This window comes from Engystomops pustulosus, chromosome 6, assembly GCF_040894005.1.
Source record: "Engystomops pustulosus chromosome 6, aEngPut4.maternal, whole genome shotgun sequence".
Classification (NCBI taxonomy): Eukaryota; Metazoa; Chordata; class Amphibia; order Anura; family Leptodactylidae; genus Engystomops; species Engystomops pustulosus.
Genome location: NC_092416.1, coordinates 67503708 through 67647886, shown reverse-complemented (window position 1 = coordinate 67647886; position 144179 = coordinate 67503708). Strand labels below are relative to the sequence as shown.

Below are 144179 nucleotides of genomic sequence, written 5' to 3'. Positions count from 1 at the left end.
TCAGGCAGAATTTTCGGGTGTTTCACCAGATACATAATGGAACTCGGCCCATCTATCGCCACCATGCTGGAGACCTGAAGTTGCAATAATAGCAGCGCAATATGGATGCCCCATACTGTCGCTCTTAATCATGTAACCATTTCCGAAAAAACTATTAAAAATAGAACCGCTATGCTATTCCATTATTCCTAGATGAAATATTCAAAGTACCCCGCCTGCTTTGAAAATTATAATTTTTTCAAAGTAAACGCTTCTGGCCCCCAGGCCAATTTTTGGTGGGGAGGAACCGAGAGACAGCGGCTTGGACAGGTGAAAGCTCGCCTGGCAGCGGACCGCCAGCTCCATCCCAAGATAAAGCATCCTCCGAGGCATCCATGCATACTGCCCCTGCTGTTTCCTGTCCATTTCGCCTCCACGATCCTCCACAGCGTCCACCAATGTCTCCATGCGCAACTTTCAACTCTCTATACCCCAGACGCTGGAGCGCGAGAGGATATACAGCACATCATCCCCTTATCAAACGAGCTGTGTCAGGCAGAATTTTTGGGTGTTTCACCAGATACATAATGGAACTTGGCCCATCTATCGCCGCCATGCTGGAGACCTGAAGTTGCAATCATAGCAGCGCAATATGGATGCCCCATACTGTCGCTCTTAATCATGGAACCATTTCTGAAAAAACAATTAAAAATAGAACCGCTATGCTATTCATTATTCCTAGATGAAATATTCAAACGACCCCGCCTGCTTTGAAAATTATAATTTTTTCAAAGTAAACGCTTCTGGCGCCCAGGCCAATTTTGGGTGGGGAGGAGCCGAGAGACAGGGGCTTGGACAAGCGAAAGCTTGCCTGGCAGCGAACCGCCAGCTCCAACCCAAGATTAGGCAGCCTCAGAGGCATCCATGCATACTGACCTTGCTGTTTACTGTTAGAGATGAGCGAGCACTAAAATGCTTGGGTACTCGTTATTCGAGACGAACTTTTCCCGATGCTCGAGTGCTCGTCTCGAATTACGAGCCCCATTGAAGTCAATGGGAGACTCGAGCATTTTTCAAGGGGACCAAGGCTCTGCACAGAGAAGCTTGGCCAAACACCTGGAAACCTCAGAAAAGGATGGAAACACCACGGAATTGGACAGGAAACAGCAGGGGCAGCATGCATGGATGCCTCTGAGGCTGCTTAAATGCACCATTATGCCAAAATTATGGGCAACAGCATGGCCATGACAGAGTGACCGAATGAAGCTAGATAGCATCTAAAACATCCAATAATTGACCCTGACACTATAGGGGACGGCATGCAGAGGCAGCGGCAACAGCGGCAGGCTAGAGAGTGGCATGGCGACATACCCTAAATGGACTCAGGCTTCAAACCAATGGGTGGCAGAGAGGAACCAAAGGAGGTGAGCAAGAAGCGCTGAAATTATTTCCTCTGTGAACAAAAGGTTGACGGTATATTTAGTCGATAACACAGCATGGTGGCGACATAGTGACCAAGTTCCATAACGTATCTGGTGAAACACCCGAAAAATGAGCCTGACACAGCTCGTTTGATAAGGGGACGACATTTGGAGGCAGCGATGGAGAAGACTTCCATGATTAAGAGCGACAGTATGGGGCATCCATATTGCGCTTCTATGATTGCAACTGCAGGTCTCCAGCATGGCAGCGACAGACGCGCCGAGTTCCACTATGTATCTGGTGAAACACCTGAAAATTCTGCCTGACACAGCTCGTTTGATAAGGGGACCATGTATGGAGGCAGTGAACTAGTAGTAGATTAAAGGTGCTGCAGTTAAAACTATGTTAGTTGGATCTTGGGATGGAGCTGGCGCTCCGCTGCCAGGCGAGCTTTCGCCAATCCAAGCCCCTGTCTCTAGGCTACTCCCCAAACAGCACTTCTAAGAACCTTTTGTATAAGATCAAGTGTAGTAGCGTTCTTATAAGTTTGGGATATGGCGGGTGAGGGGAATGTAAACAGATGCGCAAGAAGCGCTGAAATAATATCGGTAAATGATAAAAGTTTGCCAGTATATTTTGTGGATTACACAGCAGGGTGGCGACAAAGTTAACAAGTTTGATGTGGAATGCCCTGTAATAGCTCTTGGGCGGTGTGCCTTTTATCGCCTAGGCTCAGCAGTTTGAGCAACGCCTGCTGTCGCTTAGCGACGGCACTGCTGCTGTGCCTAGAGCTACCGACTGATGGCGCCATGCCCACGGATGGTAATTCGGAGGAGGAGGAGGTGGAGGAGGGGTGGGAGGAGGAGGAGGTATAGTAGGCCTTTGAGACCTGGACCGAGGTAGGCCCCGCAATCCTCTGCGTCGGCAGTGTATGACCAGCCCCAGGGTCAGACTCGGTCCCAGCCTGCACCAAGTTAAGTGTAGGAGCGTTCTTATAAGTTTGGGATATGGCGGGTGAGGGGAATGTAAACAGATGCGCAAGAAGCGCTGAAATAATATCCCTAAATGGTAAAAGTTTGCCAGTATATTTTGTGGATAACATAGCAGGGTGGCGACAAAGTTAACAACTTTGATGTGGAATCCATGAAAACAACCCAAATTTCTGCCTGACACACCTCGTTTGATAAGGGGACGATGTATGGAGGCAGCTATATGGACGACTTTTGGAGGTAGCAATGGAGACAATGTGTGGAGGCTGCTATGGAGACAATTTAATTTGGATAGTGCCTGTATGTGGCAGTCCAACAAAGTTTTCAAACCAGAGGAGCAGGTAGGTGGCCCTCCAGAAAAATGAAATAGATTGAGTGCCTGTATGTGGCAGTCCAAAAAAGTTTTCAAACCAGAGGAGCAGGTAGGTGGCCCTCCAGAAAAATGAAATAGATTGAGTGCCTGTATGTGGCAGTCCAAAAAAGTTTTCAAACCAGAGGAGCAGGTAGGTGGCCCTCCAGAAAAATGAAATAGATTGAGTGCCTGTATGTGGCAGTCCAAAAAAGTTTTCAAACCAGAGGAGCAGGTAGGTGGCCCTCCAGAAAAATTGAATAGATTGAGTGCCTGTATGTGGCACTCCCAAAAATTGTTTAAAACAGAGGACCGGGTAGGTGGCCCTCCAGAAAAATTAAATGCATAAAGTACTATAGCTAGAGCCAGTGGGCCCTGTCAAAAATAGCCAGTTTCCTCTGCTTTAGTGTACAAAGAGGAGGAGAAGGAGGAAAATGAGGAGGAGGAGGAGTACATAAATTATTCAGGTTGAGCTTCCTTCACCTGGTGGAGATTGGAAATTATGAGAAATCCAGGCTTTATTCATCTTAATAAGCATCAGCCTGTCAGCGCTGTCAGTCGACAGGCGTGTACGCTTATCGGTGATGATGCCACCAGCTGCACTGAAAACCCGCTCGGACAAGACGCTAGCGGCAGGGCAGGCAAGAACCTCCAAGGCGTACAGCGCCAGTTCGTGCCACATGTCCAGCTTTGAAACCCAGTAGTTGTAGGGAGCTGTGTGATCATTTAGGACGATGGTATGGTCAGCTACGTACTCCCTCACCATCTTTCTGTAAAGATCAGCCCTACTCTCCCGAGACTGGGGACATGTGACAGTGTCTTGCTGGGGTGACATAAAGCTGGCAAAAGCCTTGTAAAGCGTACCCTTGCCAGTGCTGGGCAAGCTGCCTGCTCGACTACTCTCCCTTGCTACTTGTCCCGCAGAACTGCGCACTCTGCCGCTAGCGCTGTCAGAAGGGAAATAGTGTTTCAGCTTGTGCACCAGGGCCTGCTGGTATTCATGCATTCTCACACTCCTTTCCTCTCCAGGGATGAGAGTGGAAAAATTTTGCTTGTACCGTGGGTCCAGGAGAGTGAATACCCAGTAATCGGTGCTGGAATAAATTCTTTGAACGCGAGGGTCACGGGATAGGCAGCCTAGCATGAAATCTGCCATATGCGTTAGAGTACCAACGCGTAAGAATTCACTCCCCTCACTGGCCTGACTGTCCATTTCCTCCTCCTCCAACTCCTCCAACTCCTCTTCTTCTGCCCATACATGCTGAACAGTGAAGGACTCAACAATGGTCCCCTCTTGTGTCTCGCCAACATTCTCCTCCTCTTCCTCCTCATCCTCCTCCACCTCCTCCGATATGCGCTGAGAAACAGACCTAAGGGTGCTTTGGCTATCAACAAGGGAATCTTCTTCCCCCGTCTCTTGTGACGAGCGCAAAGCTTCCGACTTCATGATGATCAGAGAGTTTTTCAACAGGCCAAGCAGCGGGATGGTGAGGCTGATGATGGCGGCATCGCCACTGACCATCTGTGTTGACTCCTCGAAGTTACTCAGCACCTGACAGATATCAGACATCCACGTCCACTCCTCATTGTAGACTTGAGGAAGCTGACTGACCTGACTACCAGTTCTGGTGGAAGTTGACATCTGGCAGTCTACAATCGCTCTTCGCTGCTGGTAAACTCTGGATAACATGGTTAATGTTGAATTCCACCTCGTGGGCACGTCGCACAACAGTCGGTGAGCGGGCAGTTGGAGGCGGCGCTGCGCTGCCCTGAGAGTGGCAGCATCTGTGCTGGACTTCCTGAAATGCGCACAGATGCGGCGCACCTTCGTGAGCAAATCAGACAGATTGGGGTATGTCTTGAGGAAACGCTGAACTATGAGATTTAACACATGGGCCAGGCATGGCTCATGTGTCAGTCTGCCGAGTTGCAGAGCCGCCACCAGGTTACGGCCGTTGTCACACACAACCATGCATGGCTTCAGGTTCAGCGGTGCCAGCCACAGATCAGTCTGCGCCGTGATGCCCTGTAATAGTTCTTGGGCGGTGTGCCTTTTATCGCCTAGGCTCAAAAGTTTGAGCACCGCCTGCTGTCGCTTAGCGACGGCACTGCTGCTGTGCCTAGAGCTAGCGACTGATGGCGCCATGCCCACGGATGGTAGTTCGGAGGAGGAGGTGGAGGAGGGGTGGGAGGAAAAGGAGGCATAGTAGGCCTGAAAGACCTGGACCGAGGTAGGCCCCGCAATCCTCGGCGTCGGCAGTATATGACCAGCCGCATGGTCAGAATCGGTCCCAGCCTCCACCAAGTTAACCCAATGTGTCGTCAGCGATATATAGTGGCCCTGCCCGGCAGCACTCGTCCACGTGTCCGTGGTCAGGTGGACCTTGTCAGAAACGGCGTTGGTCAGGGCACGGATGATGTTGTCTGACACGTGCTGGTGCAGGGCTGGGATGGCACATCGGGAAAAGTAGTGGCAGCTGGGGACCGAATACCGAGGGGCGGCCGCCGCCATGAGGTTGCGAAAGGCCTCGGTCTCTACTAGCCTATAGGGCAGCATCTCCAGGCTAAGCAATCTGGAGATGTGGACATTAAGGGCTTGGGCGTGCGGGTGGGTTGCACTATATTTGCGTTTCCGCTCCAGCGTCTGGGGTATGGAGAGCTGAACGCTGGTGGATGCTCTGGAGGATCGTGGAGGCGACGATGGGGTTTTTGTACCAGGGTCCTGGGCAGGGGGCTGACTATCAGCTGACACAGGGGAAGGAGCAGTGGTGTACACGGCCGGAGGTGAACGGGCTCGGTGCCACTGAGTGGGGTGTTTAGCATTCATATGCCTGCGCATACTGGTGGTAATGAAGCTAGTAGTGGTGGAACCCCTGCTGATCCTGGTTTGGCAAAGGTTGCACACCACAGTCCGTCGGTAATCCGGTGTTTCCTTAAAGAACCGCCAGACTTCTGAAAATCTAGCCCTCGCCGCGGGAGCCCTCGCCACAGGAGCTTCACTACGTGACACATTTGGCGCTGATGCACCTGCTCTGGCCCTGCCTCTCCGTCTGGCCCCACCACTGCCTCTTCCAACTTGTTCTGGTCGAGGACTCTCCTCCGTCTCAGAAGCACTGTGTTCACCCGGCCTCTCAACCCAGCTTGGGTCTGTCACCTCATCATCCTCCGATCCCTCAGTCTGCTCCCCCCTCGGACTTCCTGCCCTGACAACAACTTCACCACTGTCTGACAACCGTGTCTCCTCATTGTCGGACACCTCTTTACACACTTCTTCCACTACGTCAAGAAGGTCATCATCACCCACAGACTGCGACTGGTGGAAAACCTGGGCATCGGAAAATTGCTCAGCAGCAACCGGACAAGTGGTTTGTGACTGTGGGAAGGGTCCAGAAAACAGTTCCTCAGAGTATGCCGGTTCAAATGCCAAATTTTCCTGGGAGGGGGCAGACTGGGGGGAGGAGGCTGAGGTGCAGGAGCTGGAGGAGTGCCGATTTCGGTGACATGGGTGGACTGCGTGGAAGACTGACTGGTGGACAAATTGCTCGGAGCATTGTCGGCAATCCACGACATCACCTGTTCGCACTGTTCTGGCCTCAACAGTGCTCTACCACGAGTCCCAGTAACTTCAGACATGAACCTAGGGAGTGTAGCTCTGCGGTGTTCCCCTGCTCCCTCATCAGCAGGTGGTGTCTCACCCCGCCCAGGACCACGGCCTCTGACCCCTGCAGTAGTTGGACGCCCACGTCCCCGTCCTCGTCCTCTACCCCTAGCCCTCGGGTTAAACATTTTGAAAATGAAAGTTATAACTTTAATTTTTTTTTAACTTTTTTTTGTGTTTTTTTGTGTTTTTTTTTTTTTGTGTTTTTTAGTTTTTAAAACCAAACGATGCTATCCTATTGCTATGGCTATTTTCTAGCCAAGTATGAAAGCACACTGCTATGCCAGATGAGATGACGCTTAATTATGAAAAAATAAACGTAAAATAAAAAGAAACTGGCAGACTGTGCCTAATTGAAATCCAACCCCTAATAAATTTTCCCACTTCGGTCTTTGCGATGGATATGTGCGTCACTAAGCGCTAAACACAGCGGTCGCAAGTCTCACTACAAATTCCTCACAATTTGCTAGTAGATGCACTGCAGCAAGGACAGCCACCAGCAGATCAACCAGAAATAAAATATATATAACGCTATTGTAGGCGTAAGTAAGCCGTTTGGATTCTCCTTTGGCTATTTTCTAGCCAAGTATGAAAGCACACTGATGAGATGACGCTGAGTTATGAAAAAATAAACGTAAAATAAAAAGAAACTGGCAGACTGTGCCTAATTGAAATCCAACCCCTAATAAATTTTCCCACTTCGGTCTTTGTGATGGATATGTGCGTCACTAAGCGCTAAACACAGCGGTCGCAAGTCTCACTACAAATTCCTCACAATTTGCTAGTAGATGCACTGCAGCAAGGACAGCCACCAGCAGATCAACCAGAAATAAAATATATATAACGCTATTGTAGGCGCAAGTAAGCCGTTTGGATTCTCCTTTGGCTATTTTCTAGCCAAGTATGAAAGCACACTGATGAGATGACGCTGAGTTATGAAAAAATAAACGTAAAATAAAAAGAAACTGGCAGACTGTGCCTAATTGAAATCCAACCCCTAATAAATTTTCCCACTTCGGTCTTTGCGATGGATATGTGCGTCACTAAGCGCTAAACACAGCGGTCGCAAGTCTCACTACAAATTCCTCACAATTTGCTAGTAGATGCACTGCAGCAAGGACAGCCACCAGCAGATCAACCAGAAATAAAATATATATAACGCTATTGTAGGCGTAAGTAAGCCGTTTGGATTCTCCTTTGGCTATTTTCTAGCCAAGTATGAAAGCACACTGATGAGATGACGCTGAGTTATTAAAAAATAAACGTAAAATAAAAAGAAACTGGCAGACTGTGCCTAATTGAAATCCAACCCCTAATAAATTTTCCCACTTCGGTCTTTGCGATGGATATGTGCGTCACTAAGCGCTAAACACAGCGGTCGCAAGTCTCACTACAAATTCCTCACAATTTGCTAGTAGATGCACTGCAGCAAGGACAGCCACCAGCAGATCAACCAGAAATAAAATATATATAACGCTATTGTAGGCGTAAGTAAGCCGTTTGGATTCTCCTTTGGCTATTTTCTAGCCAAGTATGAAAGCACACTGATAAGATGACGCTGAGTTAAGAAAAAATAAACGTAAAATAAAAAGAAACTGGCAGACTGTGCCTAATTGACATCCAACCCCTAATAAATTTTCCCACTTCGGTCTTTGCGATGGATATGTGCGTCACTAAGCGCTAAACACAGCGGTCGCAAGTCTCACTACAAATTCCTCACAATTTGCTAGTAGATGCACTGCAGCAAGGACAGCCACCAGCAGATCAACCAGAAATAAAATATATATAACGCTATTGTAGGCGTAAGTAAGCCGTTTGGATTCTCCTTTGGCTATTTTCTAGCCAAGTATGAAAGCACACTGATGAGATGACGCTGAGTTATGAAAAAATAAACGTAAAATAAAAAGAAACTGGCAGACTGTGCCTAATTGAAATCCAACCCCTAATAAATTTTCCCACTTCGGTCTTTGTGATGGATATGTGTGTCACTAAGAGCAAAACACAACGGTAGCAAGTCCCCCTGCAAATTCCTCACAATATGGTACTAGCTGCAAATAAAAAATAAAAAAAGTATAACGTTATTGTAGCCCTAAGAAGGGCTGTTGGGTTCTTGTAGAATCACTCCTGCCTAACAGTAAGCTAATAGAACAAACTAACGCTTTCCCTGACCAGCAGCAGCTCTCTCCCTAGCGGCATCCAGACACAGAATGATCCGAGCAGCGCGGGCAGCGGCTAGTCTATCCCAGGGTCACTTGATCTGGCCAGCCAACCACTGCTATCGACGTGTAAGGGTACCACGTCATGCTGGGTGGAGTGCAGAGTCTCCTGGCTTGTGATTGGCTCTGTTTCTGGCCGCCAAAAAGCAAAACGGCGGGAGCTGCCATTTTCTCGAGCGGGCGAAGTATTCGTCCGAGCAACGAGCAGTTTCGAGTACGCTAATGCTCGAACGAGCATCAAGCTCGGACGAGTATGTTCGCTCATCTCTAATCTACATGTTTGAGGAGGTCCGTGGTATCCCTAATATATGCCGGGAGTGAGAGCACAAAAGGTCTCAAGACCTTGTCAACATAACGGCAATGTTCTGGGACAGTGATCCCACTCCCGACACTATAGGACGACCTTTGAGTGGAACTTAGGGTACAGAAAGTCAAATTCGCTATCCGAGATCAGTTCATCCCTTCTAGCCTCAGATAAAATCTGTTTTAACTCTAACAAAAAAAACGTTCAGTGGGGTTCTTTATCAAGGTATCATAACATGTTCTGTCCTCCAGCAGATCTAAACACATCTTTTTGTATTGGGGGGTATCCAATACCACTATGTTACCCCCTTTGTCTGAAGGTTTTATAGCCAGACTCTTATCACTCTCAAGATTCCGTGGTGCCTCTATCTCAGACATATTAAAGTCTCTATTTGGGCGTGTTTTAGCTAGGTTCTCAATGTCCTTGGAGACCAAATCGACAAAGACATCCACACATGACACTTCCCGTTTTGGTGGCATTTTATTGCTGTTCAACCTTAGGTCAGTAAATGGCCCCTTACCCTCAATGTTATTTGTATCACCCAGTTGGAACAGTAACCTTACATCCTCTAGCATTTCCAGGGGAATACCTAGATCCCGGCTCTCCTTGGTATCTACGCGTTTAAAGTGTTTACGCCAATGAATGCGTCTCGCAAAGAGGTGTAGGTCCTTAATCCATTCAAAGGCATTAAAGTCCAATGTTGGTACAAAGGACAGGCCCTTCTCCAGCACCCCTTGCTCAACCTGGGAAAGTGTCTTACTTGAGAGATTTATGATCAGGGGGGGGTGTGCTTTTTGTGTTGGGTTTCGACTTCTCAAGGGGTAATTGTACTCTAAAAAAGGCTGTGGTGGGGTTGATGTTGAAGATCCACTTCCCCTCCCTCTGCCCTTGTCCCACGTCCTTTAGATTGTCTAGATCTGCCCTCAGTGTCGGACCCCTCTGCCTCAGTCGAGGAATAATCAGTTTCAGTCTCCTTTTGAGGTTGTCTAGTGTTTAGGATAGTGTATGCTCGATTCTCCCGAAAATCTTGAAGATCTCTGGAGAACTGACGGTGCTTACGTTCTTTTAGATGGAATTGAAATTTTTCAAGGGTGTTTTGCAGCTGTAGTTCCTTTGTGCTAAAGTCTGCTTCTGAACTGAACTTACGTACTGCCTTGATTTGTTCCTTGAGTCTGTTTTCTAACACATCCAGATTCACCCTTCTACGTACAGGTGACCACACAGCATAACGGTCAGACCAGCGGAAAACATTTCTATCAACTGGTACAATGCGGCAGAGTGGGTAAGACCATAGCACTTTTGATATTGCCAGTGTATAGACCACATGACCTTTCCTGCTGGTGGATCTTAGTCTACCTGTTTTGTGTGTTTTTTCTTTTCCTCTGTGCATTTATCACGGATACAGGACACCATTATACATAGGTGTCTGAATATGTATTTTTTCCAGGTTGTTTGATTTGTCACTCGCGGATGGGTGACATTTTTAACTAAATGAATTAAAGTTTATATGTATAATTATAGTACATAATATATATTAAAAAAGTCAAGTCACAAGAATTGATCAAGAATTAATCAATATTGGGTGAACTTTTATGTATGCTTATTTTTTTCATTTTATACTATAATGCTATCTCACGGAGAGTAGCATATGTTTTTTAGTGGATTTATATTATTCAACACCATGGGGCTCATTTACTAAGGGTCCGAATCATGCAAATCAGTCGGGTATCCCGATGATTTCCTATTTACGCCGAATTCCGCCGGGATTTTGGCGCACGCGATCGGATTTTGGCGCAGTCGCGGCGGGTTGCATGTGACGGAAATTGGGGGCGTGGCTGTCCGAAAACCTGCAGTATTTTTTTAAAAAAGTGTAGCTTTACACCAACTTACGTGCACCAAGAAATAGAAGGTGAACTCCGGTGAACTCCAGCGGACCTCGGCGCAGCAGCGACACCTAGTGGATATTGGCGCACAGACCTTAGTGAATCCCGGCCGGACCCGAATCAGCGTCAGAGAACCCTCTGCCATATGCACTTTTGTTCGATCTGCACTTTACTTCTATGAAATATTATTGTTATGTATAGATGTAAACAATCCATGTGTCTTGAAGTATTGATATGGTTTAACCCCTACGGGACTCAGCCTCTTTTGGCCTTAAGGACGCAGCCCCATTTTTCAAATCTGGCCTGTGTCACTATAAGTGGTTATAGCTTTGGAACGCTATGAGATATCCAGGGGATTTTGAGATTGTTTTCTCGTGACACATTGTACTTCAAATTAGTTTAAAAATTTGCATGAAATCTTTTGCATTCAGTTATGAAAAAAAAACAAAATTTGGCAAAAATTTGGAAAAATTCTTTCTTTTCAACGTTCTAAATTATCTACTTTTGATGCAGATAGTCATAGCACCCAAATACATTCATAACTTACATTTCCCAAATGTCTGCTTTATGTTGGCATGGTTTTTTTTAAGATTCCACATATTTTACTAGAATGTTATGAGGCTTTAGGTATCATTTTTCACATTTTTTGTAAAATTACCCGTATTTAGATGGACCTGCTCAACTTCTAATTGACACTGAGAGGCCTAAATAATAGCGAGACTCATAAATTACCCCATTATGGAAACTAAACCCCTCAACGCTTGAAAAAACACTTTTAAGAAGTTTGTTAACACTTTAGGTGTTTTATAGGGGTTAAAACAAAATGGAGGTGTAGTCTGCAAATTGTAATATTTTTTCACAATACACTCATTTTGGGTGGAAAATTAAACATTTACAATGGATTAAATGAAAAAAGACTCCAGAAAATTTGATATCCAATTTCTCCCGAGTACATGGATGGATTTCCCATGTGTGGTGGTAACCTGCTGTATGGGCGCACGGCCGGGCATAGAACGGAAGGAGGCGCCATCCAGATCAGATTTGCTATGTCACGTTGTACAGGCTATAATTTTTTCTTTTTTTAATGTGGACCTATAGGGGCTTATTTCTTTTGCCACATGAGATGCAATTTTCTGGTACATAATTTTGGGGCATCTATAGCTAATTGGTGAGATTTTATTAACTCTTTGTTGGTGGAGGAAATGCAAATCATCAATTTTTAGGAAAATTTTTATGTTTTTCTTTTTTTTTGGGCCGTTTACCATACCATAGAAATAGTATATTATTTTTATTCTATGGGTCACCACGATTACGAAAATACCTCATTTATATAGATTTTTTATTTTTTCCCATTTTTACTGAATAAAAAGTAATTTGGCAAAAATGTTGTTAATTTTAGCATCACCGTCTTATGCATAACTTTTTTATTTTTCGCCTCAAAGATCTGTTTAACCCCTTAAGGACGCAGCCATTTTACAGCTTAAGGCTCAGTCCCATTTTTTGGATTCTGACTTGTGTCTCTTTATATGGTTATAACTTTTGAACACTGTTACTTATCAAAGCGATTCTGAGATTGTTTTTTTCCCCACATGTTGTACTTCATTTTAGTGGTAAATTTTGCCTGATAAATTTTGCGTTTATTTACAAAAAAAAGAAAAAAAATGCTGAATTTTTAGAAAAATTTGCCATTTTCGAAATTCAAAATCACCGCGTTTTCAGGCAGATCGATTTACCACCTAAATAACTTGCAGAATAACATTTCCCATTTGTCTACTTTACATTTTCATAATTTTTGAAATGTTTGGATAATTTATTTTGATGTCGAATAGCGATTTTCCGTATTTTCAGAATTGACTATTTTGGGGATAAATACTGTTTGAAATTACATTTTACATATTTAGCAACAAAACCCCCTATATAACCAACCCATTTTCAAATCTGCACCCCTCAAGCTATCAGAAACAGCATTTACAAAGATTGTTAACCCCTTGAGATCTTCATAGTAATTGAATCAAAATGGCGGTGAAATTTAGAATGGTCAAATTTTGTCGGTTATACGATCATTTAGCCCTAAAATTTACACATTTACAAAAGATAAAAAGAGAAAACCCACCATAAAATTTGTTCTACAATTTCTCCTGAGTGCAGCAACCCCCCACATGTGGACATTACTTGTGTTATGGGGGCACAGCGAGGCACAGAAGGGAAGGAGCACCCTGCAGCTGCCAGGATTTTAGTTTTCTCGTTGCCCCCTTTTGAAGGCTATAAAATTTTCGCTTTTCCGTTATTTGGGCCATGTGATGGCATTTTTTGTGTGCGATGAGATGCTTTTTCCAGTGTTACCATTTTGAGTTGGTATCACCTATTGTGGAAAATTTAGGAACTATTTTTGAGGTCATGAGTAGAAAAGCATCAATTCTGTACTGGATTTTTTACTTTTTTTTTTTCGTGTTCACCGTATAGCCTAAGAATCATGTTATCTTTATTCTATGGTTCGATACAATTACGGGGATACCAGACATGAATATTTTTTCTTATGTTTTACTAAATTTGCCAAATAAAACCCTAATGTGGGTAAAAATCTATCATTTTTGCATCACCATCTTCCAAGTGGCATAACATTGTTATGTTTTTGGCTACAGAGCTAGTTGATGGCTTGTTTTTTGTGGGACATGTTGTACCTTGCAACAGTATCATTCTGGAGTACATATGTTTTGTTGATCACTTTTTATTACATTTTTAGTGGGATATAATAGGTAAAAATCATAATTTTTGGCGGGTTTTTAACGTTTTTTTTTTACAGCGTTCATCATATGGGTTCAATAGTTATTTAGTTTTATTCTATGGATTGTTATGGATGCGGTGATACTATATATGTGGGGTTTGTGTTATGATTTAGTCTTTTTTGACATTTCTATGTCTCTTTATATGTTTTGGGGCTTATGGGCATTTTTTGTGATTTATAAAGTTATTTTTTATTAAAAAACATTTTTTTTTAATACACCATGGGAAATGAACAAGCAATCATCTGATTGCTTGTTCATGATAATACTCTGCAATACTGATGTATTGCAGGGTATTAGCAGTGTCAGCCTATGCAGATGCATAGGCTGACACTTTGCCTTTAAGATGACGTCACAGACGCCATCTTAAAGGCACTGCCTTCAGGCTTCTCTGGGGTCCCGATCAGACCCCAGAGGTGCCATTGCAGCGATCGGCGCCCCCGAAAACGGCGCGGGGGGGGCCGATTGTCGGGTAAAGACCCCCGGAAGGCAGGTTAAATTCCGCGGTCGCGTTGACCGCGGCATTTAATGGGTTAAACGCCCGCAATCGGAGCCCACTCCGACCGCGGGTGTTAGCCAGGGATGTCAGCGGTACATTACCGCTGAAATCCCGCGACCCCCGATGCCTGTTCGTCTCCTGTGCAAAGCTGAACCGGCATAGTCTCTGCACAGTAGCTGTACTGCGTTGACCGCTATTCGCGGGACTCAGCGCAGTACAGCTACGGCGCAGAGCGCTAAGGGGTTAAGGGCTTTTTTTTGCGAGAAGAATTGTTTTTTTTAGTGGTCTTATTTTAAAATACAAAAAACTTTTTTAAATCACTTTATAGAGCATTTTTTATAGGGTATTAATTGAAAATTATCTTCTTTTTTGGGTTTTTTTTTACGGGGTTCACTTTGCGGATCTAATAACGATTCTGTTTTTTTATGCAATTTGTTGGGGTTTTGTGTATTTTATTCAATTGTACTGAGTAAAAACCAATTTGGAGAAAATCTTGTTCATTTTAGCATCACCATATTTTCATATGCATATCTTTTTTATTTTTCGGCTAACAAATCTGGTTATGGGCTTATTTTTTGCGAGAAGAGTAGTTCTTTTTAGTGGGCATATTTAAGAGTGCATAACATTTTTTAAATCACTTTATAGAGCATTTTTTATAGGGAATTAATTAAAAATGATCTTTTTTCAGAACATTTTTGCGTTTTTTTTTCTCCGGCGTTTACCGTGCGGGTCCAGTAATGATTGTTTTATTAAACAGATTGTTACGGACGTGGCAATACCAAATATGCGGAGGGGTTTTGTGTTTTTTATACTTTATTAAGTGTTTTTGTGGGAAAGTGACATTTTAGGGGCTTATATTTTAATGTATTTATTTTTTATTTATTCTAATGTGGTAACTTTAGTGTTTTTCACTTTTTTTTACTTAAACATACTTGAACTTGAACCAGCGATGATCGCTGGTTCAAGTTCAATACACTGCTCTACAATACACTGCTCTACAATACCATTGACCATTACAGTACCATTAGAAGCATAGGTCAATTTAGTAATTTGCACTTTATTTACTCCCCATTTTATCTGTAATAATTTATATTTCCATAATGCACACAAGCAATGGCCACCTTATCTACTAGCTGTAGATCCCTGCGTTGCCCGGGATAGTAAATAACTGCTCTTAGCTATAACAAAATAGAATTGGTTAACAAAAAAATATTATATATCTATCTATGCATCTCTCTCTCCCTGCCTGTCTCTCAGTTATTCTTCCTGTCTGTCTCTCACTCACTCTCCCTGCCTGTCTCTTTGTCACTCACTCTCCTTGTCTGTCTCTCACTCACACTCGCTGGCTGTCTTTCTGTCACTCACGCACTCTTCCTGTCTGTTTCTCTGTCTCTCAGTTACTCTCCACCTTTCTCTCACACTTAGTGGCTGTCTCTTTGTCACTCACTCTCCCTGTCTTTCTCTCTGTCACTCACTCTCCCTGCCTGACTCTCTGTCACTCACTCACACTCGCTGGCTGTCTCTGTTACTCACTCTCCGCGTCTGTCTCTTAGTTACTCTCCCCTTCTGTCTCTCACTCACACACTCTCCCTTTCTGTCTCTCAGTTACTCTCCATCTATCTCTCACACTCACTAGCTGGTTCTCTGTCACTCACACTACCCACCAGTCTCTCTGTCAATCAATCTCCCCATCTGTTGCTCTTACTCAATCTCCCCACCTGTCACTCACTCACACTCACTGACTGTCTTTCTGTCGCTCACTCTCCCTGCCTGTCTCACTCTCCCCGCCTGTCTCTCTGCCAATCATTCACACTCACTCACTGTCTTTCTGTCCCTCACACTCACTTACTATCTCTCTGCCACTCACTTACACTCACTGGCTGTCTGTGTCACTGACTCTCCCCACCTGTCTGTCTGTGACTTACTATCCCTGCCTGTCTCTCTGTTACTCACTCTCCCTGCCTGTTTTTCTGTCATTCACTCTCCGCGCCTGTCTCTTTGTCACTCATTCTCCCTTTCTGTGTCTCTATCACTCACTTTCCCCACCTGTCTTGCTGTCACTCCCTCTCCCCACCTGTCTCTCTGTCAACCACTCTCCCCATCTGTGTCTGTTATTCACTCTCCCCACCTGTCTTTCTGTCACTGACTCTCCCTGTCTGTTTCTCTGTCTCTGAGTTACTTCACGTCTGTCTCTCACAATCACTGTCTGTCTCTCTGTTACTCACTCTCCTGCCAGTCTCTGTCACTCACTGTCCCCATCCGTCTCTCACTCACTCACTCACTCACTCACTCACACGCACTAACTGTCTTTCTGTCGCCCACACTCACTGACTGTCTCTCTGTCACTCACTCACTCACTCTCCCCACTTGTCTCATTGTCACTCCCCCCTCCCACCTGTCTCTTTGTCAATCACTCTCCCTATCTGTGTCTCTGTTACTCACTCTCCCCACCTGTCTTTCTGTCATTAAATCTTCCTGTCTGCTTTTCTGTCTTTGAGTTACTTTATGTCTGTCAATTTATAAACTTTGTATTTCTGCAAACAAGGTGGTCCTTCGACCTATTGTTAAAATGTAACTTTTATTAATCATTTATTTAAACCATAAGGAATATTTTCCCAGTGTGTATAGACAGACAAAAAATATATTAAAAATAGGAATGGTGGGAAAAGAAGTTGATTATTTCTTCTAAGCAAGGAGAGGAATGTGAGGAATTGGAGATGGATAAACGTTTAGCGTATGAGATAGGGAGTTAGGAACCTAAGATCAGCCCCTTTATCCCCTGAAGACGCCATCTCATGGCGAAACATGTCGGGGGGGCTGTTTGAATGTGTGCTAATTTTAGATTGAGTGGTGTTCAAGGATCAGATAATGCCAGCAATGCCAGAAAATTGAGGCATTGAATAGTAGCAACATTAGCAGAAATAGTGTGAGTGAACTTGTGAATGGATGAGCAATTGAAAAACACCCAAGGGAGCGAACTCAATGTATGCTTGTAAATAGAAAGCTAGTGTTTAGCGCTGACCCACCCTGAGGTCACCACAGGCAATCACGCACGGTTAAGACAGTACCACAAACACTGTGCATACCTAGCAAGTGACTGTAACCTGAGAAATGGTCTAAGCACCCCGAAGTGAGGGGGTAGTTTGTGAGTGTGAACCTACACTCCTAACAGTCCATATTTACCCTGATGCAAATGTGGTCAAGACTCGCTATGAAATCTATCATTGTGTAGCCTCCAACTATGCTAAAAAAGAGTGTATATAGCACAGTGAACCTTCCAACACGTACCTGTGTGTAGCACAGTGAACCCTTCAATATCCACCTGTGGGTTCCCAACTCCCTATCTCATACGCTAAACGTTTATCCATCTCCAATTCCTCACATTCCTCTCCTTGCTTAGAAGAAATAATCAACTTCTTTTCCCACCATTCCTATTTTTAATATATTTTTTGTATGGGAAAATATTCCTTATGGTTTAAATAAATGATTAATAAAAGTTACATTTTAACAATAGGTCGAAGGACCTCCTTGTTTGCAGAAATGCAAAGTTTGTAAATTGATAGTAACACTATGGGGGTCATTTACTAAAGGCCCGATTCGCGTTTTCCCGATGTGTTACCCGAATATTTCCGATTTGCGCCGATTGTACCTGAATTGCCCCGGGATTGTGGCGCACGCGATCGGATTGTGTCGCATCGGCGCTGGCATGCGCGTGACGGAAATCGGGGGGCGTGGCCGAACGAAAACCCGACGTATTCGGAAAAACCGCCGCATTTAAAAACCGAAAAAGTGTCGCTTGGGGAGCGCTTACCTTCACCTGGTCCGAGGTGGTGCATTCCGGCGCGATGAGATGACTTTCAGCGCAGCAGCGCCACCTGGTGGACGGCGGAAGAACTACATTCATAAATCCCGGCCGGACCCGAATCCAGTGCAGAGAACGCGCCGCTGGATCGCGAACGGACTGGGTAAGTAAATCTGCCCCTATAGGTCCAGACCACGCACGTGGCCCTAAGTGTATCTAATCCCTTTGTTTGTACTTTATGTCTGTCTCTCGCAATCACTGTCAGTCTCTCTGTCACTCACTCTCCTTGCCAGTCTCTGTCACTCACTCTTCCCATCAGTCTGTCTGTGACTTACTATCCCCATCAGTCTCTCACTCACACTCACTGAATGTCTTTCTGTCACTCACAGTCACTGACTGTCTCTCTGTCACTCACACTTACTGGCCGTCTCTCTGTCACTCTCTCCCCACCTGTCTCATTGTCACTCCCTCTCCCCACCTGTCCTTTTGTCAACCACTCTCCCCATCTGTGTCTCTGTTACTAACTGTCTTTCTGTCATTGACTCTCCTTGTCTATTTTTCTGTCTTAGAGTTACTTTATGTCTGTCACTCACTCTCCCTGCCAGTCTCTCTGCCATTCACTCTTTCCACCAGTCTGTCTGTGACTTACTATCCCTGCCTGTCTATCTGTCACTCATTCTCCCCACCTGTCTCTCTGTCACTCACTCTCCCTGCCTGTCTCACTGTCACTTACTATCTCTCTGTCACTTACTCACACTCACTGGCTGTCTCTCTGTCACTCACTCTTCCCACCAGTCTGTCTGTGACTTACTTTCGCTGCCTGTCTCTCTGTCACTCTCTCTCCCCATCTGTCTCTCTGTCACTCATTCTCCCCATCAGTCTCACTCACACTCACTGACTGTCTTTCTGTCGCTCACACTTACTGACTGTGTCTGTGACTTATTATCGCTGCCTGTCTCTCTGTCACTCTCTTTCCCCATCTGTCTCTCTGTCATTCACTCTCCCCGTCTGTCTCTTTGTCACTTACTCTCCCTGTCACTCACTTTCCCTGCCTCAATTTCTCTCACTCACTCTCCCCATCCATCTCTCTGTCACTCACTATCCCCGTCTATCTCTCTGTCACTCACTCTCGCCGCCTTTCTCTGCGTCACTCACTCTCCCCACTTGTCTCTCTGTACCTGACTGTCTCTATCCCTATCCATCTTACCTCACACATAAGCTGTATTATACTCATTGCCTATGGTGACCAATCAAAGCTCAGAGCTCATGTTAATGACCTGTGGCAAAATAGAATCTGAGCTGTGATTGATTGCTTATTGCCACAGCAGACAATAGAGGAGATTTGCCTAATTACATTGCTGTCAACAGCAATGCTGTGCTGGTTATCATATTACATGCTAAGTAATCTACTTGGCCAGTGTTATAAACCAAAGCCAATCTTAAACTGGAATAAAATACAATAATTTTATTGGTATGCTCTAAAAACACATAAAATACATGACACTTCCCAATGTGCCATTCTGCCACTGTGAGAATATAAAACAGTGTGCTCCACCTCACCAGTCCCAAATGGACTCAGGCTTCCAACCAATTTAAAAAATTCCTTTTGGCGATGATAACGTGTAGCACTGTATGTATCAGTATTTTGCCTGGTTAAGGCGGCAGAGAGGAACCAAAGGAGGTGAGCAAGAAGCGCTGAAATGATTTCCTATGTGAACAAAAGGTTGACGGTATATTTAGTCGATAACACAGCATGGTGGCGACATAGTGACCAAGTTCCATAACGTATCTGGTGAAACACCCGAAAAATGAGCCTGACACAGCTCGTTTGATAAGGGGAAGACATGTGGAGGCAGCCATGGAGACGACTTCCATGATTAAGAGCGACAGTATGGGGCATCCATACTATGATTGAAATTTCAGGTCTCCAGCATGGCAGCAACAGATAAGCCTAGTTCCATTATGTATCTGGTGAAACACCTGAAAATTCTGCCTGACACAGCTCGTTTGATAAAGGGATGATGTGCTGTATTTCCTCTCGCGCTCCAGCGTCTGGGTTATAGACAGTTGAAAGTTGCGCATGGAGACATTGGTGGACGCTGAGGAGGCGAGATGGACAGGAAACAGCAGGGGCAGCATGCATGGATGCCTATGAGGCTGCCGAATCTTGGGATGGAGCTGACGGTCCGCTGCCAGACGAGCTTTCGTCTGTCCAAGCCCCTGTCTCTCTGCTCCTCCCCACCCAAAATGGGCCTGGGGGCCAGAAGCGTTTACTTTGAAAAAATTAGAATTTTCAAAGCAGGCGGGGTCGTTCGAATATTTCATCTAGGAATCATGGAATAGCATAGCGGTTCTATTTTTAATTGTTTTTTCGGAAATGGTTCCATGATTAAGAGCGACAGTATGGGGCATCCATATTGTGCTGCTATGATTGCAACTTCAGGCCTCCAGCATGGCGGCGACAGATGAGCCAAGTTCCATTATGTATCTGGTGAAACACCGGAAAATTCTGCCTGACACAGCTCGTTTGATAAGGGGACGATGTATGGAGGCAGCCATGGAGACGACTTCCATAATTAAGAGCGACAGTATGGGGCATCCATATTGCGTTGCTATGATTGAAACTTCCGGTCTCCAGCATGGCGGCGACAGATGGGCCGAGTTCCATTATGTATCTGGTGAAACACCTAAAAATTCTGCCTAACACAGCTCGTTTGATAAGGGGATGATCTGCTGTATTTCCTCTCGCGCTCCAGCGTCTGGGTTATAGAGAGTTGAAAGTTGCGCATGGAAACATTGGTGGACGCTGTGGAGGATCGTGGAGGCGAAATGGACAGGAAACGGCAGGGGCAACATGCATGGATGCATCTGAGGTTGCCTAATCTTGGGATGGAGCTGGCGGTCCGCTGCCAGGCGAGCTTTCGAATGTCCAAGCCCCTGCCTCTCGGCTCCTCCCCACCCAAAATGGGCGTGGAAGCCTGAAGCGTTTACTTTGAAAAAATTATAATTTTCAAAGCAGGTGGGGGCTACAAACAGCACTACTGAGAACTTTTGTATAAGATCAAGTGTAGTACTGTTCTTATAAGTAATTGGCTTGGTTATGGCGGGTGAGGGGAATGTAAACAGATGCGCAAGAAGCACTGAAATAAATGATAAAAGTTTGGCAGTATATTTTATGGATAACACAGCAGGGTGGCGACAAAGTTACCAAGTTTGATGTGGAAGCCATGAAAACAACCCAAAATTCTGTCTGACACAGCTCGTTTGCTAAGGGGACGATGTATGGAGGCAGCTATATGGACGACTTTGGGAGGCAGCTATGGAGATGATGTGTGGAGGTAGCAATGGAGACAACGTGTGGAGGCAGCTATAAAGACGACGTGTGGAGACTGCTATGGAGACAATTAAATTTGGATAGTGCCTGTATGTGGCACTCCAAAAATGTTTTCAAATCAGATGAGCAGGTAGGTGGTCCTCCAGAAAAATTAAATACATAGAGTACTATAGCTACAGCCAGTTGGCCCTGGCAAAAAATTGCCAGTTTCCTCTGCTTTAGTGTACAAAGAGGAGGAGAAGGAGGAAAATGAGGAGGAGGAGTGCAAACATTATTCAGGTTGAGCTTCTTTCACCTAGTGGAGAATGGAAATCCTGAGAAATCCAGGCTTTATTCATCTTGATAAGCGTCAGCCTGTCAGTGCTTTCAGTCGACAGGCGTGTACGCTTATCGGTGATGATGCCACCAGCTGCACTGAAAACCCGCTCAGACAACACACTAGCGGCAGGGCAGGCAAGAACCTCCAAGGCGTACAGCGCCAGTTCGTGCCACATGTCCAGCTTTGAAACCCAGTAGTTGTAGGGAGCTGTGTGATCATTTAGGACGATGGTATGGTCAGCTACGTACTCCCTCACCATCTTTCTGTAAAGATCAGCCCTACTCTGCCGAGACTGGAGACGGGTGACAGTGTCTTGCTGGGGTGACATAAAACTGGCAAAGGCCTTGTAAAGCGTACCCCTGCCAGTGCTGGACAAGCTGCCTGCTCGCCTACTCTCCCTTGCTACTTGTCCCACAGAAGTACGCCCTCTGCCGCTAGCCCTGTCAGAAGGGAAATACTGTTTCAGCTTATGCACCAGGGCCTGCTGGTATTCATGCATTCTCACTCTCCTTTCATCTCCAGGGATGAGAGTAGAAAGATTTTGCTTGTACCGTGGGTCCAGTAGAGTGAACACCCAGTAATCGGTGCTGGAATAAATTCTTTGAACGGCAGGGTCACGGGATAGGCAGCCTAGCATGAAATCTGCCACATGCGCAAGAATTCACTCCCCTCACTGGCCTGACTGTCCATTTCCTGCTCCTCCAACTCCTCTCCTTCTGCCCATACACGCTGAACAGTGAAGGACTGAGCAATGCTCCCCTCTTCTGTCTCGCCAACATTCTCCTCCTCTTCCTCCTCCGATATGCTCTGAGAAACAGACCTGAGGGTGCTTTGGCTATCAATAAGGGAATGTTTTTTCCTGTCTCTTGTGATGAGCGCAAAGCTTCCGACTTCATGCTGACCAGAGAGTTTTTCAACAGGCCAAGCAGCGGGATGGTGAGGCTGATGATGGCGGCATCGCCACTGACCATCTGTGTTGACTCCTCAAAGTTACTCAGCACCTGACAGATATCAGACATCCACGTCCACTCCTCATTGTACACTTGAGGAAGCTGACTGACCTGACTACCAGTTCTGGTGGAAGTTGACATCTGGCAGTCTACAATCGCTCTGCACTGCTGGTAAACTCTGGATAACATGGTTAATGTTGAATTCCACCTCGTGGGCACATCGCACAACAGTCGGTGAGCGGGCAGTTGGAGGCGGCGCTGCGCTGCCCTGAGAGTGGCAGCATCTGTGCTGGACTTTCTGAAATGCGCACAGATGCGGCACACCTTCGTGAGCAAATCAGACAGAATGGGGTATGTCTTGAGGAACCGCTGAACTACGAGATTTAACACATGGGCCAGGCATGGCACATGTGTCAGTCTGCCGAGTTGCAGAGCCGCCACCAGGTTGCGGCCGTTGTCACACACAACCATGCCTGACTTCAGGTTTAGCGGTGCCAGCCACAGATCAGTCTGCGCCGTGATGCCCTGTAATAGCTCTTGGGCGGTGTGCCTTTTATCGCCTAGGCTAAGCAGTTTGAGCACCGCCTGCTGTCGCTTAGCGACGGCACTGCTGCTGTGCCTAGAGCTACCGACTGATGGCGCCATGCCCACGGATGGAAATTTGGTGGAGGAGGGGTGGGAGGTGAAGGAGGCATAGTAGGCCTGAGAGACCTGGACCGTGGTAGGCCCTGCAATCCTCGGCGTCGGCAGTATAGGAGCAGCCCCAGGGTCAGACTCGGTCCCAGCCTCCACCAAGTTAACCCAATGTGTCGCCAGCGATATATAGTGGCCCTGCCCGGCAGCACTCGTCCATGTGTCCGTGGTCAGGTGGACCTTGTCAGAAACGGCGTTGGTCAGGGCACAGATGATGTTGTCTGACACGTGCTGGTGCAGGGCTGGGACGGCACATCGGGAAAAGTAGTGGCGGCTGGGGACCGAATACCGAGCGGCGGCCGCCGCCATGAGGTTGCGAAAGGCTTCGGTCTCTACCAGCCTATAGGGCAGCATGTCCAGGCTGAGTAATTTGGAGATGTGGACGTTGAGGGCTTGGGCATGAGGGTGGTTTGCACTGTATTTCCTCTTGCGCTCCAGCGTCTGGGGTATGGAGAGCTGAACGCTGTGCATGGAGACATTGGTGGATGCTGTTGCGGATCGTGGAGGCGAAGGGGTGGTTTTCGCATGGGAGGTGTTTGGGCCGGGGTCCTGGGCAGGGGGCTGACTAGCAGAGGCAGCAGATGACACATGGGAAGGAGCAGTGGTGTGCCCGGCCAGATGTGAACGGCCTTGGTGCCATTGGGTGTTTAGCTTTCATATGCCTGCGCATACTGGTGGTGGTTAAGCTAGTAGTGGTGGAACCCCTGCTGATCCTGGTGTGGCACAGGTTGCACACTACAGTCCGTCGGTCATCCGGTGTTTCTTTAAAGAACCTCCAGACTTCTGCAAATCTATCCCTCGCCACGGGAGCTTCACTACGTGAAACATTTGGCGCTGATGCACCAGCTCTGGCCCTGCCTCTCCGTCTGGCCCCACCACTGCCAACCTTTTCTGGTATAGGACTCGCCTCCGTCTCAGAAGCACTGTGTTCACCCGGCCTATCAACCCAGCTTGGGTCTGTCACCTCATCATCCTCTGATCCCTCAGTCTGCTCCCCCCTCGGACTTCCTGCCCTGACAACAACTTCACCACTGTCTGACAACCGTGTCTCCTCATCATCCGACACCTCTTTACACACTTCTTCCACTACGTCAACAATGTCATCATAACCCACACACTGCGACCGGTGGAAAACCTGGGCATCGGGAAAGAGCTCAGCAGCAACCGGACAAGTGGTTTTTGACTCTGGGAAGGGTCCAGAAAACAGTTCCTTAGAGTATGCCGGTTCAAATGGCAAATTTTCCTGGGAGGGGGCAGACTGGGGGGAAGGAGGCTGAGGTGGAGGAGCTGGAGGAGTGCTGATTTCGGTGACATGGGTGGACTGCGTGGAAGACTGACTAGTGGAAAAATGGCTAGAAGCATTGTCCGCAATCCACAACATCACCTGTTCGCACTGTTCTCGCCTCAACAGTGCTCTACCACGAGTCCCAGTAACTTGAGACATGAACCTAGGGAGTGTAGCTCTGTGGCGTTCCCCTGCTCCCTCATCAGCAGGTGGTGTCTCACCCCGCCCAGGACAACGGCTTCTGACTCCTGCAGTAAAAAAACAACAATTTGATCACAAAAGTGATGTAACACTCACAATGGGTAAATGTAAAAAATTCCTGTCTTTATTGATAACATATAAATAATCAAAATAGAAAATAGATGAACTACAATGGGTTAAAAACCATGTGTGGTACAATAAATAGTTTTATCTAAGTATATGGGTAGGTAGTGAATAGTCATATAGCATAGCCCCAAGTATACATGCATAAAACAATAGGGTTTAAATAAATGCACAGACTAATCCTGTAGGAAGAAATGACAAGGAAAAAATGGAAAGCAAATACCATACCAGATCAGATCACACATGGGAAATTGCCCCGACACGTGTTTCGCTATGAGCGCTTTATCCCCTTGACGGTAACGGTTTTGCCTTCAGAACTGCCTCAATTCTTCATGGCATAGATTCAACAAGGTGCTGGAAGCATTCCTCAGAGATTTTGGTCCATATTGACATGATGGCATCACACGGTTGCCGCAGATTTGTCGGCTGCACATCCATGATGCGAATCTCCCGTTCCACCACATCTCAAAGATGCTCTATTGGATTGAGATCTGGTGACTGTGGAGGCCATTTGAGTACAGTGAACTCATTGTCATGTTCAAGAAACCAGTCTGAGATGATTCCAGCTTTATGACATGGCGCATTATCCTGCTGAAAGTAGCCATCAGATGTTGGGTACATTGTGGTCATAAAGGGATGGACATGGTCAGCAACAATACTCAGGTAGGCTGTGGCATTGCAACGATGCTCAATTGGTACCAAGGGGCCCAAAGAGTGCCAAGAAAACATTCCCCACACCATGACACCACCACCACCAGCCTGAACCGTTGATACAAGGCAGGATGGATCCATGCTTTCATGTTGTTGACGCCAAATTCTGACCCTACCATCCGAATGTCGCAGCAGAAATCGAGAATCATCAGACCTGGCAACGTTTTTCCAATCTTCTACTGTCCAATTTCGATGAGCTTGTGCAAATTGTAGCCTCAGTTTCCTGTTCTTAGCTGAAAGGAGTGGCTCCCGGTGTGGTCTTCTGCTGCTGTAGCCCATCTGCCTCAAAGTTCAACGTACTGTGCGTTCAGAGATGCTCTTCTGCCTACCTTGGTTGTAACGGGTGGCGATTTGAGTCACTGTTGCCTTTCTATCAGCTTGAACCAGTCTGCCCATTCTCCTCTGACATCTGGCATCAACAAGACATTTCCGCCCACAGAACTGCCGCTCACTGGATGTTTTTTCTTTTTCGGACCATTCTCTGTAAACCCTAGAGATGGTTGTGCGTGAAAATCCCAGTAGATCAGCAGTTTCTGAAATACTCAGACCAGCCCTTCTAGCACCAACAACCATGCCACGTTCAAAGGCACTCAAATCACCTTTCTTCCCCATACTGATGCTCGGTTTGAACTGCAGGAGATTGTCTTGACCATGTCTACATGCCTAAATGCACTGAGTTGCCGCCATGTGATTGGCTAATTAGAAATTAAGTGTTAACGAGCAGTTGGACAGGTGTACCTAATAAAGTGGCCGGTGAGTGTATATAAAGAGGTAAATATCAAAAGATTATACTCTCAACACTGTCAACTTTCATTGATGAGCTCTGGCACACAAAATCTTCACGGGCTTATCAACTTACAACTCTGTCCAGCATCATTGATGACCTTCCGGCAGGTAGGGGTCTTCACGGACTATCACCAAGCAGTAGAATGACAGGTATTGACAGGTAGCATCAGGTCTTGAGGCGTCCCACAAGTACCAAATCAGTATAGCATCAGTCAATAGATAGCTCTCAATTCTCTCAAATCCCTACCGCCAGGTGATAGTAAGGAAGTTTTATACCCCATGTCTGTGCGTCACCAAACTATATGGAAAAACATATGTATGCATATGTTTTCTCTCATTATTCTCCTAATGGTATAGTTTCCCATGAAAGTGGCCAGTTTTCATTGGAAAGCATCCCAGGAGATGAGCGCATCCCAAAAGATAGGCGCATCCCAGCAGGCGTGTAATGCCTAACAGAGTGCCAAATAAGGATAAGAATATGTCAAACTTAATGAGAATAAAATGTCAAATATAATGAGGATCAAAATATGTTGATTTGGGCTCATTCACAGTTGAAATAAGGTTACATGAACTGTCTTATCTCAAAAGCAGACATGTTGTATCTTCGACTCCATTTTGGTTTTCCATTACATTCCACCCTAGACAGTTCAGGTCACCTTATATGCACCATAAGCTACCTTTATATGCTGGCACTTTGTGGGTTTGAACATGGTACATAAGGATGGAATGCATTGGAGACAACAGCAACTTATGTTGAATCTCTTTATTTATTGTCAAGAGACAAAAGTGTACAACAAATAGTAAACAATATAAACAATACAAAACAAGAACATAGGAAAAGAAAGACACAAATTATGATACTATATATGATACTATACAAAATATTGCAGCATACCGGGAATTTAACATAATTCCTAGATAAGTTGTACAATGAACAGTAACAACAGCAACTTATAATTAGGAGAGCTATTATGCAAATTATAATTTCGACAATTTTTCAGAGATATCCAAAATCCGGTAGGAAGGCTAATAGCCAATCCCACCACCCTTGATTTACATCTTGTTTTATATGGGTTATCATTTCACGCAGTTGCTGTAATTTACCATGAACATCTTCAGAATGGTCAGATAAATTAAAGCAACACAGTCCTGCAAAACTTTCACATCCGTGACCGTGTTTGAGTAACAGGTAATCTATAGCAGCTCTATTTTGTAATATAGCCTTCTTATATGAATGTAAATCTAGCAAAATATCCTCTATAATAGCACTAGTGATATTTATATTTCTTATCATAAAGCAAACCATGTGTGCTAGTGTTCTTTGATTAATTACGGCTAAGCCGGGCACTCCTACTAATGATACAGCCAGACTTATATATTCTGCTGCTGCGGGTTACATCATAATAACAGTCTTCGGGCAGTTGTATAGTGTCTCTCTTTCTCAGAAAATGTTCAGGTGATGTATGTAAGGCATGATCAGGTGGTGGAGGGACCATAGTTACAGTTAACCGGGATAATGCACAAAGACCTCCGGTCACATTGGCAGGTAAATAAGTATAGCTGTTATTGCTACAAGCTAAAACCCAACCTGGGGGCAGGGGTACATGTGAGTCTAATGATGGGACAATCATTGTTCTGTTACACTGTATTCGCCGTCCGGCTCTTAGAAGATGACAATCCTTGTCAGTTCTATCACAAATTTTTGGCAAACTTTTCTGTACCACTGCCTTTGGTTCGGTGTGTGCATCTGTGGATTCATTTTGTTCAGCTCTTTGTCCCTGCTCATCAGTGTGTTCTGGTGTTTGTTCTGGTGGTTGTGCAGGGGTGTGCTGAAAACATTTATTACAAGCTACAATGTGTCTAGTGTCACATGTAAATTCAAAGCATAATTCTGCATCAGTTATAGCCCCAGTGGATATTTTGATCATATTTTCTTCTAAATCACTATAAGTGGGGCAGGTCAAACAAGCATAATAAGGGCTTATCCAGTACGCATGCATATGTAAATCATTGTCCATTAATTCTGTATCATTTAACTGTATGCGTAACAGTTGAGTCCATACTGCAACAGGAGTTGGTACAGCGACCAAACAAGTTTCCAGGACATTGCTGGTATATACATTTTTCAGGCAAAAGTCTGTCACATTCTGTACTCGAGCTAGGTACAGCCACATGTTCTCCTTCGTTTTCCATAGATCTCTCTCCCACTCTTACTTATCGACTTAGGTTGTTCTCGGACCAGCTGGGGGCTCGCAATAAGTCCACAATTGCACCACCACAAGACATCAGATGAGGTTTAGCGGGATCCAAACCTAATAGGAGATTGTACTAACGTGAGTAATTTCTCATTATTGGCTGGGGTGTACTGATACTGAGTTGCACCAGGTGCCATAGTAACCAGCACATTATCAGTGCCTTTTGCAATTACTTCAGCTGGTGTTGGAGGACCTTGGGGCTGTTTTACACATACTTTGCTCCATCTGAGTGTCCAAAACCTCCAGGGCCTTATACAATCAGGAGTGTAGGAGCCTCTCCTTTAGCTAGGGTGATTTGGGGATGTGATAAAACTAGCAGTTGTGCTATCTTCTCTCCCTCCTGAATTCCCAATGCTTCTATCTCAGTGTTACATAAAATCACACTAATTTCACCTCGGTAATCAACATCCATTACCTCATTACTTACCTGTACACCACGTAAACTCAAGCTGGATGGTCCCAGGATTATTTCTTGAGTTCCCCCTGGTATTCTGTAATACTTCACATGGATTGTTTTTGTAACTCTAGGGATTTCAACAAGTTTCATATTTAATTTTCTTATCACAACTGGATTAACTATCACAAATTTTTACTACCAAAGCAAACTTCCTGTCAGGCAGCTGCAACTGCATAGCCTTTAAAATGTCTATATCTATAATATATTCAGGGACTGGGACTAGAACAATTAACAATGCATTATACTGTTTGACAGGATAATTCCCTATTTTTAGCCAGATTTTTGTTCAAGTGCATATGATTTTCTGATACCAAGCACTGTAATAGTCACTTTTTGCAAAGAGTGTTTGCTTGGATTTCCATAAATAACTGTAGCCTCTGCCCTGTATCTACTTATGCAAAATACATTTCAATAATTGTTGTGTCTTTAATCAATTAGCAAATTTACATGGGGTCTGGCATTCTACACTTCTACACCGTGGGCTTGGCTATTCTGTCAGTCATATAACTCCTGGGAAGTGCTTTCACTTCTTTAATCAATTCAGTGGCTGAGGCATGATCTTTTCTGATAATTGGTTTGGCAATTAACTGCAGAGGGTCTATGATTGTATCAGAGGGATCTTCCCAATCATCATTCCCCTTTGAATCACCTAAGTTGTCCTGATCCATAGAAAAGAACACCGAAGCATCAAGTTGGGAAGGGTTACAATTAGAGATGAGCGAGCACTAAAATGCTCGGGTGCTTGTTATTCGAGATGAACTTTTCCCGATGCTCGAGTGCTCGTCTCGAATAACGAGCCCCATTGAAGTCAATGGGAGACTCGAGCATTTTCCAAGGGGACCAAGGCTCTGCACAGGGAAGCTTGGCCAAACACCTGGGAACCTCAGAAAAGGATGGAAACACCACAGAAAAGGACAGGAAACAGCAGGGGCAGCATGCATGGATGCCTCTGAGGCTGCTTAATCGTACCATTATGCCAAAATTATGGGCAACAGCATGGCCATGACAGAGTGACCGAATGAGGCTAGATAGCATCTAAAACATCCAATAATTGACCCTGACACTATAGGGGACGGCATGCAGAGGCAGCGGCAGCAGCGGCAGGCTAGAGAGTGTCATGGCGACATTCCCTAATTGGACTCAGGCTTTAAACCAATGGGTGGCAGAGAGGAACCAAAGGAGGTGAGCAAGAAGCGCTGAAATGATTTCTTATGTGAACAAAAGGTTGACGGTATATTTAGTCGAAAACACAGCATGGTGGCGACATAGTGACCAATTTCAAAACATATTTGGTGAAACACCCGAAAAATGAGCCTGACACAGCTCGTTTGATAAGGGGACGACATGTTGAGGCAGCCATGGAGACGACTTCCATGATTAAGAGTGACAGTATGGGGCATCCACATTGCGCTGCTATGATTGCAACTTCAGGTCTCCAGCATGGCGGCGACAGATGGGCCGAGTTCCACTATGTGTCTGGTGAAACACCTGAAAATTCTGCCTGACACAGCTCGTTTGATAAGGGGATGATGTGCTGCATATTCTCTCGTGCTCCAGCGTCTGGGGTATAGAGAGTTGAAAGTTGCGCATGGAGACATTGGTGGACGCTGTGGAAGATCGTGGAGGCAAAATGGACAGGAAACAGCAGGGGCAGCATGCATGGATGCCTCTGAGGCTGCCTAATTTTGGGATGGAGTTGGCAGTCCGCTGCCAGGCAAGCTTTCGCCTGTCCAAGCCCCTGTCTCTCGGCTCCTCCCCACCCAAAATGGGCCTGGGGGCCAGAAGCGTTTACTTTGAAAAAATTATAATTTTCAAAGCAGGCGGGGTCGTTAATTGAATAATGGAATAGCATAGTGGTTCCATTTTTAATTGTTTTTTCGGAAATGGTTACAGGATTAAGAGCGACAGTATGGGGCATCCATATTGCGCTGCTATGATTGCAACTTCAGGTCTCCAGCATGGCGGCGACAGATGGGCCGAGTTCCACTATGTATCTGGTGAAACACCTGAAAATTCTGCCTGACACAGCTCGTTTGAAAAGGGGACGATGCATGGAGGCAGTGAAGCAGTAGTAGATTAAAGGTGCTGCAGTTAAAACTATGTTAGTTGGATCTTGGGATGGAGCTGGCGCTCCGCTGCCAGGCGAGCTTTCGCCTGTCCAAGACCCTGTCTCTCGGCTCCTCCCCAAACAGCACTTCTAAGAACCTTTTGTATAAGATCAAGTGTAGTAGTGTTCTTATAAGTTTGGGTTATGGCGGGTGAGGGGAATGTAAACAGATGCAAAAGAAGCGCTGAAATAATATCGGTAAATGATAAAAGTTTGCCAGTATATTTTGTGGATAACACAGCAGGGTGGCGACAAAGTTAGCAAGTTTGATGTGGAAGCCATGAAAACAACCCAAAATTCTGCCTGACACAGCTCGTTTGATATGGGGACGATGTATGGAGGCAGCTATATGGACAACGTGTGGAGGCAGCTAAAAAGACGACGTGTGGAGGCTGCTATGGAGACAATTTAATTTGGATAGTGCCTGTATGTGGCAGTCCAAAAAAGTTTTCAAACCAGGGGAGCAGGTAGGTGGTCCTCCAGAAAAATTAAATACATAGAGTACTATAGCTAGAGCCAGTTGGCCCTGGCAAAAAATAGCCAGTTTCCTCTGCTTTAGTGTACAAAGAGGAGGAGAAGGAGGAAAATGAGGAGGAGGAGTGCACAAATTATTCAGGTTGAGCTTCCTTCACCTGGTGGAGAATGGAAATCCTGAGAAATCCAGGCTTTATTCATCTTGATAAGCGTCAGCCTGTCAGTCGACAGGCGTGTACGCTTATCGGTGATGATGCCACCAGCTGCACTGAAAACCCGCTCGGACAACACGCTAGCGGCAGGGCAGGCAAGAACCTCCAAGGCGTACAGCGCCAGTTCATGCCACATGTCCAGCTTTGAAACCCAGTAGTTGTAGGGAGCTGTGTGAAAATTTAGGACGATGGTATCGTCAGCTGCGTACTCCCTCACCATCTTTCTGTAAAGGAGGCATAGTAGGCCTAAAAGACCTGGACCGAGGTAGGCCCCGCAATCCTCGGCGTCGGCAGTATATGACCAGCCCCAGGGTCAGACTCACTCCCAGCCTCCACCAAGTTAACCCAATGTGCCGTCAGCGATATATAGTGCCCCTGCCGGGCAGCACTCGTCCACGTGTCTGTGGTCAGGTAGACCTAGTCAGAAACGGCGTTGGTCAGGGCATGGATGATGTTGTCTGACACGTGCTTGTGCAGGGCTGGGACGGCACATCGGGTAAAGTAGTGGCGGCTGGGGGCCGAATACCGAGGGGCGGCCGCCGCCATGAGGTTTCGAAAGGCCTCGGTCTCTACCAGCCTATAGGGCAGCTTCTCCAGGCTAAGCAGTTTGGAGATGTGGACGTTGAGGGCTTGGGCTTGTGGGTGGGTTGCACTATACTTCCTTTTGCACTCCAGCGTCTGGGGTATGGAGAGCTGAACGATGGTGGATGCTGTGGAGGATCGTGGAGGTGAAGATGGGGTTTTCGCACGGGAGGTGTTTGGGCCGGGGTCCTGGGCAGGGGGCTGACTAGCAGATGACACAGGGGAAGGAGCAGTGGTGTGCCCGGCCAGAGGTGAACAGGCTTGGTGCCATTGAGTGGGGTGTTTAGCATTCATATGCCTGTGCTTATTGGTGGTAGTTAAGCTAGTAGTGGTGGAACCCCTGCTGATCCTGGTTTGGCACAGGTTTCACACCACAGTCCGTCAATCTGACCCCACCACTGCCTCTTCCAACCTGTTCTGATATAGGACTCGCCTCCGTCTCAGAAGCACTGTGTTCACCCGGCCTATCAACCCAGCTTGGGTGTGTCACCTCATCATCCTCCGATCCCTCAGTCTGCTCCCCCCTCGGACTTCCTGCCCTGACAACAACTTCACCACTGTCTGACAACCGTGTCTCCTCATCGTCCGACAGCTTTTTACACACTTCTTCCACTACGTCAATAATGTCATCATCACCCACAGACTGCGAACCGGTGGAAAACCTGGGCATCGGAAAAGAGCTCAGCAGCAACTGGACAAGTGGCTTGTGACTCTGGGAAGGGTCCAGAAAACAGTTCCTCAAAGTATGCCGGTTCAAATGCCAAATTTTCCTGGGAGGGGGCAGACTGGGGGGAAGGAGGCTGAGGTGGAGGAGCTGGAGGAGTGCTGATTTCTGTGACATGGGTGGACTGCGTGGAAGACTGACTGGTGGACAAATGGCTAGAAGCATTGTCCGCAATCCACGACATCACCTCTTCGCACTGTTCTGGCCTCAACAGTGCTCTACCACGAGTCCCAGTAACTTGAGACATGAACCTAGGGAGTGTAGCTCTGCGGCGTTCCCCTGCTCCCTCATAAGCAGGTGGTGTCTCACCCCGCCCAGGAACATGGCCTCTGACCCCTGCAGTAGTTGGACGCCCACGTCCACGCCCTCGTCCTCTACCCTTAGCCCTCGGGTTAAACATTTTCCAAATTAAAATGTAAACTGTAAATTTTTTTAGTTTTTTGTGTTTTTTTTTTTTTTTTGTGTAAACAAAACGGTGCTATCCTATTGCTATGGCTAGTTTCTAACCTACACTGACAGCACACAACTGGATTTTGTGCTGTGCCTGATGACTTTGAGTTATAAAAAAAAATAAACGTAAAAAAAAATAAATCAGAAGACTGTGCCTAATTCAAATCAAACCCCTAATAAATTGTCCCACTTCGGTGTTTGAGGAGGATATGTTTGTCACTAAGAGATAAATACAACGGTCGCAAGTCTCCCTGCAAATTCCTCACAATATGGTACTAGCTGCACTACTAGTGGCAGCAAGCCCAGCCACAAGCAAACCAAAAAAAAGTAAATATATAACGTTATTGTAGCCCTTAGAAGGGCTGTTGGGTTCTTGTAGAATCACTCCTGTCTAACACTAGTCTAATAGAACACCCTAACGCTTTCCCTGACCAGCAGCAGCTCTCTCCCTAACGGCATCCAGACAGAGAATGATACGAGCAGCGCGGGCAGGGGCTAGTCTATTCCAGGGTCACCTGATGAGGCCAGCCAACCACTGCCATCGACGTGTAAGGCTACCACGTCATGCTGGCTGGAGTGCAAAGTCTCCTGGCTTTTGATTGGCTCTGTTTCTGGCCGCCAAAAATCACAACGGCGGGGGATGCCATTTTCTCGAGCTGGCGAAATACTCGTCTGAGCAACAAGCAGTTTCGAGTATGATAATGCTTGAACGAGCATCAAGCTCGGACGAGTGTGTTTGCTCATCTCTAATTACAATCAATCCCGGCACAAGAAACTGCCAAAGCCACCCTGTGTTACTTTATCTTCCCTCGTGGCTTTCTGTATTTATATCGGGCTGCCCTTACAAATGCCTCTAATTCCACATTTTTATACAGAAATACTTTGTCAGCCAACATCTGCTGCTGATATCTATGCATAGTTTCCTGAGACTGTAGAGTTAACAGCGGCTGTTCTAATTCACAGACAAGATTCTGTAAAAGCATTTTCTCCTCATGCTGCTGCCTGCTATCTGTGAGCAGAATCCACACATTGCCTTCACTGATCTGTACTTTTTCTAAACACTGTACAACATCTACCGGGCTACAATTAGTTAACTGTTCCTTCCAGTTTTCACTTAATCCAGTAGTTTCAGCCCTTTCCTTCGCTAAAATTGAGTAAGGAGCCTGCTTGCCGACATACGCCAAAAATGTATTACAAAGAGTGACAGGTTCTTTTGGATTTCGTGTTATAGAATAAGAAAAATTACACAGTCAACAATATTTAAAAGGTTTATTGTAATACAAAAGTATATAAAGAGGTAAATATCAAAAGATTATACTCACAACACTGTCAACTTTCATTGATGAGCTCTGGCACACAAAATCTTCACGGGCTTATCAACTTACAACTCTGTCCAGCATCATTGATGACCTTCCGACAGGTAGGGGTCTTCACGGACTATCACCAAGCAGTAGAATGACAGGTATTGACAGGTAGCATCAGGTCTTGAGGCGTCCCACAAGTACCAAATCAGTATAGCATCAGTCAATAGATAGCTCTCAATTCTCTCAAATCCCTACCGCCAGGTGATAGTACGGAAGTTTTATACCCCATGTCTGTGCGTCACCAAACTATATGGAAAAACATATGTATGCATATGTTTTCTCTCATTATTCTCCTAATGGTATACTTTCCCATGAAAGTGGCCAGTTTTCATTGGAAAGCATCCCAGGAGATAGGCGCATCCCAGCAGGTGTGTAATGCCAAATAAGGATAAGAATATGTCAAACTTAATGAGAATAAAATGTCAAATATAATGAGGATCAAAATATGTTGATTTGGGCTCATTCACAGTTGAAATAAGGTTACATGAACTGTCTTTTATCTCAAGAGCAGACATGTTGTATCTTCAACTCCATTTTGGTTTTCCATTACACATAGTTACCGTACTTGCATTAATAACAAACCTGCTTGGAACTCAGGTCATAAGGCTTATTAGTGAAAACCCGGGGACAAGTTGCCTTTAAAGCTCTTTCTTATAGTGTTGATAAGATGCAGGTTCAATGTTATATGCTGATCATCTGTTACAAGTGCAAATGATTAATTTGGGTGTAGAATAAATTAATAAAATGAATAAAAAAGAATAAGCAAAAGCACAATCCTATTTGTTTGTTTTGAAAACAATTAAAGGAATTCTACCACCAGGATAATAAACCAAGCACACTGACATACTGGTGTGTGCCCTCTCTGGTAGGATCCACTTTTTTTCAAGCTTTTTTATGCCCTTGTTTTTAAGAACAATAGGCTTTAAAGGTATGCAAATGACCCTGAAGGGCTCCAGGATCTATTAAAACATATGGAACTTGTAGCTCCTCAAGCATATTTGCATAATTTTAAAATCCTTTAAAAAAAAAGGGAACAAGAAGCAGTAGGAAAACACACACCCTTCCTCCTACTGCGGTTAAAGGCGCTCCAGGTGTTCAGATCCAGTTAGTCATTGTCTCTGCATTAAAAACCACATCCCTCTCACTGCTGTTAAAAGTGCTCTTGGCCTGTTAGTAAAAGAAGCAATGGGCAAACCACACACCCTTTATGCACCAATCTTAAAAGCAATCTGTGTTCAGATCCAATTGTGGAATTGAAAACAAATTGAATTTGAAGTTCCATTAATCTGGAATTGAAATTAAATTGAGTTTAAGTCCCATTAATTTAAAATTGAAAAATAATTTAATTTTAAGACCCATATATCTGGATTTGAATTCAAAATTCTATAAATCCAAAATATAATTTGACATTCCTTTTATCCATATTAACCTTTTTTGGGACCTTCACAGTGGAGAGGAATCAATATATAACGCTTTTCTCTCTCTGAATTGGGGATGCAGTTTGATTGTTTGGCAAAGTAGTAACCAAAAATTGATTGATATAATAAACTTATTGCAGAAATTCATAAATATGAATGGTCACAGATAAATAACATTCCAGCCCAGTAAATGGCATGCAAACATGCCACACTGACCACACTTTTCTGAAATAGGTAGGTTTCTCTACTACAGGGACAGGTAGATGGGTGTAAAATTCCAACTAGCAGAGTCATCATACAGCATGACTGAATGCTCCATGACTTTGCTACTTTGAAGGGGAGTGAGGTGGTAGGCTCAGCACTTCTAACTGAGGATGAACATGACATAAGTTAATGCACTGTATGCAATGTAATTGGCCAATGCCTCAACTTCATGTGGCCCATTGGGGCCTACCTGTACCTGCACCTGTACCTTGGAGTGTGCAGAGACAGAACCAGCTCCATTACTACTACCGGCAGCAGCATGAAGGCCACGTCCCTGTCCCTTAATTCCTGTCAATACTGTGACATCACCTTTATAATCGAAGTATTACTGGATGTAAATTTTTTTGGATACACGTTCTTATGCATTATTCTGTGACAGCACAACTTTTCTGGTTCACAAAATTGTATGCGCTAGATAAATATCATTCAGCTTCAGTTATTTTATCTTAGTGGCTATGTTGGCTACCATCATAATTGCTAGTATGCTGATCAGAACTTGTCTTTGTCCAGTTTCCATTATTACAAACAAATGATTCAGAGATTAGTGCAACTCAATTTTGGAAGATGGGTGCAAGCTACAAGGCCCAACCCACAAACTTTCAAGGATATGCAAAAGATAAGGTAGTATTCCAATAATCCTACTAAAAGTGGTGCTTTTAATCCATTTTCAAGGAAAGTCATCAAGTAAACAGTATGTAGTATAAACAGTAGAGAATTAAAGGGGTTTTCCCATGAATCACAGGAGAGGGCCTAACTTGCTGATCGGTGCTGAAAACGAGGGGTCCGATGGGGTCCCAGTTACCGCAGTTGGACCCCTCGTCACTCTGGGAGAGTTCTACACCAGGGGCATGACCGCTCTGCTCCATTCACCTCTTTGGAGCTGAAGGAGATTGCTGATTGCATGGCAAATACTTTCACAATTTTTGTGCAACTCTATGGCTGCCTCTGACCAGGCGCAGAAATTAGCTAGGCATCTGTTTTCGAGTTTCAGAGGCTTTTGGAGACTTTTGTTTTAAAAAAGTTGCAAATACAACACGTATCAATAAGGAAAAACCAAAAAGATACATCTGACCAGCAGGGAATCCAAGAAAAGACAGAAAAAGCCAGACTTATGATCAATGTGCCCCACTGAGTGTTAGTCATTTATGGAGTGGGTTATGATGCTTAACGACCAGGGGCATAACTTGAGGCGCTGCAGAAGGGGCTATCGCAAATGGGTCTAAGAGGCCTAGGGGGCCCATGTGGTGTACCTTTCCTATATGAGAAGACTAGTACTATAAACAATACATTATAATGGGGACTTGGCACACATTTTGATCTGGGTATGATGGCCTCAAGTGTCATTATTAATGATGCTGTGACATACTATACCATGATGGGTTGTTTAAGGGTTAACAGGTACCCACTCCTGTGATACAAGAGGCAGTCCCAAACCTCACATTATAACTATTGCTTGTTATGGAGCTGTTCAGGCGTTCTAAATCACTAGCCAAAGCTTTTCCTATGGTATTGGTAAACTTTCTTTAGACAAGAACTTTCTATAGTTTGAGATATTCCTTATAGACTGTGAGGTCCAAGCCTTTGTTGTTGAGCTATTATGAAGCCAAGTGGCTAGAGTGATGAATGTAAGATATATGACTACTTTTTTTATAAGTTTAATAGCATTTTTTTTAATCGTCAAACATTTTAAAAAATATCTTTACCATAGAAGCTGATGAGACAGAGACAGAAAAACATCCGTGTTTGAGAATTGTGTACAGGATCACCTGATAAATTACACAAACATTTATACGGCTGTTATGTTTCTCATCTGTCTCCTAGGCTGCTCATGAAAACTTGTGACTGTCTACATATCCTGAGGATAAACTAATATATTTGCAATGTGTCTGACTCTTTCTAACCCCTTCAAGACACCGCCAGTTAATGCGTTACTGCTCAGCCCCATTTGTTGCAATCTGACAAGTGTCACTTTATATGGTTTTAACTTTTGAACGCTTTAGCTTACCAACAAATATTTGGGTTTTTTTTTCCGTGATACATTGTACTTCATGTTAGTGGTAAATTTTGGTTGATCTGCAATTATTATTATTATTATTATTATTATTATTATTATTATTATGTCTAATCTCCATTTTCAGACAATTAATTTGATAAAGACCTGAGGCTGTCATATTTTAAATCATTCATTACAATATGCGATTTGCACATTGTAATAAATAATGTATAAAATAATCATAATCATGTAGGTTCAATCGGAAAACCTAGGGTTAAAGTACCCTAGGGGGTCATAAAAAAAGTAGTAAAAAAAATAAATTAAAAAAGTTTTAAAAAAAGTGTTGAAAAATCTAAAAAATTCTATTGAGGCCATACAGTGCTTAAAATATTTGCATGTATAACCTCACAAAAAGTCACAAAACATTACCCTTACACACAGCTCCGTACACCGCAGTATGAAAAAGTTATTAGGGCCAGAAGATGGCAAAATGAAGCACATAACATGGCTCCCAAAACCATCACTGAAGCTTCAAACTAGTCCTCAAGCAGCTAGGATTGTATCACTTCAATCTTCCTCCCAACCTTTTGACCATGATTTCCAAATGAACTGCAAAATGTACTTTTTATCTGGAAACAACACCATTGAACATCAGTCCAGTCCATGTGTGTACCTTCTTTAAGAATATAGAGCTGGATTTGGCTAGTGCATGTGTGTATGTGAATGCACTCACAAATATATTATATATATATATATATATATATATATATATATATATATATATATATATATATTTGGCCCAGTAGAGACCGTGGTGATACGTGATGCAGTCCAAGACAGTGACACCAAAGTTTTAGTCCAAAACAGGTCTCACCTGCGTTTATTCCAGGAGCAGGTACAAAATAAAACAGCCTTCACATTCAGGCATCAAACAAACAAAATCCTACCCGTCAGGGTGCTAACTAAACAGAGTTTCTCTAACTCACCACTAGAACATAAAATAAGTCGCTGCTCCAGGCACAGAAGTCAGGGCTGTGTGCTCTCCAGCCTCCTTTCAGAGAGACAACGCTCTCAGCTATGCTCAGCAGCTTTATGCAGGCTGATTAGGCTGCTACCTCCAGCTGTGTCCAGGGTGCTGGACAACACAAACTCAGCACTAAGGCCTTGCATAGTAGGAAAACCCAGGGGAAACATACCGCCCATTCACAGTTAACCCCTTCAGTGTCTCACATACCCTCCCCCTCTGTTTGACCCTATGGGGGCGAACACCTTTGGCCATCAGACAGTGGGTACGAGACAGGGCATCGGCATTCCCATGTAGTTTCCCTGTTCTGTGTTCTACTGTGAACTTAAAATTCTGTAACATAAGGAACCACCTTGTTGCTCTGGCATTCCTCTCTTTAGCCTGACTCATCCAGGTGAGGGGAGAGTGATCGGTTACAAGCGTAAACTGTCGCCCTATCAAGTAATATCTCAGGGATTCCAGAGCCCATTTGATCGCCAAGCACTCCCTCTCAACTATACTATAGTTCTTCTCAGGGGGTGTGAGCTTGCGGCTCAGGAATGTCACGGGATGTACCTCACCCTCCACTACTTGGGACAGGACAGCCCCTAAGCCCACGTCAGAAGCGTCAGTCTGCACAATAAAGGTCTTGGTGAAGTTAGGGGTGATCAGTACCGTTTCCTCGCACAAAACCGTCTTAAGTCGCTGAAACGGCCCCTCAGCCTCTTCATTCCACTTTACCATCACCGACCCGTTACGCTTGGTCAGGTCAGTCAGGGGTGCCGCTATTGTCGCAAAATCGGGAATAAATCAGCGATAATAGCCCATTATACCTAGGAAAGCCCTCACTTGCTTCTTGCTCACAGGTCGTGGCCACTGCTGTATCGCCTCCACTTTGTTTACTTGGGGTTTGATGACACCTCGCCCAATATGGTACTCCAGGTAACGGGCCTCTTCCAGACCAACGTCACATTTTTGGGGGTTTGCCGTCAACCCTGCTGCCCTGAGGGAGTCTATCACTCCTTGTACCTTTGCCAGATGACTCTCCCAATCGTTACTATAAACTATGATGTCATCCAGGTAAGCCGAGGCATATCTCCGGTGAGGTTTTAGCACGAGATCCATTAACCTCTGGAATGTGGCGGGAGCCCCATGTATCCCAAAAGGGAGTACAAAATCCTGAAATAGCCCATCAGGAGTAACAAAAGCTGTCTTCTCTTTAGCCCTGTCAGTGAGGGGGAACCTGCCAATACCCTTTCGTCAGGTCAAGGGTGGAGAAGAACCTAGCCTGTCCCAGCCGCTCTATCAACTCGTCAACTCTGGGCATAGGGTAAGAATCAAATTTATATACCTCGTTCAACTTCCTAAAGTCATTGCAGAAAAGTAGGGAATAGAGATGAGCGAGCACTAAAATGCCCGGGTGCTCGTTATTCGAGATGAACTTTTCCCGATGCTCGAGTGTTTGTCTCGAATAATGAACCCCATTGAAGTCAATGGGAGACTCGAGCATTTTTCAAGGCGACCAAGGGTCTGCACAGGGAAGCTTGGCCAAACAACTGGAAACCTCAGAAAATGATGGAAACACCACGGAAATGGACAGGAAACAGCAGAGACAGCATGCATGGATGCCTCTGAGGCTGCATAATCGCACCATTATGCCAAAATTATGGGCAACAGCATGGCCATGACAGAGTGACCGAATGAGGCTAGATAGCATCTAAAACATCCAATAATTGACCTTGACACTATTGAAGACGGCATGCAGAGGCAGCGTCAGCAGCGGCAGGCTAGAGAGTATCATGGCGACATACCCTAAATGGACTCAGGCTTCAAACCAATGGGTGGCAGAGAGGAACCAAAGGAGGTGAGCAAGAAGCGCTGAAATAATTTCCTATGTGAACAAAAGGTTGACAGTATATTTAGTCGATAACACAGCATGGTGGCGACATAGTGACCAAGTTCCATAACGTATCTGGTAAAACACACGAAAAATGAGCCTGACACAGCTCGTTTGATAAGGGGACGACATGTTGAGGCAGCCATGGAGACGACTTCCATGATTAAGAGTGACAGTATTGGTCATCCATATTGCTTCTATGATTGAAACTTCAGGTCTCCAGCATGGCGGCGACAGATGCGCCAAGTTCCATTATGTATCTGGTGAAACACCTGAAAATTCTGCCTGACACAGCTCGTTTGATAAGGGGATGATGTGCTGTATATCCTCTCGCGCTCCAGCGTCTGGGGTATAGAGAGTTGAAAGTTGCGCATGGAGACATTGGTGGACGCTGTGGAGGATCGTGGAGGCGAAATGGACAGGAAACAGCAGGGCCAGCCTCTGGATGCCTCTGAGGCTGCCTAATCTTGGGATGGAGTTGGCGGTCCGCTGCCAGGCGAGCTTTCGCCTGTCCAAGCCCCTGTCTCTCGGCTCCTCCCCACCCAAAATGGGCCTGGGGGCCAGAAGCGTTTACTTTGAAAAAATTATAATTTTCATAGCAGGCAGGGGCTACAAACAGCACTTCTAAGAACCTTTTGTATAAGATCAAGTGTAGTACTGTTCTTATAAGTAATTGGCTTGGTTATGGCGGGTGAGGGGAATGTAAACAGAAGCGCTGAAATAATATCGGTAAATGATCAAAGTTTGCCAGTATATTTTGTGGATAACAAAGCAGGGTGGCGACAAAAGTAACAAGTTTGATGTGGAAGCCATGAAAACAACCCCAAATTCTGCCTGACACAGCTCGTTTGCTAAGGGGACGATGTATGGAGGCAGCTATATGGACGACTTTGGGAGGCAGCTATGGAGATGATGTGTGGAGGTAGCAATGGAGACAACGTTTGGAGGCAGCTATAAAGACGACGTGTGGAGGCTGCTATGGAGACAATTAAATTTGGATAGTGCCTGTATGTGGCAGTCCAAAAAAGTTTTCAAACCAGAGGAGCAGGTAGGTGGTCCTCCAGAAAAATTAAATAGATTGAGTGTCTGTATGTGGCATTCCCAAAAATTGTTTAAAACAGAGGACCGGGTAGGTGGCCCTCCAGAAAAATTAAATACATAGAGTACTATAGCTAGAGCCAGGTGGCCCTGGCAAAAAATAGCCAGTTTCCTCTGCTTTAGTGTACAAAGAGGAGGAGAAGGAGGAAAATGAGGAGGAGGAGTGCATACATTATTCAAGTTGAGCTTCTTTCACCTAGTGGAGAATGGAAATCCTGAGAAATCCAGGCTTTATTCATCTTGATAAGCGTCAGCCTGTCATTGCTGTCAGTCGATAGGCATGTACGCTTATCGGTGATGATGCCCCCAGCTGCACTGAAAACCCGCTCAGACAAAACGCTAGCAGCAGGGCAGGCAAGAACCTCCAAGGCGTACAGCGCCAGTTCGTGCCACATGTCCAGCTTTAAAAAAAACCCAGTAGTTGTAGGGAGCTGTGTGATCATTTAGGACGATGGTATGGTCAGCTACGTACTCCCTCACCATCTTTCTGTAAAGATCAGCCCTACTCTGCCGAGACTGGGGACAGGTGACAGTGTCTTGCTGGGGTGACATAAAACTGGCAAAGGCCTTGTAAAGCGTACCCCTGCCAGTGCTGGATAAGCTACCTGCTCGCCTACTCTCCCTCGCTACTTGTCCCGCAGAAGTACGCCCTCTGCCGCTAGCGCTTTCAGAAGGGAAATACTGTTTCAGCTTGTGCACCAGGGCCTGCTGGTTTTCATGCATTCTCACACTCCTTTCCTCTCCAGGGATGAGAGTGGAAAGATTATGCTTGCACCGTGGGTCCAGGAGAGTGAATACCCAGTAATCGGTGCTGGAATAAATTCTTTGAACGCGAGGGTCTTGTGACGAGCGCAAAGCTTCCGACTTCATGCTGACCAGAGAGTTTTTCAACAGGCCAAGCAGCGGGATGGTGAGGCTGATGATGGCGGCATCGCCACTGACCATCTGTGTTGACTCCTCAAAGTTACTCAGCACTTGACAGATATCAGACATCCACGTCCACTCCTCATTGTAGACTTGAGGAAGCTGACTGACCTGACTACCAGTTCAGGTAGTCTACAATCTACAATCAGGCAGTCTACAATCGCTCTGCGCTGCTGGTAAACTATGGATAACATGGTTAATGTTGAATTCCACCTCGTGGGCACGTCGCACAACAGTCGGTGAGCGGGCAGTTGGAGGAGGCGCTGCGCTGCCCTGAGAGTGGCAGCATCTGTGCTGGACTTCCTGAAATGCGCACAGATGCGGCACACCTTCGTGAGCAAATCAGACAGATTGGGGTATGTCTTGAGGATCTGCTGTACTATGAGATTTAACACATGGGCCAGGCATGGCACATGTGTCAGTCTGCCGAGTTGCAGAGCCGCCACCAGGTTACGGCCGTTGTCACACACAACCATGCCTGGATTCAGGTTCAGCGGTGCCAGCCACAGATCAGTCTGCGCTGTGATGCCCTGTAATATTTCTTGGGCGGTGTGCCTTTTATCGCCTAGGCTCAGGAATTTGAGCACCGCCTGCTGTGCCTAGAGCTACCGACTGATGGCGCCATTGTATTACTGAGTCAGCTAAGTGCGGGCATTGCCCAAACAAACGAAGCGCTCACCAACACACAGATTGGGATTAATAAAACAGTAATACTTTATTATTGAAAATTACATAAAACCATATAATTATATCACATAATTCTTATAATCATGAGAAGCAAACATCAATATATTTACCGGATATTGTAGCATCACTTCCCTATCGGGGGACCTCGACAGAGGAAGGCAGTTTCCCGGCTTGCATCACAGACAGACGTGCGTCCACTTGTCCCGTCTGGAAAGTCCCTGCCCCCTGTCAGGATCCCCTTGCTTTTATAACATTTCATAAACAAAGGCATTATCTGTATTAGATACTGCCGCATCATCATTTTGTATCATATATGAACATGAATCACATCATGGATGAGGCAAAGGACAAGGTTTTACTCCATTTTGTATAGTCCTTATTAGAAACTTAATAGGCCACATTGTCACATTCTAATTGATGTAATTATCATTCACACTCCAAATGCTTCACATTTGTATCACAATCGGTCCTTGACAATGTAGACTATTTGATGCTTCTGTAGTTGACCATGACAACTCGTGGTCTGGTAAACAATTTATAAGCCATACAGCAATTCCAGATAGATAATGTAATTACAATAATAGCAATTACAAGCACAGGATGTATCAACCAATTTAACATCCTCTCTGCAGATGGAGAATATCCCATGAAAATGTCCCACCAGTGATGTGATGTAGCTTCTTGGATGGAAGAACCCATCTTAACTATTATAGTTGTTGTGACAGTATGGTATTGCACACTCTTATTCAATTGTTGAATCAATTGTTGTCCAAACTTTGCATGTTGGATTAGTTGTTTTAACTTAGTCAAATTCAAATCCCATGACTGCACTTCTAGAGTAAGTGGAATTCATTTTATATCTTTGGATATCATGTGATCATTAGTTAACAAGAAAGTTTCATTATTCCAAACTAACACAGATACATTGTTCATGCATCCTACAAAGGGCGTTTCCATTCTTGGAATAACAGGAACATTAGTGACCACACATATTTTTTGAGGGGCTACTTCAACTAATAACTGATAGGTCAATGGCAATATAGTAAATTTACATACATTAATAGCAACCCATTCATCCTTTCCACTAACAGTGCTGCTTGAGGATAGTAAGGCATATGATATACCCAGTGGATGTTGTTGTTCTCAGTATCCACTGCTGTACACAAATACCTGCATCCCCTGCTTTCTGGCAGAGGGCCAATGAAATCAATTTGCCAAATTTGAGCTGGTAGTTGTCCTCGACCTATGTGTCCCATTACTGTGTAGGGCACTTCTTTTCTTTGTATGTTGACATATTGGGCAATTCTGGATGGTATCTTTAATTATGTCAAGGGTTAGAGGAATTCCTCTTGGGCCCACCTGTAAGTAGCTTTTTCTCCCAAGTGCCCACTTTTGTTGTGTACCCTGAAGCCATGATTGCTTTTCTTTTTGGAAGAAGTGTCTGCTGTTCTGATCGCTGCTTGTTTATCTGCTTTGGAATTAAACAAACGTTCAAGTGAATCAGTTGGTACAGCATCAACATGAAAAACAGTAGTAGGGGTGTATTCAACAATGTATTTGTATCCCCTGGGAATTCGATACTGTTTCAAGGCAACTAGTTTAGAACCCGGGAGAATATGTATTGGGGGCATTTATACCTTCCCTACCAATACCGGACATGCTTAATTTTCCATTTTTCTTACCCCAAATGCAAATTTTCCATCTTTCAAATGTAGTGTTATCCCTTTAAGAATATCAATGTCAATAATGTATTCTGGTATCGGGACCACCAAAACGGGGTAGTTTCTAATGGGCAAGTTACCTATTTTAAGGGCCACTTTGGTTTGTACCCCTGTAATCACCTTACCACCTAATCCTGCTATTTGCACTTTAGGACCTTTAAATTTGTAGGGATTTCCACATATTAAAGTAGCCTCCGTCCCCGTATGAATCAAAGCTGGGACTCTTTGAACATTACCCCCGTTCCAGTGGATGCTAAGATTAACATAGGGGTGATCATCTCTTTTTATAAACACAGGGGTTTGGCTGGCTACTCATGCTGTTTCATTATCTGATCCTAAATCAGTGATTAATGACTTTTTCTCCATTTCTTGTGTTACCTTGGTTGCAACCGCGGCCGCCAGTTCCTCCCAAGGATACAGATTGATAATCTGTCCAAGAAATTTCCTATGGCTTAAGAACGTTCTTCTTTTAGGGGCTCTCCTGTGCTAACCTTTTATACTGATAATACTTTTTGTTTATACATTCTCTATAATTCCTGAGTTTCCTTCCCATCGATATGTTCCTTTTTCACCCTAGCTTTTAGCAGAACTTGGAACATATCTTTCCTCAAGACCCTACTAGAATCCCCTTCTTGTTTTTTCCTCCAATCTGAGTTATAAGGTTTACTGTTCCCCGAGTGTTTGGGGGTTGCAGGCTCTTTCGAATCTCTCATATTTTGCAACTTTCTCATTCTGGCCAACACTGTGCTAATAGCTTCTCCAGTCATTGCTACCGTAAGGGTTAAAATGACTGCTTTATATGCTGGAGGTGTTACTATTTCTTATGCTGGCTGTGAGAGGGTAGTTCAGAAAATCATCTTCCATCCCTAATACAGATAAGGCGCTACGCATTGCCTCCTCTTTTAGTCTCTCAAGACCATCCCTTATAGTATACCAGGGTTTCTCATTCAACGGCAAATCTAACTCTGCCGGATACCTGTTCTGGAAACAGTGAGCCAGAATTAAAAGTAAATTCTGCACCCTTATCCCGGTATCCACAAAGTAGGTCTTAAAAGAACACTGTGTAATAGGGTCTTTGGATAGAATGATAAACTTTCCAACATCTCCCTCATCCAGCATTACTCCCGTTCCTCCATATTCACTTACTCTGACCAACCACTGCATCTCACTTTCTCCTGTTCTCTCTAATCTTTTTCTGATAGGTTTGGCTAACACACTCGGGGGGTCTATTACAGGGTCTAGGGGGTCCTACCATTCTGAATTGGGAGACAGAGAATAATGCGAGCAGCGCGGGCAGGGGCTAGTCTATTCCAGGGTCACCTGATCAGGCCAGCCAACCACTGCTATCGAAGTGTAAGGGTACCACGTCATGCTGGGTGGAGTACAGAGTCTCCTGGCTTGTGATTGGCTCTGTTCCTGGCCGCCGAAAATCAAAACGGCGGGAGATGCCATTTTCTCGAGCTGGCGAAGTATTCGTCCGAGCAACGAGCAGTTATGAGTACGCTAATGCTCGAACGAGCATCAAGCTCGGACGAGTGTGTTCGCTCATCTCTAATTACAGCAAAAATGTTGAAACTCCAATTATCACTGGGGCAAAAAAAGTTTTGTCTTGATCTATATTTATAAAATATACAGTTTCAACTTACATACAAATTTAACTTGGATTGGATTCAGATCTGGATTTTAACTTGGCCAACACCTGAATACTTTGTGAACCATTGTATTGTAGATTTTGCTTTATGTTTGGGATCATTGTCTTGTTGGAATATAAGTCTCCGTCCCAGTGTCAAGCAGACTCCAACAAGTTTTCTTCCAGAATGGTCCTGTATTGGGCTCCATCCATCTTCCCATCAATTCTAACCATTGTAATGCTGCCACCACCATTTTTGACAGTGGGGATGGGGAGTTCCGGGTGATGAGCTGTGTTGCTCTTATACCAAACATATTGGGGCAGATTTACTTACCCGGTCCTGTCGCAATCCCGCGGTGCATTGTCCAACGAGGATTCGTGTCCGACACGATTCACTAAGATCATGCGTCCGAGTTCCTGCATGTGTCGTTTCTGCGCCGAGGACAGCCGGAGTTCACCTGCTTCTTCCTGGTGCATGTGAGTGCTTGATCTTGTGACACATTTCCTTTTTTAAATTCTGCAGTTTGTCCGAATCCGTTGGGGTGTCCAACGGCCTTCTGGATTGTCCAACAGATGGGTGTCCAACGGATTTCTGTTGCATGCAAGCCGGCGCCGATCGGCACAATTGGATCGCGTGCGCCAAAAACCCAGGGCAATTCAGAGCAAAAGAGAAATATTCAGGATACCTGATGAAAATGTGGCGTTCGGACCCTTAGTAAATGTGCCACATTGTTTGGCATTATGCCCACAAATTACGATTTTTGCTTCATCTGACCAGAGCACCTTCTTCCACATGTTTGATGTGTCTCCCTGGTGGCTTGTGGCAAACTTTAAACAAGACATTTTATGGATATCTTTGAGAAATGGCTTTCTTCTTTCACTCTTCCAGAAACACCAGTTTTATGCAGTGTGTGACTAATTGTTGTCCTCTGGACAGACTCTCCCACCTCAGCTGTAGATCTCTGTAGTCCATCCAGAGTGATCGTGGGTCTCTTAGCTGCAAGCTATTTTCTCCAGTCTTGGTAGATTTGCAGTGGTCTGATATCCCTTCCGTTTCAGTATGATCACTTGCACAGTGCACCTTGGGATCTTTAACACCTTGACGCTCCACGCCATAGCTGTACGGTGCAGAGGTGCGGGGGGGGGGTATGAAGAGGGCTCACAGGCTGAGCCCTCTTCATACACAGGTGGGGTTTGTTGCATATTGCAGCAAACCCCCACCGCTAATAACCGCAGTCGGTGGTTGCGGCGGCATTTAAAAGACGGCGGCGCGTGGGCGCTGCCATCTTGGATCTGATCGGGGCTTCGTCAGACCGGAGGCTGCATGGTTTCTGCAGATTCATTACAATGAACCAGTGGCTCATTATAATGAATACTGTCCAAAAATGCCATGCACTGCAATACAGCATTATTGCAGTATATGGTAGGAATGATCAGACCATCTAGGGTTAATGTACCCTACAGCGTCTAAAAAATAGTAAAAAAAAAAATTTTCAAAAATAATAAAAAAAGTTCAAATCACCCCCCTTTCCCTAGAACTGATATAAAATGTAATAAACAGTAATAATCACAGACACATTAGGTATTGCCTCAAAATGCCTCAATCTATTAAAATATAAAAATGGTTATTGCCGTCGTGACCCCCATAACGGGAAATAGCGCCCAAATATCCGATACACAACTTTTACACCATTTTATATCACAAAAAAAAATTGAATAAAAAGTGAGAAAAATGTTGCACAGACCTCAAAATGGAAGCAATGAAAAAACATTGGCGCATTTTGCAAAAAATGACACCTAGCACAGCTCCGTACACCAAAGTATGAAAAAGTTATCGTATTAAATGGAATAAAACCTATATAAATTTGGTATCACCGTGTTCATACCGAACAAAACAATAAATTTGGAGCGCACAGTAATAGTCGTAAAAACTGAGCCCACAAGAACGTGCCTGTTGTGTTCCTTAGTCTTCATGATGCTCTCAGCACATTACACAGAACCCTGAGACTATCACGGAGCAGGTGTATTTATAGAGATTCAGTTACACACAGGTGGATTATATTTATCATCAGTCATTTAGGACAACATTGGATCATTAAGAGATACTCACTGAACTTCTGGAGTGAGTTTGCTGCACTGAAAGTAAAGGGGCTGAATAATATTGCACACCCCACTATACATATGTACAGGCCATCCACTGAGCCTCTCTCTAAGCCAGGCCCGTCTAGCATGGAAATAAGCGCAGCAGATTACTTTTTACAGAGCCAAATGCCAGCCCCCCCCTCTCCCCCGACGACCCTTCACACCCCACTGGCATGAAGGTGGCGAATTGGGGAAAATAATTGTAAGATTCTTTCAGGGCTTCTACTGTACACCACTGAAGTTGGTGCAGATGCCCTGTTAAATATCCATCAATGTTTGAAGGTATTTCTGCTCGTCGCATTTACAGTCACCAAATTTTTTAGATGCTTCCTGTGACTTGTGGAACATTGTAGACTATTTTTTAAGTGGAAATTTTCACCTCATGCTTTCCAAAATTTTCTTAGTAACTGCCACACTAAAAGCTATTGACTGTTGTTTGTTGTGGCAGCTAACCTGGATAGCAACTATTCATAACTCAGCTTCTATTTTGCAACAGATTATTAATATGAGCTGTGAGCTTTGATTCATTGTTATTGGCAACAAAGTATTAGTATTAGACAACTTATGTGTAAGTTAATATGATTTTGATTGTGACCCAAATACAGAAGAAGAGCAAATTCCTTTCTTGGGTTTGTGATTTTTTATGCAAATCAATTATGTGTTATAATTATGTCTTATAGCTAAGAGCAGTTTTTTACTATAGCAGGCAATGTTGGTTACTACAGCTAGGACCAGATTATAGGGAGGGTGCCCGTGGCACGTGCCCCATGGCCCCCACCACTTTACCTTTAAAGGAGCCCCCACCAAGTGTGGGTGATTCAGGCAGACGCATGGCCGCCTTAATCCCCCACAATTTGTTTTGGTCAGGGGCGAACATACCAAACGGTCAGTTGAGCAAACCACTTTGGGCAGCATCTTCTGAAATGAAGACAGCTAGGACATGTCCCTTTAAATAGTATTATCGCAGCACCTCCTGGCTGCAGGATGAGAGGTCTGTGCACAGGAGCAGGTGCTTCCTGGTAACTCTTTAGTTTCTGGCAGCAGCTGAAAATGAGAGGAGCAAGGATACCGCAGACTGCAAGGTGGAACTGTAAGGTCTGACCCTGATATGACTCTCTCTGGGGCTGTCTGAGGAGGAGGAGGGGCGCATCATGGAGCACATGGTAAGGAAAGCTGGGAACTCCTGCCTGTGCTTTCATCCCCTACTACCCCCCTGTGTTCTGGGGGTGAAGACTTCTCTTCCTGGACATGGTGAGTATATATGTATATATTGTACTATTTGTTTATCTATGTGTATGTATACAGTATATATAGAGAGAGTGCATACCTCTCAACTTTTGGACGAGAGAAAGAGGTACACAAAGCCACTCCCCCTTTATCCAACCACGCCCATTGCCCCACACAGAAGCATAGTGTAATATCAACCTTAATGACCCCCCCCCACATAGTATGATGCCCGCTTAGACTCCTGCTGTAGCGTCTTCCTGTTTTCTAGCCTCCTTATGTGGCCTCTGTCCTTCAGCCTCCTGCTGTATCCTTCTCCTGTGGCCTCCTGCCCTTCAGCCTCCTGCTGTAGCCTCCTCCTGTCCTCCAGCCTCCTCCTGTCCTCCAGCCTCCTCCTATCTTTCAGACTCCACATGTAGCCTCTTGTCCTCCAGCCTCCTCCTCCTGTAGCCTCATGTCCCCTAGCCTCCTCCTGCAGCCTCCTCTCCTCCAGCCTCCTCCTCCTGCGGTCTCCTCTCCTCCAGTCTCCTCCTATGTTCCCCTGTCCTCCAGCCTCCTTCAGCCCCCTCCTGTCCTCCAGCCTCCTTCTGCAGCCCTGTCCTCCAGCCTCCTCCTTTAGCCTTCTGTCCTCAAACTTCCTCCTGTCCTCCAGCCCCTTCCTGTCCTCCAGCAACCTCCTGTCCTCCAGCAACCTCCTGTCCCCCAGCAACCTCCTGTAGCCCCTTGTCCTCTAGCCTCCTTCTGTCCTCCAGCCTCCTCCTGCACCCCCCTCTGTCCTTCAGCCTCCTCCTATAGTTTCCTGTCTTTTAACCTCCTCCTGCAGCCCCCTGTCCTCCAGCCTCCTTCTGCAGCCCCATGTCCTCAAGCCGCCTCCTGTGGCACCTTGTACTCTAGCCTACTCCTGTCTTCCAGCCTCTTCATGTGGCTCCCACCCTCCTCCTGTCCTCCATTCTTCAGGGGGAGGAAGCAGGAACTCGGTGGGTTAGTTTATTCTTTTTTTTTTTTATATGAAGACTCATTATATACATTTTCAATTATATGGGGGAATATTGTATATATTTCACATTATATAGGGGTATACTAAAATATTAAATACTATATTAGTATTTACATTTACACTGTATGTATTATATATTACTTGGCGACATGCTGTATATATTATATATTACATGACGACACACTGTTTCTATTTTAGATTACATAGCGAGATATGTAATGAGATATATTAACGGGAGTGGCGCTGTGTATACTGTATATCTGTTACTGGGAGTGGTGCTGTGTATTGGGAGCTGCATATATTCATTACAGGGGGGGTGCATATATTACTAGCAACTTTTAAATAAAATTGTAGGGAGGTCTCCAAGCAGTTTAATAATAATAATAATAATAATTCCTTTATTTATATAGCGTACAGAGATTACGCAGCGCTACAAAGCGCTTGCCAAATCCTTCCCCACCACCTTTAATCCGTCCCTGATTACAGCTTGTGTATATATACAGTTGAAGTTTACATGCACTATATAAAAATCTTGTGTATATATACAGTTGAAGATTTCATACACTATATAAAAAGACACGTGTACATTTTGCTCACTAATAACAGCTGTACACCTCTCTCGCAGAGCTACAAACAGTCAAGCGTTGATCCAGTAGACAGAAAATTGTATAACATAGAAAATAAGTTCTGACCAGAGCTCCCGATTCTCTTGCTTCCGTGTGTCCTTATTCTTCCAATATGTCACTCACAAGATAGAGTAGTTCACACTCCTCCAGCACAAATTCCTGAATCCTCCAAAAGGAATATACCGCTATTCAAACCAACACTCCTGGGTTTCTCCTGTGACCTCATTCGTTTGCACCGATTTTGCGGTGGATCGATAGAAGAAATTCACCCGCAGATTGCTCTTTTGTGAGTATGTTTTTAATCTACCTTTCCCGTTTTAGATCAATTAGGTATCCCAAAATTATTTATTTTTATTTTATTTTAATGCATTTTCATTACTTTCTGACAAGTCAAAAGTTTTTCATACACCAAGATGACTATTAGAGATGAGCGAACATACTCGTCCGAGCTTGATGCTCGATCGAGCATTAGCGTACTCGTAACTGCTCGTTGCTCGGACGAGTATTTCGCCCGCTCGAGAAAATGGCAGCTCCCGCCGTTTTGCTTTTTGGCGGCCAGAAACAGAGCCAATCACAAGCCAGGAGACTCTGCACTCCACCCAGCATGACGTGGTACCCTTACACGTAGATAGCAGTGGTTGGCTGGCCAGATCAGGTGACCCTGGGATAGACTAGCCGCTGCCCGCGCTGCTCGGATCATTCTCTGTCTGGATGCCGCTAGGGAGAGAGCTGCTGCTGCTCAGGGAAAGCGTTAGGGTGTTCTATTAGCTTACTGTTAGGCAGGAGTGATTCTAAAAGAACCCAACAGCCCTTCTTAGGGCTACAATAACGTTATATATATATATTTTTTTTATTTGCAGCTAGTACCATATTGTGAGGAATTAGCAGGGGGACTTGCTACCGTTGTGTTTAGCTCTTAGTGACACACATATCCACCTCAAACACCAAAGTGGGAAAATTTATTAGGGGTTTGAGTAGAATTAGGCACAGTCTGCCAGTTTCTTTTTATTTTACGTTTATTTTTTTCATAACTCAGCGTCATCTCATCTGGCATAGTAGTGTGCTGTAATACTTGGCTAGAAAATAGCCATAGGAGAATACAAACGTCTTAATTACGCCTACAGTAGCGTTATATATATTTGATTTCTGGTTGATCTGCTGGTGGCTGTACTTGCTGCAGTGCATCTACTATCAAATTGGGAGCAATTTGGAGTCAGACTTGCGACCACTGTGTTTTAGTGACGCACATATCCATCGCAAAGACCGAAGTGGGAAAATTTATTAGGGCCCGGGGTTGTATTTCAATTAGGCACAGTCTGCCAGTTTCTTTTTATTTTACGTTTATTTTTTTCATAACTCAGCGTCATCTCATCTGGCATAGTAGTGTGCTGTAATACTTGGCTAGAAAATAGCCATAGGAGAATACAAACGTCTTAATTACGCCTACAGTAGCGTTATATATATTTGATTTCTGGTTGATCTGCTGGTGGCTGTACTTGCTGCAGTGCATCTACTATCAAATTGGGAGCAATTTGGAGTCAGACTTGCGACCACTGTGTTTTAGTGACGCACATATCCATCGCAAAGACCGAAGTGGGAAAATTTATTAGGGCCCGGGGTTGTATTTCAATTAGGCACAGTCTGCCAGTTTCTTTTTATTTTACGTTTATTTTTTTCATAACTCAGCGTCATCTCATCTGGCATAGTAGTGTGCTGTAATACTTGGCTACAAAATAGCCATAGGAGAATACAAACGGCTTACTTACGCCTACAGTAGCGTTATATATATTTGATTTCTGGTTGATCTGCTGGTGGCTGTACTTGCTGCAGTGCATCTACTATCAAATTGGGAGCAATTTGGAGTCAGACTTGCGACCACTGTGTTTTAGTGACGCACATATCCATCGCAAAGACCGAAGTGGGAAAATTTATTAGGGCCCGGGGTTGTATTTCAATTAGGCACAGTCTGCCAGTTTCTTTTTATTTTACGTTTATTTTTTTCATAACTCAGCGTCATCTCATCTGGCATAGTAGTGTGCTGTAATACTTGGCTAGAAAATAGCCATAGCAATAGGATAGCATCGTTTGGTTTTAAAAACTAAAAAACACAAAAAAAAAACAAAAAAAAAAAAAAAAAGTAAAAAAAAAAATACAAGTTATAACTCTCATTTTCAAAATGTTTAACCCGAGGGCTAGGGGTAGAGGACGAGGGCGGGGACGTGGGCGTCCAACTACTGCAGGGGTCAGAGGCCGTGGTCCTGGGCGGGGTGAGACACCACCTGCTTATGAGGGAGCAGGGGAACGCCGCAGAGCTACACTCCCTAGGTTCATGTCTGAAGTTACTGGGAATCGTGGTAGAGCACTGTTGAGGCCAGAACAGTGCGAACAGGTGATGTCGTGGATTGCCGACAATGCTTCGAGCAATTTGTCCACCAGTCAGTCTTCCACGCAGTCCACCCATGTCACCGAAATCGGCACTCCTCCAGCTCCTGCACCTCAGCCTCCTCCCCCCCAGTCTGCCCCCTCCCAGCAAAATTTGCCATTTGAACCGGCATACTCTGAGGAACTGTTTTCTGGACCCTTCCCACAGTCACAAACCACTTGTCCGGTTGCTGATGAGCAATTTTCCGATGCCCAGGTTTTCCACCAGTCGCAGTCTGTGGGTGATGATGACCTTGTTGACGTAGTGGAAGAAGTGTGTAAAGAGGTGTCCGACGATGAGGAGACACGGTTGTCAGACAGTGGGGAAGTTGTTGTCAGGGCAGGAAGTCCGAGGGGGGAGCAGACTGAGGGATCGGAGGATGATGAGGTGACAGACCCAAGCTGGGTTGATAGGCCGGGTGAACACAGTGCTTCTGAGACGGAGGAGAGTCCTCGACCAGAACAGGTTGGAAGAGGCAGTGGTGGGGCCAGACGGAGAGGCAGGGACAGAGCTGGTGCATCAGCGCCAAATGTGTCAACTAGTGAAGCTCCCGTGGCGAGGGCTCCTGCGGCGAGGGCTAGATCTTCAGAAGTCTGGAGGTTCTTTAAGGAAACACCGGATGACCGACGGACTGTGGTGTGCCACATTTGCCAAACCAGGATCAGCAGGGGTTCCACCACTACTAGCTTAACTACCACCAGTATGCGCAGGCATATGAATGCTAAACACCCCACTCAGTGGCAACAAGCGCGTTCACCTCCGGCCGTGCACACCACTGCTCCTTCCCCTGTGTCAGCTGATAGTCAGCCCCCTGCCCAGGACCCTGCCACAAAAACCCCATCGTCACCTCCACGATCCTCCACAGCATCCACCAGCGTTCAGCTCTCCATACCCCAGACGCTGGAGCGGAAACGCAAATATAGTGCAACCCACCCGCACGCCCAAGCCCTTAATGTGCACATCTCCAGATTGCTAAGCCTGGAGATGCTGCCCTATAGGCTAGTAGAGACCGAGGCCTTTCGCAGCCTCATGGCGGCGGCCGCCCCTCGGTATTCGGTCCCCAGCCGCCACTACTTTTCCCGATGTGCCGTCCCAGCCCTGCACCAGCACGTGTCAGACAACATAATCCGTGCCCTGACCAACGCCGTTTCTGACAAGGTCCACCTGACCACGGACACGTGGACGAGTGCTGCCGGGCAGGGCCACTATATATCTCTGACGGCACATTGGGTTAACTTGGTGGAGGCTGGGACCGAGTGTGACCCTGCGGCTGGTCATATACTGCCGACGCCGAGGATTGCGGGGCCTACCTCGGTCCAGGTGTTTGAGGCCTACTATGCCTCCTCCTCCTCCCACCCCTCCTCCACCTCCTCCTCCGAACGACCATCCGTGGGCATGGCGCCATCAGTCGGTAGCTCTAGGCACAGCAGCAGTGCCGTCGCTAAGCGACAGCAGGCGGTGCTCAAACTGCTGAGCCTAGGCGATAAAAGGCACACCGCCCAAGAACTATTACAGGGCATCACGGCGCAGACTGATCTGTGGCTGGCACCGCTGAACCTGAAGCCAGGCATGGTTGTGTGTGACAACGGCCGTAACCTGGTGGCGGCTCTGCAACTCGGCAGACTGACACATGTGCCATGCCTGGCCTATGTGTTAAATCTGATAGTTCAGCGTTTCCTCAAGACATACCCCAATCTGTCTGATTTGCTCACGAAGGTGCGCCGCATCTGTGCGCATTTCAGGAAGTCCAGCACAGATGCTGCCACTCTCAGGGCAGTGCAGCGCCGCCTCCAACTGCCCGCTCACCGACTGTTGTGCGACGTGCCCACGAAGTGGAATTCAACACTGACCATGTTATCCAGAGTTTACCAGCAGCGCCGAGCGATTGTAGACTGCCAGATGTCAACTTCCACCAGAACTGGTAGTCAGGTCAGTCAGCTTCCTCAAGTCTACAATGAGGAGTGGACGTGGATGTCTGATATCTGTCAGGTGCTGAGTAACTTTGAGGAGTCAACACAGATGGTCAGTGGCGATGCCGCCATCATCAGCCTCACCATCCCGCTGCTTGGCCTGTTGAAAAACTCTCTGGTCAGCATGAAGTCGGAAGCTTTGCGCTCCTCACAAGAGACAGGGGAAGAAGATTCCCTTGTTGATAGCCAAAGCACCCTTAGGTCTGTTTCTCAGCGCATATCGGAGGAGGTGGAGGTGGAGGAGGATGAGGAGGAAGAGGAGGAGAATGTTGGCGAGACACAAGAGGGGACCATTGTTGAGTCCTACACTGTTGAGCGTGTATGGGCAGAAGAAGAGGAGTTGGAGGAGTTGGAGGAGGAGGAAATGGACAGTCAGGCCAGTGAGGGGAGTGAATTCTTACGCGTTGGTACTCTGGCGCATATGGCAGATTTCATGCTAGGCTGCCTATCCCGTGACCCTCGCGTTCAAAGAATTTATTCCAGCACCGATTACTGGGTGTTCACTCTCCTGGACCCACGGTACAAGCAAAATCTTTCCACTCTCATCCCTGGAGAGGAAAGGAGTGTGAGAATGCATGAATACCAGCAGGCCCTGGTGCACAAGCTGAAACAGTATTTCCCTTCTGACAGCGCTAGCGGCAGAGTGCGTAGTTCTGCGGGACAAGTAGCGAGGGAGAGTAGGCGAGCAGGCAGCTTGTCCAGCACTGGCAAGGGTACGCTTTACAAGGCTTTTGCCAGCTTTATGTCACCCCAGCAAGACACTGTCACCTGTCCCCAGTCTCGGCAGAGTAGGGCTGATCTTTACAGAAAGATGGTGAGGGAGTACGTAGCTGACCATACCATCGTCCTAAATGATCACACAGCTCCCTACAACTACTGGGTTTCAAAGCTGGACATGTGGCACGAACTGGCGCTCTACGCCTTGGAGGTTCTTGCCTGCCCTGCCGCTAGCGTCTTGTCAGAGCGGGTTTTCAGTGCAGCTGGTGGCATCATCACCGATAAGCGTACACGCCTGTCGACTGACAGCGCTGACAGGCTGACGCTTATCAAGATGAATAAAGCATGGATTTCTCCTAATTTCAAATCTCCAGCAGGTGAAGGAAGCTCAACCTGAATAATTTATCCACTCCTCCTCCTCCTCATTTTCCTCCTTCTCCTCCTCTTTCTACAGTAAAGCAGAGGAAACTGGCTGTTTTTTGACAGGGCCCACTGGCTCTAGGTATAGTACTTTATGCATTTAATTTTTCTGGAGGGCCACCGACACGGTCCTCTGTTTTAAACAATTTTTGGGAGTGCCACATACAGGCACTCAATCTATTCAATTTTTCTGGAGGGCCACCTTTCCGGTCCTCTGTTTTAAACAATTTTTTGGGACTGCCACATACAGGCACTCAATCTATTCCATTTTTCTGGAGGGCCACCTACCTGCTCCTCTGGTTTGAAAAATTTTTTGGACTGCCACATACAGGCACTCAATCTATTCCATTTTTCTGGAGGGCCACCTACCTGCTCCTCTGGTTTAAAAACTTTTTTGGACTGCCACATACAGGCACTCAATCTATTCCATTTTTCTGGAGGGCCACCTACCTGCTCCTCTGGTTTGAAAAATTTTTTGGACTGCCACATACAGGCACTCAATCTATTCCATTTTTCTGGAGGGCCACCTACCTGCTCCTCTGGTTTGAAAAATTTTTTGGACTGCCACATACAGGCACTATCCAAATTGAATTGTCTCCATAGCAGCCCCCACACGTTGTCTCCATTGCTACCTCCAAAAGTCGTCCATATAGCTGCCTCCATACATCGTCCCTTTATCAAACGAGGTTTGTCAGGCCGAAATTTGGGTTGTTTTCATGGATTCCACATCAAAGTTGTTAACTTTGTCGCCACCCTGCTGTGTTATCCACAAAATACACTGGCAAACTTTTACCATTTACGGATATTATTTCAGCGCTTCTTGCGCATCTGTTTACATTCCCCTCACCCGCCATATCCTAAACTTATAAGAACGCTACTACACTTGATCTTATACAAAAGGTTCTTAGAAGTGCTGTTTGGGGAGTAGCCTAGAGACAGGGGCTTGGATTGGCGAAAGCTCGCCTAGCAGCGGAGCGCCAGCTCCATGCGCATCATGCGCTTCTTGCGCATCTGTTTACATTCCCCTCACCCGCCATATCCCAAACTTATAAGAACGCTACTACACTTAACTTGGTGCAGGCTGGGACCGAGTCTGACCCTGGGGCTGGTCATATACTGCCGACGCAGAGGATTGCGGGGCCTCCCTCGGTCCAGGTCTCAAAGGCCTACTATACCTCCAAATCCTCCCACCCCTCCTCCACCTCCTCCTCCTCCGAATTACCATCCGTGGGCATGGCGCCATCAGTCGGTAGCTCTAGGCACAGCAGCAGTGCCGTTGCTAAGCGACAGCAGGCGGTGCTCAAACTGCTGAGCCTAGGTGATAAAAGGCACACCGCCCAAGAGCTATTGCAGGGCATTCCACATCAAACTTGTTAACTTTGTCGCCACCCTGCTGTGTAAGCCACAAAATATACTGGAAAACTTTTTTCATTTACGGATATTATTTCAGCGCTTCTTGCGCAGATGTTTACATTCCCCTCACCCGCCATATCCCAAACTTATAAGAACGCTACTACACTTGATCTTATCCGAAAGGTTCTTAGAAGTGCTGTTTGGGGAGTAGCCTAGAGACAGGGGCTTGGATTGGCGAAAGCTCGCCTGGCAGCGGAGCGCCAGCTCCATGCCAAGAACCAACTAACATAGTTTTAACTGCAGTACCTTTAATCTACTACTAGTTCACTGCCTCCATACATCGTCCCCTTATCAAACGAGCTGTGTCAGGCAGAATTTTGGATTGTTTTCATGGCTTCCATGTTAACTTTGTCGCCACCCTGCTGTGTAATCCACAAAATATACTGGCAAACTTTTATCATGTACCAATATTATTTGAGCGCTTCTTGCTCACCTTCTTTGGTTCCTCTCTGCTACCCATTGGTTTGAAGCCTGAGTCCATTTAGGGTATGTCGCCATGCCACTCTCTAGCCTTCCGCTGCTGCCGCTGCCTCTGCATGCCGTCCCCTATAGTGTCAGGGTCAATTATTGGATGTTTTAGATGCTATCTAGCTTCATTCTGTCACTCTGTCATGGCCATGCTGTTGCCCATAATTTTGGCATAATGGTGCGATTAAGCAGCCTCAGAGGCATCCATGCATGCTGCCCCTGCTGTTTCCTGTCCATTTCCGTGGTGTTTCCATCCTTTTCTGAGGTTCCCAGGTGTTTGGCCAAGCTTCCATGTGCAGAGCCTTGGTCCCCTTGAAAAATGCTCGAGTCTCCCATTGACTTCAATGGGGCTCGTTACTCGAAACGAGCACTCGAGCATCGGGAAAAGTTCGTCTCGAATAACGAGTACCCGAGCATTTTAGTGCTCGCTCATCTCTAATGACTATGCTTTTAAAAGACATCTACCAGAAAAAATCAAGCATAATAAACCAGCAGGCTCAAGGGCTTCTCTATTGTCCCTGCTAACCTGCTCATCTCTGGGTGCTTCTTTACTGATTCCGCTTCCTTAGCTCTTCGGGCACTACTATGTAAGGGCACATTGCATAGATTCATATTAAGTTTATGTTATCAAAAGAATGTCTATGATAGGTACAAAAATTGGGAAACAAGGAGTTGCCAGGTAGAAGCAAAGTTAAAATGAAGAGCCCCTGGAAAATATCCTATAACCTTTTGTCATTCTTAGGCTTTCAAAGGTTCTGCAGATTAAAGAGGGGAAACAGTGAATATACTTTCTTTGGTTTCAGTAGTTTGTGTGTAGTGTAATTACCCCATCTGTTCTTCTTACCAAGAGACTGAGTTCAACAATTAGTCTTTGGTTCTTAACACTTGTTTACTGAACACATTTAACTTTAGTTAAAAAAAAAAAAAGTTAACAAAAAGATTATTCCTCCCTCTACTTTCCACCACCACGGAATGGTAGATTTTGGTATAATATCATTTGAAAAATTGTGGTACTAGTTGTGTCAAGTGAACCTATTTTTTAAAAAGTGTTTTTTTTTCCAGCTGCAGGAGCATACAAACCCAACCCAATTGATTGCAAATGCTAAAATAGAAGTGAATTGTAGCAATAGATCTAGTTCTACAACAATGTAGGACAATAATATTACACAAAGAAGAATACATACCCTGTGTGAAAGTCTTTGTAAGATTTTTAATGGGAAATACCAAGGAATCTTCTGCAACAACCACATCAGGTCTGTCCGAAAAATAGTCATCTAGATGTTTTCTGGAATCAAAGCCATGAACATGGTAGAGCTTATTGGAGCTGGAATCCATATTCTAATCCTGACTCTGCAATGGACTGAACCCCTCTATCCCAGGGTTCATGCTCCTTATATATCAACAACTGGGGATTAATTTGCAAACTGTGGGAGGCAGCCCGGGGAACACGTTTTATAAAAAATGTACTGAGCCTGTCTGAGGGTATACAAAAAAAAAATAGAAAGCAAAGAGAAAGAACTGTACATCCCCCTTCTATATATTCCAATCTGTTCTAACCCAGGGTGCTTCAATATCACAGTAGGGACCTGAATTAGCATATTAAAAATAACTTCTCTCTTAGATCAACAAATTCATTATCTACTCAGCAAGAATACTTAAAGGGGTTGTCCAGTTTCAGCAAATATTTTATATTGTTTGTTTAATGAAAAGTTGTACAATTTTCCAATATACTGTCTGTATCAATTCCTTATAGTTTTCTAGATCTCTGCTTGCTGTCCTTCTACAGGAAGTTTACTTCCGGTGGATATAATTTGTCTATGGTGATGTGATGGACATGCAGGTGCACGAGCTGTTATTATCACAGAGAGTAATAGGATTTGTGTGATACTAACAGCTCATGCACCTGCCTGTCCAGTACACCACCATGGACAGATTGGGGGTCATTTACTAAAGGCCCGATTCGCGTTTTCCCAACGTGTTACCTGAATATTTCCGATTTGCGCCGATTTCCCCTGAATTGCCCCGGGATTGTGGCGCATCAGCGCTGGCATGCACGCGACGGAAATCGGGGGGCGTGGCCGAACGAAAACCCGACGGATTTGGAAAAACCGCCGCATTTAAAACAAAAAATCTGTTGCGGAGCTTGCACTTACCTTCACTCAGCCCGGCTCGGTGAACTCCAGCTCATTCCGATGCTTTTCAGCGCAGCAGCGCCACCTGGTGGACGGCGGAGGAACTACCTTAATAAATCCCGGTCGGACCCAAATCCAGTGCAGAGAACACGCCACTGGATCGCGAATGGACCGGGTAAGTAAATCTGCCCCATTATATCCACTGGAAGTAAGCTTCCTATAGAAGGACAGCAAGCAAAGATCTAGAGAACCATGAGGAATTGATACAGACAGTATATTGGAAAGTTGTAGAACTTTTCATTACACAAACAATATCAAATATTTGCTGAAAGTGGACAACCCCTTTAAGTCAAACCGAATGGGTTTAATCATAAAATAATATAAAGAAAATATAGCGATTCTACAAGCCCCACATATTTATAATATAAGGTCTAGTATATCATATGATACCTTTAAAACATACATATTATGTACAGATGTAACATTGGTATGCAGGGCCGGACTGACCATACAACCCACCGGGGAAAGTCCTAGTGGGCCAACTTGTCTGGGGTCAGTCCTGGGCTGGTCCTGACTGGTGGGGTCGGTCTAAGAAGTAATATATGTGTAGTGTAATTACCCCATCTGTTCTTCTTCTCACCAAGAGACTGAGTTTAGTCTTTAGTTCTTAACAATTGTTTACAATAATTTAATTTATACAATCATTTAATTTAAGTAAAAAACTTAACAAAAAGATTATTCCTCCCTTCACTTTCCATTGCCACAGAATGGTAGATGAGTATTCATTTAGGTATCATATCATTTGAAAAATGCAGCTTATATAACCTAATATAACGCTAGTTCTAGTTACATAAGCAGGTGAAACCAGAATCAATAAATCACGTTTGTGTGGTAAAAAAAAGGCTGGATTCTAAGACGAATATTATTATTCATGTTACTCCGCTACTTGATGCAATTCGGTCGGCAGTGACAGCTCTGTGTGAACCGACTGCTCACAGACTGACGTCTGCAAGCAGCAGTATTATAATAGTTCTATTTTTGTACACAGGCGGCAATATTATAGTAGTTATATTCTTGTACATAGGGAGCAGTATTATAGTAGTTATATTCTTGTACATAGGGGGCAGTATTATAGTAGTTATATTCTTGTACATAGGGGGCAGTATTATAATAGTTCTATTTTTGTACACAGGCGGCAATATTATAGTAGTTATATTCTTGTACATAGGGGGCAGTATTATAGTAGTTATATTCTTGTACATAGCAGCAGTATTATAGTAGTTATATACTTATACATAGGGGGCAGTATTATAGTAGTTATATTCTTGTACATAGGGGGCAGTATTATAGTAGTTATATTCTTGTACATAGGGGGCAGTATTATAGTAGTTATATTCTTGTACATAGGGGGCAGTATTATAGTAGTTATATTCTTGTACATAGGGGGCAGTATTATAGTAGTTATATTCTTGTACATAGGGGGCAGTATTATAGTAGTTATACTCTCGACATAGGGGGCAGTATTATAGTAGTTATATTCTCGACATAGGGGGCAGTATTATAGTAGTTTTAATAAATCAAAGAAAAAAAGTTTACGGTAACGGCTCACCCATAGTTGGTTTCAATCTTGCAAGTGGAGTAATCTGGCCGGGTGCAGAGGGAATCCCTGTGACGCTGGTCCGGAAATCCAGGGTCAGGTATATAGAAACAAACAATGGCAAAAAGCAAAGGAAGGGAATCCAGCATTCAACATCCGATAGATCCAAAGGAAAAAGACTCGCTGTTAAAACATGTCCAAAAATTTATTCTTCATATCCTTTAAAAAACAGAGGAAAAATTCCAATAGTAGAACAACATGGAAGTTACATGAATGGTAATCGCACAGGACCGACCAAAAAATACAGCGGTAACGCGTTTCGGACTATAGTTTGTTAGTCCTTAATCATACCTAAGTTTCTGTGTCTCGCTCCAGACTTAAATGAGAGTGGATGCAGTATGCACAAGCGGACTTCCGGCGTGGGAGTACCACACCCTGTAGGAGGTGTGCCCTTAGCTCGTTAGTGTGGATGATAACATGTGATGTTTACAAAAATGTTAACAGGTAATGTTAACGATTACATGCAAGTATTTGTGCATTAGAAATGATTATGTCAATATATATATAACAAATCCTGTTTATGATTCAATCAGTGTAGATGGTAACAGGTAATGTTTACAAAAATGTTAACAGGTAATGTTAAGGATTACATGCAAGTATTTGTGCATTAGAAATGATTATGTCAATATATATATAACAAATCCTGTTTGTGATTCAATCAGTGTGTATGGTAACAGGTAATGTTTACAAAAATGTTAACAGGTAATGTTAACGATTACATGCAAATATTTGTGCATTAGAAATGATTATGTCAATATATATATAACAAATCCTGTTTATGATTTAATCCCTTGGGAAAGCGAGTGTCCAGATTTAGAATCCAGAAAGCTTCTCGCATTAATAGTAATTTTTTCCAGTTGCCACCTCTATTTGGGCGTGTGACATGCTCAATGGCTGTGACTGTCATTCCACTCATGACCCCGGCGTGTTTATCCTTATAATGTCTCGAAATACCAGACAGATTACGTGAGCTAGAGATAGTGGTAGGATTTGCTCCTGTTACATGCTCGCTGATACGGTCTTTTAATTTTCTCACCGTACAGCCTACATACTGGAGGGAACATTTGGTACAGTGTATAAGATAGACTACATGCGACGACTCACAATTCATATAAGTTTTGATCTGGTAGGAAATGTTAGTGGTTGCAGAAACGAAAGATGTTTTTTTAGGAAAGAATTTGCAGATGTTGCATCTGGACCCGCCGCAACAGTAACTACCTTTTGTTTGTAGCCACGTTTTGATTACAGTATTAGTGGAAAAGGTATTTGGGGACAAAATATTGCCCAATGTTCTGGCTCTGGAAGAAACAAAGGCAACCCCTTCGGATAGCACTTCCCTGAGTATAGTATCATGTTCTAATATAGGTAGATGTCTCTTAAGGACTTTGATAATATCATAGAACTGTGTGCTATACTCCGTAGTGAAAGTGATTTTGGATCTTTTTTGCGGTGTGGACCCTTTAGGTTGCAGAAAAGATGAGCGGGGTCTGCTTCTCACTATGTTAAATGCCCTGTTACAAAGCTTTTTGGTGTATCCTCTAGCTTGTAAACGTGTGGTGATGGTGTGAGCTTCTTGTAAAAAGGATTTTTCTGTGGTACAAGATCTCCTAGCCCGCACATATTCCCCTATGGGGAGATTTTTGATGGTGTGTGGAGCATGGCAACTGGAAGAATGTAGTATAGTGTTGCCAGATGTTTTTTGCAGTAGAGTGTAGTTTGGACCTTGCCACTTGTAATGTCCCCGATTAAGTTAATGTCCAGAAAAGAAATTTGGTTAGGTTGATATTCATAGGTAAATTTGAGATTATAGGAATTTTTATTGATGTAATCGACAAACAGCCCGACCGTCTCCTGGTCCGAATTCCAGACCAGGAGACAGTCGTCTATATATCTGCCATACCAAACAATGCAGGGTAGAAAAGGGTTAAGTGAAGTGAAAAGATAATGCTCTTCCCACACAGCCATATACAAATTCACCAATGACGGCGAAAAACTGGCACCCATCGGGCATCCTAATTTCTGTATATAGAAGCTAGAATTGAATGTGAAAAAATTATTAGATAGTAGAAATAGCAAAACCATAAGCATAAAGTCTTGTAGCATGACGTCATAGTTACTAAATTTTCTTAGATGGTATTCCAGGGCTTCCGTCGCTCTTGAATGTGGAATTGAGGTGTAGAGTGCGGTGACATCGCACGTAAGCCATCCAGAAGTTTCTGTCTAGTCAAAGTCCTCCATGGCTGTAAGTACTGATTTGGAATCTTGTAGAAAACCAGGTAGGCGAGATACTAACGGTTGAAGAAGTTTGTCAAGCCATATGCCCAATCTTTCATTTAGAGATCCTGTACTGGACACTATGGGCCTGAAAGGCGGTGGAAACATAGCTTTATGTGATTTAGGCAGGGCATAAAAGGAGGGAGTGACTGGATCTGGAGGTAAAAGGTACTCGGCTGTTTTCTTGTCAAATAGACCTAGTTTTAAGCCTTCATCCAATAATACTTGTAAGTTATTTGAGATACTCGACGTGGGATCCCCCGTGAGTTTACGATATACTGTGTCATCATTCAGCATCTTTTCCACTTATTGTTGGTATAAGTCCTTATCCAGGACAATCACCGAGCCTCCCTTGTCGGATGGGCGCACATAAATGTAAGGGTTATTCTTTAGTTGAGAAATAGCTTTGAATTCTTGTTTCGTTAAATTGCTGGTATTAGATGTAGAATGCGTGTTGTTACAAAGAACTTTTAGGTCTTCCTCCACGTTTTCTTGGAAAAGATCCATCTCTATAGACCTGGTGTTAATAGGGTAAAAGGAAGGATTAGTGGTGGTTATCACATGTGACGTATTTAGGAAGGTAGTAGATTCGGGTTCTTCCGTGTCCATTTCCAATAGGTTGGTGAGAGTGACCTGTTCTTGTTTTTGAGACTGAATCTTTCTCGTCCTCGTGAATTAACGGCCATAACAGTGTTAGAAGGGGTTGTGGATGTAACCGAGGCTTCTGATTGATGAAAGTGTTTTTTTACCGTAAGTAACCGTATGAACCTATTTACATCTTTAATGGTTTGGTAAAGATTCATGTTGTTTGTGGGAGAAAAACTCAGTCCCTTGTTAAGTACTCTTAGTTGATCTAGGGTGAGAATACAGGCAGATAAATTAATCACACTGGATGTATTGGAAAGTTGGCTTTGTGAAGACATGTCATCATGGAGGGAATAAAGTGAATTAGAGGCAGAGCGGTGGTTGTCGTACGGTGGAGAGTGACCTATTTCTTGTTCTGGCGAGTTGTATATGTTTTTTCTGGTATTTCTTTTGGAATGTTTCCTGCCCGCTCTTCTACATTTTTTAAAGGCTTTTTTTGCCCTGACTTTGTTTTTTTGACGTTTCTGCTGCATTGGAATTACGGTTGGTTTCTATGTCAGATATGTCAGTGTTTGGGTCTGATTCACATTCCGAGGAGGAGAAGGTAACCTTTGCCTTTGACTTCCTGCGTTTAGGTTTGCGGCGTAGAATGGACTTATATCTGGACTGAGATGACTTTAAATAAACTTGATTCGTGGCATAATCTTCAAGATCTCTGTTGAACTTGTCTTTTTTGGTTTTAGTGATTTGAGTTTCAAGAGTGTCCAACTTAACTTTTAATTTCGATTGTAGCAAGGTATATTGATCTGATCCCACAAAAGGTTGAAGTTGGTCATGGAGTTGGTTAATTTCAAGTTGTAGAGACTGTAGCTGTTCTTGTTCGTTTTGTATTATCAACTCCATTAATTTTAGAGAACAGGATGAAAGAATTTTGTTCCATTCAAGTTCAAAATCTTCATTTTGGGTGGTGGAAGGAAATTTTTTAATTCGAAGCCCGCGTGGGATCATCTCCTTGGTGGTATAATTTTGTAAAATGGTGCAGTCCCACCATATCCGTAGTTGGTTGATAGATAAATCTTCCAATTTGGAAAATAAGTTTTTTATCTGGAATTCCACATCTTGATTGGGGTCTGTCTGGGAAAAAAAGCCTTTAAAAATGTAGAAGAGCGGGCAGGAAACATTCCAAAAGAAATACCAGCAAAAACATATATAACTCGCCAGAACAAGAAATAGGTCACTCTCCACCGTACGACAACCACCGCTCTGCCTCTAATTCACTTGTCACCACAAAGCCAACTTTCCAATACATCCAGTGTGATTAATTTATCTGCCTGTATTCTCACCCTAGATCAACTAAGAGTACTTAACAAGGGACTGAGTTTTTCTCCCACAAACAACATGAATCTTTACCAAACCATTAAAGATGTAAATAGGTTCATACGGTTACTTACGGTAAAAAAACACTTTCATCAATCAGAAGCCTTGGTTACATCCACAACCCCTTCTAACACTGTTATGGCCGTTAATTCACGAGGACGAGAAAGATTCAGTCTCAAAAACAAGAACAGGTCACTCTCACCAACCTATTGGAAATGGACACGGAAGAACCCGAATCTACTACCTTCCTAAATACGTCACATGTGATAACCACCACTAATCCTTCCTTTTACCCTATTAACACCAGGTCTATAGAGATGGATCTTTTCCAAGAAAACGTGGAGGAAGACCTAAAAGTTCTTTGTAACAACACGCATTCTACATCTAATACCAGCAATTTAACGAAACAAGAATACAAAGCTATTTCTCAACTAAAGAATAACCCTTACATCTATGTGCGCCAATCCGACAAGGGAGGCTCGGTGATTGTCCTGGATAAGGACTTATACCAACAAGAAGTGGAAAAGATGCTGAATGATGACACAGTATATCGTAAACTCACGGGGGATCCCACGTCGAGTATCTCAAATAACTTACAAGTATTATTGGATGAAGGCTTAAAACTAGGTCTATTTGACAAGAAAACAGCCGAGTACCTTTTACCTCCAGATCCAGTCACTCCCTCCTTTTATGCCCTGCCTAAATCACATAAAGCTATGTTTCCACCGCCTTTCAGGCCCATAGTGTCCAGTACAGGATCTCTAAATGAAAGATTGGGCATATGGCTTGACAAACTTCTTCAACCGTTAGTATCTCGCCTACCTGGTTTTCTACAAGATTCCAAATCAGTACTTACAGCCATGGAAGACTTTGACTAGACAGAAACTTCTGGATGGCTTACGTGCGATGTCACCGCACTCTACACCTCAATTCCACATTCAAGAGCGACGGAAGCCCTGGAATACCATCTAAGAAAATTTAGTAACTATGACGTCATGCTACAAGACTTTATGCTTATGGTTTTGCTATTTCTACTATCTAATAATTTTTTCACATTCAATTCTAGCTTCTATATACAGAAATTATGATGCCCGATGGGTGCCAGTTTTTCGCCGTCATTGGCGAATTTGTTTATGGCTGTGTGGGAAGAGCATTATCTTTTCACTTCACTTAACCCTTTTCTACCCTGCATTGTTTGGTATGGCAGATATATAGACGACTGTCTCCTGGTCTGGAATTCGGACCAGGAGACGGTCGGGCTGTTTGTCGATTACATCAATAAAAATTCCTATAATCTCAAATTTACCTATGAATAACAACCTAACCAAATTTCTTTTCTTGACATTAACTTAATCGGGGACATTACAAGTGGCAAGGTCCAAACCACACTCTACCGCAAAAAACCATCTGGCAACACTATACTACATTCTTCCAGTTGCCATGCTCCACACACCATCAAAAATCTCCCCATAGGGGAATATGTGCGGGCTAGGAGATCTTGTACCACAGAAAAATCCTTTTTACAAGAAGCTCACACCATCACCACACGTTTACAAGCTAGAGGATACACCAAAAAGCTTTGTAACAGGGCATTTAACATAGTGAGAAGCAGACCCCGCTCATCTTTTCTGCAACCTAAAGGGTCCACACTGCAAAAAAGAGCCAAAATCACTTTCACTACGGAGTATAGCACACAGTTCTATGATATTATCAAAGTCCTTAAGAGACATCTACCTATATTAGAACATGATACTATACTCAGGGAAGTGCTATCCGAAGGGGTTGCCTTTGTTTCTTCCAGAGCCAGAACATTGGGCAATATTTTGTCTCCAAATACCTTTTCCACTAATACCGTAACCAAAACGTGGCTACAAACAAAAGGTAGTTACTGTTGCGGCGGGTCCAGATGCAACATCTGCAAATTCATTCCTAAAAAAACTTCTTTCGTTTCTGCAACCACTAACATTTCCTACCAGATCAAAACTTATATGAATTGTGAGTCGTCGCATGTAGTCTATCTTATACACTGTACCAAATGTTCCCTCCAGTATGTAGGCTGTACGGTGAGAAAATTAAAAGACCGTATCAGCGAGCATGTAACAGGAGCAAATCCTACCACTATCTCTAGCTCACGTAATCTGTCTGGTATTTCGAGACATTATAAGGATAAACACGCCGGGGTCATGAGTGGAATGACAGTCACAGCCATTGAGCATGTCACACGCCCAAATAGAGGTGGCAACTGGAAAAAATTACTATTAGTGCGAGAAGCTTTCTGGATTCTAAATCTGGACACTCGCTTTCCCAAGGGATTAAATCATAAACAGGATTTGTTATATATATATTGACATAATCATTTCTAATGCACAAATACTTGCATGTAATCGTTAACATTACCTGCTAACATTTTTGTAAACATTACCTGTTACCAACCACACTGATTGAATCATAAACAGGATTTGTTATATATATATTGACATAACCATTTCTAATGCACAAATACTTGCATGTAATCGTTAACATTACCTGTTAACATTTTTGTAAACATCACATGTTATCATCCACACTAACGAGCTAAGGGCACACCTCCTACAGGGTGTGGTACTCCCACGCCGGAAGTCCGCTTGTGCATACTGCATCCACTCTCATTTAAGTCTGGAGCGAGACACAGAAACTTAGGTATGATTAAGGACTAACAAACTATAGTCCGAAACGCGTTACCGCTGTATTTTTTGGTCGGTCCTGTGCGATTACCATTCATGTAACTTCCATGTTGTTCTACTATTGGAATTTTTCCTCTGTTTTTTAAAGGATATGAAGAATAAATTTTTGGACATGTTTTAACAGCGAGTCTTTTTCCTTTGGATCTATCGGATGTTGAATGCTGGATTCCCTTCCTTTGCTTTTTGCCATTGTTTGTTTCTATTATAGTAGTTATATTCTTGTACATAGGGGGAAGTATTATAGTAGTTATATTCTTGTACATGGGGGACAGTATTATATTAGTTATATTCCTGTACATAGGGACAGTATTATAGTAGTTATATTCTTGTACATAGGGGACAGTATTATAGTAGTTATATTCTTGTACATAGGGGGCAGTATTATAGTAGTTATATTCTTGTACATAGGGGGCAGTATTATAGTAGTTATATTCTTGTATATAGGGGGCAGTATTATAATAGTTATATTCTTGTATATAGGGGGCAGTATTATAGTAGTTACATTCTTGTACATAGGGGGCAGTATTATATTAGTTATATTATTGTACATAGGGGGAATCATTAGAGAGCAGTATTGTAATATATTTTACTTATGGGCAGCATTATAGTAGTTCTTGTTTATTGGAGAAGTTATTGTAGTATTTTTTGTGCTGTACATGTTGATTAAGACCATCTATAAACAGTTTGTGTGGAGTTATATCACATCACATGGTCACGTCTACTTGTTGGTCCCGCCCACAGAATGGGTCCACTTTTACAGTTTTTTCCAGGGCCACGTTGAATTCCCAGTCGGCCCCTGCTGGTATGTACGAATGTACAGATGTAGTACTGTAGATGTCACTAATCTCTGTGTTACTGACTGACCTACTAGTGTGTGAGGCAGTTCTCCACATATATATCGTTAGTGAGCCAGTGGTTCTGTGAGGACGTTATTAATTGCTATTAATGTTGTCAGCATATTCTCATCAGGTTGTTAAAACCTTTGAAAGATTTCACTTTAATAGTTCAGGATTTCAATTTACGCTTCTGGTAGCAAAAATGCTAGAATTGGCGACCACATATAGAATATTGGTGCACAGAAAGTGCATTGTCCGTCCATAATGCAGCGTGCAGCTATTTACTAAAATTGTGCACCTGAAATCATGAATGTGTCACTTCCCCGCTAAGGTCCTACAGAGTTCACCATCTTTTTTGTAATGCATCTTTAACATAGGGCATGCAACACAATTTCAAAGTTAAATACCGTGCTCAGTCCGAATCAATCGTACTGGCCGAGGGCACTTCCCCTAATCTGTGTCACATGGAAGCCTGTGCAGCTGCGCCACAAAAGCGTTGTGTGTGCCACAATCACAGCGCATACACTTCTTAAATACTTGTGCGAGACCCTTAGTAAATGAGCCCCAATGTGTATAGTTTTGGCCACCGGTGTATAAATAGAACATAATAGACCTAGAACAGGTGCAGAGGAGAGCAACCGAGATTATTAAGGTAATGGGAGGAAAAGAAAACAATGACAGATTACTAAACTTGTTCTGAGGGGAGACCTTAGAGGAGAGGTGGTTCTACCATTGCCATAGACAGGGATTCATTACTGTAAGAGCAGTGAGACTGTGGAACTCTGTGCCGCAGGAGGTTGTTATGGCGGATTCTTTGTACATGTTCAAGAGGGGCCTGAATTTCTTTCTGGAGTGCATATATATCAAATTGTATGAAGGATATTTTCTGACCTTCATATTAGGGGTCAAAAATTTATTTTTCTCTGCTTTGGCCAATTGGCATCAGCATTGCAGGGTGTTTGCCTTCCTCTGGATCAACATGGTATAATACTATTAAATTGCTATAGATACTATTAAATTACTAAGAGCTGCAAGCTCTTTCGAGCAGGACCCTCACTCCCACCACTCATACTCTGTATATCTTATTTTATTTGTAAAGGTCCCCTATGATTTGTAAAGTTCTACAGAATATGATTGCACTATATAAATATAGATTATTATTAGAGATGAGCGAGCATACTCGTCCGAGCTTAATGCTCGTTCGAGCATTAGCGTACTTGCAACTGCTCGGTGCTCGGACGATTATTTTGCCCGCTCGAGAAAATGGCATCTCGTGGCGTTTAGATTTTTGGTGGCCAGAAACAGAGCCAATCACAAGTCAGGAGACTCTGCAGTACACACAGCATCACGTGGTACGCTTACATGTCAATAGCAGAGGTTGGCTGGCCTGATCAGGTAACCCTGGAATACACTAGCCCCTGCCCGCACTGCTTGGATCATTCTCTGTCTGGATGATGTTAGAGATACAGCTGCTGCTGGTCAGGGATAGCGTTAGGGTGTTCTAGTAGATTACTGTTAGGCAGGAGTGATTCTGAATGAACCTTACTGTTAGGCAGGAGGGATTCTCCAAGAACCCAACAGCCCTTGTTAGGGCTACATTAGCGTTTTTCAAAAGTTAAAGTGACAAACTCAGTCACAGCACAAAATCCTTTTGTGTGCTGTCAGTGTTGGTTAGAAACTACCCTTAGCAATCATCTTCTGTGGTTGCCGTCTGATTTCTTCTGCACGTTTTGTTCTATTAAAAAAAAAAAAAAAAAACACACAAAAAAACAAAAACAAACAAACAAAAAAAAATTACAGTTTATATTTCTGTTTTGTCAATAAATAGACTTTAATTTTGAAAATGTTGAACCCGAGGGCTAGGGGTAGAGGACGAGGGTGTGGGCATCCAATTACTGCAGGGGTCAGAGGCTGCGGTCCTGGGCGGGGTGAGACACCACCTGCTGATGAGGGAGCAGGGGAATGCCGCAGAGCTACACTCCCTAGGTTCATGCCTCAAGTTACTGGGACTCGTGGTAGAGCACTGTTGAGGCCAGAACAGTGCAAACAGGTGATGTCATGGATTGCGGACAATGCTTCAAGTCATTTGTCCACCAGTCAGTCTTCCACGGAGTCCACCCATGTTACCCAAGTAAACACTTCTCCAGCTCCTCTACCTCAGCCTCCTTCCCCCCAGTCTGCCCCCTCCCAGGAAAATTTGGCATTTGAGCTGCATAGTCTGAGGAACTGTTTTCTGGACCCTTCCCAGAGTCACAAACCACTTGTCAGGTTGCTGCTGAGCTCTTTCCCGATGCCCAGGTTTTCCAACGGTCCCAGTCTGTGGGTGATGATGACATTGTTGACGTGGTGGAAGAAGTGTGTAAAGAGGTGTCGGAAGATGAGGAGACATGGTTGTCAGACAGTGGTGAAGTTGTTGTCAGGGCAGGAAGTTCAAGGGGGGAGCAGACTGAGGGATCGGAGGATGTTGAGGTGACAGACCCAAGCTGGGTTGATAGGCCGGGTGAAGACAGTGCTTCTGAGACGGAGGCGAGTCCTATACGAAAACAGGTTGGAAGAGGCAGTGGTGGGGCCAGACGGAGAGGCAGGGCCAGAGCTGGTGCATCAGCGCCTAACGTTTCACGTAGTAAAGCTCCCATGGCGAGGGCTATATTTTCTGAAGTTTGGAGGTTCTTTAACCCCTTAACGCTCTGCGCCGTAGCTCTATGGCGCAGAGGTATAAGGAGTTTATGAAGAGGGCTCACGGGCTGAGTCCTCTTCATACAAGGTTGGGGGTTTTTGCAAATTGCAGCAAACCCCCACCGCTAATAACCGCTAATAACTCTTTCATTGCCGCCGTCAAAGTCACCGGCGGCGTTTAAAAGACGACGGCGCGCGGGTGCCGCCATCTTTATTACGATCGCCACGCCCCAGAACGTCATCGGGGGGCGGCTATTGGTTGCCATGGTAGCCTTGTGTCTTCGTTTGACATGAGGCTACATGGCTTCTGCAGATTCATTACAATGAGCCTGTGGCTCATTGTAATGAATGAGCTGCAAAAATGCCATATATTGCAATACAGAAGTATTGCAGTATATGGTAGGAGCGATCTGACCATCTAGTGTTAATGTACCCTAGATGGTCTAAGAACTAGTGGGAAAAAAAAGAAAAAAAAAAGTTTAAAAATAAAAAAAATTTATAAAATATAAAAAATTCAAATAACCCCCCTTTCCTGATATAACTGATATGAAACATAATAAACAGTAAAAATCACAAACATTAGGTATCGCCACGTCCCAAAATGCCCGATCTATCAAAATATAAAAATGGTTATGGACGGCGGTGACCTCCGAGGCGGGAAATGGCACCCAAATGTCCGAAATGCGACTTTTACACCTTTTTACATCACATAAAAAATGAAATAAAAAATGATCAAAATGTTGCACAGACCTCAGAATGGTAGCAATGAAAATGTCGGCTCATTTCGCAAAAAATGACACCTCAAACATCTCCATACACCAAAGTATAAAAAAGTTATTAGCGTCAGAAGATGGCAAATTTTTTTTTTCTTTTTTGTACACATTCGTTTAATTTTTGAAAATGTATTAAAACACAATAAAACCTATATAAATTTGGTATCACCGCTATCGCACCAAACCAAAGAATAAAGCTAAGGTGTTATTTTGAGTGCACAGTCAAAGTCGAAAAAACTGAGCCCACAAGTACGTGAAGCACGTGTGGTTTTTAAAAAATTTTTCCACATTTGGAATTTTTTTTCAGCTTCACAGTACACGGCATGTTAAAATAAATAAGATTACGGGAAAGAAAAATTTGTTGCGCACAAAATAAGCCCTCACACAGGCCTGTACACGTAAAAATTAAAAGGTTATGGATTTTTGAAGTTGGAGAGCGAGAAATAAGCAGAAAAACCCTGCGTCCTTAAGGGGTTAAAGAAACAGCGGATGACCGATGGACTGTGGTATGCAACCTGTGCCACACCAGCATCAGCAGGGGATTCACCACTACAGGCTTAACCACCACCATTATGCGCAGGCATATGAATGCTACACACCCCATTCAATGGTACCAAGGCCGTTCACCTCCGGCTGGGCACACTATTGCTTCTTCCCCTGTGACATTTGCTGCCTCTGCTAGTCAGACCCCTGCCCAGGACCCCGACACAAACAATCATCCACAGTATCCACCAATGTCTCCATGTGCAGCGTTCAGCTGTCTATACCCCAGACGCTGGAGTGCAAGAGGAAATACAGTTCCACCCACACACCCAAGCCCTCAACGTCCACATCTCCAAATTACTGAGCCTGGAGATGCTGCCCTATAGGTTGGTAGAGACCGAGGCCTTTCGCAACCTCATGGTGGTGGCCGCCCCTTGGTATTTGGTCCCCAGCCGCCACTACTTTTCCCGAAGTGCCGTCCCAGCCCACGGCACTGACCGATCTGTTGCTGGCACCGCTGAACCTGAAGCCAGGCATGGTTGTGTGTGACAACGGCCGTAACCTGGTGGCGGCTCTGCAACTCGGCAGTGGCCCATGCCTGGCCCATGTGTTCAATCTGATAGTTCAGCGGTTCCTCAAGACATACCCCAATCTGTCTGATTTGCTCACGAAGGTGCACCGCATCTGTGCTGCCACTCTCAGGGCAGCGCAGTACCGCCTCCAACTGGCCGCTCAACGACTGTTATGAAACGTGCCCACGAGATGGAATTCCACATTAACCATGTTATCCAGAGTTTACCAGCAGCGCAGAGCGATTGTAGACGGCCAGATGTCAACTTCCACCAGAACTGCTAGTCAGGTCAGTCAGCTACCTCAAGTCTACAACGAGGAGTGGACGTGGATTTCTGATATCTGTCAGGTGCTGAGTAACTTTGAGGAGTCAACACAGATGATCAGTGGCGATGCCGCCATCATCAGCCTCACCATCCCGCTGCTTGGCCTGTTGAAAAACTCTCTGGTCAGCATTAAGTCGGAAGCTTTGCGCTTGTCACAAGACACAGGGGAAGAAGATTCCCTTGTTGATAGCCAAAGCACCCTCCGGCCTGTTTCTCAGCGCGTATCAGAGGAGGTGGGGGAGGATGAGGAGGAGGATGAGGAGGAAGAGGAGGAGAATGTCGGCGAGACAGAAGAGGGGACCATTGCTCAGTCCTTATCAACTGTTCAGCATGTATGGGCAGAAGAAGAGGAGTTGGAGGAGGAGGAGGAAATGGAGAGTCAGGCCAGTGAGGGGAGTGAATTCTTGCGCGTTGTGACTCTGACGCATATGGCAGATTTCATGCTAGGCTGAAAGGAGTGTGAGAATGCATGAATACCAGCAGGCCCTGGTGTATAGGCTGAAACAGTCTTTCCCATCTGTCACTGCTAGCAGCTGAGGGCATACTTCTGCGGGACAAGTAGCGAGGGAGAGTAGGCGAGCAGGCAGCTTGTCCAGCACTGGCAGGGGTATGCTTTACAAGTCCTTTGTCAGTTTTATGTCACCCCACCAAGACACTGTCAGCTGTCCCCAGTCTTAGCAGAGTAGGAGTGATCTTTACAGAAAGATGGTGAGGGAGTACGTAGCTGACCATACCATCGTCCTAAATGATCACACAGCTACCTACAGCTACTGGGTTTCAAAGCTGGACATCTGGCCCGAACTGGCGCTGTACGCCTTGGAGGTTCTTGCCTGCTCTGCCGCTAGTGTGTTGTCAGAGCGGGTTTTCAGTGCAGCTGGTGGCATCATCACCGATAAGCGTACACACACTTGTCGACTGACAGCGTTGACAGGCTGACGCTTATCAAGATGAATCAAGCACGGATTTCTCCTGATTTCCATTCTCCACCAGGTGAAAGCAGCTCAACCTGAATAATTCTCATGTATGCTTCCTCCTTCTCCTCCTCTTTGTAGACTAAAGCAGAGGCAACTGGCTATTTTTTGCCAGGGCCAACTGGCTCTAGCTATAGTACTCTATGTATTCAATTTCTCTGGAGGGCCACCTACCCGGTCCTCTGTTTTGAAAACTTTTTTAGACTGCCACATACAGGCACTTTATCTATTTAATTTTTCTGGAGGGCCACCTACCCGCTCCTCTGTTTTGAAAACTTTTTTGAACTGCCACATACAGGCACTCTATCTATTTAATTTTTCTGGAGGGCCACCTACCCGCTCCTCTGTTTTGAAAAATTTTTTGGACTGCCAAATACAGGCACTATCCAAATTTAATCGTCTTTATAGCAGCCTCCACATGTTGTCTTTATAGCTGCCTCCTCACGTTGTCTCCATTGCTGCCTCCACACGTTGTCTCCATTGCTACCTCCACACATCGTCTCCATAGCTGCCTCCACATGTCGTCCCCTTAGCTCAGGCTCATTATTCTCGTGTTGAGAACTGGCATCCCATAGCGCTTCTCAATATGGACAGAAAGGTTTTGGCAAAGGTACTGTTTAATCGGCTGGTGCAACTTGCACCCCGGCTCCTTTCGGGGACCCAGCACTGCTCTGTTCCAGGCCGCATTACATTTAGTGCAGTGCTTTGTGCTCAGGAGGCAGTGCAGCAGGGCAGGGCTGGTAACTGGGAGGGGTACTTGCTGTCCTTGGATCAGGCAAAAGCGTTTGATCTGGTTAACCACGGGTACCTCTGGTCTGTCCTTCTGAGGTATTGCCTGCCGGGAGAGTTTGTTGATTGGCTGAAAGTTTTGTATGCAGAGGCAGAGAGTTTCCCGCTTGTGAACGTTTGGATTGGCCGCTCTTTTGAGGTTGGGTCTGGTGTTTGCCAGGGTTGTCCTCTGAGCCCACTACAGTACATGTTTGAGATCAACCCATTCCTTAGGAGGGTTGATCGTGGGCCATTGGTGGGAGTTGGGATGGATTGGGCAGCACCGGAAGCCACTCTTGGAGTGGTAGCGTATGCTGATGGTGTCACCGTTTTTGTGTCCTCGGGAGGGGAGGCGCAATGGGTGATGTCAGAGGTTGACCTGCTACTCAGAGGCTTCTGGGTCCAAAATCAACCTGGATAAGTGTGAGAGTCTCTGGCTGGGAGAGGGAGGTCCAGGCTTTGATCTCCTGGACAATCTTCCAGGGCCCCAGGGCTAAAGTGGATGAGGTGGTTAAGAACATTCTGGGCGACCTGGTGAAGGTGTGCTCTCTGGAGTATGAGAGGCTGGGCACGGGGAGGGCCTCTCTCTTTTGGAGGGGGTTCTCCTTTAGTGTCCCTTAGTCTGTCGTCTCCACTCCTGGTGTTGGACTGATGCTGCACAGTAGATTTTTGTTTTGTTTTATGAGCATGTAGTGATGTAGGGCTTGCAGGTGCCGAACATGGTCTTTATGTGGTTTTGATTGATGTTGTTCAGATTTTATTTGTATTATGTTTCTTCAAGCTATGATGTAAATACTGTATATACTGTATATATTGTATATAGTGGGGGTGGGATCTAGTGTTAGGTTGGGAGGGGGATGATGGTGGTGGGATTTTGGGGTTTATGAACTGACCTTGGATACTGGTCCGGACTTCTTAACGCAAACTTTGGATGTTAGACCAGTGTCTGGGGGGAAGAGGAGGGTGCAAGCGAGGGATCTAGTTTAGTGTAGTGTTATGTGTATTCAGTGTTTGTTATTATATATATATTTTTTTTAAAAGGGTGTGGGGTGGTTTGTTATTAGAGGGTGTGGGTGGGTTTATGTATATTTATGGTCATTTATGTTTATTTGTGTTGATTGTCTTTGTTTATTGGTTTGGTTTAGGATGTGATAATAGGGGGGTGGGGGTTGTGGTAATTAGTGTTTATTCATTTCGGTGTATTTTAAGTTATTGTTTTTGCAAGGTGGGAATGGTGCTGACCAGCAGGTAAGTTATTGTATGTATTTTGTATATATTGTACAGACTACAGAGCTGCCTGTGTATTACAGCACATTACAGGGTAATGTGACATGTATGGGTGTGTATTACTGATCCATATAGTGAGTGTATGGTATGTGTGATGATGTGTTTGCCTGCATGTGTATCTGTTTACATGTATCTGTCGGTCAGTCTTTGTGTTTGCCTCCATGCTTGTCTGTCTGTATGCATGTATCTGTTGCTGTCTGCATGTGTCTGTAAGTGTCTGCCTGTATATATGTCTTGCTGCATGTGTGGATGTGTGAATGATATTAATCATCTCAAATGTACATGAGAAGCAGACAGGGTTCTGTGTCAACAGTGATGTGTATTATGAGGTTACACAGTAGATGAGGTGTGTATTATGAGGTTCTGCAGCAGCAAAGTTGTGCATTACGAGGTTCAGCAGCAGTGATGTGTATTATGATATTCCGCAGCCGCTCAGGTGGGTATTATGAGGTTCCGCAGCAGCTCAGGGGTGTATTATGAGGATTCGCAGCAGTTTAGGTGTGTATTATGAGGTTCCACAGCAGCTGAGCTGTGTATTATGAGGTTCTGCAGAAGCTGGGGAGTGTATTATGAGATTCTGCAGCAGCAGTTATGTGCATTATGAGGTTCCGCAGCAGCTGAGGTGTGTTTTATGAGGTTCTGCAGCACCTGAGCTGCGTATTATGAGGTTCTGCAGTGTTGAGGTATGTATTATGAGGTTTTGCAGCAGCTGAAGTGTGTATTAAGAGGTTCTGCAGCAGCTGAGTTGAAGTTTCAGTTTTATTACTTGGCAGAGTGGAGGGGCACACATTTTTAGGTTAGCCCTTTTGGTCAAATGACCTCAAAACTGCCCTGACCGTGACACAGCTGTTTGGGACGACAAACTGGGGAATATTTCAGGGAACAGGAGAATGTTTTAGTTTTTGAATTTTTAATGCCGCCATGTGAGTTCACTGCAAAGGGGCCCACTGAGGCGCTGTCACCCAGGGGCCTACTGACACCTGGAGCCGTCCCTGCCTGTACTCCTGTGTTCCTGTGGCGGTCCTGTGTTCCTGTGGCGGTCCTGTGTTCCTGTGGCAGTCCTGTGTTCCTGAGGCAGTCCTGTGTTCCTGAGGCAGTCCTGTGTTCCTGAGGCAGTCCTATGTTCCTGTGGCGGTCCTGTGTTCCTGTGGCGGTCCTGTGTTTCTGTGGCGGTCCTGTGTTCCTGTGGCGATCCGGTGTTCCTGTGGCGGTCCTGTATCCTGGTGGCCATCCGGAGGTCCTGCCACCCAGAGGTCCTGCCTTCCCTGTGTCTCTACCTTGACTGCCACCGTGGGCCTAGTCGCACCCGTAGAGTGACCTGGGGGCTGTCCGCCACAGCAAGACCATCATGTTTTGCGGCGGGCTCTGGCGAAGACCAGGGGTCCACTTAGACTCCGCTCTTGGGTTGCAGCTAGTACCATCATCCCCTGTGGTGGTTCAGGGAGTCCACTGACTTTAGCCTCAAGAGACTCTCCCACACCCTTGTCCAAGATTTCCTCATGTAGTAAGGATATTAAAACTCTCATGGAAAAGTGGCCGCGGCACTGGAAGCATAGCGGCGCATGGGCGCCACCATCTTATCACGATCGTCGCTCCCCCGAATGTCATCGGGGGGGGGGCGTCGATCGGTTGCCATGGTAGCGGCGGGTCTTCGTTTGACCCGAGGCTGAACAGCTTCTGTTGCAGAAATGCCTTATACTGCGATACAGAAGTATTGCAGTATATGGTAGGAACAATCTGACCATCTAGGGTTAATGTACCCTAGTTGGTCTAAGAAATAGTGAAAAAAAAGAAAAAAAAAATAATAAAATATTAAAACTTCAAATCGCCCCCCTTTCCCTAGAACTGATATAAAACATAACAAACAGTAAAAATCACAGACACATTAGGTATTGCCGCATCCCAAAATGCCAGATCTATTAAAATTTAAAAAAAAGGTTACTGGCGGTGGTGAACTCGGAGACGGGAAATGGCGCCCAAATGTCTGAAATGTGACTTTTACACCTTTTTATATGACATAAAAATGTAATAAAAAATGTTGAAAATGTTGCACAGAAATCAAAATGGTAGCAACGAAAACGACGGCTCATTTTGCCAAAAATGACATATCACACAGCTATTTATTTATTTCTTTTTTGTACACATTTGTTTAAGTTTTTAAAATGTATTAAAACGCAATAAAACCTGTATAAATTTGGTATCATCTCGATCGTACCGAACTAAAGAATAAAGTAGATGTGTTATTTGGAGCGCAGAGTGAAAATCCTAAAAACTGAGCCCACAAGAACGTGACGCACACACTTTTTTTTCAATTTTTCCACATTTGGAATTTTTTTCCGGCTTCTCACTACATGGCAGGGAATAATAAGTAAGATTTTTTATACACAAAATAAGCCCTCACACAGCTCTGTACACGGAAAAATGAAAAAGTTATGGATTTTTGAAGATGGAGAGCGAGAAATGAGCGAAAATACCCTGTGTCCTTAATGAGAACCTGTCAGGCAAAATAACCCCCCTAAACTAAATATATTTTCATAAACTGCCATTAGAAAGCATTGCCTCTATCTCTTCATTGTGCCTCTACATACTTGTAAACTTAAGCAATGAGGTCCTAAAGCTGTATGCAAATGACCTTTGAAATGTCCAATGAGTCATTAGCATATTCAAGCTGTCCGGCTTATTCATGAGTGGGAGGCACAGCCACACCCCCAGTGCTTGACTGACAGGCTGTATAATGGTGTGAGGCTGTATAATGATGTGCTTTCTGGTGCTGGTGGCCACGCCCCCTGCAGCTTGTGTGTGTATAGGAGAGATATAACAGCTCCAGGCAGCCTTGTTATAGAAGAACATGTCAGGTACTTGTGTAGCTGATGTCTGTGGACAGAGCATGGACAGAGCATGTCAGCAGATGCTCCCATTCACTGTTATTTGCAAAAATGCGGTACAAATATAATTCCTGTTTTTTTTCAGTCTTGGTATATACAATTTGGGTTGCCCCAGGATCTGAAGGCAATCAGATAAGAATCAGACAGATTCTTATCCTGTCTGATGCTTCAGTGAGCTCCTCTTTGTATTGGCCATTGCATTTCATTTTCATGACAAGCTCACACACACACACACACACAGACTTCCTGTTGGCACAAAACGGTGTGAGGAGACTTACCCTATAGGCAGATAATGGGGTGCGTTTACTAGGAACAGTGCAAACTACACTATGTGCAGTTTGCCTGTGTATAGTGCAAATTCCTGATGCCCATTCTTCATGAATCTGGCGCTTCCTGTGCTGCTCTGACAGAGTGCATAACTTTTTTTTGGTGCACCTTTAACACAGGCCGTGTGACACACTTCTGTCGGGCGGTCTGACTGAACACTGGAACACAACCTTCAGTGCAGAAATTTGTCTGTGGTGCAGATACATCTTAAATACGTGTACAAGCAGTTTGCACTGAAAAGAACATGTAAAGGCCACCATAAAACTGGCGCGCAAATGTGTAAATTTGCCTTAATTTCTTTATCCTGGTGGGAGGCAAAGCTGACCTTGTAGGTTATGGCTGAGATAGCAGGGAATACTGCAGAGCTGAGAATCTCATTGTGTGTTTTATGCATCTAATGACTCTCGTTATATCTTATCTGTTTCATCTCTCTTTCTTTGTCAACTTTCTAGTGAATATTCAAAATCTAAGTGAAAGTGTATATAAACTTGAGCCCTGTTAATATAAGCACATTGTCAGCACACAGCATCTCGTTGCACAGATGAAACATGAAGTTTCTGCTTAGCGAGTCCCCGACTACATTACTGAGTGACAGAAGCAAAAACCGCAATAAAACTGAGTCAAATTGTAAAGTAAGGGGTTAAAAATGATCTTTACTGTTTAAACATCACTAGGAGATTGAGAATTTTATTTTGTGGGCAAACCCCATTAATGAGTACTGTGATCTACTTTTCCTTGTGAGCTGCAATAAATATGACCCCCTTATAGTCAAGGAGATCACTGACATTTGATCTATTTTTTACCTCAAAGGAATCAATAACAAACCCCTCTGCAACTAGAGCTTCCCTGGCAAACTCCTCATCATAATTGAAAACTTGGAGCTTGTGGTCCCCAACTGTCAAATAAAATCCACCTACAGCCCCAAATAGTATAATGTGTCCTCCAGGTTTTAGCAACCTTGAGAACTTTCTGATATATTTAATGTAATCATCTTGGTCTTTGCAGATGAGTTCTAGTAGCAAAGCAGTGATGATACAATCAGCTGGTGGTAAATCTATTGGCTCTGTCATGTTTTCTTTTCCAAGGTTACATTTTATCACATGTTGCAGCGCTGATTTCACTTTTCCTTCTTTGTCTTCTATCTGTTCACTGAAATAAATTAGAAAAATTTATTATCCCACAGTATTGGTACACATTGGGGGTAATTTATTAAGGGCCCGATTCACGTTTTCCCGACGTGTTACCCGAAAATTTCCGATTTGCGGCGATTTTCCATGAATTGCCCTGGGATTTTGATGCACGCGATCGGATTGTGGCGCATCGGCGGAAATCGGGGGTTGTGGCCGAACGAAAACCCGACGGATTCTGAAAAAACGCCGCATTTAAAAACGAAAAATGTGTCGCGAAGCTTGCATTTACCTTCACTCAGCCCGGCTCGGTGTAATCCAGTGCGTTCCGATGCTCTTCAGCGCAGCAGCGCCACCTGGTGGACAGCGGAGGAACTGCCTTAGTGAATCCCGGCCGGACCCGAATCCACCGCAGAGAAGGCGCCGCTGGATCGCGAATGGGACGGGTAAGTAAATCTGCTCCATTGTCCATTAAAACAAAAAAAGGACATTGTTAGAGATGAGCGAGTATACTCGTCCGAGCTTGATGCTCGGCACATCTGCTTACTTGTCGGAAGATACGCACGAAACGGTGCGAACAAAATAGTATGTGAAGAACAATATATATGTGTGAAGAACACATTGTAGAACACGGTGAGCAGGACAAAGACATCGGGGAACAGGACAGAGACATCGGGGAGCAGGACAGAGACACCCGGGAGCAGGACAGAGACACCGGGGAGCAGGACAGAGACATCGGGGAGCAGGACAGAGACATCGGGGAGCAGCTCCAAGACATCGGGGAGCAGCTCCGAGACATCGGGGAGCAGCGCAGAGGCATCGGGGAGCAGCGCAGAGGCATCGGGGAGCAGCGCAGAGGCATCGGGGAGCAGCGCAGAGGCATCGAGGAGACTCCAGTGGAAGAAGAGGAGCGGATCCCTGGACACCGTGTCTCCCTACAAGTAAGCAGATGTGCCGAACATCTGCAATCTATTCTTCACTGTGTTTTTCACTGCGTTTTTCACTTAAATGATCCTGTGTTCATTGTGTTCACTGTTTTTATTCTATTCTTCACTGTTCTTCACATCTGCTAACTTGTCGGGAGATAATATACGCGTGGAACAGTGAAGAATAGATTGCAGATGTTTGCATACATCTGCTAACTTATCAGAAGACATTCTTTTTCAATTAATTAACACATTTTATTCCCGAACCATGGTCCCTTTGAAAAATGCTCGAGTCTCCCATTGACTTCAATGGGGCTCGTTATTCGAAACGAGCACTCGAGCATCGGGAAAAGTTCATCTCGAATAACGAGCACTCGAGCATTTTAGTGCTCGCTCATCTCTAGACATTATCAATATAAATACTTTGCTGAGGATATACGGTAATTGGCAATTTTACTTTTAAAATGTCAATAGACTTGCCCCGAAAAAGATCTTGCATATCATATATTTAAAGGGATCCTGCCGTTAGAAATTGGCCTAATATACAACTACCAGTATGTTGTCAAGCAACTAAACAGCTTCTAGGTCATGTTTCTTTCATGGCCCAGGGTGGTGACATGCTCCAGAAAATCAACTTTGAAGTGAGATGTAAATTGGTTGTATAAAGTCAAGGAGGTGGAGAGTTTAACATTCAAGTCAAGCTTCCCTGCCTCTGAACACCTCCTCTCATGTGATTGACATGATGTGCTGGACTTTAGGACATCTGATCAATGATGTCCCTGGACGATGGACCATAATTACAGTGAATGGGGCGTTCTGAGGCAGGGAAGCTTGACTTCAGTGTTAAACTCTCCGCCTCCTTGACTTCATGAAACCAATTTACATTTTACTTCAAAGTTGATTTTCTGGATGATGCCACCACCCTAGGACTTGAAAGAAACATCATCTAGCAGCTGCCCAGCTGCTTGGCAAGCCAATTTCTGATGACAGGTCCCCTTTAATACAGTAGTGACAAGTACAATAACAATCGGTATACAATTATAGTTAAAGAGTAACTGTAAAGTTTTTTTTTTCCACAAATCAATAGCTTTTAGGATGCAAAACAACTTTGCCAATGCTCTTTGTTACCTTTATCCAGCAGTTTCATTGCTATACCCCTCAGAGTACCTCAGTGCTGCAGTAACTGCTTCCTCTGCCTATGATAATAAGCCCTGGAGTCCACAGTTTGTTTATCTGATGGTTTCATAGGAAGGTGAGAGCTGCTGCTCCCTGCTCACAGAGGAGGAGGTTATGTGACAGAGCTCTCTTTGTAACAGAACTGAATGTGTTCAAGACTGTGGATACAGATGTATCCTGCACAGAATAGTGAGATACAAAATCTCCCCTATCATTTCCTCCATTCCAGTCTGTGATTCTGCAGAACTTTCTCTCTCTCTCTCTGCACCTCATGCTGCTCCCCTCCCCTACCTTGTCTTTGGCACTAACAGCTCTGTGCAGATAAGCTATTAACCCTCAGTGCTCACACAGCACAAGCTATAGCCTTCATGTAACTGGTTTACTTATGATTTCTACCACTTATTACATGTTCCCTGCTCCTCCATGTGATGGAAGCTGGCAGTCTGTCACCATAAACATCCTGTATGTGCACTTTGCAGTGTTCAGTGGATTTACATGTGGGAAACTAAATGGATTTTATGCTAAATTTATTTGAGAGAGAACATAAAGCATCATGGAATCTGTGGGCAAGCTAGCTGGCCCCAGCCAGAGGGCATGGACTGACAGACATTAGTCTCCGCCCACTTCACACCTGGTGAGAAAGATTTTTGTCAAACACTTTCAGAACAGAAAATGCCATAACTTTGGTAAAACAAGGGTGAGCATGATAAATTAGGGACACTTGCTCATAGATCCAGACACTGTGACTCTGGTAATCCTTTTACATTTGTTATCCATGGCCTCCCCTCCCCCTGCACGTCCTGTTGGGAGAAACATTTTAACATCCTGTGAATCTGCAGCACTGAAGGGCACTGATAATGCCCACACAGCTCGTTAGACTCATTAGCATAAGTTTAATTTTAGAAGGAAAGAGGCCATGGATAACAAATGTAAGAGGATTACCACAGTCATGGTGTCTTTATCAAAGAGTAAGACCTTATTCACATGATTGTTTGCTCACCTGGATCAGATCCAGGGTATTGCACACAATCAATTAGAAAGGAGGGCGCTACTTACCCCTCCCCACTTGGCCACAAATCTGCCCACATATAGGACATGTCCTATATTTTGTAATGCAGCTGCCCAGCTCAGTCATGTTTGATTGCGCCAAAATCCGATCACATGCGACACAATCCCCTTCTAAATACCTGTCTCAGCGGCACAAATCCCCAAAAATTCTAAATGTCTAATGTGCAATCCACGGGACCCTCAGTAAATAAGCCCAAGTGTGCTCATCACACCATGGCAGGGTGCCATAGACTTCTATCATTGCCACAATTACATCCATGTGAATGGGGACGTAATGTCCTTGGTTTATCATGCTTGATTTTAATGGAAGATTTTAATTAAATAAATGTTTCACCTTATTCCTTTTATGTCTGCATGTAGTTTTGCAACATGACACCAGTCAAATGCTCCTGTACGTGTGTCCACCCATCTCTTCAGCTCCATGATGCATCTGTCTTTTACCTTCAGGACTATGATGTGCTTGAAGAACTCACAGGCTGCATACAGATGATGAATAAAGGAACTACCACTAAGGTCAATTAAGATATCTCCTTTAATATGACCTGTAGAAAAAATTATGAATATTAAAACATCATCTAATATACTCAATCTGCTAAAGATCTTGAAGGTTAAAAATGCCTTATGCATATTGTGGGAAAAATTGACAGTAAATATTTTTTTACATGGGTACAGTATCATAGTAGTTATATTCTTGTACATAGGTGGCAGTATTATAGTAGTTATATTCTTGTACATAGGGGGCAGTATTATAGTAGTTATATTCTTGTACATAGGGGCAGTATTATAGTAGTTATATTCTCGTAAATAGGGGTAGAATTATAGTAGCTATATTCTTGTACTTAGGGGCAGTATTATAGTAGTTATATTCTTGTACATAGGGGCAGTATTATAGTAGTTATATTCTTGTACATAGGGGGCAGTATTATAGTAGTTATATTCTCGTAAATAGGGGCAGAATTATAGTAGCTATATTCTTGTACTTAGGGGCAGTATTATAGTAGCTATATTCTTGTACTTAGGGGCAGTATTATAGTAGCTATATTCTTGTACTTAGGGGCAGTATTATAGTAGTTATATTCTTGTACATAGGGGGCAGTATTATAGTAGTTATATTCTTGTACATAGGAAGCAGTATTATAGTAGTTATATTCTTGTACATAGAGACAGTATTATAGTAGTTATATTCTTGTACATAGGGGGCAGTATGATAGTAGTTATGAAAGGCGGTGAAAGGTCCTCTTTAAGCCATTGAGCTAGAATTTGAAAAAATATTTACATTTTTAAAGTTTAAAATGTTCTACTTTATCTAGGGATGTAGGAAGCATTTGAACCCCCAAAGAGCCACCCAAATGTAATAAAAGGTGAATAGTGCAGTGTAAAAATAGCATTTTTCTGTCAAATATGGCATTTTAGTGCCAAATTTATTTCACTCAACTCATGCCACTAGAAACAAAAATGCCAAAAATCATTATGCAGGCTCCCCCAGGTATGCAAATATCCCATATATGGCAATAATCTATAGTCTGGGCACACGGCAGGGCTCAGATGGTATGGACTGGTATTCAGAGCAGACATTTCACAAATGGTTCTTTGGCACCATGCAGCATTTGTAGATCTGCTGAAGGACCAGCACAGTAAAATAAAAAACTTTAAATGACTCATTTTGGAAACTGCATCCCTCAAAAAATTTATCTAGGTGTGAAGTGAGCATTTTGAACCACACAGGTGGCGACCCAAAGATAATGCAAAATGTATGGTGCAGAGTAAATATAGCATTATTTTCTCAAATATGCCATTTTAGTCCGTATATATTGTCCTCAGCTCAATGGGGGACATGTATCTTTATTTTTGCTTGTCTACTTGTCTTATTTTTGAGAATTTTGACGTTTTTGCGACTTTTCACAGCGACTTAAGTTGTTATTTTTTTTTTTTTCTTTTTTTTTTTTAAATTTTAAAAATTTTATTGAACAAACTAAGAATAACATACATCACTTAGTAAGGAGATCATGTCCACCATTCTGTGACATGCTCCTTTTAGTACAATATCAATTTAATTGCATTTGCACTTTTCACAAAATAAATTTTCTCTTCCTTCTTAGCCCTTCTCAGAAAATGAGTCCTTTGTGAGAGGATGCATTTTTAAGCTCTTATGCAAACTGTTCTTTATGTCCTTTTATAATCCTCTTCTTCTATGTGATTTCCATCATATATCCGAATTATCCCATTCATATGATGATGATTGTTACTCTAAATTAAATAACTATTACATACCTACAATAACCAGTTAATACAATTTAACACAAAATTATGGCATCAGTGTGTTATCCACATTACTTTTTTTTTTTTTCCCTCCTGCTTATGACTAATCCAATTAGCTTAACAGTTATGATCTGTAATATTGGCTTTTTAACCAACAGTCCCAATAAGTTGTAAATTGAGGGAGGCGACCATTTTGCAAAGCTATTGCTCTCTCATATGCACAGTTTGTGTTGACCTGGTTTATGACCTCTTGTATATGTGGTGAATCGGGCGTTTTCCATACTCTAGTTATTGTAAGCTTAGTGGCCATCAGGATGTGAATTACTACCGTTCTAAATTTAGTAGGGATGTCATCCATCTCCATTAGTAGTAGTGCTTGGGAGGCCCTTAGAATTAAGTGTTTATCTATTATCTTCCCTATTATACATTCACTAGCCTTCCATAATTGTTGAATTGATGGACAAGACCACAGAGTATGCAGGAGAGTACCTTTATTATTGCATTTACGCCAACAACTTGAGGTCACATTTGGGAAAATTCGGTTTAATTTTGAGGGGGTAAAGTACCATCTCATTCTAGTTTTCACCATTGTTTCTTGGTGTGATGTGCATCTCAGGGCTTTCTGCGCTAATGAGAGAGCATTTTGCCATTGCTGTGTTGTGTATACTTTATTAAGGTCTTCCTCCCATTTACACATATGTGGAAGTTTTTTCATATAAACTTTCTGGCTTAATTGGTTATAAAAGAAAGAAATTCCTTTGACTTTCTTATTGGTTGTTGTGAGGTATTGTACAATTTCTTTTCCTACTTCCAATGATTTACAGATACCTCCTTTCAAGAGGCTTCTTATTTGTAAGAACTTATAAAACTCTCTATGGGGAATATTGTACTTTTTTTGAATTTCGGAGAAGGGGTATACTACATCTTGCTCCATTAAATGCTGCACATTAGTTATTCCGTTCATTTTCCATAATCTCAGGTCTAATCCTTGAATTCTCTCCTCTAGGAAATCCAAAGGAATGCTGTTCAAGGGGAGTTTGGTCTTATTATTTGGTTGACTATTTAGTCTTGACCAAGCCTGCAGAGTTGTATTTATTATAGGGGATTTTGTTGTTATCTTTTTATTGTCCGCTATCTGTTGCATTATAAGTGCTCTTAAGGATTTATTACCCTGTATCTGCTTTTCTATGTTATGCCAGGTTTTATCTTCTGCGGAATCCCACCAGTGTAAAGAGCTATCTAATTGAGCTGCTATATAATAATCTTTCATGTTTGGTAGGCCAAGGCCCCCCGCTGATTTTTGTTTTTGTAATATATCTATCGATATTCTTGGTTTTTTATTTGCCCACACAAACTTACTAATCATGCCCTGTAATTTTTGGAAATATAATTTTGGTATATCTATTGGTAGAGTCCTAAATAAGTATAAAAATTTCGGTAAGACCATCATTTTGAATGTGGCAATACGTCCAAACCATGATAGGATATGATTGGAGTATTCTTTTAATTCTCTCTCTATTGTTGCTAATAAGGTAGGAAAGTTATTATGGTAAGTGTCTTTGAATGGGTATGACATTTGTACCCCTAGGTACTGTATTTTGGAGGTTTGCCAATCTAGGGTATATTTATGTTTTAGGGAGTTAATTCTTCTTTCATTCATGTTCAATGGCAGGACCTGAGATTTGTTATTATTAACTTTATAGTATGATATCTTACTAAATTCTTCAAATATTTCCATTAGCGGTGGTACGGATGTTTCAGGGTTAGATAGGCTTATGAGGATATCATCCGCGAATAATGCGATTTTATATTCTTCCTCTCCTATTTGGATCCCTTTGATTTTTCCTTTTAGTCTAATGGCTTGAGCCAAGGGCTCTATTGACAGGATAAAGAAAATTGGGGATAAGGGGCATCCCTGTCTTGTTCCATTAGTTAATGAAAACTCCTGTGAGAGAACACCATTTGTGAAGACTTTTGCATTTGGGGTGGAATATAGTGCTCTAACTGCTTGCTGTATTCTTCCTGTAATCCCAAATTTTTCTAAAACTGAAAAGGCGTATGTCCAATTAATCCTATCGAACGCCTTTTCGGCGTCTATTGTAATAAATAATGATGAAAGTTTATTTGCTTCACAATGCTGTAGCAAATTCAATACTCTACGTGTATTGTCAGGGGCTTGTCTTCCTGGCGTAAATCCTGTTTGATCTGCTTTGATTATTTCTGGTAACACTTCCTTAAACCTATTTGCAATTATTGAGGCATACAGTTTAACGTCGCAATTTAGTAAGGATATGGGTCTAAAGTTGGAGGGAATTGTAGGTGATTTCCCTGGTTTTGGTAGAGTTACAATGTGAGCAGTAAGCATTTCCTTAGGGAAGCTCCCTCTCTCATTTGCTGCTTTGTATACTTTTAGGAGATATGGGGATATTATCTTTTTAAATTTTTTATAATAGCCTCCTGATAGGCCGTCCGGACCTGGCGCTTTATCTTTAGGGGTTTTTTTAATGCTATCTTCTACCTCTTCCAAAGTGATTTCTCTGTTTAAAATTGTTAGTTGGTGTTCTGAAATTCGTGGCAGGGGGATATTGTCTAAGAATTTTAGTATTTCCTCATTAGTGGGTTGTGGAGTGTTTCTGTCCTCTATTAAGTTATACAGCCTGGCATAATATTCTTTAAATTCATTTGCGATTCCTCGTGGTGTCATAATTTTTTCCCCAGTTGTAGGGTGTATGATGTAAGCTATTTTAGATTTGTTCATTCTTTTTTTTAGCATATTCGCTAAAACTGATCCGGCCTTTTGGCCTTGGGAATAATGTTTTATTTTAAGTTTCTGTAGTGAATATGCAAATTTATGCAGGAGTAGGTTGCGTAAACTATCTCTTTCTGACCTTAAAGCTTGTAGAGTAGCAGTGGTAGGATGTTTTTTATGCTGGTTTTCTAGATCATTTATTTTGTTCATAACTTTGTTTACTTCTTTCTCTCTTTCCTTCTTGACACGATTATTTATTCTATTAAGCTCCTCCCTAACAAACATTTTATGACTTATCCAAGTGGAACAAATGTCAGCGTTCCCATTATCATTGTATTTAAAGAACTCAGTTAGTACATTTTCTATCTGCATAGTGTATTTTTCCTGGGATAGGAGAGATAAATTAGCTCTCCAAATGTAGTCGTTTTGGATCGCAAAGGAATCCTTAATAGTAATTGTGATCGGTGCGTGGTCGGACCACTGTATGGATCCTATTTCTGATGAGATCACGTTTTCTATGAGATTCCTATCAATTAGAAATATGTCGATTCTTGAGTATGAGTCATATCTAGCAGAGTAAAATGTGTAATCTTTTTCACAGGAGTGTTGAATCCTCCATATGTCATACAGGTCTTCTTGCCATAAAAAGGAGTCAAGGGTAAAAGTTCTGTGTTTTGCCTTAGAGTTAGTATCTAATTGGGGATGATTTATTGTGTTGAAATCACCACATATGATTAATGCCCCAGATTTGACTTTCTTTATTTTTTTCCATAATTTCAGTGTGAAGCCTCTTTGTTTACTATTAGGAGCATATAGATTTACTAATGTATATTGCACATTGTTGAGTGTGCATACTACTATGATGAATCTGCTGTTTGGGTCTATTTCCTGATAACTTATTGTCACCGCTAGTGTATTTTTGAAAGCGATCATCACCCCTCTTTTTTTTTTTTATATGTGGACAATATAACTGTGGGAAAGGCTGGGTGATTTATCTTAGGAGGGTTTTGTGCTCTGATATGTGTCTCTTGGGCACAAACAATGTCAGCTTTATGTCTATTACCTTCTCTCCATAATAGAGATCTCTTATATGGGCTATTTAAGCCTTTCACATTCATAGATAGGATTTTAGTCCCCATTTTTAAAAGTCATGGAGTGTTTGTAAATTACCTGATAAACTTCTACTTTCTGATATCTAATTGGAATTCTCCATAGTCTGCTTAGTATATCACTTAATGCCATTTTTAACATAACCAAATAACACAATAACAACATAAAGAAAAAGATCTGTATGGATGTTCACTGGTACAAATATGCTACCCGTGGAGATCCACACTTAGGATATTAAACAGGGTAACCTTAAGTGGAAATATGGGATTGGAGACTCAGTTCCATCTCAAGTACTACCACCTACTTATCCTTTTGACGATTTCTGCACAGTTCAAGTTTTCCTCTTTGTGCGCCATTCAGGGTCCATCTTTGATGGGTTTTTGTTTGGAGATGTGCGTGGGTCTTGATCCGTAGACATCCCCCAGGCCTCCAGTGTTTTCAAGCCTTCTTCCACTTCTGTAATAGACACGATGTTGTTCTGTCTCTTTATCAATATCTTTGTGGGGAAACCCCATCTATATTGGATCTCATTTTTTCTGAGTATGGAGGTGACTGGCATTAACCTCCTTCTCGCCTGTAAAGTAGCTGCTGATAAGTCCACAAATAGTTTGATTTCTGCATATGGCTCTGGTAGTTTCTGTAGCTTCCTCGCTTGATTCAGCAGATTTTCTTTGGTTTGAAAAAAGGTAAACCTTGCAAGTACATCCCTGGGTATGTTTTCAGATAATGATAAAGGTTTTGGTACTCTATGTACCCTATCAATCGACATTTCATATTCTGAAAGTTCTGGAATCAATGTTTTGGCCATTTGCTGGACATATTTGCGCAGATGTGTACCCAAAACCATCTCTGGAATGCCTCTTATTTTGAGATTATTCCGGCGGTCTCGGTCTTCAGAATCCACCATTTTTGCTTGTAGTGCTTCCACTTTATCATCTAACGTATTGTGTGAGTCCACCAATTCATTGTGTGCAGAGGTGAAATCTGCCATTTTATTTTCCAGGTGCGACACTCTGTCACCTAAGTCATCTACTGTCGTTTGCAGTGGTTTGATGAGTGAGGCAAGGTCTCTTTGCAGTGAGTATTTGAATGCTTCTAACATTGCCTTTAATGTCGTTTCAGAGACTGTGTTGTTCGTAGTTTGAAATTTAGCAAAAACGTCAGGTGTCCCTGGCATATTAGGCTGTATTTGTTGTGAGTGTTCCTCAGTTTCTGTGTCCCCAGTTTTAGCCTTTTGTTTAGCTGGGCTGCCTGTGGGGGACCTTAACCCCTCTTGGTACATTTGAGCTGAGGTGCCTGAGGCTTGTGAGCTCTCCGTGTCCTGCAGGGTTAATGGAAGCATGCTTGTGTCTTCCTCAGTTTGTGCTGGGGATAATGAGAGCGTGCTCCCCGGAGTTTTGGAGCCTATGCTCCATCTTTCTGGAACCTCAAAGCTTGAGGGAGACTTACTTGGTCTCGGTAGACGGGATGCCGGGCGGTGGAATGTGGTATCTTCTTCCATTGCGCTCAGCGCGGCAGCCGCCGCGTGTCTGTTTTTCCCGGCGCCATCTTTGCTGGTCCGCGGCTCTCTCGGGAAATACTGTCCTATTTGTCCGTGCATCATGTCTCTGCCTCCTCTCTTCCGTGTACTGTGGCTTAGAGGTGGCCCTTGATGTTTTCCGGGCATTTTGGGTCGTCTACTGCTATTAATTGCCGTTGTTCAGTGGTAGTTGAGACGGAGCTCCTCACTCACACGGCCATCTCCTTCAGCAGCCAAGCCACGCCCCTTAAGTTGTTATTTTTCAAGTACACCTTGGTCTTCACCTTGTGCAGTTTGCCTTATGTATCTTTATTTTCCAGATGTTCTGTGTGACTTTTCACTTATGTGTCACTTTTTTATGTTTATTTTTAAACTTTTTTGGCGCAAATCTGCACCTGGTCCAGGGCAGGTACAAATGAAGGATATTTTTTAAAGGACCCTGTTTTAAGATGTAAATTAGAATTATTTCACATGCTTTGAATGTTTAAAATTTTGCACAATAACCTGTTTTTTATAAATTCATAAATTTTTGCATTTACATAAAAAAAAAAAACATTATTGGGTACTTTATTGGTTAACCCCTTAACTACCTGGCCCTTTTTTGTTTTTTCATTTCCATTTTTCACTCCCCACCTTCAAAAATCTATAACTTTTTTATTTTTATACATAAAGAGCACTGTGAGGGCTTGTTTCCTGTGTAACTAAATGCACTTCATAGTGACAGTATTTATTATTCAATGCCGTGTACTGGGAAGCAGGAAAAATTTCCAAATGCAGTGAAAATGGTGAAAAGATGCATTTGCACCATTTTCTTGTGGGCTTGCATTTTTCAGCTTTCTTTGTGCGCCCCAAATGACATGTCTACTTTATTTTTTGGGTCGGTTCGATCACGGGGATACCAAATTTGTATAGGTATTATCATGTTCATCCCATGAGGAAGTCTGTTTGATAGGCGGAACGTGTGGGGTTCCTCTTCCTACCTCTCAGATGGGCAACTTACACCTCTCATAAGATGGTAATACAACTTTACACATCATGTAATTATTATGTTTTCTTTGTTGGGTAACCATTTGGCAGTAATGCTTCTTCTGCTCCACCACTACTTTTTTGATAAAATTTATTAATATTGCCGAACAAGTATCACAAGAAAAAAGACAGGATCATACATAAGGCATTAAAAGGCATTTCAAATGTCTTAATTATATACCAAAGAAAAAAAAACTATGATACATGACCCCCAATGACCCCAAATATTATGTGGGTTCTGCCAGGTACAGAAACATCCAGGGCTGGCAATATGGGTAGGCAAAGGAGGCAATTGAATTTTGTTTCTAGGTGCCATGGATCCAAAGATATTCAGGTTTAAAGTGAGAATATTAGGTGCCATTTTTATATATAAAAATCACTCCCAACGGCAGTTTAACATTTAACAATTATTATATCCATTTTCCTAACACTGAGAAACACAAAAATTAGATTTATATAAAAGAGGAGACTCTCTTCTTTCATAAGAAAAAAGAAGTGAGGTTCTATGTGTCACAGAGCCAGAGATACAGCCTCCTGAAGTGTCTCACCTTCCAGATTCTTAGCAATCAGTCTACGGGGAGAATTTGCTGCACACAGGAGCTTCTGCACCTCAAAGATAATGGAAATATTCACTTTATATGTTACTACTAGAGATGAGCGAACATACAAATTCGAGCATTAGCGTACTCGCAACTGCTCGTTGCTTGGACGAATATTTTGCCAGCTCGAGAAAATGGCATCTCCCGCTGTTTTGATTTTTGGCGGCCAGAAACAGAGCCAATCACAAGCCAGGAGACTCTGCAGTACACCCAGCATCACGTGGTACACTTACATGTCGATAGCAGTGGTTGGCTGGCCTGATCCCCTGGAATATACTATCCACTGCCCGCGGTGCTCTGATCATTCTCTGCCAGGATGCCGTTAGGGATAGAGCTGCTACTGGTCAGGGATAGCGTTAGGGTGTTCTATTAGATTAGTGTTATGCAGGAGTGATTCTAAAAGAACCCAACAGCCCTTGTTAGGGCTACAATAGCGTTTTTTTTTTCATTGGCTTGTGGCTGGGCTTGCTGGCACTAGTAGTGCAGCTACTACCATATTGTGACGAATTTGCAGGGAGATTTGCGAATGTTATTTTTGGCTCATGTGACACATATATCCATTTCAAACAGCTAAGTGGGACAATTTATTTGGGGTTTGATTGAATTTTTTTTTAAAAGTGAAAGTGCAAGTCACAGCACAAAATCCGTTTGTGTGCTGTCAGTGGTGCAAATGCAATTTCATCTAGCTTAGTCTGCCTACTACTGTTTAGCAAGCTAATCTCCAGAAATCCCAATCCACATTCTCTCTGCCGGTGAAGTGTACTGTACGTCATGTGTGGCGTAATCTAATACGTTTTTTGTTCACATTAGTACCGGGACATTCAGCAATCCGCATTTCAGTTTGCTTTCTGATTTCTTCTGCATGTTTCGTTCATAAAGAAATAAAAAAAAACAAAAAAAAAGTTATAAAAACGAAAAAACAAACAAAAAAAAAGTTTTCTCTTTTAATTTTTTTTTGGGGTTATAGCAATAAAATTTTGTCTACTGTAGTTGAACGATTGTGCCTGCTACTGTTTAGCAAGCTAGTCTCAAGAAATCCCAATCATCATTCTCTCTGCCGGGGGAAAGTGTACTGTACATCACATGTGGCGTAATCTAATACGGTCTTTTGTTCACATCAATACCGGGACATTTAAAAAAACAAACATAAAAAAAAATTTAAAAAAAATTTACAGTTTATATTTCTCTTTTGTCTATAAAATAGACTTTTATTTGGAAAATGTTGAACCCAAGGGCTAAGGGTAGAGGACGAGGGCGTGGGCATGGGCATCCAATAATGCAGGGGTCAGAGGCTGTGGTCCTGGGCGGGGTGAGACACAACCTGCTGATGAGGGAGCATGGGAACGCCACAGAGCTACACTCCCTAGCTTCATGTCTGAACTTACTGGGACTTAAGGCCACAACAGTGCGAACAGCTGATGTTGTGGATTGTGGACAATGTTTCAAGTAATTTGTCCACCAGTCAGTCTTCCACGCAGTCCACCCATATTACCCAAGTGAGCAATCCACCAGCTCCTCCACCTCAACCTCCTTCCCCCCAGTCTGCCCCCTCCCAGGAAAATTTGGAATTTGATCCGGTATACTCCGCGGAACTGTTTTCTGGACCCTTCCCAGAGTCACAAACCACTTCTCAGGTTGCTGCTGAGCTCTTTCCCGATGTCCAGGTTTTCAAACGGTCGCAGTCTGTGGGTAATGATGACATTGTTGACGTAGTGGAAGAAGTGTGTAAAGAGGTGTCGGAAGATGAGGAGACACGGTTGTCAGACAGTGGTGAAGTTGTTGTCAGGGCAGGAAGTCCAAGGGGGGAGCAGACTGAGGGATCGGAGGATGATGAGGTGACAGACCCAAGCTTGTTGATAGGCCGGGTGAAGACGGTGCTTCTGAGACAGAGGCGAGTCCTATACCAGAACAGGTTGGAAGAGGCAGTGGTGGGGCCAGACAGAGGGCAGGGCCAGAGCTGGTGCATCAGCGCCAAATGTTTCACGTAGTGAAGCTCCCGTGGTGAGGGCTAGATGTTCTCAAGTCTGGAGGTTCTTTAAAGAAACAACGGATGACCGACGGACTGTGGAGTACAACCTGCGCCACACCAGGATCAGCAGGGGTTCCACCACTACCAGCTTAACCACCACCAGCATGCGCAGGCATATGAGTGCTAAACACCCCACTCAATGGAACCAAGGCCGTTCACCTCCGGCCTGGCCCACCACCGCTCCTTCCCCTGTGTCATTTGCTGCCTCTGCTAGTCAGACCCCTGCCCAGGACCCCGGCACAAAAACCTCCCGCTCGAAAACGACACCTTCGCCTCCACGATCCTCCACAGCGTCCACCAATGTCTCCAAGCGCAGCGTTCAGCTGTCTATACCCGAGACGCTAGAGCGCAAGAGGAAATACAGTTCCACCCACCCACACACCCAAGCCCTCAACGTCCACATCTCCAAATTACTCAGCCTGGAGATGCTGCCCTATAGGCTGGTAGAGAACGAGGCCTTTCACAATCTCATGGCGGCGGCCACCAAACTGTATTTGGTTCCCAGCCGCCACTACTTTTCCCGATGTGCTGTCCCAGCCCTGCACCAGCACGTGTCAGACAACATCATCCGTGCCCTGACCAACGCTGTTTCTGACAAGGACCACCTAACTACGGACAGGATTGCGGGGCCTACCTCGGTCACGATCTCTCAGGCCTACTATGCCTCCTCCTCCTCCCAGCCCTCCTCCACCTCCTTCTCCGTGGGAATGGCGCCATAAGTCGGTAGCTCTAGGCGCAGCAGCAGTGCCGTCACTAGGCGACAGCAGGCGGTGCTCAAACTGCTGAGACTAGGCGATAAAATGCACACCGCCCAAGAGCTATTACAGGGCATCACGGCGCAGACTGACCTGTGGCTGGCACGGCTGGACCTGAAGCCAGGCATGGTTGTGTGTGACAACGGCCGTAACCTGGTGGCGGCTCTGCAACTCGGCAGTGGCCCATGCCTGACCCATGTGTTCAATCTGATAGTTCAGCGGTTCCTCAAGACATACCCCAATCTGTCTGATTTGCTCATGAAGGTGCGCCGCATCTGTGCGCATTTCAGAAAGTCGACCACAGATGCTGCCACTCTCAGGGCAGCGCAGTACCGCCTCCAACTGCCCGCTCAACGACTGTTATGCAACGTGCCCACGAGATGGAATTCCACATTAACCATGTTATCCAGAGTTTACCAGCAGCGCAGAGCGATTGTAGACTGCCAGATGTCAACTTCCACTAGAACTGCTAGTCAGGTCAGTCAGCTACCTCAAGTCTACAATGAGGAGTGGACGTGGATGTCTGATATCTGTCAGGTGCTGAGTAACTTTGAGGAGTCAACACAGATGGTCAGTGGCGATGCCGCCATCATCAGCCTCACCATCCCGCTGCTTGGCCTGTTGAAAAACTCTCTAGCCAGCATGAAATCAGAAGCTTTGCGCTCGTCACAAGAGACGGGGGAAGAAGATTCGCTTGTTGATAGCCAGAGCACCCTCCGGCCTGTTTCTCAGCGTGTATCGGAGGAGGTGGAGGAGGATGAATAGGAAGAGGAGGAGAATGTCGGCGCGACAGAAGAGGCGACCCTTGCTCAGTCCTTATTAACTGTTCAGCATGTATAGGCAGAAGAAGAGGAGTTGGAGGAGGAGGAAATGGAGAGTCAGGCCAGTGAGGGGAGTGAATTCTTGCGCGTTGGGACTCTGGCGCATATGGCAGATTTCATGCTAGGCTGCCTATCCCATGACACTCACGTTCAAAGAATTTTTTCCAGCACCGATTACTGGGTATTGACTCTCCTGGTACAAGCAAAATCTTTCCACTCTCATCCCTGGAGAGGAAAGGAGTGTGAGAATGCATGAATACCAGCAGGCCCTGGTGCACAAGCTGAAACAGTCTTTCCCTTCTGACAGCGCTAGCGGCAGAGGGCGTACTTGTGCGGGACAAGTAGCGAGGGAGAGTAGGCGAGCAGGCAGCTTGTCCAGCACTGGCAGGGGTACGCTTTACAAGGCCTTGCCAGTTTTATGTCACCCCAGCAAGACACTGTCACCTGTCCTCAGTCTCAGCAGAGTAGGGGTGATCTTTACAGAAAGATGGTGAGGGAGTACGTAGCTGACTATACCATCGCCCTATATGATCACACAGCTCCCTACAACTAATGTGTTTCAAAGCTGGACATCTGGACGTCTATTACCCAGGTCGCTTCCGGATCGGCATGACATGACGCGTGCACGCATGTCCGGATCCGCCCCCTCTCCCCCGCTCTGCCCGCGAGCCGTGCCGCTGATGCCGCTGGGGTAGTAGAGGCCGCTTCCCCCTGCCGCTTTGGCCGGTTGTTGCTCCAGCCTGGTGCCGGCTCCGAGCGGGTCCTAGCTGTTTCGGAGATGTGATGCTGAGCCGAGCCAGTGGTCCAGCAACTTGACGGTTCCCTCCCGGTCTAGCGCTGAGAGCGTGGCTGGAGGCATGCAGGGCTGCAGAATTGACTCCAGGTGAGAGCTGGACTGGAGGCCGATTTCAGCGAGCGGAGGCTGGGCGTTCCTGGTGGAGCTGGAGCCGAGGGCCTCATCCTATGCTGGATTGCCGGACGCTCCAGGTGAGAGCTGGAGCGGACCCCTGCATCAGTCTGTCGGGTGGTCCAGAGGACGCTGCTGGGCTGGAGGGTGCCTGTCCTTGAAGTGTACACTTGTCGACATCTCGGTGGGCCGCATGGTGTCGTGCATGAATCTTCTATGTGCCTGGAATTGTGGTTTGGAACCGGAGAACCAAGGGTCATCTGAGCAGCTGGTGGTGAGGTACCTTCGTGTCGCAGGAGTTGTGGTCTCTTTGGGGCCTATTGTGTGGAGGTTCCGTATGCTGGCTTGCGCCCTCTCTAATGGCATATAACTACTACCCCCTTGCTTCTGCTTTTGGAATGATGGGGGGGCAGAGAGACATACCAAGCCGGTTAAGGAAAATCTTCTTCTTTTTTTTTTCTCTTCTTTCTTTAACATACCGTATATACTCGAGTATAAGCCGACCCGAGTATAAGCCGAGACCCCTAATTTTACCACAAAAAAAGGGAAAACCTATTGACTCGAGTATAAGCCGAGGGTGTAGTATACAGCCAGCTAGCCCCCTGTAGTATACAACCAGCCAGCCCCTGTAGTATACAGCCTGTCCCAAGTAGTATACAATCAGCCTGCCCCCATGAAGTATACAACCTGCCCCCATGAAGTATACAACCTGCCCCCATAAAGTATACAGCCTGCCCCCAAAAAGTATACAGCCTGCCCCCAAAAAGTATACGGCCTGCCCCCAAAAAGCATACAGCCTGCCCCCAAAAAGCATACAGCCTGCCCCAAAAAAGCATACAGCCTGCCCCAAAAAGCCTACAGCCTGTCCCAAAAAGTATACAGCCTGCCCCAAAAAGCATACAGCCTGCCCTCAGTGTGCCTAGCGAATAATAAAAAAATAAACTTAATACTCACCCTCCGACGATACTCACCTTTGATGCTTAGTGGCGGCTCCCGGTCCTCGGCGGCGGCTTCTCTCTTCTATCTTCACGTGCCGGCAGTCGCGTCCATGCGACTTGCCGGCGGGCGCACTGTGCGATGCGGCGGTGTCGCCGCTGATGACGTCATCAGCGGCGACACCGCTACATCATATTGTGCGCCCGCCGGCAAGTCGCATAGACGCGACTGCCGGCACGTGAAGATAGAAGAGAGAAGCCGCCGCAGAGGATCGGGAGCTGCCGCCGAGGACCGGGAGTCTGCGCCGAGGACCGGGAGCCGCCGCCGAGGACCGGGAGCCGGAGGGTGAGTATTAATTTTTTTTTTTTATTATTATTGACTCGTGTATAAACTGAGATGAGGTTTTTCAGCACATTGTTTGTGCTGAAAAACTCGGCTTATACACGAGTATATACGGTATGTCTACTCGGGTTTTCGTGTGGAACGTCAGGGGCCTGAACAATCGCCGTAAGCGATGCATTGTAAATGATAAAGTGGTCCGACATTTGCCTGGTATTGTTTGTTTAATAGAAACACATCTCACGCCCGACACCACGGCCTGGCTTGATAGAAGGTGGGCATCCTTTGTTTTCCATTCTTGTGGGTTCGCATTCTCCAGGGGATTATCCGTCCTTATTCATAATAGGGTAGATATAAAAATATTAATGGTCAAGACAGATAAAAAAGGGAGGTGTATCTTCTTATTTTGTTTATTATATAAAATTTCGTGTGTCTTGGCCTTTATTTATATTCCACCTCCTTTCTCGATGGAAGTTTTAAATGCGCTAATCCAGTTTACGAAAGATAGAGAGGACAATCCTGTCCTGATGCTGGGGGATTTTAATGCAGTTTTTGATGTGGATTTGGACAGGCGCAGTTTGAGTAGTCTGGGCGGGCATAGGGACAGGGGGTCTTTGGGTTTAAGAACTTTTTGTGAGAGTTGGTCACTTAAGGACGTTTGGCGTACTAAGTACTTGGATAAACCCGCCTTCTCTTGCTTTAGTCGGACTCATTCATCTCTGTCTAGGATTGATTTATGCTTGGCTAATGATGCTTTTTTTGGATTTATAGAGAGAATGAAGTATTAGTCCATAGTGGTCTCTGACCATGACCCGGTATCCCTCTTACTGAAGATGCAGAGGGGAGCATGTTTGGAAAGAGGAAGTTTCTTCAGACTTAATCCTCACTGGCTCTCTATCCTGAATAATGAGGAGAAGATTAATAGACTGATTCAAGAATTCTGGATATGTAACTTGGGGAGTGGGGAACCAGGGAGGGTGTGGGATTCATTGAAAGCTTATCTACGTGGTATTTTTTTTTCAGAGATTAACTGGAAGAAAAAGGAATTCAGGCAGAGGGAGCTTAAACTTAAAAAACGAGTTAGACCTTAGCCAGGAAACTTGGGCTGCTACGCCTACGGAAGCAGATAGAGAGAAGTTCTTGGGGGCCCAATCGGCTTATAGCTCTGTCATGACAGAGAAATCCCAACACAGAGCCTTTTTTAGGGGATATAGAAATTATGCGGAGGGGAGTAAACTTCTGGCTAACTTCCTTATTAAAAGATAGTAACCAAGGGGTTCACGCTATCTTGGATCCCACAGGAAACCTGGTCCAAGAACAAAGAGCAATACTGGAGAGCTTCAGGCTCTTCTATGAGGCGCTCTATGCATCCGAAGTAAGCTATACGGATAGTCAGTTAAATAGTTTTTTGGAGTCGATCCCTATCCCTAGTTTGTTAGAGGAAGAGAGGCTCCCACTGAATGACCCTATAGGGGTAGAGGAGATCTTGGAAGCTATTAGGACTTCATCCCTAGACTCAGCACCTGGACTAGACGGCTTACCCTTTGCTTTCTATAGAAAGTATCAAAATGTTCTGTCTCCAATACTAGAAGCGGTGTTTGCAGCAGCATTTGCAGAGGGGGCGATACGGGGATCAATAACGGAGGCTGCCATTGTACTGATTCTTAAGAAGGATAAAGATGGAGTTGAGATGGGTTCTTACAGACCGATTTCTTTATTGAATTCCGATATAAAAATCTTAGCAAAAATTCTCTCCTCTAGGTTGAAAAAGGTAATCTCCGTCATTGTCCACCCGGATCAAAATGGGTTTATTCCGTCAAGGAGTACGGGGCATAACCTCCATAGGTTGGTCTCAGATATGCAATTGGGAATTAAAGGGGAGCGCTCCATCCTGTCCTTAGACGCTGTTAAAGTGTTTGACAGGGTGGAGTGGCCTTATTTATGGAAGGTGATGGACAGATTCGGGTTAGGTGGGGTTTTTGCTAAGTGGGTTAAGATCATGTATCACTCCCCCATAGCTAGGATGTGCGTTAATGGTTTGCTCTCTGAGCCCTTTCAATTGTATAGGGGGACTCGGCAGGGATGTCCGCCCTACCCCCTCCTCTTTGCCCTATTAATTGAGCCTTTAGCCATTTTGATTCGTGATTCTGACTACATTAAGGGCTGGGGATGTGGGGGAGAGAGGGACAAGATTTCGCTGTACGCGGACGACATTCTGTTGACTATCCAGAGTTCAGATGACTCTATACAGGAGACCATTAAATTGGTAGATGGGTTTGGATTTTTTTCGGGACTAAAGATCAATTGGGGAAAATCAGTTCTTTTACCGTTAGATGGTGTGGGAAGAGAGGGAGACCTCCCAATTTCCCAGTTAGAAAGGGGTGATTCCTTTAAATATCTAGGAATATGGGTTTCCGGGGATGTTGGGAGGTATGTGGAATTAAATATAAACCCGCTTATTAATAAGTTAAGAAGGAATATCTTGGGATGGATAAAAATGCCCTTTTCTAGAGCTGATAGGGTAGCTATTGTTAAAATGATCCTCCTCCCACAGCTTCTATACCCTCTAGCGGTATCCCCGATTTGGCTCTCCGGGAAACTGTTCAGAATTCTTGAAGGTCTGGTTAGAGATTTGATTTGGGGGAAGAGGCGGGCTAGGATTGGGTTGTCCTCTCTCTACTGTCCTTTGGAGGATGGGGGGCTGGGGGTCCCCTATCTCTTTGGTTATTTTCTGGCTTCACAATTGGCCTTTTTAGTCATAAGAGAGAACTGCAGTGCCTATGGTAGATTAATAGAGCTTAGTGTGGGAAGTAGAGATTCTATTTTTTCTTTGTTAGAAAGCGGGGAATTAAGATTTAATAATTATAAGAATATTCACATGGCGGGTTAATGGAAAAGTGTTGGGAGACATATAAAAAGTTAAAGGGTATAAAGGGTATTTTGTGGTTCACCCCAATATGGGAGAATTTTCACTTTGAAGAATTTAAATCTATTCCGGATAGTGAGCATTGGTTTAAGAAGGGGTCTGGTTTTTTTTTTCACAAATTTTGGATAGGTCTCAACTATGCGACTATTTTGAATCGCTTCATAGGGTTGGATTCGAGTGTTCTTCGGTTCATGATGCTGCACCATGCATTTAATGCGGTGCTGGGTAAAGATAGATTCACGATATGCACGGATGTAGGAATAGAATTTTTGATAAGTATGAGTCAAAGGAAGAAGGTGACTTCAGAGATGTATTTTAATATATTATGCACGGGTTTGTGAAAGGGGTGGTTCATCCCTCAAGGAGTAAATGGCACAGGAAAGTGGGAGAGATATCAGAAGAGCACTGGAAATTGTGCTATAAGGGTAATGGATTGTCCTCTCAGTCTTGGAACCATAGGATGGTACAATTTAGTCTCATTGACTTGGAGAGAGAAGAGTGTAGGAAAAGGCTGATAGCTCATAAACTTCTCTTCCTGGCTAGATTGATCATTGCGAGGAAGTGGGGTAGCGCAGAAATCCCGTCTTACGGAGAAATTATGACAGAGGTACAAAAATGTAAAAGCTATGAGAAACTTACTGCGAAAGGGGCGGATTTATAGAAAAATGGAAGAGGGTTTGGTGTGTGGATATATAAGATAGGAGTTCCCTCAATTAAAAAGCATTTTCTACTTTTTCTCTTTTTTTTTTTTTTTTTTCTTTTCCCTGGTGATTTTTTTCCTCGGCTCATTCCTCGATCCCCCCCATCCCCTTCGCAGGGTGGGAGGTGGAGAGGGTGGGAGGGTAGGGGGGAGGTATGGGTATTATATGTGTTGAAGTCACTACAGTTATATGTGCAATAATGTGTAACTTATATGGTTCCTGTTGTATATATGTATATTGAGGATTTGTAATGTACATGCTAATTAGAATTTTTCAATGAAAACTTAAAAAAAAAAAAAAGGTGGACATCTGGCCCCGACTGGAGCTGTACGCCTTGGAGGTTCTTGCCTGCCCTGGCGCTAGCGTGTTGTCAGAGCGGGTTTTCAGTGCAGCTGGTGGCATCATCACCGATAAGCATACACGCTGACAGCGCTGACAGGCTGACGCTTATCAAGATGAATAAAGCCTGGATTTCTCATGATTTCCATTCTCCACCAGGTGAAAGCAGCTCAACCTGAATAATTCTCATGTATGCACTCCTCCTCCTCATTTTCCTCCTTCTCCTCCTCTTTGTACACTAGCTATTTTTTGCCAGGGCCAACTGGCTCTAGCTATAGTACTGTATGTATTTAATTTTTCTGGAGGGCCACCTACCCGGTCCTCTGTTTTGAAAACTTTTTTGGACTGCCACATACAGGCACTATCCAAATTTAATTGTCTCCATAGCAGCCTCCACAAGTCGTCTTTATAGCTGCCTCCACACTTCGACTTTATAGCTGCCTCCACACGTCATTTTTATAGATGCCTCCACACTTTGGGGCAAATTTACTTACCCTGTCCATTAGCGATCCAGCGGCGCGTTCCCTGCGGTGGATTCGGGTCCAGCCGGGATTCACTAAGGTAGTTCCTCCGCCGTCCACCAGATGTCGCTGCTGCGCTGAAGAGCATCGGAACGCATTGGAATACACCGAGCCAGGCTGAGTGAAGGTAAGTGCAATTTTCGCAACACATTTTTTTTTTTTTAAATATGGCGGTTTTTCCGAATCCATCAGGTTTTCGTTCGGCCACGCCCCCAATTTCCATTGCGTGCATGCCAGCGCCGATGCGCCAAAATCCGATCACGTGCGCCAAAATCCCGAGGCAATACAGGGAAAATCGGTGCAAATCGGAAATTTTCGGGTAACACGTCGGGAAAACGCTAATCGGGCCCTTAGTAAATGACCCCCATTGTCTCCATTGCTGCCTCCACATGTTGTCTCCATTGCTGCCTCCACACGTCGTCTCCATAGCTGCCTCCAAAAGTCGACTCCATAGCTGCCTCCACACGTCGTCCCCTTAGCAAATGAGCTGTGTCAGGCTAAATTTTCGAGTGTTTTACCGGCTGTGATTTTCTGGCATTTTAAATGGGTCACTCATTTTCACAATGCATGCAAAGCTGGATGACTGAGTGCGCGTCTCCCCCCCACATGCCTCCACACATCATCCCCCTAGCTGCCTCCACACGTCGTCCCCTTAGCAAATGAGCTGTGTCCTGCAAAATTTTGGGTTGTTTTAACGGCTTCCACATCAACCTTGTTAACTTTGTTGCCACCCTGCTGTGTTATCCACAAAATAAACCGCCAAACTTTTATCTATGAAGGATATTATTACAGAGCTACTTGCGCATCTCTTTACGTTCCCCTCCCCCCCATAACAAGCCAAATACTTATAAGAACAGTGCTACACTTGATCGTACACAAAAGGTTTTTAGAAATGCTGTTTGTAGCCGGAGTACACTCTGGTTATGTTGCCTGGACAATTGCCAGCCTGAGGCTGCGGCCGCTGCCTCTACACGTCGTCCACATAGCTGCCTCCATACATCGTCCCCGTTTCACCAGATACGTAATGGAACTCGGCCCATCTGTCGCCGCCATGCTGGTGACATCCATGCTGGATGCCCCATACCGTCGCTCTTAATCATGGAACCATTTCCAAAAAAAAAAAATAGAACCGCAATGCTATACCTTTATTTGTAGATGAAGTATTCAATTGACCCCGCCTGCTTTGAAAATGATACATTTTTCAAAGTAAACGCTTCGGGCCCCCAGGTCCTCTTTTCTCACCTCCTTACGTTCACCTCGGTTGCCATAACCGTCCCCACTGCCTCTACACATCGTCCACATAGCAGCCTCCACACGTCTCGATAGCTGCAATCACACGTCGTCTGGATAGCTGCCTCCACACGTCGTCCCCTTAGCAACGAGCTGTGTCAGGCTACATTTTCGGGTGTTTTACCGGCTGTGATTTTTTGGTGTTTTATATGGGTCTCATTTTGACAATGGATGCAAAGCTGTATGACTGAGTGTGCATCCCCCCCCCCCATGCCTCCACACGTCTTCTCCATAGCAGCCTCCACACGTCGTCTCGATAGCTGCCTCCACATGTCGTCTCCATAGCAGCCTCCAGACGCCGTCTCCATAGGAGCCTCCACACGTCGTCTCGATAGCTGCCTCTACACGTCATTTCCATAGTAGCCTCCAGACACCGTCTCCATAGCAGCCTCCACACGCCGTCTCCATAGCTGCCTCCACATTTTGTCTCCATTGCAGCCTCCACATGTCGTCTCCATAGCTGCCTCCACACGTTGTCTCCATAGCTACCACCAGACATTGTCTCCATAGCAGCCTCCACATGTCGTCTCCATAGCTGCCTCCAAGAGTCGTCTCCATAGCTGCCTCCACATGTCGTCCCCTTAACAAATGAGCTGTGTCAGGCTCATTTTTTGGGTGTTTCACCAGATACATTATGGAACTTGGTCACTCTGTCGCTGCCATGCTGTGTTATCGACTAAATATTCCTTCAACCTTTTGTTCACATAGGAAATCATTACAGCGCTTCTTGCTCACCTCCTTTGGTTCCTCTCTGCCACCATAACCAGGCCAAATACTGATATGTACAGTGCTACACGTTATCCTCGCCAAAATGAATTTTTTAAATTGATTTGAAGCCTGAGTCCTTTTGGGCTATGTCGCCATGCCACTCTCTAGCCTGCCGCTGCTGCCGCTGCCTCCGCGTGCCGTCCCCTATAGTGTCAGGTTCAATTAATGGGTGTTTTAGATGCTATCTCGCCTCACTCGGTCACTCTGTCATCTCCATGCTGTTGCCCATAATTTTGGCATAATGTGATAAGGCAGCCTCAGAGACATCCATGCATGCTGCCCCTGCTGTTTCCTGTCAATTTCCGTGGTGTTCCTCATTTTCTGAGGTTTCCAGGTTTTTGTCCAAGCTTCACTGTGCAGAGCCTTGGTCCCCTTGAAAAATGCTCGAGTCTCCCATTGACTTCAATGGGGTTCGTTATTCGAAACGAGCACTCGAGCATCGGAAAAAGTTTGACTCGAATAACGAGCACTCAAGCATTTTAGTGCTCGCTCATCTCTAGTTACTACATTTTGAGAAGGGATGATATCAACTAAAGTCATGTTTTTAACCATTCTCTATGGAGTACTATCTAAGAACACACTTTCTCTCTTATTGCCTTTTATTTTGTGATAATTGCGCAGATAATACAATGGTGCACATCTAAAAGTGACTTTTCTTATCTCATTAGCTTGGTTTATGGATTTATAGTTATTTATTTGGGCTACCATTGTGTAAGGGAGCAAACAATGATAAATCTGTGTGAAGCTCAGTGCAATTTTCTGCAGTTCCCTTTGCTGCATATTTTGGTGAATATACTGTACACATGTGGGGTCTGTATGATCTCCTCACATCTTACTGTTTTAGGAACGTGTATTTTCTTTATATAAGTATTCTGGATTTGTATATATTTTAGAGGAAATTTTTAATGTTAATTGCCAAATGCATCGCCTGGTTGTCTGCTTTCAAAATTATATTGGTTTTATGGCACCTTTACTGTTTTATTCTGTTTTATTGCAGATTTATTTATTTATTTTGCAGGTTGTGACTGTCCTAATATTTCTAGCTGAAAAGCAGATTACTAGATATTACAGTTTTAGTGATATTATGTGGATTTATTTATGCGAATATATCAATAGGGCACTTTTGTGAACTCTACACATGTCCATCTATTACATTTAGGAGATGTGAAGGTAAATATTTTCTGTTTGGAACACATTTTTTGCCATCAAAGTCAAATTTTAAGTATTTTTTATAAAATGTTTCAGTTTGAATCAAAATTGCATGAAGGCACCTATGTCTATAAACTCTTTGATGCAATTTTGAAAATGGGGCAAGTGTCTACTTTCAGAAAATATCGGTCCCTGTCCCCAATGGGCCTCACAGTCTAATCACCCTACTAGTAATTTTTTGAAGTGTGGGACGAAACCGGCGGACCCGGAGGAAACCCACGCAAACACAGAGAGAACATACAAACTCTTTGCAGATGTTGACCAGCGCTGCAAGGCTGTAGTGCTAATGACTGAGCCACCATGCTGCCCATCAATCTCCCTATGATCTATCTCCTATAAAATTCTCCAAAATTACAAATTTGTTTTACCATACTAAAGGGAGCCTCTTGATGACTGTGACTGGTCATAAGATTTTATTATGGTTTTATTTTGGGGCCCCACTTTGTCTAAAACTGGCCCTGGCAACATGCAATTTGTGGCAATAATCTACTGTCAGGGCATGCTGCAGAACGGAAGGTGCTGCATGCGGCTTTATGTATAAGCTCTGTAGAGTACATCAACGCAAAGCATCCATTTAATAAATGATAAAAAAAAATATTCAGGCAGGTATAATAGAGTCTAATACGTGTGTAACACTGGTATATAGATTTCTATTTTATACCTTTTTAGAGCAAATCCTGCACCTTTTTTGATTCCTTCCCCTTTTTGTAGTTTGGGAAACTTCTCCTGGAAAGTGTTGCCCAATTATGCCATAAAGGACATAATTACTGGTGGTCACCCATCCATGTGGGGTCAGAAGTCCGCCTGTACACCTCCCATACTGTAAATGTTTTGTGGGCCATGATTTTCCCTGAACCGGAAAACAAAATACTGAAATGTTCTCTGATACTTCAGCGCAATGAAGAAAGGAGGAGGCAAAAGCGGTAATAAGTCACTTCTACCTTCTCCCTAGGGTCTGACAGCAGGAGCCGCGATCCAGCTCTCTTGATTAGTGCAGGAGCAGGAAAGACTGCAGTTACATCAAAAGATGTTGCTGCAGACTAAAGTTGAAGAGTAGAGATGAGCGAGCACTAAAATGCTTGGGTGCTCGTTATTCGAGACAAACTTTTCCCGATGCTCGAGTGCTCGACTCGAATAACGAACCCCATTGAAGTTAATGGGAGACTCGAGCATTTTTCAAGAGGACCAAGGGTCTGCACAGGGAAGCTTGGCCAAACTCCTGGAAACCTCAGAAAATTATGGAAACAACACGGAAATGGACAGCAAACAGCAGGGGCAGCATGCATGGATGCCTCTGAGACTGCTTAATCGCACCATTATGCCAAAATTATGGGCAACAGCATGGCCATGACAGAGTGACCGAATGAGGATAGATAGCATCTAAAACATCCAATAATTGACGCTGACACTATAGAAGACGGCATGCAGAGGCAGCGGCAGGCTAGAGAGTGTCATGGCGACATACCCTAAATGGACTCAGGCTTCAAACCAATGGGTGGCAGAGAGGAACCAAAGAAGGTGAGCAAGAAGTGCTGAAATGATTTCCTATGTGAACAAAAGGTTGACGGTATATTTAGTCGATAACACAGCATGGTGGCGACATAGTGACCAAGTTCCATAACGTATCTGGTGAAACACCCGAAAAATTAGCCTGACACAGCTCGTTTGATAAGGGGACGACATGTGGAGGCAGCCATGGAGACGACTTCCATGATTAAGAGTGACAGTATGGGGCATCCATATTGCTTCTATGATTGAAACTTCAGGTCTCCAGCATGGCGGCGACAGATGCGCCGAGTTCCATTATGTATATGGTGAAACACCCGAAAATTCTGCCTGACACAGCTCGTTTGATAAGGGGATGATGTGCTATATATCCTCTCGCGCTCCAGCGTCTGGGGTATAGAGAGTTGAAAGTTGCGCATGGAGACATTGGTGGACGCTGTGGAGGATCGTGGAGGCGAAATGGACAGGAAACAGCAGGGGCAGTATGCATGGATGCCTCTGAGGCTGCCTAATCTTGGGATGGAGCTGGCGGTCCGCTGCCAGGCCAGCTTTCGCCTGTCCAAGCCCATGTCTCTCTGCTCCTCCCCACCCAAAATGGGCCTGGGGGCCAGAAGCGTTTACTTTGAACGAATTATAATTTTCAAAGCAGGCGGGGTCGTTTGAATATTTCATCTAGGAATAATAGAATAGCATAGTGGTTCTATTTTTAATAGTTTTTTCGGAAATGGTTCAATGATTAAGAGCGACAGTATGGAGCATCCATATTGCGCTGCTATGATTGCAACTTCAGGTCTCCAGCATGGCGGCGACAGATGGGCCGAGTTCCATTATGTATCTGGTGAAACACCCGAAAATTCTGCCTGACACAGCTCGTTTGATAAGGGGATGATGTGCTGTATATCCTCTCGCGCTCCAGCGTCTGGGGTATAGAGAGTTGAAAGTTGCGCATGGAGACATTGGTGGACGCTGTGGAGGATCGTGGAGGCGAAATGGACAGGAAACAGCAGAGGCAGTATGCATGGATGCCTCTGAGGCTGCATAATCTTGGGATGGAGCTGGCGGTCCGCTGCCAGGCGAGCTTTCGCCTGTCCAAGCCCCTGTCTCTCGGCTCCTCCCCACCCAAAATTGGCCTGGGGGCCAGAAGCGTTTACTTTGAAAAAATTATAATTTTCAAAGCAGCCGGGGTCGTTTTAATATTCCATCTAGGAATAATGGAATAGCATAGCGGTTCTATTTTTAATAGTTTTTTCGGAAATGGTTCCATGATTAAGAGCGACAGTATGGGGCATCCATATTGCGCTGCTATGCTTGCAACTTCAGGTCTACAGCATGGCGGCGACAGATGCGCCGAGTTCCATTATATATCTGGTGAAACACCCGAAAATTCTGCCTGACACAGCTCGCTTGATAAGGGGACGATGTATGGAGGCAGTAAAGTAGTAGTAGATTAAAAGTGCTGCAGTTAAAACTATGTTAGTTGGATCTTTGGATGGAGCTGGCGGTCCGCTGCCAGGCGAGCTTTCCCCTGTCCAAGCCCCTGTCTCTCGGCTCCTCCCCAAACAGCACTTCTAAGAACTTTTTGTATAAGATCAAGTGTAGTAGTGTTCTTATAAGTTTTGGTTATGGCGGGTGAGGGGAATGTAAACAGATGCGTAAGAAGCGCTGAAAAAATATTGGTAAATGATAAAAGTTTTCCAGTATATTTTGTGGATAACACAGCAGGGTGGCAACAAAGTTAACAAGTTTGATGTGGAAGACATGAAAACAACCCAAAATTCTGCCTGACACAGGGGACGATGTATGGAGGCAACTATATGGACGACTTTGGGAGACAGCTATGGAGATGATGTGTGTAGGTAGCAATGGAGACAACGTGTGGAGGCCGCTATAAATACGACGTGTGGAGGCTGCTATGGAGACAATTAAAATTGGATAGTGCCTGTATGTGGCAGTCCAAAAAAGTTTTCAAACCAGAGGAGCAGGTAGGTGGTCCTCCAGAAAAATTTAATAGATTGAGTGCCTGTATGTGGCACTCCCAAAAATGGTTTAAAACAGAGGACCGGGTAGGTGGCCCTCCAGAAAAATTAAATACATAGAGTACTATAGCTAGAGCCAGTTGGCCTTGGCAAAAAATAGCCAGTTTCCTATGCTTTAGTGTACAAAGAGGAGGAGAAGGAGAAAAATTAGGAGGAGGAGTGCATACATTATTCAGGTTGAGCTTCTTTCACCTGGTGGAGAATGGAAATCCTGAGAAATCCAGGCTTTATTTATCTTGACAAGCGTCAGCCTGTTAGCGCTGTCAGCCGACAGGCGTGTACGCTTATCGGTGATGATGCCACCAGCTGCACTGAAAACCCGCTCAGACAACACGATAGCGGGAGGGCAGGCAAGAACCTCCAAGGCGTACGCCAGTTCGTGCCACATGTCCAGCTTTGAAACCCAGTAGTTGTAGGGAGCTGTGTGATCATTTAGGACGATGGTATGGTCAGCTACGTACTCCCTCACCATCTTTCTGTAAAGATCAGCCCTACTCTGCCGAGACTGGGGACAGGTGACAGTGTCTTGCTGGGGTGACATAAAACTGGCAAAGGCCTTGTAAAGCGTACCCCTGCCAGTGCTGGACAAGCTGCCTGCTCGCCTACTCTCCCTCGCTACTTGTCCCGCACAAGTACGCCCTCTGCCGCTAGCGCTGTCAGAAGGGAAATACTGTTTCAGCTTGTGCACCAGGGCCTGCTGGTATTCATGCATTCTCACACTCCTTTCCTCTCCAGGGATGAGAGTGGAAAGATTTTGCTTGTACCGTGGGTCCAGGAGAGTGAATACCCAGTAATCGGTGCTGGAATAAATTCTTTGAACGCGAGGGTCACAGGATAGGCAGCCTAGCATGAAATCTGCCATATGCGCCACAGTCCCAACTCGCAAGAATTCACTCCCCTCACTGGCCTGACTGTCCACCTTCTCCTCCTCCAACTCCTCCAACTCCTCTTCTTCTGCCCATACAAGCTGAACAGTGAAGGTTTGAGCAATACTCCCCTCTTCTGTCTCGCCAACATTCTCCTCCTCTTCCTCCTCATCCTCCTCCAATATGCGTTGAGAAATAGACCTGAGGGTACTTTGGCTATCAACAAGGGAATCTTCTTCCCCCGTCTCTTGTGACGAGAGCAAAGCTTCTGACTTTATGCTGGCCAGAGAGTTTTTCAACAGGCCAAGCAGCGGGATGGTGAGGCTGATGATGGCGGCATCGCCACTGACCATCTGTGTTGACTCCTCAAAGTTACTCAGCACCTGACAGATATCAGACATCCACGTCCACTCCTCATTGTAGACTTGAGGAAGCTGACTGACCTGACTACCAGTTCTGGTAGAAGTTGACATCTGGCAGTCTACAATCGCTCTGCGCTGCTGGTAAACTCTGGATAACATGTTTAATGTTGAATTCCACCTTGTGGGCACGTCGCACAACAGTCGGTGAGCGGGCAGTTGGAGGCGGCGCTGCGCTGCCCTGAGAGTGGCAGCATCTGTGCTGGACTTCCTGAAATGCGCACAGATGCGGCGCACCTTCATGAGCAAATCAGACAGATTGGGGTATGTCTTGAGGAACCGCTGAACTATGAGATTTAACACATGGGCCAGGCATGGCACATGTGTCAGTCTTCCGAGTTGCAGAGCCGCCACCAAGTTAAAACCGTTGTCACACACAACCATGCCTGGCTTCAGGTTCAGCGGTGCCAGCCACAGATCAGTCTGTGCCGTGATGCCCTGTAATAGCTCTTGGGCGCTGTGCCTTTTATCGCCTAGGCTCAACACTTTGAGCACCGCCTGATGTCGCTTAGCGACGGCACTGCTGCTGTGCCTAGAGCTACCGACTGATGGCGCCATGCCCACGGATGGTAATTCGGAGGAGGAGGTGGAGGAGGGGTGGGAGGAGGAGGAGGCATAGTAGGCCTGAGAGTTCTGGACCGAGGTAGGCCCCGCAATCCTCAGCGTCGGCAGTATATGAGCAGCCCCATGGTCACACTCGGTCCCAGCCTCCACCAAGTTAACCCAATGTGCTGTCAGCGATACATAGTGGCCCTGCCCGGCAGCACTCGTCCACGTGTCCGTGGTCAGGTGGACCTTGTCAGAATCGGCGTTGGTCAGGGCACGGATGATGTTCTCTGGCACGTGCTGGTGCAGGGCTGGGACGGCACATCGGGAAAAGTAGTGGCGGCTGGGGACCGAATACCGAGGGGCGGCCGCCGCCATGAGGTTGCGAAAGGCCTCGTTCTCTACCAGCCTATAGGGCAGCATCTCCAGGCTAAGTAGTTTGGAGATGTGGACGTTGAGGGCTTAGGCGTGTGGGTGGGTTGCACTATACTTCCTCTTGCGCTCCAGCGTCTGGGGTATGGAGATCTGAACGCTGTGCCTGGAGACATTGGTGGATGCTGTGGAGGATCGTGGAGGCGAAGATGGGGTTTTCGCACGGGAGGTGTTTGGGCCGAGGTCCTGGGCAGGGGGCTTACACAGGGGAAGGAGCAGTGGTGTGCCCGGCTGGAGGTGAACGGCCTTGGTTCCATTGAGTGGGGTGTTTAGCATTCATATGCCTGCACCAGTATGGTGGTGGTGGTTAAGCTGGTAGTGGAGGAACCCCTGCTGATCCTGGTGTGGCACAGGTTGCACACCACAGTCCGTCGGTCATCCGGTGTTTCTTTAAAGAACCTCCAGACTTGCAAAAATCTAGCCCTCGCCACGGGAGCTTTACTACGTGAAACATTTGGCACTGATGCACCAGCTCTGGCCCTGCCTCTCCGTCTGGCCCCACCACTGCCTCTTCCAACCTGTTCTCGTCGAGGACTCTCCTCCGTCTCAGAAGCACTGTGTTCACCCGGCCTATCAACCCAGCCTGGGTCTGTCACCTCATCATCCTCCGATCCCTCAGTCTGCTCCCCCCTCGGACTTCCTGCCCTGACAACAACTTCACCACTGTCTGACACCGTGTCTCCTCATCGTCCGACACCTCTTTACACAATTCTTCCACTACGTCAACAATGTCATCATCACCCACAGACTGCGACCGGTGGAAAACCTGGGCATCGGAAAGTGGTTTGTGACTCTGGAAAGGGTCCAGAAAACAGTTCCTCAGAGTATGCTGGTTCAAATGCCAAATTTTTCTGGGAGGGGGCAGACTGGGGGGAAGGAGGCTGAGGTGGAGGAGTGCTGATTTCGGTGACATGGGTGGACTGCGTGGAACAAATGGCTAGAAGCATTGTCCGCAATCCACGACATCACCTCTTCGCACTGTTCTGGCCTCAACAGTGCTCTACCACGGGTCCCAGTAACTTGAGACATGAACCTAGGGAGTGTAGCTCTGCGGCGTTCCCCTGCTCCCTCATCAGCAGGTGGTGTCTCACCCCGCCCAGGACCACGGCCTCTGACCCCTGCAGTAGTGGGACGCCCTCGTCCTCTACACCTAGCCCTCGGGTTCAACATTTTCAAAATTAAAGTGTAAACTGTAAATTTTTTTTGTGGTTTTTTTGTGTTTTTTTGTGTTTTTGTTTTTTTAAGAAAACGATGCTATCCTATTGCTATGGCTAGTTTCTAACCTACACTGACAGCACATAACAGGATTTTGTGCTGTGCCTGATGACTTTTAGTTATAAAAAAAAAAAAAGAAAAGAAAAAGCAGACTTTGCCTAATTCAATAAAACTCCTAATAAATTTTCCCACTTAGGTGTTTGAGATGCATATGTGTGTCACTAAGAGCTATACAGAACGTTCGCAAGACTCCCTTCAAATTCGTCACAATATGGTACTAGCTGCACTACTAGTGCCAACAAGGCCAGCCACAAGCAAATCAACAATATATATATATATATATATATATATATATATATATATATATATATATATATATATATAACGCTATTGTAGGCCTAAGAAAGTCGGTTGGGTCCTTGTATGCCTAGTTTCTAACCTACACTGATAGCACACAAGAACTGGATTTTAAGTCACTTTAAGTTTTGAAAAAAAAAAAAATCGTCAGACTGTGCCTAATTCAATCAAACCCCTAATAAATTGTCCCACTTAGGTGTTTGAAATGGATATGTGTGTCACTAAGAGCTAAATATAACGTTCGCAAGTCTCCCTGCAAATTCCTCACAATATGGTACTAGCTGCACTACTAGTGCCAGCAAGGCCAGCCACAAGCAAATCAACAAAATATATATATATAACGCTATTGTAGGCCTAAGAAAGTCGGTTGGGGTCTTGTATGCCTAGTTTCTAACCTACACTGATAGCACACAAGAACTGGATTTTAAGTCACTTTAAGATTTGAAAAAAAAAAAAAAATCGTCAGACTGTGCCTAATTCAATCAAACCCCTAATAAATTGTCCCACTTAGGTGTTTGAGATGGATATGTGTGTCACTAAGAGCTAAATAGAACGTTCCCAAGTCTCCCTGCAAATTCCTCACAATATGGTACTAGCTGCACTACTAGTGCCAGCAAGCCCAGCCACAAGCAAACAAAAAATAAATAAATATAACGCTATTCTAGCCCTAACAAGGGCTGTTGGGTTCTTGTAGACTCACTCCTGCCTAACTGTAAGCTAATATAACAGCCTAACGCTATCCCTGCAGCAGCAGCAGCTCTCTCCCTAACGGCATCCAGACAGAGAATGATGCGAGCAGCGCAGGCAGGGGCTAGTCTATTCCAGGGTCACCTGATCAGGCCAGCCAACCACTGCTATCGACGTGTAAGGGTACCACGTCATGCTGGGTGGAGTGCAGAGGCTCATGGCTTGTGATTGGCTCTGTTTCTGGCCGCCAAAAATCAAAACGGCGGGAGATGCCATTTTCTCGAGCTGGCGAAGTATTCGTCCGGGCAACGAGCAGTTACGAGTACGCTAATGCTCGAACGAGCATCAAGCTCGGACGAGTGTGTTTGCTCATCTCTATTGAAGAGTTATTAGAGTTAAATATATTTCTTTATTATTTCTTATTTGTTTATTTTTTTATTTTATTATTTCAAGTATGTGTTGGCAGGAGAACTGCCTTGTTATTTCCACCATTTTAAAGCCCTCTAGCCCTTACTAGCCCCATTTTACAGCCTTTTTAGAGGGTTAAAATCCAGGTTCCCATTAACTTCTGCCCGAACAGATCCCACATTAAATTTTATTACGAAATTCAGACAAACTCATCGGACCCTAATTTAGTCACCAGAGCCCGCCACAAAGCAGGTTGGTCTTGCTGCAGCGTGGTGCCACTAGGTAGTTCCACAGACGTGGTGGCAGCCAAGGTCGAAATACAGAATCAGCAGGCAATCACGTAGTCAGGGACAGGCATGTGGTAAAAGCAGGCACCAATGGTTCTAGGTCAGTTACGGAGCAAGAAATCAGGGCTGGCAGAAAATGAACAAGGTCAGAAACAGGTCTGAGTTCACAACAGATGGTCAACACACAGGTCACAGCTTTTTCAATGGCATATAGCGCAAAAATCCAGAAGGGAATGCTGGGAGACGCCGGCCTTTATCCATTTCCTGAAAAGGGTCAGCACCAATTAGCAGTGTGCTGGCCCTTTAAATCTTTTAAAGCCAGCGCACACGCCCTAGGAGACAGGAACGCACGTGCATGGCCACAGGACGGGAATCAGGAACTGGGTAAGGTAAGACAGAGCAGAGTGGCGCAGGGGCACAGCGAGGATCACAGGTGAATAGCCACGTGGGACCATGGACAGCTGGATATTGGCAACGGAAGAAGGAGACTGGCAGGCTTGAGATGCGACTGCATATTCCAGGCACAGGAAGTGCAGGAAGCCACAAAGTCCCGAACATCCTTGACCAGATCTGGCCACCAGTAGAATCGGGACACGAGGGTGACAGAGCGTTGCACCCCAGGGTGTCAAGGCAGATGTGAGCAATGTCCCCAAGTCAGAATTTTCTTCTGTAAAGCCGGTCTGACATAAGTCTTGCCAGAAGGTAGTTGATGAAGGTCCACCAGTGCAGCAACAACCAGTTGTTCAGGAGGATAACTATAATGATTATATAACAATAATGTGCCAAAGAACTGGTTCCTCTGCCATGACATCAGAGGCACAGGAAAGGGCATCAGCCTTTATATTCTTCTCAGCAGGACAGAAGTGGATCAGGAGGTTGAAGCATGAAAAGAAGAGCGACTAACAGGCTTGCCTAGGGTTGAGACGTTGGGCGGTCTGGAGATATAGGACATTTTATGGTCTGAATCTACGCAGACTGGATAGTGAGCTCCCTCCAGGAGATATCGCCATTCTTCCAGGGCAAGTTTGATGGCCAGAAGTTCTCTATCTCCTATGGAATAATTCCTCTCTGCAATGGAAAATGTACTTTTTCTAAAGTCTTAGAGAAAAAGCCTCAAGTAAGAGTTCAGCCGTGACTGGATCGCCTCTGTCCCATAGAACAGTAGCCCAGGCAAGGGCCTTCCCGGAGAGGAGGCTGATGATGAACGCCACCTTGGATCGCTCAGTGACAAACTGAGATGGCATAAGTTCTTTGTGCAGGGAGTAAAGTCCCTGAACAACTTGGTAGGCATAGAAAATCTCAGCCTAGGTTCAGCGGCAAGCCGGGTTAGCAGGAGTGGTAACAGGAGTCATTCAACTACTGCATCATGGCGGTAATTTATCCCAGCTGTTCTCCTTGCAAAGCAATCTGCTGGGACGGAGGGGCCCAGGGGAACACCGAGGATCATGGGTGAGCCCCATGACACACTCACTGGCTTGCTGACCAAATAAAGTATAAGAAACAATAGATGGGGAAAAGTCAGCTCACCTGGACACCGCGGGTTGGACTCAGACAACTGCAGCAGCAGCATGGAAATAGGGAAAAACGAAAATCCAGCTTCTTGTTGCAGTATCTTAAAATCTTCAAAATTTATTCAATATGAATTAAAAATAGGGAAGGATCCCACATTGGAAACATGGACAAAACAAAAAACAGACTGCAGGCAAAGCCTACGCGTTTCAATAAAACATCTTAATCATGGCTTGGCGTGTACGTTCGACACCCTGACTTATATTCCCTTAATGATCTAGTGTCATGTGATCACTAGTTCCGTTCCGGAACAAGGGAATGAACAAATGGATACAAAGGTAAGTTTGCTTATCAAAATAAATTAACATTTTAGACTAATACCTATCTCTCCACTGCTCCTAAACACAGAATAAGAAAATATGATGGTAATGGGAATAAAATGGTTAATAGAAGTAAATCACGTCTTGGCGACTGTTCATACCTGTGGGAGTGCGAGTTTGTAGGAGGAAGATCCAGAAGGTCTCTCGTTTAAGGAGACCTCTTCTGTGATCCCCTCCTCAATTGCTACTATTTTACAAGACCCGCAATTCCCTGCATGAACGTCGCGGAAATGCCGGGATACAGCTGATATGTTGACTGCAGTGTTACTAGAGGCATCAGAGATGTGCCTACGTATTCTAGTTTTTAATGTGTTCGTAGTGTAGCCTACGTACTGTAGGTTACAGGAGATGCAGGTAATAAGATAGATCACATAGGAAGTGTTGCAATTTATGTACCGTTTAATTTGGTATTCTTCTCCGGTAACTACTGACATGAATGATTTAGAAGGGGTTAAATGTGTGCATGTTATACAAGTATTGCGACCGCATTTATAACAACCCTTTGTTGATAACCAATGTTGGTTTTCATTATTTCGTCGCATACTTGAAAACATGCTTGGGGATAATTGCGTTGCCAAGGTAGGAGCTTTTTTGGCTGTGAAGCGTACTCCCGAGTTTAAAAGAGGGTACAGTGTCTCATCTGTTTGTAATATCGGAATATGTTTTTTTATGATGGAAGTGATATTTTGGTACTGTAGACTAAAAGTGGTAGAGAAGGTTGGTGGATTTTGTTTATTAAGATGTCTTTTATTCTCTTTTTCTATTTTTAGTAGATTGGATCTAGAAATATTTTTTACTCTATTGTCAGCACGTCTTAACATCCACTGGGGGTATTGTCTTTTTGATAATTTATCAAATAATTTATTCTTCTCTTGCTCAAAAACGCTATTTCTAGTACAATTCCTTTTAAGTCTAATGAGTTCCCCTACAGGTATATTTTTAATCACATGTTTTGGGTGGCATGAATCTGCTTGAAGTGTAGAATTGGAGGCCGTAGGTTTAGAATAGGGGGAAATAGTAATGGTACTACCACTGTTTAGAGTGATGTCTAAAAAATTCATGGAATTAGAGTTCAAAACAAAAGTAAATTTTAAGTTCATGTCGTTCCCATTTATATACTCGACAAAATCCAAAGCCTCTTGGGTAGTGCCCCCCCATATCAGGAGTAGGTCGTCAATATAACGGCCATACCACCTGATATGGGGGGAAAAAACATTGGATTCTGAGAACAAGAAGAGTTCTTCCCATCTTCCCATATAGATGTTTGCTAGGGAAGGGGAACATTTACCGCCCATCGATGCTCCGCACTTTTGTAGAAAAAATTTATCATCAAAAGAGAAATAATTATACTTTAATAAAAATTCCACTGCCATGATCAGAAATTGCTTGATTTCTGCAGTGTAGGTGCTGTATTTCTCTAAAAAGTATGAAAGAGAATTTAAAGCTATAGTGTGGTTAAGGCTATAAAGTATAAGCCAACACAATTATAAGCTGAGACACCTAATTTTAACACAAAAAACTGTGAAAACCTACTGACTCGAGTTTAAGCCTAGGGTGGGAAATGCATTGGTCACAGCCCCCCCTCCGAGTATATAGGCAGCAAGCATGTGCCCCCCAGTATATAGCCAGCGCAGCCCCCCAGCTTTATCTATATCTATATTTATTTCAGAATAAATTCAGGGCATTAACTTCTAGTTATCAAAAACAAAGTAGCAATAAGTCAGTTTATGTCAGGAACATAAATTTGGAAACCAGAAATTGCCAGATATCAGATCCCATAAAAATAAAATTTTACAGTACCCCTTTGTAATCCTCAAGTTTTTTTTAGATTATAGAGAGGAAGGAGTTAGTTTACTCAACTCTATGATCATCATATTCTTCAACATGTTTTATAACCAAAGCTCTGCTTTGCTCTCAGTAGTTCAAGTGACATAAGCAGTGTGGTTACACGATTTATCTCCCACTTACCAACAACTAGTTGAACTAATAAACATATATTAATTAACAAGTTTTTACAGTCATTTAACTTAGTACTAAGACAATTTTAGATACTGTTGGTAAGGATGGAACAAGCTCAATAATAAAAGTATACAAAAAAATTAAACATGGAAAAATACATACCCAGTGTGAAAGTTCTCATAAGATTTTCAATGGGAAATACCAAATAATCATCTTTAAAGACCATTCCTGGTCTACCTGAAAAATAGTCATCTAGATGCTTTCTCGAATCGAAGTCATGTACAAGGTAATGTCTACGGGCACTGGAATCCATGTTCTAAACTTGTGTCTCTGTGAGACTGTCTCCCTCTATACCAGTGATTATGTTCTTTTTACGATAACACCTACAAGCTGTGTTTGTAAGAATCGCCTGTCGTATCATAAGTTGTTAGATTTGTGAGTCAGCTGATCCTGCCTTGGGATATTCAAAAACATAGAAATCAAAGAGACTGAACTATATTGCAGATTTCTATACTTCAGTAGCCTCATATATATATATATATATATATATATATATATATATATATATATATATATATATATATATATATATCAGTAAGAAGGGGATCATGAGGCTGTTAGAATATCAAAATAAACTCAATTCCCAACACAGCAAGAATGCTTAAATTCCAGTCAAACCCAATGGGTTTAATCAGAAGACCAAGTGGTCTGGCTGTTTCCTGCTCCTTTGAATAAGTCCTATATACCATACATTCATCATCCTTCCTATTTCAAACTCACATATCATGGCAACCTTTTTATTAACATCTCATATCCCCTCTAGGTTTTAGTCGCTCCCTAGTACGCAGTAATTTCGGAGGAGCTATCCCTGGTTTGTTGATCCATCTGTTCCACTGCTTCTGAAATTTTTTCAAAGCTGCCCAATTCTGATATACCTTTAATTCCATCCTAATGGGGACCATCATTTCATCATTTTCTTCACCTCCCTTATATTTGGCGTTTCAACATTGAGCCAGTGTTTTTCAATAGATTTTCTAGTCTGATAAAGAACTTTAGCTACGGCTAACTGCTCTGACTGGGGTATGTCCGATTCCCCTACACATCCCAACATACATAATTTGGGGTTTACCGAAGCCCTTATGCTAAACACCTTATTAATCAAGCTTATTACTCTTAGCCACAAAAATCCTACTGCTGGACATGACAAGAACATGTGTATATTATCTGCCATATCCTCCGAACACCGTGGGCAACAGACATCCTCCCTTAAGAAGAAGAAACAATTGTGACCGCCTCTGCGTTACATTCAGGGATAGGTAAGTATAAGTAAGAATAAGTATTCTGTAAGTTCTCTTACAGCCATTTTCTCACTTGTTTCGTGTCTCTTCTATCTGATCTCCCAGGAGTACACAATATAACAAAGAAATAAAGCCCCTCATGTTTTCTGTTTGTACTACTTCTTGCATTATTCCCATGGAAGAAAACGTAATGGGTTCCCTGTCAAACTGTGTGTGGACTGCATTTCAGCATTACATCTACGCAATTGAGCCAACTTTCATGCAACAGAAATCAGGGGGCGGGCTGTCGGACGATCCAACGGATTCGGACTGAGCACGGGATTTAACTTTAAAATTGTGTTGCAAGACAATGCACTTACATGCACCAGGAACAAGAAGGTGAACTCTGGTGGATCTGAGCAGGGAAGCGACAGATGTGGGATATCGGGCGCACAATGTTAGTGAATCACACCAGAGCGCATTATCGTTGGAAGAATGCCCTTCGGGTGAACTCCTCGGACAGGTAAGTAAATGTGCTCCATTATGCTGCTTCCAACCCTGCATCCTTTCTAGCATATATACCTCTCCCAGATGGGGGTTCTCCCATAGGGGGGTTCATGTTGTCCACCCACCTCTGACCATAAGCCGTTTATACATTAAGGAAAATGTTGGGCGTTTTCTCATCTGTCTCCCGAATACCCCAGCCTCCATCACTGCCAATGGATATAAACCCCTATGTAGTGCACCCTTGGGCACCACGTGGCTGTTCTCGTTAGCTCCCATCCCTGAAATGCTGACACTGTGCCGCCAAATAGTATGCCCATGCATGAATTAGGCATAGCAAGACCTCTCTTCCCTTTCAACATCTGTTGTTTTTCTAGACAAATTCTCGGGACTCCCCTCTTCCAGATCAGGTCTCTGAACAGGCTGTGAAATCTGTGGAACCAGTATTTGTGAATCCATACTGGTGCATTATGCAACACATATAACAACTGCAGCATCCGAATCATTTTTATTAAATTGGCACAACCCATAGCGGACAGGGGCAACTTACACCACACTGAGATTTTTGAACGCATTTTAACTAACAAAGGTGCCAGGCTCAGTTCTATATAATCACTCACCATCCTGTTAATGAGTAGGCCGAAATATTTAAATTTCTCCACTGGTGGTATCTCCCCTCCTTGCATCTGTGATAGACCCCTGGGGTGCAATGGTATCCGATTTTGACTAGTTTATGTTTAGTTCAGAGTAGCCACTAAACTGTAAAATAATTACAGTTTAACCCTGTTACTTCCGAGAATAGTCTGATCATACACGCCAGTGGTTCGAAGGCCAATGCAAACAGCAACGGCGATAGCGGACATCCCTGCCGCTTCCCGCACTGTTTTAACAAATAACAGCAATCAACTTCATAGAATATTCCAGTAAGAAATATAAACATCCCAATGAGTGACATAAGTTATACAATTAGGAATTTAATAACTTGTTACACAAAGGGAGTAATTTACGGGACTACTTGTCCATGTAAGAAAATAGATATTGACCGTACCATAGGAGCTTTCTGTGTTCGTATGAATGAAGACAACCGTTATAATGGGAAAATCCTTTGACAGAGTCAAAGCTTATAATGAAAAACATTGGGGGTCACTTACTAAGGGCCCGATTCACGTTTTCCCGACGTGTTACCTGAATATTTCCGATTTGCGCCGATTTTCCCTGTATTGCCCTGGGATTTTGGCGCACGCGATCGGATTGTGGAACATCGGCGCTGGCATGCACGCGACGGAAATCGGGGGCGTGGCCGAACGAAAACCCGACGGATTCGGAAAGACCGCCGCATTTAAAACAAAAAAAAGTGTTGCGGAGCTTGCACTTACCTTCAGTAGGAATAGGCCGGTGAACTTGAGTGCGTTCCGATGCTCTTCAGCGCAGCAGCGCCACCTGGTGGACGTCGGAGGAACTGCCTTAATGAATCCCGGCCGGACCCGAATCCACCCCAGAGAACGTGCCGCTGGATCGCAAATGGACCGGGTAAGTAAATCTGCCCCATTGTGTATCCTTCAAGGGTTCCACTTTCTGGGGTATGGAATTTATAAAACGACATTGAATGGTAGGTGACTTCATTAAGCAGATGGCTAGAGCAGAAACAAATTGGATTTTTTTAATTTTTGAAATACTATCATACAAAATGTTTAACCCCTTACCAGCGACGCCACTTTTCATTTTCCTGACATGGCCCATTTTTGCAAATCTGGTTATAACTTTGGAATGCTTAAACATATCATGGTTATTTTGAAATAGTTTTTTTTTTGTTGAAAACTCTTGGTGGTATGTTTTGCGTTTATGAAAAAAATTATATTTGGTGTAAATTTGGAAAAATTCTCGATTTTTGAAATTCAAAATGTTCTACGTTTTCAACATAGAGTCATAACAGAAAAAAGACTTGATAACTAATGTTTACCAAATGTCTTTTTTATTTTGGCATGGTGTTTTTTAATTTTTCATCTCATTTTTTAGGATGTTATGGGGCTTTGAACTTTAGAAGCGATATATTCACATTTTCAAAATCATGCTTTTGAGGGACCTGCTTAGGTTTCAAGTCACTTTGAGAGATCTAAATAAGAATAAAACCCCATAAATTACTCCATTATAAACCTACACCCCACAACGTACGTAAAACAACTTTTATGACGTTTGTTAACCCTTTAATTATTGATGAGCGAGTATACTCGTCCGAGCTTGATGCTCGGTCGAGTATTAGCATACTCGGACCGGCTGGTTGCTCGGACGAGTATTTGCCCTGCTCGATAACGAGCATTTAATTTAAAAAAAAGAAGTGAAGAACAGTAAAAAAATACAATTAAAACATTTAATTTAATCATTTAATTGAACATTGTTCGGGAACATCTGCGATCTGTTCCGGAGACACGCGTGCAGTTGTTCTCTACACATATTGTTCTTCAAATACTATTGCGGAGAACACCGTTATGCACGCGTGTCTCCGGAGCAGATCGCAGATGTCCCGGAGATACGCGTGCAGAACGGTGTTCTCCGCAATAGTATTTGAAGAACAATATGTGTGAAGAACAACTTGCAGATGTTTGGAAACATCTGCAAGTTGTTCTTCAATAGAGATGAGCGAGCACTAAAATGCTCGGGTACTCGTTATTCGAGACGAACTTTTCCCGATGCTCGAGTGCTCGTCTCGAATAACGAGCCCCATTGAAGTCAATGGGAGACTCGAGCATTTTTCAAGGGGACCAAGGCTCTGCACAGGGAAGCTTGGCCAATCACCTGGGAACCTCAGAAAAGGATTGAAACACCACGGAAATGGACAGGAAACAGCAGGGGCAGCATGCATGGATGTCTCTGAGGCTGATTAATCGCACCATTATGCCAAAATTATGGGCAACAGCATGGCCATGACAGAGTGACCGAATGAGGCTAGATAGCATCTAAAACATCCAATAATTGACCCTGACACTATAGGGGACGGCATGCAGAGGCAGCGGCAGCAGTGGCAGGCTAGAGAGTGGCATGGCGACATACCCTAAATGGACTCAGGTTTCACCAAAGGAGGTGAAATGATTTCCTATGTGAACAAAATGTTGACGGTATATTTAGTCGATAACACAGCATGGTGGCGACATAGTGACCAAGTTCCATAACGTATCTGGTGAAACACCCGAAAAATGAGCCTGACACAGCTCTTTTGATAAGGGGACGACATGTGGAGGCAGCCATGGAGACGACTTCCATGATTAAGAGCGACAGTATGGGACATTCATATTTCGCTGCTATGATTGCAACTTCAGGTCTCCAGCATGGCGGCGACAGATGGGCCGAGTTCCACTATGTATCTGGTGAAACACCTGAAAATTCTGCCTGACACAGCTCGTTTGATAAGGGGACGATGTATGGAGGCAGTGAACTAGTAGTAGATTAAAGGTGCTGCAGTTAAAACTATGTTAGTTGGATCTTGAGATGGAGCTGGCGCTCCGCTGCCAGGCGAGCTTTCGCCAATCCAAGCCCCTATCTCTAAGAACCTTTTGTATAAGATCAAGTGTAGTAGCGTTCTTATAAGTTTGGGATATGGCGGGTGAGGGGAATGTAAACAGATGCACAAGAAGTGCTGAAATAATATCGGTAAATGATAAAAGTTTGCCAGTATATTTTGTGGATTACACAGCAGGGTGGCGACAAAGTTAACGTTTAAAGTTTGATGTGGAGTCCACGAAAACAACCCAAAATTCTGCCTGACACAGTTCGTTTGATAAGGAGACCATGTATGGAGGCAGCTATATGGACGACTTTTGGAGGCAGCTATGGCAATGACGTGTGGAGGTAGCAATGGAGACAACGTGTGGAGCCAGCTAAAAAGACGACATGTGGAGGCTGCTATGGAGACAATTTAATTTGGATAGTGCCTGTATGTGGAAGTCCAAAAAAGTTTTCAAACCAGAGGAGCAAGTAGGTGGTCCTCCAGAAAAATTAAATAGATTGAGTGCCTGTATGTGGCACTCCCAAAAATTGCTTAAAACAGAGGACCGGGTAGGTGGCCCTCCAGAAAAATTAAATACATAGAGTACTATAGCTAGAGCCAGTTGGCAAAAAATAGCCAGTTTCCTATGCTTTAGTGTACAAAGAGGAGGAGAAGGAGGACAATGAGGAGGAGGAGTGCATACATTATTCAGGTTGAGCTTCTTTCACCTGGTGGAGAATGAAAATCCGGAGAAATCCAGGCTTTATTCATCTTGATAAGCGTCAGCCTGTCAGCGCTGTCAGACGACAGGCGTGTACGCTTATCGGTGATGATGCCACCAGCTGCACTGAAAACCTGCTCGGACAACACGCTAGCGGCAGGGCAGGCAAGAACCTCCAAGGCGTACAGCGCCAGTTCGTGCCACATGTCAAGCTTTGAAACCCAGTAGTTGTAGGGAGCTGTGTGATCATTTAGGCCGATGGTATGGTCAGCTACATACTCCCTCACCATCTTTCTGTAAAGATCAGCCCTACTCTGCCGAGACTGGGGACAGGTGACAGTGTCTTGCTGGGGTGACATAAAACTGGCAAAGGCCTTGTAAAGCGTACCCCTGCCAGTGCTGGACAAGCTGCCTGCTCGCGTACTCTCCCTCGCTACTTGTCCCGCAGAAGTACGCCCTCTGCCGCTAGCGCTGTCAGAAGGGAAATACTGTTAGATTTAATGTTACAAGAGATTCCTAATAAGCTGGGTTACTGGAGAGCACTCCAACTACATCATTTTTTAAGATCTTTACCACCAGCACGCTCCTTCTGTAGAGATTTAACAATATTTGAAGAGAGATGTCAGGGTAAAGGTCATATATCTCATTCTCTCTCAGTAATATATTACTTGTTAAGAGATGGGGAGAGTAGAGAGAGACCAAATTCCATAGAGAAATGGGAAAGGGACTTGGATATAGATATAACGGAACAACAAGAGAAACAGATTTATAACTCAATACATAGCCTTTCAATGGCTTCTAAGATACAGGAGCAAGGATATAAAATATTAACAAGATGGTATAGAGTTCCGGTAGTACTAAATAAGATACACCCGTCCCTCTCACCATTGTGCTGGAGATGTAGAGAGGAGAGAGGTACCCTGCTACATGTCTTTTGGGAGTGTCCTGGAGTTCGATCTCTTTGGGATCAAGTGGGTCGAACACTGAGGCAATTGGGAGAGAGAGAGTCGGAGATAGAGTTGGATCCCCCCCTTTGCCTACTAAATATGTCCAAATTTCCACCAGAGAGATATAAATCTCTAATTGTGGCTCCTCTAGTTAACGCGGCAAGGGCCTGTATAACCGCTAACTGGAAAAGTATAAGAACTCCCACATATAGAGAATGGATCCAAAGAGTGGAAGAGATTAGAAAAATGGAAGAGCTAACAGCATATATGAAAGGGAAATATGATTTATTTCAGAAGACCTAGGGGAAATGGACAAAATATCAATTCTCAATGGAATACAGGAGACTGTTGGAAGATTAATACCCTTAACACATATTAAATAAACGGGAAGGGGACGAATGGGGAGGTGGGGGGGAGAAAGGAGGGAGCCCTATGTGTGGTTTTTTTTTTTTTTTTGTTTGTTTTGTTATTTTTGTTGTTGGTTTGTTTTATGTTAATATATAGGTAGTTCCTGATAGCGATGAATGTATAGCTGATATGAGAGAAGACAGCCACAATATCAATAAAAAAATGACCGCGGATGGGAATTGGGGGAATTGTATATACATATGGATTGTATTTGTCTATTCTGTAGCATGTGTGTATTTTTTGAAAATATTTAAATAAAGAATTTGAAAAAAAAAGAAGGGAAATACTGTTTCAGCTTGTGCACCAGGGCCTGCTGGTATTCATGCATTCTCACACTCCATTCCTCTACAGGGATAAGAGTGGAAAGATTTTGCTTGTACCGTGGGTCCAGGAGAGTGAATACCCAGTAATCGGTGCTGGAATAAATTCTTTGAACGCGAGGGTCACGGGATAGGCAGCCTAGCATGAAATCTGCCATATGCGCCAGAGTCCCAACGCGCAAAAATTCACCCCCCTCACTGGCCTGACTGCCCATTTCCTCCTCCTCCAACTCCTCTTCTTCTGCCCATACACGCTGAACAGTGAAGGACTGAACAATGGTCCCCTCTTCTGTCTCGCCAACATTCTCCTCCTCTTCCTCCTCATCCATCCTCCTCCACCTCCTCCGATATGCGCTGAGAAACAGACCTAAGGGTGCTTTGGCTATCAACAAGGGAATCTTCTTCCCCCGTCTCTCCGACTTCATGCTGACCAGAGAGTTTTTCAAAAGGCCAAGCAGCGGGATGGTGAGGCTGATGATAGCGGCATCGCCACTGACCATCTGTGTTGACTCCTCAAAGTTACTCAGCACCTGACAGATATCAGACATCCACGTACTCCTCATTGTAGACTTGAGGAAGCTGACTGACCTGACTACCAGTTCTGGTGGAAGTTGACATCTGGCAGTCTACAATCGCTCTGCGCTGCTGGTAAACTCTGGATAACATGGTTAATGTTAAATTCCACCTCGTGGGCACGTCGCACATCAGTCGGTGAGCGGGCAGTTGGAGGAGGCGCTGCGCTTCCCTGAGAGTGGCAGCATCTGTGCTGGACTTCCTGAAATGCGCACAGATGCGGCGCACCTTCGTGAGCAAATCAGACAGATTGGGGTATGTCTTGAGGAAATGCTGAACTATGAGTTTTAACACATGGGCCAGGCATGGCACATGTGTCAGTCTGCCGAGTTGCAGAGCCGCCACCAGGTTACGGCCGTTGTCACACACAACCATGCCTGGCTTCAGGTTCAGCGGTGCCAGCCACAGATCAGTCTGCGCCGTGATGCCCTGTAATAGCTCTTGGGCGGTGTGCCTTTTATCGCCTAGGCTCAGCAGTTTGAGCACCGCCTGCTGTCGCTTAGCGACGGCACTGCTGCTGTGCCTAGAGCTACCGACTGATGGCGCCATGCCCACGGATGGTAATTCGGAGGAGGAGGTGGAGGAGGGGTGGGAGGAGGAGGAGGTATAGTAGGCCTTTGAGACCTGGACCGAGGTAGGCCCCGCAATCCTCGGCGTCGGCAGTATATGACCAGCCCCAGGGTCAGACTCGGTCCCAGCCTCCACCAAGTTAACCCAATGTGCAGTCAGCGATACATAGTGGCCCTGCCCGGCTGCACTCGTCCACGTGTCCGTGGTCAGGTGGACCTTGTCAGAAACGGCTTTGGTCAGGGCACGTCGGGAAAAGTAGTGGCGGCTGGGGACCGAATACCGAGGGGCGGCCTCCGCCATGAGGTTTCGAAAGGCCTCGGTCTCTACCAGCCTATAGGGCAGCATCTCCAGGCTAAGCAACTTGGAGATGTGGACGTTGAGGGCTTGGGCGTGTGGGTGGGTTGCGCTATACTTCCTTTTGCGCTCCAGCGTCTGGGGTATGGAGAGCTGAATGCTGGTGGATGCTGTGGAGGATCGTGGAGGCGAAGATGGGGTTTTCGCACGGGAGGTGTTTGGGCCGTGGTCCTGGGCAGGGGGCTGACTAGCAGATGACACAGGGGAAGGAGCAGTGGTGTGCCCGGCCGGAGGTGAACGGGCTTGGTGCCATTGAGTGGGGTGTTTAGCATTAATATGCCTGCGCATACTGGTGGTAGTTAAGCTAGTAGTGGTGGAACCCTTGCTGATCCTGGTTTGGCAAAGGTTGCACACCACAGTCCGTCGGTCATCCGGTGTTTCTTTAAAGAACCTTTAGACTTCTGAAAATCTAGCCCTCGCCACGGGAGCTTGACTACGGGCAACATTTGGCGCTGATGCACCAGCTCTGGCCCTGCCTCTCCGTCTGGCCCCACCACTGCCTCTTCCAACCTGTTCTGCTATAGGACTCGCCTCCGTCTCAGAAGCACTGTGTTCACCCGGCCTATCAACCCAGCTTGGGTCTGTCACCTCATCATCCTCCGATCCCTCAGTCTGCTCCCCCCTCGGACTTCCTGCCCTGACAACAACTTCACCACTGTCTGACAACCGTGTCTCCTAATCGTCCGACACCTCTTTACACACTTCTTCCACTACGTCAATAATGTCATCATCACCCACAGACTGCGACCGGTGGAAAACCTGGGCATCGGAAAATTGCTCAGCAGCAAGCGGACAAGTGGGCCAGAAACATGCCGATGTGCGCACAGCACAGACCTACAAGACATATACCCTAGTTATAATAGCCAGAAAAAGAGACCCCTGATAAATGAAGGAAAAAGAAACGCGTTGGGTCTTAGGGTGTTATGTGTGCAGCTAAGCAATAGTGAGCGCTATATAGTCAGTCTTAGACAGTGAAAAGCCAAGTTAATCATCATCTTAGGCTGGAACATATGCTAAATAAATCATTGCTGCCGGCTATCTCCTAATATATGGCAGGCTTTACAACATAGAAGCTTTGCCATATTCTAACTATAACTGAGATACAGCATGTTAATTTAAGCTATTGAGACAGCGCTAAGAGAGATAGACTATACTGAGGGATGCCCTCTCCATACGGCGACTCTATAATATATGAGTTGCCGTGCGTCAATCAAAGCTGAGACGTGAATACTTAGGATTACTCTCATGACAGAAAGACAGTCCTAAGAGGGAAAAATAAAATACAATAATTGAGCCTCTCATTAAGAGCACTTATAACCATATAATTGCTGCAAATATACAATCGATATGGCAGCTCCATATGACTCAAGAAGCCATTAGAGTGCTCAAGGAGGCAAGGCATAATATGCTCGTCTGACTGTCATGACTATAGCTCACAAAGAAATACAATGTAACAGTGTGCAGTGAGAAGTAATTATCAATCGCACACACTGTTACAATATATGTGTCTCAGTGGGAAGTTGTTGTCTTTGTGATAAAAAGACAGCAGCTAGGGAAAAACTATTTCAAAAGCACAAAATTGTGCATACATACCCGCAAAACTGCAACACACTGAGACTTTATGTTTGTATGTCTGTACGTCAAGTCCTGTGAATTTTTACTATTATTATAGAATAAAAGCTATATTTTAAATTATTTTCGTCTAAAATACCTCCACTAACAGTGAACTAGCCCTATTCAAGGAGTTATTTGATAATACAATATACCGCGACTCTCTTCAGTGATCTTATATTTATAAATTCAGTTCTAAAACATAGAGGAATGGCAGGATTCCTGGTAGCAAATATAAATCATGATAGGTGGTTAGATGGAGCCAAAGAGGTATTTTCAGAAAGCGCAGTATCTTTCCAAACAGAATCGCCCTCAATCAAAACAGAGTTCAATGAATTAACGTCACTATATAAGGAACATACACGTTCCTGGTGGGAACTCTACAGTCTAGAAACCTACATTGCCAATAAGATTGTCCCTAGAGGTTTAAGGATCCCTTTGCTCCCAGCCACTAGAGTCAGAACAACAAATATAAAGGAGAGATGGGAGAAAGAGGCAACAGAGAGTTCCCTTAGAATGATGCAAATTCTAGCAGAAGAGGAGAAAATCCAACTAGATAAACTCCTGCTACAGCTCAACACAGCAATAGAAAAAGTAAGGGGCTTTGCATCAGACCCGAGTTTTGAGAAAAGAGAAAAGATCTTAGAAGCCACTATAACAAAATTTACTACGCACATTAAAGAACGTAAGCATGTGCAGTACAAAAGAGATACCGAGGACTTCAGGGATAAAAAGGTGTATGAGGTCTTACAACAACAAAAAAGACCCACAAAAACTGTTGACACAGACATCACGTCCTCTGAGGCAGAAGTCTCGGATACAGAAAATAGTACTAGTGGGAGAGGACAGAATAGACAAAGAGGAGGACGAAACAGAGGTAGAGGTAGGGGTAGAGGCCAAAGAGGGAATTTTTTAGACCGACCTATTGGCCCACCCCCATACCCTCTCGGAGGCAGATTGCCTCAGAATCAGGAAGAACAGATGACCTCCAAGTCATAAACCTAGCATTCCACACACTAACAAAAGAAGAAATGAATGGCCTTGCGAGGGGCCTGTCCTTTGTCCCTGATGTACATACCAACATCTTCGAGTGGACAAAGGACATTAACCTTTTTGCTCGGAAATTAAAGTGGCGCAAATACTTTCAAATCAAAAATAGGAGAGACTGCATTGAACACGGCTTAGAAGAAGAAGATGTAGAGGGCTATCTGGAATCTCTCTCTGCGGAGGCCAATAGAGAAGAAGGCAAAGGTCCCTTCACAGAACTTAAATTAAAAAGCACAAAAGCCCCCCCAATTGGTGACTACACGGAAATTGATCTATTTGTAGATTTGGTGACAAATAACCTGAAGGAATTGAATCCCAGAAACTGCCAACACAGAAACTTCAGTAAAAAAGATACTGAGGCCCTGAACTCCTTGCGAAACGATCCCACCCTTGTCATAAAACCCTCAGACAAGGGTGGGAACATTGTATGTATGGATAGAGATATGTACGAAAACATGTGTTTGGGCATTCTCGGAGATACTGAGTGCTACAGTAAACTGGATATGAATCCAACAAAGGAATTTTAAAGATGACCTCAAAAACATCCTAGATTCAGCTCTGGCACGAGAACTCATCTCAGAGACAGAACATAAATTCATGCTGCCCAAACACCCATAAATAGCAGCCTTTTATTCAACTCCAAAAATACATAAGGGGTATCCCCCCCTAAAAGGCAGGCCTATAGTCTCAGGAATAAATAATCTAACACAGAATGCTAGCTGCTATCTGGATAACATATTGAGACCGTTTGTACTATCACTTCCGTCTTACATCAGAGACACAATGGAGGTTCTCAAAAAATTGGAAGAACTCCAAATAGATGTTAATCATTTTCTGGCAAGCCTAGACGTGGAAGCGTTGTATTCATCTATTCCGCATGATAAGGGGATTGAAGCTGTACGCTTCTTTCTCCAAGCAAGGGGAGTTCAATATCATCAACACAATGAGTTCCTCATAGATCTCCTGACATATGTCCTCAGCCATAATTATTTCCTCTTCGGAGACACATTCTTCCACCAGTGCCGAGGTACGGCTATGGGGACACCTTGTGCCCCTACATATGCCAATTTGTACCTCGGTTTCTGGGAGGATAGGGTTGTCTTCGGAGAGGAGGTGCAAAAATGGGCACAACATATCCCTCTATGGCTGAGGTTCATAGATGATGTCCTGCTGATCTGGACATCCACCCCAGAAGAATTTAGGACCTTTGTGACCGAATTGAACCGGAACAATCAGGGCCTATATTTCACGTCTGAAATTCAAGAAAAGAAAATAACCTTTCTGGATCTAGAAATTAATAAAACGACAGCAGGCCAAATAGTCACCACGGCCTATAGGAAGACCACAGCAACTAACAACCTATTACGCTGGGATAGTTGCCATCCATACTCCCTAAAAAAAGGGATCCCTAAGGGCCAACTTCTCCGTATGTGACAGAATTGCAGTGGTTATCGAGAGTTCGAAAAGAAATCTCGAGATCTAAATGACCGCTTCAAAAAACGAGGATTTCCCTCACAGATCCTTGAGGAAGCATATCAAAAAGCCTGTAGGGTAGATAGAACATCTCTGCTTACCCCTAAAAGTAAGGAGAAAGATAGAGGTCCAGAACAGGTAACCCGGATTATAGGCACGTATGACGGCAACAATAAGGAGATCAGGGACATCATTAGTAAACATTGGGACATCCTCATGCATGATAAAGAGGTATCCCAAATGATTCCCCCCGAACCAGCAATTAGCTACAGAAGAGGTAGAAACCTCAAGGACCTCCTGGTCCACAGTTACTTACCACCGTCCAAACCTAAGGAAACCTGGCTTCAAAGAAGACCAAAAGGTACCTTCCGCTGTGGACATTGTTCTGTATGCAAATGGATTACACCATGTAAAATGATAACAAGTGCAGCCACATCGGAACAGTATGAGATAAGAGACTTTATCAACTGTTCTACCAAGGGAGTGGTATACGTCGCCACCTGTACATGTCCAGCAGATTATGTCGGAAAGACATTCAGACAGTTAAGAAAGAGGATCCAAGAACACATGCTTGGCATTAGAGACAACAAAGATACTCCACTAGCCAGGCATATGTGGAAACATCATCAAGGAAGCCAAGAATCCATCACATTTAGAGATATTGAAGAGATTAGACCATCAGCGAGGGGTGGAGACTGGGACCAGAGGATCCTGAGAAAGGAAGCTCAATGGACATTTAGGCTCAACTCCATCAAACCGCACGGAATCAATGACTTTATCTCCTATACGAGTCTTATTGAGTAATAGATAACAGACACCTAGGAACCTCGTAGAGGTCTGTGCCCTGACACTCATGGCATATGTCATAGACTACTGCATCTTCATACCTATAACCCTTAATTGGCCTATATACCAACTACATTATCAATCTGAATTCTAGACTAATTTCTAAACCTCCGCTGAATCAGAGTAACATACTGCACTGGAAGATTCATTGGCCTCATGGGCTATAAAAGCCACCGGTCATAGAGACACTTACAAAATGCTGTGAGGATACTGTAATAAAGGCACTGGAAGCAGTGCTATTCCTTAAAATACAATTAACAAACCATCGGGATCCCTCCTATGAATTGAACCCATCGGCTGACAGATCTCTGTGACAAGATCGAGCTATGTTTCATAAAGAACGAAATCTCTAGATCACAGTGAGGTGTTTTAAACACAGTTGCAAAAACTCTGTATGAAATAACACTGAGGCACTGTGATCGTAACGATATGAAATGTATGACATAACTTACCTCATCCTCCGATATCATCAGCAAGGAGTTGCAGAGATGAACCAGTGGGACGTGCCAGGCCATCATGGCACCTCCCCGACAGCACTGATTGGCTAATACATCGACAGGAGGAAACCACACCTCCTGAACATATCGAGCCAGCCGATTGGCTGAATAGGAAGGCTTGTCAGCGGTGACGAGTCATGGATCTTGAATATAAACAGGGCAGGAACAGCGCGCGCCGCGGCCAGATACATGCCGACGTGCGCACAGCACAGACCTACAAGACATATACCCTAGTTATAATAGCCAGAAAAAGAGACCCCTGATGAATGAAGGCAAAAGAAACGCGTTGGGTCTTAGGGTGTTATGTGTGCAGCTAAGCAATATTGAGCGCTATATAGTCAGTCTTAGACAGTGAAAAGCCAAGTTAATCATCATCTTAGGCTGGAACATATGCTAAATAAATCATTGCTGCCGGCTATCTCCTAATATATGGCAGGCTTTACAACATAGAAGCTTTGCCATATTCTAACTATAACTGAGATACAGCATGTTAATTTAAGCTATTGAGACAGCGCTAAGAGAGATAGACTATACTGAGGGATGCCCTCTCCATACGGCGACTCTACAATATATGAGTTGCCGTGCGTCAATCAAAGCTGAGACGTGAATACTTAGGATTACTCTCAGAAAGACAGTCCTAAGAGGGAAAAATAAAATACAATAATTGAGCCTCTCATTAAGAGCACTTATAACCATATAATTGCTGCAAATATACAATCGATATGGCAGCTCCATATGACTCAAGAAGCCATTAGAGTGCTCAAGGAGGCAAGGCATAATATGCTCGTCTGACTGTCATGACTATAGCTCACAAAGAAATACAATGTAACAGTGTGCAGTGAGAAGTAATTATCAATCGCACACACTGTTACAATATATGTGTCTCAGTGGGAAGACAGCAGCTAGGGAAAAACTGTTTCAAAAGCACAAAATTGTGCATACATACCCGCAAAACTCCAACACACTGAGACTTTATGTTTGTATGTCTGTACGTCAAGTCCTGTGAATTTTTACTATTATTATAGAATAAAAGTTATATTTTAAATTATTTTCGTCTAAAATACCTCCACTAACAGTGAACCAGACAAGTGGTTTGTGACTGTGGGAAGGGTCCAGAAAACAGTTCCTCAGAGTATGCCGGTTCAAATGCCAAATTTTGCTGGGAGGGGGCAGACTGGGGGGAAGGAGGCTGAGGTGGAGGAGCTGGAGGAGTGCTGATTTCGGTGACATGGGTGGACTGTGTGGAAGACTGACTGGTGGACAAATGGCTAGAAGCATTGTCCGCAATCCACGACATCACCTCTTCGCACTGTTCTGGCCTCAACAGTGCTCTACCACGAGTCCCAGTAACTTGAGACATGATGAACCTAGGGAGTGTAGCTCTGAGGCGCTCCCCTGCTCCCTAATCAGCAGGTTGTGTCTCACCCCGCCCAGGACAACGGCCTCTGACCCCTGCAGTAGTTGGACGCCCACATCCACGCCCTCGTCCTCTACCCCTAGCCCTCGGGTTAAACATTTTCAAAGTTAAAGTGTAAACTTCAAATTTTTATTTTTTTTTGTGTGTTTTTTATTTATTTTTTTTAAACAAAACGATGCTATCCTATTGCTATGGCTAGTTTCTAACCTACACTGACAGCACACAACTAGATTTTGTGCTGTGCAAGATGACTTTGAGCTATATAAAGAAATAAAGGGAAAAAAATAAATAAATCAGCAGACTCTGCCTAATTCTAATCAAACCCCTAATAAATTGTCCCACTTCGGTGTTTGAGGTGGATATGCGTGTCACTAAGAGCTAAACACAACGGTCGCAAGTCTCCCAGCAAATTACTCACAATATGGTACTAGCCACACTACTAATGCCAGCAAGCCCAGCCACAAGCAAACAAAAAAAAGGAAAATATAACGCTATTGTAGGCCTAAGTAAGCCGTTGGGGTACTCCTATGGCTATTTTCTAGCCTACAGTGAAAGCACACTGCTTTGCAAGATGACTTTGAGCTATAAAAAGAAATAAAGGTAAAAAAAAATAAATCAGCAGACTCTGCCTAATTCTAATCAAACCCCTAATAAATTGTCCCACTTCGGTGTTTGAGGTGGATATGTGTGTCACTAAGAGCTAAACACAACGGTCGAAAGTCTCCCAGCAAATTCCTCACAATATGGTACTAGCTGCACTACTAATGCCAGCAAGCCCAGCCACAAGCAAACAAAAAAAAGGAAAATATAACGCTATTGTTGGCCTAAGTAAGCCGTTGGGGTTCTCCTATGGCTATTTTGTAGCCTACACTGAAAGCACACTGCTTTGCAAGATGACTTTGAGCTATAAAAAGAAATAAAGGTAAAAAAAAATAAATCAGCAGACTCTGCATAATTCTAATCAAACCCCTATTAAATTGTCCCACTTCGGTGTTTAAGGTGGATATGTGTGTCACTAAGAGCTAAACACAACGATAGCAAGTCTCCCAGCAAATTACTCACAATATGGTACTAGCTGCACTACTAATGCCAGCAAGCCCAGCCACAAGCAAACAAAAAAAAGGAAAATATAACGCTATTGTAGGCCTAAGTAAGCCGTTGGGGTTCTCCTATGGCTATTTTCTAGCCTACACTGAAAGCACACTGCTTTGCAAGATGACTTTGAGCTATAAAAAGAAATAAAGGTAAAAAAAAAATAAATCAGCAGACTCTGCCTAATTCTAATCAAACCCCTAATAAATTGTCCCACTTCGGTGTTTGAGGTGGATATGCGTGTCACTAAGAGCTAAACACAACGGTCGCAAGTCTCCCAGCAAATTCCTCACAATATGGTACTAGCTGCACTACTAATGCCAGCAAGCCCAGCCACAAGCAAACAAAAAAAAGGAAAATATAACGCTATTGTAGGCCTAAGTAAGCCGTTGGGGTTCGCCTATGGCTATTTTGTAGCCTACAGTGAAAGCACACTGCTTTGCAAGATGACTTTGAGCTTTAAAAAGAAATAAAGGTAAAAAAAAATAAATCAGCAGACTCTGCCTAATTCTAATCAAACCCCTAATAAATTGTCCCACTTCGGTGTTTAAGGTGGATATGTGTGTCACTAAGAGCTAAACACAACGGTAGCAAGTCTCCCTGCAAATTACTCACAATATGGTACTAGCTGCACTACTTATGGCAGCAAGCCCAGCCACAGGCAAACCAAAAAAAGTTAAATAAAACGTTATTGTAGCCCTAAGAAGGGCTGTTGGGTTCTTGTAGAATCACTCCTGCCTAACACTATTCTAATTGAACAGCCTAACGCTTTCCCTGACCAGCAGCAGCTCTCTCCCTAGCGGCATCCAGACAGAGAATGATACGAGCAGCGCGGGCAGGGACTAGTCTATTCCAGGGTCACCTGATCAGGCCAGCCAACCACTGCTATCGACGTGTAAGGGTACCACGTCATGCTGGGTGGAGTGCAGAGTCTCCTGGCTTGTGATTGGCTCTGTTTCTGGCCGCCAAAAAGCAAAACGGCGGGAGATGCCATTTTCTCGAGCGGGCGAAGTATTCGTCCGAGCAACGAGCAGTTTCGAGTACGCTAATGCTCGAACGAGCATCAAGCTCGGACGAGTATGTTCGCTCATCTCTATTCTTCACACATATTGTTCTTCAAATACTATTGCGGAGAACACTGTTCTGCACGCGTGTCTCCGGAACAGATCGCAGATGTTCCCGAACATCTGCAATCTGTTCTGCACTGTGTTCTTTCACTGTGCTCGTTCAGTTTGTAATTTTACTGAAAAATGCTCAGGTCTCCCATTGATTTCAATGGGGCTCGTTACTCGAAACGAGCACTCGAGCATCGGGAAATGTTCGGCTCGAGTAACGAGCACCCGAGCATTTTAGTGCTCGCTCATCTCTACCTTTAACCCCTAGAGGCACCTAGACGTTATAGTACGTCCTGGTGAGAGCTTCATTAGCGCACCAGGACGCACTATAACGTCCTCTCTCCCGGAGCGCACTGTAGCTTCACACAGTGCCCGGGACCTGGGAGGTCAGCTGGGACGTATAGCTGACCTCCCAGGCTTGCGGACAATGGACCGCTCATATTGGTCCATTGTCCACGATCGCTGTGACGGCCGGTTCTATTCAGAACCGGCTGTCACAGCATCGGAGCCGGCATCGGAGGTTCCCGGTCTCACTGTCTGTACAGACAGTGTCCGGGAACGGGGAGATCAGCTGTCACGGACAGCCTGCACTCCCCTGTCACCGGCAATGGACCGCTGCTGCTCTGCACAGAACCGCCTGTCACAGCACTGTTACATGCAGATTGCCGGTGCCTAGGATCGCTGTCTGCATAGGCTCTGATCTCTCTGTTGGTTTAGAGAATTTGGAGAGATCAGAGCCTGTCGATGAATTGTCTGCCCCTCACACAGTGAAATCACCCCATAAACCCCTGATCGCCCCTCTTTGTGCCCCCAGCACCTGACCCCTTCACCGCCCATTCATAAGGGAGAGTTCTCTTTCTTTTTTTTTTCTCAAAATCTAAAAAAAAAAGTTTTAGGTAGCTTAGGTGTCAGTGCGCCGTCAATTTGTTGCGTTAGTTACTTAGTGTCAGTGCGCCGTCAATCCGTCGCGTTAGTTACTTAGTGTCAGTGCGCCGTCAATCCGTCGCGTTAGTTACTTAGTGACAGTGCGCCGTCAGTCCGTCGCATTAGTTACTTAGTTTCAGTGCGCCGTCAGTCCGTCGCATTAGTTACTTAGTGTCAGTGCGCCGTCAGTCCGTCGCATTAGTTACTTAGTGTCAGTGCGCCGTCAATTCGTCGCGTTAGTTACTTAGTGTCAGTGCGCCGTCAGTCCGTCGCATTAGTTACTTAGTGTCAGTGCGCCGTGAATTTGTCTTGTTACTTACTTAGTGTCAGTGCGCCGTGAATTCGTCGCGTTAGTTACTTAGTGTCAGTGCGCCGTCAGTCCGTCGCGTTAGTTACTTAGTGTCGCTTTAGGTAGATTATCTCTGTTACTGACAGTGATAGTCATTGTCATTTAGCTGTATTATTTGTTAGTTACTGTCAGTTTGTCAGTGGTTTAGTGGGTTAGTCAGTGTCTGTAAGTGTAAAAAAAACAAAAAAAAATTAAAAGAAGTTGTTCGTTCGTTAGTGTCAGTCACCGTCTGTCATTGTCATTTGTCATTCCGTCCCTGTCAGTCCAATAGTTAGTCAGCGTTAGTGTTAAAAAATAAATAAATAAAAAAAAATAATTGTTGTGTCGTGTTTCGTAGTTTAGAAAATGGCAGTGAGGATGTACTCCGCTGAGGAAGCGTACGCCATGCTCGCCTCAGATACTGAAAGTGCCAGTGAGGGAGAACCTGAGTTTTTTCGTGATTCCTCCTCCTTCTCCAGTGATTCAGGAGAACCCCCTCAGAGTCGTAGGAGAGTTAGTGCTCAGGTTCTGCCTGAGGATTTAGATTGGGAACCCCTAACAGATTACACCCCCCAAATTCCGGCATTTACTGCAGTAGCAGGGATTAAGGTCCCTACTGAAGGGCTCTCTGTAGAGATGAGCGAACATGCTCGTCCGAGCTTGATGCTCGGTCGAGCATTAGGGTACTCGAAACTGCTCGTTACTCGGACGAATACTTCGCCCGCTCGAGAAAATGGCAGCTCCCGCCGTTTTGCTTTTTGGCGGCCAGAAACAGAGCCAATCACAAGCCAGGAGACTCTGCACTCCACCCAGCATGACGTGGTACCCTTACACGTCGATAGCAGTGGTTGGCTGGCCAGATCAGGTGACCCTGGGATAGACTAGCCGCTGGCCGCGCTGCTCGGATCATTCTGTCTCTGGATGCCGCTAGGGAGAGAGCTGCTGCTGCTCAGGGAAAGCGTTAGGGTGTTCTATTAGCTTACTGTTAGGCAGGAGTGATTCTCAAAGAACCCAACAGCCCTTCTTAGGGCTACAATAACGTTCTACTTTTTTTATTTTAATTTGCATCTTTTACCATTTTGTGAGGAATTAGCAGGGGGACTTGCTACCGTTGTGTTTAGCTCTTAGTGGCACACATATCCATAGCAAAGACCGAAGTGGGAAAATTCAGTAGGGGTTGGATTTCTATTAGGCAATAACTCAGTGTCATCTCATCTGGCATAGTACTGTGCTTCCTTTGATACTTGGCTAGAAAATAGCCATAGGAGAATACAAACAGCTTCTTGAAGCCTACAGTAGCGTTCTATATATTTGATTTCTGGTTGATCTGCTGGTGGCTGTAGTTTCTGCAGTGCATGTACTTGCCAATTCTGAGCAATTTGTAGTGAGACTTGCGACCGCTGTGTTCTGCGCTTAGTGGCGCACATATCCATAGCAAAGGCCGAAGTGGGAAAATTCAGTAGGGGTTGGATTTCTATTAGGCAATAACTCAGTGTCATCTCATCTGGCATAGTACTGTGCTTCCTTTGATACTTGGCTAGAAAATAGCCATAGGAGAATACAAACAGCTTCTTGAAGCCTACAGTAGCGTTCTATATATTTGATTTCTGGTTGATCTGCTGGTGGCTGTAGTTTCTGCAGTGCATGTACTTGCCAATTCTGAGCAATTTGTAGTGAGACTTGCGACCGCTGTGTTCTGCGCTTAGTGGCGCACATATCCATAGCAAAGGCCGAAGTGGCAAAATTCAGTAGGGGTTGGATTTCTATTAGGCAATAACTCAGTGTCATCTCATCTGGCATAGTACTGTGCTTCCTTTGATACTTGGCTAGAAAATAGCCATAGGAGAATACAAACAGCTTCTTGAAGCCTACAGTAGCGTTCTATATATTTGATTTCTGGTTGATCTGCTGGTGGCTGTAGTTTCTGCAGTGCATGTACTTGCCAATTCTGAGCAATTTGTAGTGAGACTTGCGACCGCTGTGTTCTGCGCTTAGTGGCGCACATATCCATAGCAAAGGCCGAAGTGGCAAAAATCAGTAGGGGTTGGATTTCTATTAGGCAATAACTCAGTGTCATCTCATCTGGCATAGTACTGTGCTTCCTTTGATACTTGGCTAGAAAATAGCCATAGGAGAATACAAACAGCTTCTTGAAGCCTACAGTAGCGTTCTATATATTTGATTTCTGGTTGATCTGCTGGTGGCTGTAGTTTCTGCAGTGCATGTACTTGCCAATTCTGAGCAATTTGTAGTGAGACTTGCGACCGCTGTGTTCTGCGCTTAGTGGCGCACATATCCATAGCAAAGGCCGAAGTGGCAAAATTCAGTAGGGGTTGGATTTCTATTAGGCAATAACTCAGTGTCATCTCATC

General features: G+C 44.5%; 1 protein-coding gene across 1 annotated transcript; it reads right to left on the bottom strand.

The window, feature by feature from the left end:
* Nucleotides 1-83220: 83220 nt before the first annotated feature.
* LOC140135214 (nicotinamide N-methyltransferase-like) lies at nucleotides 83221-122688 on the bottom strand. Its single transcript, XM_072156385.1, has 3 exons — nucleotides 122465-122688; nucleotides 87227-87434; nucleotides 83221-83744 (listed from the first exon to the last, which is right to left on the bottom strand). Exons 1-3 carry the CDS (start codon nucleotides 122613-122615, stop codon nucleotides 83321-83323), a joined length of 783 nt encoding a protein of 260 aa, XP_072012486.1. The 5' UTR covers nucleotides 122616-122688; the 3' UTR covers nucleotides 83221-83320.
* Nucleotides 122689-144179: the final 21491 nt, after the last annotated feature.

Excerpts from the sequence above, each read along its gene's own strand:
- LOC140135214 (XM_072156385.1), bottom strand. The coding sequence starts at position 122,615 with ATGGATTCCAGTGCCCGTAGACATTACCTTGTACATGACTTCGATTCG. Across the intron at positions 87,435-122,464 it reads TATGAGAACTTTCACACTGG|GTCATATTAAAGGAGATATC; the intron begins GTATGTATTTTT and ends TTTTTTCTACAG. Across the intron at positions 83,745-87,226 it reads GCAGACATAAAAGGAATAAG|TGAACAGATAGAAGACAAAG; the intron begins GTGAAACATTTA and ends AATTTATTTCAG.